Raw genomic sequence first — 144,179 nt, forward strand, 5'->3', positions numbered from 1 at the left:
TCCTTAATGAACAAAACAAATTTAACTGAAACTAAACATGCTTAAAAAAAGAAAATACATATATCAGCGCCTAAATAAAGCGCTCTTGCAAGTTATAGATAATATTCTAATAAATTGAAGAAAACTAAAATCATGTGTGACTGCAACCTAATAAACAACTGACACCAGGTAGCGTAAAAACTTAATAATATTAAACATTATAATTAGAATCACTGAACATTGAAGTAACAATAATAATGTAAATTAAACTCAATTGATTAAACACACGAAAAGTAGCGTTACACCATTATTACATAATCCTTAGATAAGATGAACAGGAGTAACTTACAATTAGATATCTTTACGTTTAATTCCATTTTCATCTTTGACAAAAACTCGCCCATCAATTGTCCATACGTTGTGTCTTCCATATACCTCCACTGCCTCCTTGACCACATCGGCTCTGGTTGCAGTTAAATCCTCTCTGATAGTCGTACCAGTTCCCTTCAGCATCCTTTTGGCTTGAAAGACACTGTTCCTCGCTACATAGTTCGTAAAGCGAACAATTATTGGTCTCGATTTTTTCCCCTATCACGCTTCCCAATGCGATGAACCCGATCCAGGTCAGCATCCACCACATTTAATTTCATCTCATTGTTAAACACACTCAGAACAACTTCTCGCGGCTTTTCCCCATCTTTCTCAGCCTTCCCATAAATACGAAGATTCATTCTTCTTCCATACTGCTCCAGATCATCAAGGTAACGTTCGAGTTCAATATTTTTCTTTTCAAGACATTCACACTTATTATTGACAGTTTTCAAACGGTTATCTACGTCAGCCACCAATTTCCTTAACTTGTCACATTCTTTCTCAATTATTCCATTAATTTTATCAGTTAGAGTATTAATTAAATCACTAAGAAATTCCGGCGAACTGACAACCTCCGAAACAATCATTTTAATATCCGCTTTCTGTGTACGAGTCATGGCCGAAAACCAGTTTGTCGACTTGCTTCTCTTAACAGCAACAGGGAAAATCGAAAATGTAGAAAAATCACCAAAACAACGACGAATTACACTTCAAATCACCGCAAAACGATCGGCAACAAACTTAAAATTACTCTCCGCTGTTTTCTAAAATTTAATGAAGCCACCTACCAGGTGTTCAACAAGATTTATTGCAGCGGCTCGCAACGTGCATCTACTCTCTACACATTTACGCTCGTTTTTGAGCCTAACGAAAGAGTACACTGCCATTTAAAAAAATGTAACTATTATTCGTTACTCATTTGTTTTCTGAATTGAAAACAATTGAATGCAGTCTTATTATGGCAAATAAAATATTAAACAACTTTTGTACAAAATGTTTTTTTATAAAGTTGATACTTATCAAGATATATGCTATATTCCATACATAATGGGCACGCTGTATAATTATCCTAACTTTTGTGTTATTTAAATAGAATAAGGATAAAAAAGCTTTTTCTGTAGGAGTATGAAAGTTATTAGCGAAAATATACTTTCTACCCCAAACTTCTAACCCTTGTAAGTTCTTACAATAATACTACCTAACGTATAAAAAAATCATCGTGGTAAATTGCACTAAAATCGACAAACAATTTTCGAAAAAAAGAATAATTTTTGGGATGGTTAGGGTAGTTAACCCCAGCCACCCCTTAATGTCGTATAGGGTTTATTTTACTGCGTAAATCTTAATTTACATCTAATTAATGGTTTTCTTCAAAATATTGTTCAAGAGTGTAACAGTTTATCACATTATTCTTAAGGAAAGGGGTTATCTGTCATACCCCGTAACTTTGCAGGGGATGGTCAGAGGCAAATAAAAAAAAACACGTCATTAATATTTTTAAACGTACTATAAGGATACATAATATCGCCAAAATCGACAGGATAGTTTTTCAAATATTCCAAAAAACTAGGGGTAGTTTACCCCTTGAAGCCCTCAGATATATGTGTGATATATCAATGGAAAGCTCTTTGAAAATGAATATCAGTTTACATTTACCACATTTCGATAGCTATTTTCGTTTTCAGCCTATAAGCGAATATATATATTTCGCCCCGATTTCCAACCCTTATAACTCGCCCCAGGGGCTTTATTAGCACGTATAAAAAAATACGTAAACCTTATTTTTGGCGATACTATCGCTGTACCAAATTTCAACAAAATCGGTGAGGGACAGTTATGTCCTTGTAAGTACAATTTTTTCTATTTATTTAAATATTAATAAGTGATAAAAATGAATAACATTTACTCAGTTCTACCTATAGAATAGTTATTTAAGATATAAGTGTTAAAAGTAAGATTTTATTTTGTGTGTGGAGATGATTGAAAAACGCGTGTTATGTGCTCTTTGAATGATTTTAATTTATTTTTGAGTAACGTAATTAAATCCAGTAATGTATATTGGGTTACTCGCTTCTCATTACCCTTTTAAAAATCGCGCCGGTAATTGGCTTCCGCGCATCATCACTTTCTGTGCGTAAGCATACCTTACATTCATCTACCTTGGACACAAGGTTTATATAGGTACATAGGTTCCTATACTGCAATACTTTGATTTTAGTTTTGTTGGTGAGACGCAAGAGCAGGAGTGTTCCGTGACGTAAGGGGCGACGGATTGCGCGCGCAACCTCAAGGTCATGTTTAGTGAGAACTTCTCTGGTATAACATAAATCAATTACTACTTTAGTTTCCCTCAATTATTTTATGATAAATGAATTTACATAAAAAATTAATTTGAATTATTTTCCGTTTTCCTACCGCAGTTAATTATATACCACACTAAATATATTAAAGTAATTCAAATTCGTTATTTTAAAAATTTGAATTATTTCTCGGTATTATTTTCCGCCAATTACGTAATGCGCAGTATGGTCACAGAATAACCAGATGTGACATTGACGTCGATTGTTTTGATGTTGGCAGCATCTCGTTTTATGACCTCGATTTAAAATCCGCCATCATATCGCGAGGATCCGTAGGCGCGATAAACGCACAATGAATGAGAGAAACAACTTAATTTACCACCAATAGCAGCCATACGTTGCTTCCTCGCAATAATATGACGTCAGATTTGGTGGGATACCGCCAGTGTCACTTCTGGTTATGGTTGCATACCATACCACAGAATAATAATAAACCTAGACAACCTCTTATATACAAGCATTGCCTTGAAACGGATGTAACTATGTTGTTTTAGAGGGCGTCCAAAATGGCGTCTCGAACTCGAATGGAAAATTTATCAGGGTCCTCAAATTTACAAATCAATAAAAATCACCAAATTCAATAAAAATGCACAAAAGAAAAAGGAAACAACTAAAAGATCGAGCCCTGAAAATAATAGTTAGTAGAATATTTTTACCTTAAGATAAACGTGTAGCCGTGTTGATTAAAACGGAACCAGGAACGCCGGAACAAATCACGCCAATAACAATTGACTAGATTAGTTTAGATCTTCTTGTCGATTTGTTCTACGACAAGAAGATCTCCAAAACCAATTAATGAGATTCTTCAATAAAAATCTTCTACAACCATGCGGTTAAGCTTTACTAAAAATTACACCAGTGTACTACACCAAGGAACGATAACGAAAGAGGAAGAGGAAACGCGGTACGGATTAATGATATCCGCATCCCCACCCCTAACGTTAATAGATCTTACAAATATCGATAAATTCACCAACGAAACTCATGTTACATAGAGTTAGTTCTACTTTTAGTTAAACAAAAATATACAATCATCTAGCGCTGAATAACAATTAAAACTAAACCAAATCTTAATATTAATTCTTCTCTATAATTATCTTTCAACTAACATTTCCCGCCGTTCGATATTATTAATCTTTCTACACAAAGATGGCACCTCTGCTGTTAGAAATTTGAAATTGAGATGCGCATTAGCAGAGAGAATTTGATACGCAATATTACGCGAGCGTAAGAAAACCTGGAGCCGCTTCCAGCTCCAGTGAGCTCCCAGTTATTGTGAATATCATATCTTTAACATCAAACGCTGTCATGTGAATGAAACCACGTCTGGAGATGAACTGAACTTTTATTATTTTCAAAACCTGTTTTATACAATAAACTTAAACTTACATTTAAATATAACATCTACCTTTCTTTATTTTACTTTTCGTACTGTAAACTAATTACTAACTATCTTGAAACTAACTATTTAAACTAATTTTAAAAGAAAACTTTATTAAATGATAATAAAATAAAAACTAGAAACTATTCCGCAGTATATCTATTCGGCGGTCGAATAGTTCTGCCAAAACTTGACGTTTTTTGATTATCTAGAACTACGGCTTATTATCGTATACAAATTTATTTTAGTTCGTAAATTATTAAATTGGTAATCTATGGTTTTTGAGCTTTTATCGGGTTTCAAATATCATGACATCGTCCATCTTCCTTTTTTATTTTATAGAACGTGGCCCAATTCTCTTAATTATTATGCCAGGTTGCCGGATATCTTTGGGTTTAAATTAATATCTTATCAAACTACCTGTCTTAAAATGATTACGCAACTTTACACCTTTTTAATCATAATAACTTTTGGTTTTGTTTTGATGATTTAAAAAATTTGATTTAAATTCTTTTTTGTTGATCAATTTTGGGTTTAATAAATTTGTCTTTAGTATACATTCCGTAAATGGATGTGTTTCGATAGGCCAATAATGACATATATATGTCATCATTATTATCAATTGATTTTTTAATTACTTTTTTAACGCTTTGAATAGTCCTTTCTGCTAATCCATTCGATTGTTGGTGATGTGGTATAGCTATTTTGTGATTAAAGCTCCATTTTCTTGAAAATAGTGATGTAACAGATATTCGCATCCGCATCCGTAACTGCGGATAATCCGCAATGTTTTGAGGATCCGCATCTGCATCCGCATCCGCATATACTTTAACGAAGCTCCGGTCAGGCCAGCGTTCGGCATTAATAGATAAATTTTTTAAATCGTTTGACATATAATTTAATTATAATTTTTAAATAGTAGTGACAGTTTTCTCTTTAGATTTTTTACATTTTCAAAACTAGATATTGTAACATGCACAAACACGTGAGATAAGCGCCAAGCTATCCACCCCAGCCAACCTGTAGTACATCTACAGACACAGGTTCAAATACAAAACAACTTTATTTACAAGAATGTTTAACGAAGAATGTATGTTGGGATTTATCATATCCAAAATCCAAAGAGACGGATCGACTAATAAGCGAAATGATTGCTTTGGAAGACTTGCCATTCAACTTCGTTGAAGGCGATTGATCAATACAATACTTCCACGATATAAATTGAGGGGCCGTCAGTTTTTTACGTCGCTTGTATGTGACGATTTATATAACAGCGTGGCAAATAAAATTAAAGTATTATTAAAAGATATTGAGAAAATATCCTTTACAACTGATGTTTGGTCTGATACAAGTTCTGGGACTTCATTAGTTAGTTTGACTGCTCATGGTGTAAACGAAGGTTTTGAAAGAGTAAGAATTATTTTGAAATGTGAAATAATGGAAGGACGTCACACGGGTCAAGTTATTTCGACAAAAATTGAATCCATCCTTGAAGAATGGGGTATAAAACACGATGCTGTTCACTGTGTGGTACGCGATCGTGGCAGCAAAATGATTAAAGCAATGCAGATATCTGGTTTCACTGATTTTAATTGTGTGATTTATCAAATACAGTGTTGTATTAAAAATGTGATATTATCGGAAGAATGGGTTCAAGAAATAATTGAAAAGGTGAAAAAAGTTTCAACACATTTTAATCATTCCCTAGTAGCACAAGATGAACTAAAGGCTATACAGGAAATAAGAATGAAGCAATTTCCATTGTCAACAATTCAAGATTGTCCCACTAGGTAAGCCAACGATTGTGTATAAATCAGATATTGTGTAACTAATTTTAATTTCAGATGGAACAGCACATTTTACATGTTGGAGCGTTTTGTTGAAATAAAAGATTCTTTACTTTTATACTTAACTACAAAACAATTTGTATCATTTTCTCCAGATGATTTGTCAACAATTGGCCTGTTGTTAAAATTGTTGGCACCTTTCGAAGAACTTACTAAAGAATTGAGTAACTCAAAGAACAGCATTTCTATGGTTATACCACTTATGCACGTTATCCTGACAACATTAAAAGCTGAGAAAGATAACCAGAATACGCCAGAAAAAATCAAAGTAACTTGATCCGCGATATAAAACAAAGTTTTTTAACAGTTTTGAGAGAGAAGAAGTCGAAGCCATAATAGTTAATTTGTGTCAAAATCAAACGATCTATGAAAATAAAGATTGTAGTCCGATACATAAGAAAAGAAAAATTGATAATCAAATTGCTACTAGTTCTAGCAGTTGTTCAATGCTACTACAGTCGGTACAATCCATTCTAAGTTCAAGCGAAAGTGAGGCAGAAGATGACCAATTAACAGCAGTGAAGCTTGTGCTCCAAAATTACGTTAAAGAAAGAAGGCTGTCTTTAGAAGAAGACCCTTTGATGTGGTGGCGACAGAATGGGTACAAATATACTGTTTTATTGCTGATTGTTCGCCAATATTTATCAACGCCACCAACCAGCTTTACCAGTGAACAGTTATTTAGTGGAGCATCCTTAATATATACGGATAAAAGAAAAAAATTTTCGAGGAGAAAAAGCATCAAAATTGCTTTTTTTAAAATATAACTTGCCTGTAATAAATTACGAATGTTAGATATAAAATAGAGAAATTACAATAGAAATATTATTTTCATAAAAATGTTAGTATGTAACTTTTTTTCAATAACTCCGTATCCGTTAAATCCGCATCCAAAAATCCGCATCCGGTTACGCATTCGCATGCGCGAAATTAGAATTTAAAAATCCGGTCCCGCATCCGCGAAATTTGAATTAAAAAATCTGGTTCCGCATCCGTATCCGCTAAACCCACATCCGTAACATCACTATAACAAATATATATAGTTTGTGGGGTATATTTCTTATAGTTATTGAATAATTAACAAAAATTCATTTTATTCTATCTAAAACTCTTGTCTAAAACTATTGTATGTATTTAAAAGTTAATGTTGTTATGGTGGTAACCATACCATGATGGAAAACATTGTTTCCAATTATTGCCAAAGTTACATTACCATCACAATGCTTGATCGTCTGGATGCAAACTCCCCTCCCGATCAACGGTAACCAAACGATGATACAAATAACACAGATCTTACCTACTGAGCCTGGCTACATATAGCAACCATCAGATTCATCGACCACTGAACAGGAGAATGAATACAATAACATCTCATATAATCATCTTCAAGTAATATATGCTAATGTCAACAGCTTCAATAACAAAAACATCTAATTCTTAATTGTCCACAACAAAATGACAGTTATGTAGCCCTACTTACAGAAACCGAACTGAAGACAGATCATGCCATTCAATACAGAAACTACGCTTCCAAATTACAAAAACTAGAGGAGGTGCAATTATGATAATCTTCCATAAATAATACTTACAATGAATGCCTACACGGCTCTGGCAGTATTTCAGACTTAATAACTTGATCTTGTTTGGCATACCTGAAACGATTAAGAAGGATCTAAGCTCAATTGTTTCGGAGATTGGGAATGCTACTGTCACCGATCAAAGCAGATATTGACGCTGTGCATAGATTGCCCATGCGAAATCACTCCGATTTCTTGTGTGTTCCTGTGAAGAATGTAATCATTAGATTCACATCTCGTATTACACGTGATCGATTTTTCACTTGTGCAAAATCATATCGAAAAAATAGTGATAATCCCTCGATTGGCATAAAGATACAAAATCTGACAGATAATTTGTTTATTAATGAACACGGCTTTTAATGCAGATCTGTTTAAGAAAGCTAAACAGCTGGGTCGTGAAAACAATTATAAATATATACGGATTAAAAACAGTGTTGTTCATGATCGCAAAGATGATAGATCGAAGTTGTTGATTATAAAATTTCCTGCTAATTTGTTAAAACTTTAAGTTAAGATCTTTTGTTGATTATCATTTAATTTCTATGGCAGGGTCTTTTTATTATCAAAACGTCCGTGGTCTATGTACGAAAACCACTAAGTCCCCTCGCACACCAACGCTACACGACTACAACGATACTGTAGTAAACAGAAAAAAAACGTTTTGTTTTTTATAAAAGAACCTGTTCATTAGGTTCTTCAGAAATTTGATTTTTTTTTTCAGAAACATTGTTTTTTTTTTACAATTTAATCCAGGAAGGAAACGAGCATTACTAAGATATCAATAATACTTTAAATTTATTGGTGATGTGCATACAAATTGTGGACCATAAGAATTGTTCGAATATACTGTTCTATTAATACAACATTTGTGTTTATATACAAATTCTTACATGCTAATGTATTAAAATTTAAACAAATTTCATCTTTAATTGAGATTAAACACATATATTTATATTATTATATACTATAGCTCTTATATTATATATTTTAAGTTTACAAATTCATATATCTGGAAGAAATCTACAAATTTTTGGAAGATGATGATTTCGAAAAACATAAATTCCAGGAAGTAGATCAATGGTACAATGAATTTCAACAACATACATATACAGGCTGTCCCGTATCTACCGGTTCAGAGCATTATATGGTTGTAGGATACATTATTCTGAAGCGATCTTTCCAATAAAATTTTTTCGAAATGTTTATAATAACCGCACTGTTTTTCGTTCCGGCCGGTCCACTTCGCCTATGATAACTCATTTCCCACGTGTACTCACCAATAGATTCGACACGGAAAGAGAAATAAACTTTTTCGGTGACTCAAAGTCGTCCGCTATTGGATAATAGCGGATAACTTTAAACTGTTGCCGTGCGATTGTTATAAACATTTCGAAAACATTTTAAACATTTTATTAGAAAGAGCGCTTCAGAATAATGTATCCTACAACCGTATAATGCTCTGATGCGGAAGATACGGGACCCTCTGTATAGCTTTACACAATGGTAAAAACTCATCGCCCTGATCGGATAACATTACAAGGAATATTTTAAGAAGATTGGATGATGAGGTACATATATGTATACATAATAAAAGTCTTTAATTATTGTATCAAGAACAGATATTTTCCTAAAGAATGAAAAATGGGAAACAATAATTTGTATTCCTAAAAAAGACAAGGACTTACTCTCTCCGAGCGATTACAGACCAATTACTCTATTATCCGTGATCGAAAAAACCTTTGAAATTGTTATAAAGAACAGATTACTGTCTGCGGTCAATTCGTTCATTCCACCATATCAGTTTGGATTTAAATCAAAAATGTCCACTACTCACCCTTTTAAAATCTAACGTCAAACTTATTTAAGCAAAACCGGCAGAAGAAAATTCGGCATTACGTTTAGATACCAAGAAGGCATTTGACTCAGTGTGGCATAAAGGTCTTCTATTTAAACTGGCAAGAATGAATGGTTCACCACCCCTAATATTATTAATAAACAGTTTTTTGTCTGATAGAACACTACGAGTAAGAATGAACGCAAAATAGAAATTTTTATACTAAACTGCAGCCATTTATAAAAGTCCATATTTATGGACTTTTGTATCAACATTGAAGCATGGCACAACATTTTAATATCAAAATGTTCCCTTTAGAATCGAACGAAGAATGTAGCTACATCTAGATTATCCGTCAATGTATACACATCTGTCATTTCTCCTGTCTCTCCGGATTTTGGACAGGAAATTCAAATATGCGAAGATTGGGGGTATTTATTAGACTGTTCTTATACTCAAAATAAACACATATTCTCAACATGCTGCTTAAAAAATCACACATTAACTGTAAATATATTCAGGCTTTTCTAAATTTATATACTATTGAAACTTACTTAAGGATATAAAAGCTAATAAACACTTAAAAAGACAGTAAGAATACAATAACAGACATAACTATAAGAAACTATTCACAACTAAAACACTTAAAAACGACTAAACTGAATATCGGGAGAAACAACAAGAATTAGTTAAGTTAAAATGGAAGAAGCAATGGAATGACCATAAAGAGTGTTCGAAGAAATACCATAAGTCAAGGGAGAAATGTATCGATGATAAAATTAAAATTAACGACCAGAAAAAGATTGTTGATGACAAAATCGGTGATAGATTATGCCCACTTCCCCTTAATTTAGATAAATTCGATCACCATGACGAACAGCGAATAATAAACTATGATTTATTAGAACCACTGATGCTTTGTGCCATAACCGATGAAAAACATTATGAGAATTTCCAAGATATTAATAAAAATAATAATAAGCGTTGTTTTACCCCAGATTTAAATGATTCTAGTCCGGAAAACTCTTCGTCAAAAAAAAGAAAGGTGGGAGGCCCAAAAGTTCATTACTATCATGGAGTTTATCGACAACATAAACGTTGGTTGCTAATGAGGCTAAGAAGGGTTATGCGAGTGGATACCTTTTAACGGCTAAACAAAAGTTACTTGAAAACAGTACCTTTTCGGATACCCCGCTGAGATTAATCGAGCAATCCAATGAACACAAGAAGGAGAAGAATCAAAAGATCGTGGAGAAATGTAAAATAAGGTCGAAATTGAAAATTGAACCTATGATTAAGTGTTATCGGCAAGATGAAGACGATGATGAAATTGAGGATAAGTTTAAGGAAGATAAATTCAAGGAAAATAAACTTATTGAAAATAAATTTAATGAAAATAAACTTAATGAAAATACGTTTAATGAAGATAAGGTTAAAGACAAACTGAAACAAGAAAAATTAAAATTGGGTCAAGATAAACTAAGTCAAGAAAATGTTGGTGCAAATCTTCAAAAAAATGTTAAAATGAAATGAAAGAGATTGACTATCGTTGTCTATTAAAACCGGATGATTTGGATAAAAAGAGAGTTTTAACAGCAATGGGAGGGTTATTTTACGCGGAAGAATTAAAAGCGATTGAACCGCCCGACGTTTACTCCATAACTTTGGTCGGAGACTTTTTTTATTTTAGATTTTGAAGTTTATCCAAGAAACGAAAAAGAATTAACGGTCGGAACAAGAGTAGCTGCTTATAGGAGTCAAAAATATCGTTGCCTTTATCCCGGAAATGTGGCAGAACCCGATTCAGCTATCTCAAAATTTCTTTCTGTTTATTTCGACGACGGCGATAACGGAAAAATTCCATTGAAAGACATCCGATTACTCCCTTCGGATTATCCCTTCATGGAATATGACCCAAATTCTTTATCGAGCTTAAGCAAGCGTAAAAGAAGAACGTTAACAACGGAAGATTCGAGCGGAAAAAATTCAACTCCACCAACACCGAATCAAAAATTCAGGATTATTACGAAATCTAGTAGAGTCACCAACCGGATTCCTCGACGTTTAATAATATTAATAATGACAAGGATAAAAAGGAAATGGAAAACCAAGAGATTAAAAAGAAGGAGCGAAAACATCGGTGTACCGAGGAAAATTGTCAACACAAAAATAGGAAGCACAAGAAACACAGGAAACATCATCATAAAGATGAGAAAAGCGATGAAAAAGATATTGAAACAGTCAAAATTAATATTGACCAATTCGACTTCGATTCGAAGAAATTGATTCGAAAGAAATTAATCAAGAAAAAAATATTAATGCTGTAATTAATAATGAAAATGATTTTACGAGATTGACGATCGTTGGGAATTGAAAGCGATTGAACCGCCCGACGTTTACTAACATTTTTGCATCGTAATCTTCACAAAAAGTCTTCTAAAATGACTTCAAACACGATGGGGTTATCTCAAAAATTCTTCATGTTACTAATTTTTTCTTTTGATCTTTGTTGTTTTTCTAAGATAAATTAATCGTGTTTGCATTCATTTTAAAGGATTTTTAATGAAATTTTTTTTTAAATTGTAAAATTAAAGTTGACGTTTATAATCGGAATTTGAACTATTTCGTTTAATTTTAAAATAACTTTTTAATTACTTAATGGTATGAACTATTATACTTAATATATATGACATCCTCACAAAATTTGCATTAAAAGGAGTAAAAAATACGATATATTTAGTTTAAACAATAAAGTTTTGAGTACTCCGGTTGTCAACGTCAAATTTTTTTTTCCATTTTTTTAATCCTCTTTAAAAATACTGTTCTAATTGCAAAACGTCACATTTCCTTCAAATCGTTTGGACATCGTTCTCATCTGGGTGATTCGATTCAAATAATACACCCTAAAATGAATTTAATTAAACTAATTACATTAAATAATTAAAATAAATTAATTCTTACGGGAATTTGGAACTCAATATCGTATTCGGTTGCTTCTTCTGGGTGATAATGCGATCGAACATGGCAATTCACATTGCCTAAAATCTCCCAAAGTTCTTCGATGATTCCAATACAGGCACGATCTGAACTTGAGGTCGAAAAGAAAAACTGAAATCGACGAAAAAATAGTTAATTAATTAATTTAAACTAAAACTAGAACTAACACTAGACCTAGAACTAGAAACTTTCGGGTTAAGTCGTGCGTTTTTCGAAAAAATGTTTTCAGAAAACAAATTCGAAGTGACACTTCGAACTTGTTTCTGAAGAAGGTTGCAACGTGGCATCCAAAACGACAAAAATTTTTTCAAAAAAAGGAAGGCTTAACCCGAAAGTTTCTAGTTCTAGGTCTAGTGTTAGTTCTAGTGATAGTGCTGGTGTTAGTTCTAGTTTTAGTTTAATTAACACCCGCCGTGAAAGCCTTCGTACTTATAATTAATTAATTTATTTTTATTTTTAATTGTTTAAGCTAGTCTATTTCGAAATACCTGCTGCTTTCATCCAAAGTATCCTCGATATTCTCCATTGTAATTTGATCTTCGGGATTTGCAACCACATCATCTTCTAATTCTTCTCTTCTTCATTAATTTCTTTCGAATCAATTTTTTCGAATCGAAATCGATTTCTTCATTAGTAATTTTGAGTACTTCAATATTTTTTTCATCGCTTTTCTCGTCTTTATGAAGATGTTTCTTGTGCTTCCTATTTTTGTGTTGACAATTTTCCTCGGTACACCGATGTTTTCGCTCCTTCTTTTCAATCTGTTGGTTTTCCATTTTCTTTTTATCCTTGTCATCATTAATATTAGTAAACGTCGAGGAATCCGTTTGGTGCCTCTCCTATATTTCGAAATGATCCTGAATTTTTGATTCGGTGTTGGTGGAGTCGAATTTTTTCCGCTCGAATCTTCTATTGTTAACGTTCTTCTTTTACTCTTGCTTAAGGTCGATAGAGAATTTGGGTCATATTTCATGAAGGGATAATCCGAAGGGATTAATCGGATGTCTTTCAATGGAGTTTTTCAGTTATCGCCGTCGTCGAAATAGACAGAAAGAAATTTTGAGGTAGATGAATCGGGTTCTGCCACACTTCCGGGATAAAGGCAACGATATTCTTGACTCCTATAAGCAGCTACTCTTGTTCCGACTGTTAATTCTTTTTCGTTTCTTGGATAAACTTCCAAAATCTAAAATAAAAAAAATTCCCGTCCATAGTTATGAAGTAAACGTCGGGCGGTTCAATCGCTTTTCATTCTCCCGCGTAAAATAACTCTCCCATTGCTGTTAAAACTCTCTTTTTATCCAAATTATCCGGTTTTAATAGACAACGATAGTCAATCTCTTTCATTTCATTTTTAACATTTTTTTGAAGATTTGCTCCAACATTTTCTTGACTTAGTTTATCTTGACCCAATTTTAATTTTTCTTGTTTCAATTTGTCTTTAACCTTATCTTCATTAAACTTATTTTCATTAAGTTTATTTTCATTAAATTTATTTTCAATAAGTTTATTTTCCTTAAATTTATCTTCCATAAACTTATCCTTAATTTCATCATCGTCATCATTTTGCCGATAACACTTAATCATAGGTTCAGTTATCAATTTAGTCCTTATTTTACATTTCTCCACTATTTTTTGATTCCATTCCTTCTTGTGTTCATTGGATTCCTCGATTAATCTCAGCGGGGTATCCGAAAACGTACTGTTTTCAAGTAACCTTTGTTTAGCCACTAAAAGGTATCCACTCGCATAACCCTTTTTAGCCTCATTAGAAACCAACGTTTATGTTGTAGATAAACTCCATGATAGTAATGAATTTTTGGGCGTCCCACCTTTTCTGTTTTTTTTTAACAAAAAGCTTTCCGGACTAGAGTTATTTAAATCTGGGGTAAAACAACGCTTATTATTATTTCTATTAATATTTTGGAAATTCTCATAATTTTTTTCATCGATTTTGGCACAAAGCATCGGTGGTTCTAATAAATCATTGTTTATTATTCGCTGATCGTCATGGTGATCGAATTTATCTAAAATAGGGGGAGATGGGCATAATCTATCACCGATTTTGTCATCAACAATCTTTTTCTGATCGTTAATTTTAATTTTATTATCGATACATTTTTCCCTTGCCTTATAGTGTTTCTTCGAACACTCTTTATGATCATTCGACTGCTTCTTCCATTTTAACTTAATTAATTCTTGTTGTTTCTCCCGATATTCAGTTTAGTCGTTTTTAAGTGTATTAGTTGTGAATAGTTTCTTATAGTTATGTCTGTTATTGTATTCTTATTGTCTTCTTAAGTGTTTATTAGCTTTTATATCCTCAAGTAAGTTTCAATAGTATATAAATGTAGAAAAGCCTGAATATATTTACAGATAATGTGTGATTCTTTAAGCAGCATGCTGAGAATATGTGCTTATTTTGAGTATAAGAACAGTTTAATAAATACCCCCAATCTTCGCATATTTGAATTTCCTGTCCAAAATCAGGAGAGACAGGAGAAGTGCAAGATGTATATATTGACGGATAATCGAGATGTAGCTACATTCTTCGTACAATTCTAAAGGTAACATTTTGATATTAAAATGTTGTGCCATGCTTCATACGTCAACACGAGGTACTCAAAGTTGATACAAAACTCCATAAATAATAATTAATTTTCAATATTGGTTGGTAGAAATGGCTGCAGTGTAGTATAAAAAGAATTTTTAAAACTAGTTTCTTCATTGACGTCATCTTCTTTAGCTTCATCATCGAAGTCATTCTGTACAAACAAATATTATTGCTTACTTGTTATACACACCACTAATACAATATAATATTAATTTTGTTACAATAATACTTAACGTGTAAGGAACTAGAAAGAGCCAGGAATCTGCATTAGAGAGAGATCGTCCTAAAAAGCAGTTAGTAAAAAGAACAAAGACACTTGTTAATAGACGTAATTAGGTAATAGATAAGAAACTAGTGTTTTATTGGGATATACATCAAATTTGGCGACGAAGATAAAGAAAAACAAAAGAAGTCTTCAAGGTCAAAAATAGAAAAGAATGACACGATTTGTGAGGTCTATTGAGCACTATGATGTAAATCATGTTGAGACTTATGTTAAACAGCTGGAGCTATTATTAAAAAGGAATGGAGTCGATAAAGACGAGGATAAGGTTAGTTATTTGATAACCTTAGGTAACGCCGGCGTAACCCCGAGAGAAAAGTTATGGCGTTTTAATTAAGGCACTACAAAGTCATTTGGCACCGTTATTGCTGCAAGATTCAAATTCAACAACGCTAAACAAGAATCTGACGAGACCCTGCAAAGTTTTATTGTCCGTCTAAACAAAATGTCTGAAAGGTGCAATTTTAAAGTTTATTTCAACGAAGCACTACGTGATCGATTTATTTGTGGATTGAATGACGAGAAGATTCAGGCTGATTTGTTGACTGCAAGCGGTACACTAACGTTTGATGAAGCTTGTAAACGTACTAATGCTGTCTGAAAAATTCAAACCAAATTTAAGAATACCACGAGAAGTAAATCAATGGGTCAATGGTTTTTTACTAAATCAATAAACCTTGTTGGGTAGAAATAGATTGAATATTATAATTCCTAATTGAAAAAACACTTTTTTACATCATTTCAAGTTTTCAGTTGTCTAAAAAATTTAGTTTCACTATTGTTCTCAACTTCTATGGTAAATTTTATATTTTTGTGTAGTAAAGTATTGATGTAAGAATGAAAATCTTAAGTTAAATTCAAACCGTTGTCATTCCAAACTACTAATATGTCATCGACATATCTGCGCCATAAAATAATGTTATTATTAACGGTGTTACTAAAGAGAGACCGCTCAAGGGAGATCCCGAGGGAAGACCTTCGTTAAACTGGCAAAAATCTTGTTCAGTGCAAATCTTTAATAGTTTATAAACATGTTCGATCTCGCTTGAATTAATTTTGTCTGTAAGTATAGTTTTAGCTATCTGTAAAGTTTCTTCAATGGGGATGATGGAAAGATTAGTAATATCAAATGATAATAAAGTATAATTTTTAGGCAATAATAAATTTTGTAAATTATTGATAGTGTAATGTGCTTTAAAATTAATTACTTGTTTAAAAAATTGAATTAAAAATTTTGATAAGTTACATGTACTAGAACCGATAGACGAGATTATAGGTCTAATTGGATAGTTATTTTTATGCAGCTTCAATAAGGAATAAACTAGAGAAATTTTTGGATTCATTGGTAGGAAATTGAAAATTTTGACATTATTTTGTTTAAGAAAATCTTGTGTCTTTAGTTATTTTTTTAACTTTAGTATGAAAAGTTGAATTAGGATTCCCTTTGATTTCTATAAACTTGTTTTCGTTAAAAAATCTTAAAGTTTTCTCAATATACAGAGGTTATTGGTAACAATGAGTGAATTAGTTTTAATTTTTTGCTTAATCTTACGTAAAATCTTGTTTTCATCTAGGCTGAGGTGTTAAATCATGAAATACTTTGCTTACAAATTCCGGAGGTGGTGTATTTCGTTCCAGAAACGTCCTCTTTAAAGTTTTTATGGACTTCCAGATTTCTGCTGCAGGAGTATTCTGATTGAGATTTTCACAGTATCGTCGCCAACCGCACCCCTTCTTTAGTTTTAAGACTTTTTTAGAGTACGCCATGCTTTCTTTATACTTCAAATAATCTTCCAACGTTCGGTTTGCCTTGTATTCATTTAGAAGAACTCTTCTCTGATCAACTAGTCTTTGGCAGTCTTTATCCCACCAAGGAGCAGGAGGCCTACAATTTTTGATTTTGAATGGCTTTCTCTTAGAAAACACTTTGTCCGAGGCAGAGTGTATACATTCAATGACAAAATCAATTTTTTGTTCCACATCATTCGGACAAGAGACGTTTGCTTAATATGTTTTGAGTAATCCGGAAATTTATTTGTGTCAATTTTCCATTTTCTTGGTGGCTGTATAACTGAATTCCTATCGTAGTTGAGTAAAAGCGTCATCATTATAGGAAAATGGTCAGATGTATAGAAGTCGTTTAAAACTTCCCATGTGATTCTAGGAGCGATCGGGGATGATACCAAAGTTAAATCGACTGCAGATAGTCCTTGCCCAGGATAGGTTAAACGTGTTGGTGATCCATCATTCAAGTAAACAAGGCCCACTTCATCGATAGCTTTTACCAAAACATATCCCGCGTTATCATTTTTGTGTGAACCAAAGCATTGTTAATGAGCATTGAAATCCCCACCAACAATGCAAAGAAACAGCACCTCAGACAGTACTCGTAGATAATCTTCTAAGGATATCCGGCAGTCACTAGTTCGATAAATTGACACAACTGATATATTCGACTGCATCAATGTAATTCCGCAAACGTCTAGTTGTTTTATTTGCGTACTAAATGATAATATTTTATATTGTAGACCTTTTTTAACAAAGATTGCAACCGCGCCGTAACCATCGTTTCTATCTTTCCGTATGATGTCAAAATGTCTATTCGTAACACTACTGCCATCTCTATACCAAATTTCTGAAAACATTGCAATGTCAGTAGAACATTCCCATAATAAGAAGTCGATATTGTCTCTTTTTGCTACAGCAGATTGACAATTCCATTGTAGAATCTTGAGATTTGAATTTTTACCACCGGTCATTCCTTTTTGTTGTTAATTAAATAAAGTAAGTAAAAGTTTTTATAAAACAATTCCAGCAAACACTTAGAATTCAGATGTGTCTGTTGAATATTCTTCCTGGGAAGTGCTAAGATACACATCACCTTGTGAAAAGGCTTTATTTTTTTTTGCCAACCGTTTCATTCTTCCCTTTAATGTATTGCTTTTAACTATTCTAATAGCAGAGAGAAATAAATCTTTATTATAGCTATCGACCTAATAGTCTTTCGAAGAAATTTTAGAAATTTTTAGAAATTTTGGAATAATTAAAGAATAGCTGTCCCTCTTAAAAATCGATGATTTTTTTTTAATTGGTAGGAAATGACTCAAAAGATGTGTTAATGATAAGAAAAAGTGTGCAAAAGTGCAGTACTTACCGAAAAATCACTTTAAAGTTGCGACTGGACGTTTCTTTTTGCAAGTTAAAAGCAATGTTAAATATGCATTTTCCTATTAAATCCTAACTTTATTAGCTGATATCTTTCTTATTATTAGCGGAAAACTAAATGCACCATTTGAAAGCTTGATTCTTTCTCTATGAAATCGTCGGTCCTCGTTTGCCTATATGTTGATATTAAGATCAATAAAAGATGAAGAACCCCGTTCTGTACGTAAAATAGCTTAATATTACCAAACTTCAAGCCCTTGTGCAATTGTTATCAAACCGAATTTTAAAAAACTGTGCTCACAATCAGAAAGAACGCTCCTTCAAATATCTTAATCCGGGTTTTTGTCGGTCAATATCTATTAGCATCATGGTTAAATCACCTTTAATATACATCTCTATATACAGAAACGTTTAATTGCTCTACCTCTAAACAACTTTCTTATTTGATATGAGGAAAACTATAGAAGTATATCTTGAAGTTATAGACTTGCACAAGGACGTTTTTGGTCAAAAAATTACCAAATTCACACGTTTTAGCTACTTTTAAACATTGTTGGGATCAATAACTTTCTTATATCACCAGGAAAAACTCTATAACCAAGCAGCGATCGCCGCGTGTTATACACCATTAGAAAGAGCAGAAAATTGTAGATAGGATAGATCTATACTTCTATAGTTTTCTCCCTATCAAATAAGAAAGTTGTTTAAAGGAATAGTAATTAAGCGTGTTTGCGTGTAGGGATGTATATTAAGGGCGATTTAAGCATGACGCCGATAGATATTTACCAACAAAAACCCGGATTAAGATAATTTAAAGAGCGCTCTTTCTGAAAGGGATAATAGGTTTTTAAAATTCGGTTTGATAACAATTGCACAAACGCATGAAGTTTGGTAATTTTAAGCTATTTAATCTAAGTACAGAGCCACCGCTTTGTACTTTAAGTACAGATTGATCTTAGTTTTACTTATCGACAGACAAAGACCGGTTTTAGATAGAGAAAGAATCAAGCTTTTAAATGGCGCATTTAGTTTTTCGCTATCTCTAATAATAAGAAACATATCAGATAAGAAAGTAGACAGAAAATTACGGATACAAGTTTGTTGCTATCTAATACGAAAATGCATATTTAACATTGCTTTTAACTTCCAAAAAGAAACGTCAAATCGCAACTTTAAAGTGATTTTTCGGTAAGTATTGCACTTTTGCGCACTTTTTTTTTATCATTAACGCATCTTTTGAGTCATTTCCTACCGATTAAAAAAAAGCATCGATTTTTAAGAGGGACTGCTGATCTTAATATATGCCGAAATTTTTAAGATAATAAGCTGGTTTTATTTTACCTTTCTACCTATAGAATAGTTATTTAAGATATGTGTTAAAAGTAAGATTTTATTTTGTGTGTGGAGATGATTGAAAAACGCGTGTTATGTGCTCTTTGAATGATTTTAATTTATTTTTGAGTAACGTAATTAAATCCAGTAATGTATATTGGGTTACTCGCTTCTCATTAACCTTTTAAAAATCGCGCCAGTAATTGGCTTCCGCGCATCATCACTTTCTGCGCGTAAGGATACCTTACATTCATCTACCTTGGACACAAGTTTTATATACATAGGTTCCTATACTGCAATACTTTGATTTTAGTTTTGTTGGTGAGACGTAAGAGCGGGAGTGTTTCGTGGCGTAAGGGGCGGCGGATTGAGCGCGCAACCTGAAGGTCATGTTTAGTGAGAGCTGAAGTGTCTTCTCTGGTATAACATAAATCAATTACTACTTTAGTTTCCCTCAATTATTTTGTGATAAGTGAATTTATACCAAAAATTAAGTTGAATTATTTTCCGTTTTTCTACCGCAGTTAATTATATACCACACTAAAATAATAAAGGAATTCAAATTCGTTATTTTAAAAATTTGAATTATTTCCCGGTATTATTTTCCGCCAATTACGTAATGCGCAGTATGGTCACAGAATAACCAGATGTGACACTGACGTCGATTCTTTTGATGTTGGCAGCATCTCGTTTTATGACCTCGATTTAAAATCCGCCATCATATCGCGAGGATCCGTCGGCACGATAAACGCACAATGAATGAGAGAGACAACTTAATTTAGCACCAATAGCAGCCATACCTTGCTTCCTCACAATAATATGACGTCAGATTTGGTGGGATACCGCCAGTGTCACTTCTGGTTATTCTGTGGTATGGTACGCAACCATACCACAGAATAATAATAAACCTAGACAACCTCTTATATACAAACATTGCCTTGAAACGGATGTAACTATGTTGTTTTAGAGGGCGTCCAAAATGGCGTCTCGAACTCGAATGGAAAATTTATCAGGGTCCACAAATTTACAAATCAATAAAAATCACCAAATTCAATAAAAATGCACAAAAGAAAAAGGAAACAACTAAAAGATCGAGCCCTGAAAATAATATTTAGTAGAATATTTTTACCTTATGTTAAACGTGTAGCCGTGTTGATTAAAGCGGAACCAGGAACGCCGGAACAAATCACGCCAATAACAATTGACCAGATTAGTTTAGATCTTCTTGTCGATTTGTTCTACGACAAGAAGATCTCCAAAACCAATTAATGAGATTCTTCAATAAAAATCTTCTACAACCATGCGGTTAAGCTTTACTAAAAATTACACCAGTGTACTACACCAAGGATCGATAACGAAAGAGGAAGAGGAAACGCGGTACGGATTAATGATATCCGCATCCCCACCCCTAACATTAATAGATCTCACAAATATCGATAAATTCACCAACGAAACTCATGTTACATAGAGTTAGTTCTACTTTTAGTTAAACAAAAATATACAATCATCTAGCGCTGAATAACAATTAAAACTAAACCAAGTCTTAATATTAATTCTTCTCTATAATTATCTTTCAACTAACATTTCCCGCCGTTCGATATTATTAATCTTTCTACATAAAGATGGCACCTCTGCTGTTAGAAATCTGAAATAGAGATGCGCATTAGCAGAGAGAATTTGATACGCAATATTACGCGAGCGTAAGAAAACCTGGAGCCGCTTCCAGCTCCAGTGAGCTCCCAGTTATTGTGAATATCATCTTTAACATCAAACGGTGTCATGTAAATCAAACCACGTCTGGAGATGAACTGAACTTTTATTATTTTTAAAACCTGTTTTATACAATAAACTTAAACTTACATTTAAATATAACATCTACCTTTCTTTATTTTACTTTTCGTACTGTAAACTAATTACTAACTATCTTGAAACTAACTAATTAAGTAATTTTAAAAGAAAACTATTAAATGATAATAAAATAAAAACTAGAAACTATTCTGCAGTATATCTATTCGGCGGTCGAATAGTTCTGCCAAAACTTGATGTTTTTTCATTATCTACAACTACGGGTTTTAACGTATCATTAATAGTATTTTCACATGTATTATCGTATACAAATTTATTAGTTCGTAAATTATTAAATTGGTAATCTATGGTTTTTGAGCTTTTATCGGGTTTCAAATAAATCATATTGCGAATAATACATCGTCTATCTTATTTTTTTATTTTATAGAACGTGGCCCAATTATCTTAATTATTATGCCAGATTGCCAGATATCTTTTGTTTAAATTGATATCTTATCAAACTACCTGTCTTAAAATGATTACGCAACTTTACACCTTTTTAATCATAATAACTTTTGGTTTTGTTTTGATGATTTAAAAAATTTGATTTAAATTCTTTTTTGTTGATCAATTTTGGGTTTAATAAATTTGTCTTTAGCATACATTCCGTAAATGGGTGTGTTTCGATAGGCTAATAATGACATATACAGGGTGTATCTGAATGACTGCAACAAACTTCAAGGGTGATTCTTTAGTGAATTTTAAGGGTACTTTGATATATGAACCATGAGCGACTTCGGCTCCCCTAAGGCGCTACACCCCTCCAAAAATGGCGGAAAATTTTGGTTTAATTTTTTTTTCTCAAAAACCATAAACGCTAGGAAAATGAAATTTGGGGAATATGTTTAATTCATAATAGGGCACGTTTTGACCCTATTTGTACTTTCAACCTACCCTTCTAAACTACTAAACGTAACCACCCCCGTTCAATTTATGCCTAGATTTTTTTTTATGAAGATGATAAATACATTGGAAAATTTTCAGTTAGATATATCTATCCACCTTTTATCAAACTATTCTAAAACTTTTTTGTCTCTCTGATGTTCTTCTAAAATTTAATAATTTCTGAGAAAAAAATAATTAAGCAAACACTAACTGTTAAGCTGTAGGGTTGTTAATCGAAAGTTGGAATGAATTTTTAATGAAAAAATCTTAGTAGGCTTTGCAATCTTTGTCAGAAATATTTTTGACGTTTAAATGTCAGTGGTTTTCTACTTTATTATTGTTTTATTTAAAATTTTGAAACGTCGAGTGAACGAGCGTAAATGCGATAGAACTTTATTCAAAAATTAATTTGAAAAACAATGATAATAGTAAGAAAAACTGACATTTAAACGTCAAAAATATTTCTGACAAAGATTGCAAACCCTACTAAGATTTTAATTCAAAATTAATTCCAAATTTTGATCGACAACCCCGTTGTTTAACGGGCAGTGTTTGCTTTATTATTTTTTTTTCTTAAAAATTAGTCGTTTTTGAAAAAATTTTAGATAAACAAAAAAGTTTTAGGATACTTTCTTCTATCTATATATAATTTTTCTAATGTATTTATCATCTGTATAAAAAAAATTTTAGCAAAAATGTAAAGGGGGTAGTTACGTTTAGCAGTTTAGAAGGGTAGGTTGAAATTACAAATAGGGACAAAACGTGCCCTATTATGAGTTAAACATATTCTCCAAATTTCATTTTTCTAGCATTTACGGTTTTTGAGAAAAAAAAATTAAACCAAAATTTTCCGCCATTTTTGGAAATCGCCCATGGTTCATATATGAAAGTACACTTAAAATTCACTAAAGAATCACCCTTTGAAGTTTGTTGCAGTCATTCAGATACACCCTGCATATATCATCATTATTATCAATTGATTTTTTAATTACTTTTTTAACGCTTTGAATAGTCCTTTCTGCTAAACCATTCGATTGTTATTGATAGCTATTTTGTGATTAAAGTTCCATTTTCTTGATGATACCAAAAAATTTTCAATTTACAATTTTCAATTTTGTAAATTGTTTACCTGAATCCGTGACAACAATAGATGGGATGCCATGTCGAGCAAATGTCGATGTCATTTTATTAATAACATTATCTGATGTTAAGTTATTATCCAAAAATACAATTTCGGGAAATTTAGAATAATAATCGACAATCAGCAAATAAACTTTTCTATACAATTCATACAGATCTACTCCCACCTTATACCAAGGAATTTGTTCAATTTTGTCAATAATCATTGGTTTTTTTTCTATTAGAGTTTGAATATTTCAAACAAGAAGTGCACAATTTTGTATAATTAATTATATCTTTTGTCATCCCAGGTCAATATAAAAATTTTTTAGCTCTTTGTAGACTTTTAGTAATACCTAAATGTCCAGTATGAATTAATGCTAACATTTTATTTCTCCATGTTGAAGTTACAATTAATCTATCATTCAGATAAATTAAATCATTAATTTCAGTTAAATTGAACTTTAGATTAATATACTGTTTAATATTATTTGGGATATTTTTTGATTTGTTAGGCCATCCTTTTTTTTTAATGTTAGTTCTTCATCTTTATCTGTGTCCTCAATAAGTAATTTTAATTTATTGACATTTATGTTAATTTTCTTAGTAACAGTGCAAGTATGAAATTGAATATCTAAATTATGATTCAATAATTCCCCTGAAGGTGTTCTAGAAAGCGTATTAGCCACTATTAAATCTTTCCCAGGTTTATATATAAGATTAATATTATAATTTTGCAATGAGTAGTAAAATTCTTTGCAATCGTGGTGGGCATGAATTTAGCGGTTTTTTAAATATTGTAATAAGTGGTTTATGGTCAGTTTCCACTGTAAACTTTCTACCAAAGACATATTGATGAAATTTAGTTACAGCAAAATAAATTGCTAAAAATTCTTTTTCAATCTGTACATAGTTTAATTGTGTTTGCGTTAGAGATCTAGATGCATATGCACCAGGATTACCGTTTTGCATTAATACGGCACCCAAACCATGACTAGAAGCATCGACTGATAAAACGATTGGTTTCTTGCTTGGAAATAAGCTTGGATCGAAATATTGAAGACCTTTTTGACTGACTATCATTTGTTTTCAATGATTAAAAGCATGTTGTTGTTCATTACCCCATACAAATACATTGTCTTTCTTTATAATATCTCTGAGAGGTTGTGTTCGTTGAGATAAATTTTTTATGAATCTACCAATATATGTTATAAGACCCAAAAATCGTTGAACGTCTTTGACATTCTTAGGGTTAGGCATATTTGTAATTGTATTTATTTTTTTGTCATCTAAACAGGTACCTGACGTTGAGAATTTGAATCCTAAATATCTTACTTCTTCATGTCAAATACGAGCTGACGAACGCTTTGTTTAAAGTAATTACTCAGCTCGACCCTAAACAACAAACGCCGATACCAACGTTTACATCGATGGTCTATGCACTCCAGATCTTAAAGGTCGCCTGCAATGATGACCACTCTTTAACGTAAAAGAATTTAGATGTAAAGATGAAATTATATTAATTGTTCAGGATGTTTCAATTCACAATAGAATCGTCATCAGGCAAGACTAAAATTAAATTAAATATATAAAGTAAATAATAACAAACAAATAACCATTAATCGAATTATCGTCAAATAGGTTTACAGGTGAAGGTCGCAGAACATCAAACTCTTTAACGTGGTTGAAGGCTGCAGTACCGCTGATACCGCCCTTAGAGGGCGTAGTACTAAGTGTTGTCAGGGAAGTTGATCTTCCTACCCTTTTAAGAATCCAAATTTGGATTCTCGATACTGATGTGGATGTGAACACCAGGGAAAAGACGCTTCAGAATCTAGCGGCCCAAAATAAACACCTAGATGTCGCCAACTGGTGCCTCTTCCGCTACAAAGTGAGGACAGACCCTGTGGGTCGCCTCATTGTCTTCGGGACAGCGAAGAAGGACGCCGAATGGCTTAAAACCCATGAACGTAAAATCTGTTACCTTTTCAGCACCTTAAAGGTCCGCGTTGGCAGATTAAAAGACCCCGAGCACGGTGTTGGAGCAGCCGCGGAAGGAGAGACGCCAGAGCGGATGGAAACAGATGATGTTCCAACCGTTGAGGAAGATGAGAACACTCTTGTCAACTCGATGGCATCAGTTTACCTTCCGTATGAGGACCAACCTCCATCTCAAGGATTGGAAAGGCTGGCCGAGGACGCAAGGAAAGGTAACTGGAATCTTGTCATCGGATGTGACTCTCATGCACATTCAACTGCCTCGGTTAGCGCTGATGATAATGGAAGAGGTAAGTCCCGTCTTGAATTCATTTCTAGCAGTGATTTAGATATACTTAATCGATTCTCTGAGCAGACCTTTGTAACCGCTAGAGGTCAATCAGTTATTGACATCACACTCGCTTCGATGGGTATCTCGTCCTCGATCCACAATTGGACGGTTTCTGACAATGTTTCAATGTCGGACCATAGATGGATCACTTTCGATCTTGGTACCATAAAGATTAGAAACTTAAAGTGTAACCCGAGAAGGACGGATGTAGGCGTGTTCAGATCTATGCTAATTGGGAGTTTGAGCGATTTGGTTGGCGTAAGCCAAAGCTTTGCAGTTGGGGCGTACGTAAATACTGTTAGTGATTCCTTAATTAAAGCTTATAAAAAGGCCTGTCCCCTCCGATCAGAGGCCGTCTCTGGGCGTGCTACCATTTGGTGGTGTGCTGTGCTCGGCAAACTCAAACAGGAGGCAAGAACAGCCTTTAATAGACCTAAAAACTCAAAATTAGACTCCGACTGGAAACTTTATCAAGAAAGTTAGCGGACTTCAAGAAAAGCGTTCGTCATAGAAAACGAGAAACGTGGAGGAAATTTTGTGAGGAAGTTCCCTGCTGCAGCGAAGTTTCTCGACTAAATCGGGTTCTGGCTTCAGACCCTGAACGACGAATTGGCTTACTAAAAAAGGCTGACGGTTCTTATACCGACAACCTTTTGGAGAGTCTTTATACTCAGTCTGTGGCGTGGGATCACAGTGAACTTCATACCAAAACCGGGTAAGCTTGATTATTTCACACCGAAATCGTTTAGACCAATCAGTTCTCCTCCTTTCTTTTGAAAACCCTGGAAAGACTGTGTGATCGCTACATTAGAGATTTCTGTCTCCCAACTAAACCAGTAAATTCTAATCAACACGCTTACACTCAGGGCACGTCCACACAAACGGCTCTTGACTCGGTGACCAGCTTTGTTGGTGGAGTGCTGGACCTAAAGGACGTTTTTCACAATTATTGCAAGGAATCTTATAGATGATATTGGATTGTAGACTTTTGCTAACTAGATCTAAAGTCCTCGAGAAACAAATGGATAAAGGTAAAGAGTTACATTTAGCAAACTTTATCAGGTCAAATTTCAGAACGGAAATGAGTTTATCAGTCAACTTGGGGATGAAGGGAATCTTAGTGTAGTAGGTCCGGGCGTCGGGGAGGTTAGATATGGTCAACCTTGTTCTTTCCAGTTTTTTGCAGTGTATAAAAACTTTCTGACTTATTGCGTCTTAACTTTTAACGTAGAATTTTAACGTAATTTTTAACGTGGTTTTGTAATGTATTGTAAGTAATATTCAATTCTCATATTTTTATAATTAACTTTTTCACAGTTTTTAGTAGTATTTGATCTCTGTTACTTTTGTGAATTTGGAGAGGTTTAGTGTTTAAAAGATTATATTTATTTAGCTTTCAGTTATTGCGGCCTCATGTTTAAACTTTGGTTCAGTTTTATGCGCAATACACTTTTGTAAGTAATTTAAGATAAATTTATAGATTCTTGTAACTCTTTTTGTTGTCTCAATATTGTAGTTACCCTGAGGAAGGAAAAATAAAATTTCTGAAAGCTTGGTAAAGATAAAAGGAAGCAATAATTTTGTACTTTTACTGGTTAAAAACTATTTATTCATTAGAAGCTGATATGTTTCGATCATCTTCAAAGCTCTACAAGAAGCCGTACAATTTCAAATTAGTATCAAAAAATCAAAAATTCTAAAAATCATCAAAAAATATGTTGTTAAACAACAAAGAAAATTGAAAAAGTTATACAAATAAGTGTTGAAAAATATAAAATTTATAATTATTATTACTTACGCAGTCTATTTATTAACTTAAAGTTAACATTTCAAAAAATTTTCTTTTTATACTATTTGTACAGAAAACACTTTAAAACTACGACGAATACAAGTTAAAAACTCTTGGCCAAACGGTTCAAGAAAGAAATAAAACAAGTTCTTAAAAAAGTAAAATTTTTCCACAACGGCGTATTTTTAGAATAACATCATGGGGTGTTCCGAAAGAATGTCACACATGTCTGATCAGAAATGAAAAGCAAAAAACAACATACGAAAAATAATTAAAAATTAAAACATTATTCATCCGTAGGAATCAAAAGAAAACAATTTTTAATTGAAATAAGGAAAGGATTGTCAAATGGGTAGGATTAACTAGAAAGGAGTTGGGAGTAGCCGCAAGGACCCCAAAATCTGCGGATAGTATCTGCGGCTAATTATACTACTCCTCGGTATTTTGGGGAAACGGACTGGATAAACAATTATAAAGTGGTATTTTTGTGTAAAAGACTTGGTCGTTAAGACATTCCACATTATTATTGCTGAACCTGAACTTGTCAATCTCGTACGATTCCAATAAATTAAGCTTAAAACCCTTATTTTGTTTATGCAACAGAGAGACATCATTGTCTATGTAAAATTCATGGTTATAAGTCATTTAATGTCTACCAAAATTGGATTCTTCTCTTTTAGAATATGTTCTTTTATTCTTGTTTTAAGACATCTTCCTGTTTCGCTAATATAGGTGGCTCCACAAGTGTTGCATTCCAACTTATAAACACCATTTCGATCCAAAATATCTAATCTATCTTTAGCATTAAATAAAATTTTCTGTGTAGTGTTGTTATTTTTGTAGGATATGTTGATGTTATATTTTTAACAATTCTCTGAATATTGTAAGCCATTGGACCAGGGTAGTTAATAGATTTATATATTTTATTGTTATCTGAAATAGGTTGAAGGGAGGGAGAAGATTTTAAATTTTGTTTAATTAAAAATTTATTGATTAAAGAATCAATTTCCTGAATTTCATAACCATTATTTAAACCTATAGATCTAATTATGTTCAATTCCGTTTGTTTTTCGTTATCAGAAAGTGGTGTATTAAAACATCTATAAAGATAAGCTCTAAAAGCTGCAGCTTTATGAGATCTATTGTGATATGATTCACAAGGTGACATTATGATGTCAGTTTGAGTTGGTTTTCTAAAAATCTGAAATTCGATAGATTCTTCGTTATTAATAAGCGTAAGATCCAAAAAATTTATTCTGTTATTTGTTTCTATTGTTAATTTTAATTTGTTATGTAAGTTATTGATGTGACAATGAAAATCTTCTATTAAATTATAACCATCATCATTCCAAACTATTATGATGTCATCAACATATCTGCGCCACAAAACAATATTGTCATTAATGGTGTTTTTACCATCCAACTATTCATGTTCCAATTTATTAAGGAAAATGTCAGAGAGAAGACCACTCAAGGGGGATCCCATAGACAAACCCTCGTTATATTTATAATATTTATTATCGAATTGACAAAAATTTTGTTCAGTGCAAGCTTTAAGTAAGTTGTAAGTATGTTGAGCGCTTATTGAGTCTGTTTTATTATTTAACAATTGTTTAGCAATATCAAGTGTTTCATTAATTGGAATGTTAGTGTAAAGGTTTGTAACATCAAAAGATAATAAAGTGAAGTTTTTAGGTAAATTTATGTTTTGTAATGTGTTGATTAAATCAGTTCTGTTACTAATAGAATAGTCTGCTTTAAAATTTATATGTTGTTTGAAAAATTGAAATAAAAACTTTGATAATTTATATGTGCTTGAGTCAATAGACGATATAATAGGTCTAATGGGATAATTATCTTTGTGCAGCTTAATCAAAGAGTATAGCAAAGGTGTTTTAGGATTCATGGGTAAGAGATTAAAATTGTTTGTTGTTATTATTTAAAAATTCCTTCAATTCTTTAAGAATCTTTTTTATTTTAGTGTGAAAAGCGTTAGTAGGATTCTTTTTAATTTCAAAAAAGTTGTTGTCGTTAAAAAATTGTAAGGTTTTAGAAATGTATAGTTGTTTGTTTAAAACAACTAAACCTGCATTTTTGTCTGCATTTGTAATAACTAGAGAATCTTTTTTAATTTTATTTTTAATCTTACGTAAAATTCTGTGTTCCTCTTCATGAATCTCTTTTATATGGTTATTAAAACTACTTTGAGTTTTACGTTCTTTTCTCCTGATCAGCTCCACAAAGTCCTTTCTTAAGTCGTCCTCCCCCTCTGTGTTGTTAATTGCGTTTTCAATTTCGATCGCCAAGGCCGGCATAATGACGGCGGTTATAATGACTTATAACCATGAATTTTACATAGACAATGATGTCTCTCTGTTGCATAAACAAAATAAGGGTTTTAAGCTTAATTTATTGGAATCGTACGAGATTGACAAGTTCAGGTTCAGCAATAATAATGTGGAATGTCTTAACGACCAAGTCTTTTACACAAAAATACCACTTTATAATTGTTTATCCAGTCCGTTTCCCCAAAATACCGAGGAGTAGTATAATTAGCCGCAGATACTATCTGTTTGATGTTTACGAATGAATCTTTATTTTATAACGTATTTTTGTACATATACATTAGATCTTACATAGATGTCAGTATGGTTGCATAACTGCCTACTACAATATAACAACACCCTTCTTAAGATAAATAAATATAACTTCATAAACTTATTAACTTAAAATAAAATACCTATAAATAAAGTACATTACCTAAATTTTAATTTTCCTTATACTTATTAACTATCTTTCGACCATGCCTAGTTGTATAATTATTGAAATTTTCAATAATATTTTTTTCTTTTATTTTAGAGGTTTTGGGTTTAATTTTGTCAGAATTATTTATAGCAACATCTCTTTCATTTTCGGAGTTTGGTTCATTCTCGGTCTCTCTATATTCTGATTCATCACCTTCCTTCAATTTATTCATCCTCTCACTTCCTTCTTGTTCATACCTTATTGTTTCATTTTCTTCTTTTTGATTGTTAACATCTTCTTGGTCTGTTTCGTTCATTATCATGTTATCATTTTTCCGTGGAAATATATGTTTCATATTTCTTCTATATCTGTTTCCATTGTCATCTTCGATAATATACGATCTTGGTTCTTTGGTTTTATTCACAATTTTTCCTTTGACCAGTATATCATCCATTTTTCTTCTAAACATCACTTTTTGTCCATTCTTGTAACTATTTTCCTCCTTTACTGTCCTTTTATCATATGTCTTTTTATAATCTTGCTTGTGTTTTTCTAAATTTTTTATGTCTTGTTTGAGTGTAATTTTTGGTTCAAGAAATTTAATCTGTGTTGGAACATTTGATCTTAGTTGTCTATTCAATAAAATTTGAGCTGGTGAATTCAATTTATTTCGTGAAGTATTCCTCATATTGAGCAGTGCTAAGTATGGATCTTGATTTGAGTCTTTACATTTTTTGAACATGTTTTTGATAGCTTTAACAGCACTCTCAGCCATTCCATTCGATTTACATGCTTTTGCGAAATGTCCAACCTTTTCGCACTTGGAACATGTTTTTCCGTAAGCTGGGCAATTTCCAAATTGATGATTTTCAAGCATTTTCCACAAACTTTATTTCTTCTAACGATTTCTATATCTTTTGCTTCTCTTTCCATGTTTTTTGTTTGCTTCGATGCCAATTCTCTAACTCTACACAACTCTAGAGCTTTTTCTATGTTTAAATTAGACATTTTCAACAAGTTTTCCCTGGCCTCGGCATCCTTTATACCACTCACGAATATATCTTTTACTAGTTCGTCTTTAAGTGTACCAAACTTGCATGTTGAACTTAATGTTTTTAATATAGTTATATACTCCTCATAGCTTTCATTTTCTTTTTGTTTACGATTAAAGAAAACGTGTCTTTCGTAAGTTACATTTAATTTTGGTTTAAAATATTCATCGAATTTCTTTTTTATGTTTTCCAACGTCCTATCATTATCTTCTAATTCGAATGTTTCATATATATCCATTCCCTTTTCTCCTAATCCATGTAAAAATAATGCTACTTTCCTTTTTTCTTTTATATCCTCTTCGCCGAATGCTATCAACGAATTGTCGAAGCTTCTTTTAAACTTTTCCCAATTATTCGACACATTACCCTCGTAGTTCATTTGTATTAGTTTCTTCTCCATTGTGTATATTGTTTTTCTAGTTGTATTACTATATTTTATAATCTAATTGCGCACGTTTTTTACTATTTTCCGTTTTATCGCTTTTTTCCCGCTGTCACCATGTTTGATGTTTACGAATGAATCTTTATTTTATAACGTATTTTTGTACATATACATTAGATCTTACATAGATGTCAGTATGGTTGCATAACTGCCTACTACAATATAACACTATCCGCAGATTTTGGGGTCCTTGCGGCTACTCCCAACTCCTTTCTAGTTAATCCTACCCATTTGACAATCCTTTCCTTATTTCAATTAAAAATTGTTTTCTTTTGATTCCTACGGATGAATAATGTTTTAATTTTTAATTATTTTTCGTATGTTGTCTTTTGCTTTTCATTTCTGATCAGACATGTGTGACATTCTTTCGGAACACCCCATGATGTTATTCTAAAAATACGCCGTTGTGGAAAAATTTTACTTTTTTAAGAACTTGTTTTATTTCTTTCTTGAACCATTTGGCCAAGAGTTTTTAACTTGTATTCGTCGTAGTTTTCAAGTGTTTTCTGTACAAATAGTATAAAAAGAAATTTTTTTGAAATGTTAACTTTAAGTTAATAAATAGACTGCGTAAGTAATAATAATTATAAATTTTATATTTTTCAACACTTATTTGTATAACTTTTTCAATTTTCTTTGTTGTTTAACAACATATTTTTTGATGATTATTTTTAGAATTTTTGATTTTTTGATACTAATTTGAAATTGTACGGCTTCTTGTAGAGCTTTGAAGATGATCGAAACATATCAGCTTCTAATGAATAAATAGTTTTTAACCAGTAAAAGTACAAAATTATTGCTTCCTTTTATGTTTACCAAGCTTTCAGAAATTTTATTTTTCCTTCCTCAGGGTAACTACAATATTGAGACAACAAAAAGAGTTACAAGAATCTATAAATTTATCTTAAATTACTTACAAAAGTGTATTGCGCATAAAACTGAACCAAAGTTTAAACATGAGGCCGCAATAATTGAAAGCTAAATAAATATAATCTTTTAAACACTAAACCTCTCCAAATTCACAAAAGTAACAGAGATCAAATACTACTAAAAACTGTGAAAAAGTTAATTATAAAAATATGAGAATTGAATATTACTTACAATACATTACAAAACCACGTTAAAAATTACGTTAAAATTCTACGTTAAAAGTTAAGACGCAATAAGTCAGAAAGTTTTTATACACTGCAAAAAACTGGAAAGAACAAGGTTGACCATATCTAACCTCCCCGACGCCCGGACCTACTACACTAAGATTCCCTTCATCCCCAAGTTGACTGATAAACTCATTTCCGTTCTGAAATTTGACCTGATAAAGTTTGCTAAATGTAACTCTTTACCTTTATCCATTTGTTTCTCGAGGACTTTAGATCTAGTTAGCAAAAGTCTACAATCCAATATCATCTATAAGATTCCTTGCAATAATTGTGAAAAACGTCCTTTAGGTCCAGCACTCCACCAACAAAGCTGGTCACCGAGTCAAGAGCCGTTTGTGTGGACGTGCCCTGAGTGTAAGCGTGTTGATTAGAATTTACTGGTTTAGTTGGGAGACAGAAATCTCTAATGTAGCGATCACACAGTCTTTCCAGGGTTTTCAAAAGAAAGGAGGAGAACTGATTGGTCTAAACGATTTCGGTGTGAAATAATCAAGCTTACCCGGTTTTGGTATGAAGTTCACTGTGATCCCACGCCACAGACTGAGTATAAAGACTTTCCAAAAGGTTGTCGGTATAAGAACCGTCAGCCTTTTTTAGTAAGCCAATTCGTCGTTCCGGGTCTGAAGCCAGAACCCGATTTAGTCGAGAAACTTCGCCGCAGCAGGCAACTTCCTCACAAAATTTCCTCCACGTTTCTCGTTTTCTATGACGAACGCTTTTCTTGAAGTCCGCTAACTTTCTTGATAAAGTTTCCAGTCGGAGTCTAATTTTGAGTTTTTAGGTCTATTAAAGGCTGTTCTTGCCTCCTGTTTGAGTTTGCCGAGCACAGCACACCACCAAATGGTAGCACGCCCAGAGACGGCCTCTGATCGGAGGGGACAGGCCTTTTTATAAGCTTTAATTAAGGAATCACTAACAGTATTTACGTACGCCCCAACTGCAAAGCTTTGGCTTACGCCAACCAAATCGCTCAAACTCCCAATTAGCATAGATCTGAACACGCCTACATCCGTCCTTCTCGGGTTACACTTTAAGTTTCTAATCTTTATGGTACCAAGATCGAAAGTGATCCATCTATGGTCCGACATTGAAACATTGTCAGAAACCGTCCAATTGTGGATCAAGGACGAGATACCCATCGAAGCGAGTGTGATGTCAATAACTGATTGACCTCTAGCGGTTACAAAGGTCTGCTCAGAGAATCGATTAAGTATATCTAAATCACTGCTAAAAATGAATTCAAGACGGGACTTACCTCTTCCATTATCATCAGCGCTAACCGAGGCAGTTGAATGTGCATGAGAGTCACATCCGATGACAAGATTCCAGTTACCTTTCCTTGCGTCCTCGGCCAGCCTTTCCAATCCTTGAGATGGAGGTTGGTCCTCATACGGAAGGTAAACTGATGCCATCGAGTTGACAAGAGTGTTCTCATCTTCCTCAACGGTTGGAACATCATCTGTTTCCATCCGCTCTGGCGTCTCTCCTTCCGCGGCTGCTCCAACACCGTGCTCGGGGTCTTTTAATCTGCCAACGCGGACCTTTAAGGTGCTGAAAAGGTAACAGATTTTACGTTCATGGGTTTTAAGCCATTCGGCGTCCTTCTTCGCTGTCCCGAAGACAATGAGGCGACCCACAGGGTCTGTCCTCACTTTGTAGCGGAAGAGGCACCAGTTGGCGACATCTAGGTGTTTATTTTGGGCCGCTAGATTCTGAAGCGTCTTTTCCCTGGTGTTCACATCCACATCAGTATCGAGAATCCAAATTTGGATTCTTAAAAGGGTAGGAAGATCAACTTCCCTGACAACACTTAGTACTACGCCCTCTAGGGGCGGTATCAGCGGTACTGCAGCCTTCAACCACGTTAAAGAGTTTGATGTTCTGCGACCTTCACTTGTAAACCTATTTGACGGTAATTCGATTAATGGTTATTTGTTTGTTATTATTTACTTTATATATTTAATTTAATTTTAGTCGTGCCTGATGACGATTCTATTGTGAATTGAAACATCCTGAACAATTAATATAATTTCATCTTTACATCTAAATTCTTTTACGTTAAAGAGTGGTCATCATTGCAGGCGACCTTTAAGATCTGGAGTGCATAGACCATCGATGTAAACGTTGGTATCGGCGTTTGTTGTTTAGGGTCGAGCTGAGTAATTACTTTAAACAAAGCGTTCGTCAGCTCGTATTTGACATGAAGAAGTAAGATATTTAGGATTCAAATTCTCAACGTCAGGTACCTGTTTAGAGGACAAAAAAATAAATACAATTACAAATATGCCTAACCCTAAGAATGTCAAAGACGTTCAACGATTTTTGGGTCTTATAACATATATTGGTAGATTCATAAAAAATTTATCTCAACGAACACAACCTCTCAGAGATATTATAAAGAAAGACAATGTATTTGTATGGGGTAATGAACAAAAACATGCTTTTAATCATTGAAAACAAATGATAGTCAGTCAAAAAGGTCTTCAATATTTCGATCCAAGCTTATTTCCAAGCAAGAAACCAATCGTTTTATCAGTCGATGCTTCTAGTCATGGTTTGGGTGCCGTATTAATGCAAAACGGTAATCCTGGTGCATATGCATCTAGATCTCTAACGCAAACACAATTAAACTATGTACAGATTGAAAAAGAATTTTTAGCAATTTATTTTGCTGTAACTAAATTTCATCAATATGTCTTTGGTAGAAAGTTTACAGTGGAAACTGACCATAAACCACTTATTACAATATTTAAAAAACCGCTAAATTCATGCCCACCACGATTGCAAAGAATTTTACTACTCATTGCAAAATTATAATATTAATCTCATATATAAACCTGGGAAAGATTTAATAGTGGCTGATACGCTTTCTAGAACACCTTCAGGGGAATTATTGAATCATAATTTAGATATTCAATTTCATACTTGCACTGTTACTAAGAAAATTAACATAAATGTCAATAAATTAAAATTACTTATTGAGGACACAGATAAAGATGAAGAACTAACATTAAAAAAAAAGGATGGCCTAACAAATCAAAAAATATCCCAAATAATATTAAACAGTATATTAATCTAAAGTTCAATTTAACTGAAATTAATGATTTAATTTATCTGAATGATAGATTAATTGTAACTTCAACATGGAGAAATAAAATGTTAGCATTAATTCATACTGGACATTTAGGTATTACTAAAAGTCTACAAAGAGCTAAAAAATTTTTATATTGACCTGGGATGACAAAAGATATAATTAATTATACAAAATTGTGCACTTCTTGTTTGAAATGTTCAAACTCTAATAGAAAAGAACCAATGATTATTGACAAAATTGAACAAATTCCTTGGTATAAGGTGGGAGTAGATCTGTATGAATTGTATAGAAAAGTTTATTTGCTGATTGTCGATTATTATTCTAAATTTTCCGAAATTGTATTTTTGGATAATAACTTAACATCAGATAATGTTATTAATAAAATGACATCGACATTTGCTCGACATGGCATCCCATCTATTGTTGTCACGGATTCAGGTAAACAATTTACAAAATTGAAAATTTTTTGGTATCATCATGAAAATGGAACTTTAATCACAAAATAGCTATCAATAACAATCGAATGGTTTAGCAGAAAGGACTATTCAAAGCGTTAAAAAAGTAATTAAAAAATCAATTGATAATAATGATGATATATACAGGGTGTATCTGAATGACTGCAACAAACTTCAAAGGGTGATTCTTTAGTGAATTTTAAGGGTACTTTCATATATGAACCATGGGCGATTTCCAAAAATGGCGGAAAATTTTGGTTTAATTTTTTTTTCTCAAAAACCGTAAATGCTAGAAAAATGAAATTTGGAGAATATGTTTAACTCATAATAGGGCACGTTTTGTCCCTATTTGTACTTTCAACCTACCCTTCTAAACTGCTAACTTATTTTATAGAACGTGGCCCGTTCTATAAAATAAAAAAATAAGATAGACGATGTATTATTCGCAATATGATTTATTTGAAACCCGATAAAAGCTCAAAAACCATAGATTACCAATTTAATAATTTACGAACTAATAAATTTGTATACGATAATACATGTGAAAATACTATTAATGATACGTTAAAACCCGTAGTTGTAGATAATGAAAAAACATCAAGTTTTGGCAGAACTATTCGACCGCCGAATAGATATACTGCAGAATAGTTTCTAGTTTTTATTTTATTATCATTTAATAGTTTTCTTTTAAAATTACTTAATTAGTTAGTTTCAAGATAGTTAGTAATTAGTTTACAGTACGAAAAGTAAAATAAAGAAAGGTAGATGTTATATTTAAATGTAAGTTTAAGTTTATTGTATAAAACAGGTTTTAAAAATAATAAAAGTTCAGTTCATCTCCAGACGTGGTTTGATTTACATGACACCGTTTGATGTTAAAGATGATATTCACAATAACTGGGAGCTCACTGGAGCTGGAAGCGGCTCCAGGTTTTCTTACGCTCGCGTAATATTGCGTATCAAATTCTCTCTGCTAATGCGCATCTTTATTTCAGATTTCTAACAGCAGAGGTGCCATCTTTGTGTAGAAAGATTAATAATATCGACGGCGGGAAATGTTAGTTGAAAGATAATTATAGAGAAGAATTAATATTAAGACTTGGTTTAGTTTTAATTGTTATTCAGCGCTAGATGATTGTATATTTTTGTTTAACTAAAAGTAGAACTAACTCTATGTAACATGAGTTTCGTTGGTGAATTTATCGATATTTGTGAGATCTATTAATGTTAGGGGTGGGGATGCGGATATCATTAATCCGTACCGCGTTTCCTCTTCCTCTTTCGTTATCGATCCTTGGTGTAGTACACTGGTGTAATTTTTAGTAAAGCTTAACCGCATGGTTGTAGAAGATTTTTATTGAAGAATCTCATTAATTGGTTTTGGAGATCTTCTTGTCGTAGAACAAATCGACAAGAAGATCTAAACTAATCTGGTCAATTGTTATTGGCGTGATTTGTTCCGGCGTTCCTGGTTCCGCTTTAATCAACACGGCTACACGTTTAACATAAGGTAAAAATATTCTACTAAATATTATTTTCAGGGCTCGATCTTTTAGTTGTTTCCTTTTTCTTTTGTGCATTTTTATTGAATTTGGTGATTTTTATTGATTTGTAAATTTGTGGACCCTGATAAATTTTCCATTCGAGTTCGAGACGCCATTTTGGACGCCCTCTAAAACAACATAGTTACATCCGTTTCAAGGCAATGTTTGTATATAAGAGGTTGTCTAGGTTTATTATTATTCTGTGGTATGGTTGCGTACCATACCACAGAATAACCAGAAGTGACACTGGCGGTATCCCACCAAATCTGACGTCATATTATTGTGAGGAAGCAAGGTATGGCTGCTATTGGTGGTAAATTAAGTTGTCTCTCTCATTCATTGTGCGTTTATCGTGCCTACGGATCCTCGCGATATGATGGCGGATTTTAAATCGAGGTCATAAAACGAGATGCTGCCAACATCAAAAGAATCGACGTCAGTGTCACATCTGGTTATTCTGTGACCATACTGCGCATTACGTAATTGGCGGAAAATAATACCGGGAAATATGCAAATTTTTAAAATAACGAATTTGAATTACTTTAATATATTTAGTGTGGTATATAATTAACTGCGGTAGGAAAACGGAAAATAATTCAACTTAATTTTTGGTATAAATTCACTTATCACAAAATAATTGAGTGAAACTACAATAGTAATTGATTTATGTTATACCAGAGAAGATACTTCAGCTCTCACTAAACATGACCTTGAGGTTGCGCGCGCAATCCGCCGCCCCTTACGCCACGAAACACTCCCGCTCTTACGTCTCACCATCAAAACTAAAATCAAAGTATTGCAGTATAGGAACCTATGTATATAAAACTTGTGTCCAAGGTAGATGAATGTAAGGTATCCTTACGCGCAGAAAGTGATGATGCGCGGAAGCCAATTACTGGCGCGATTTTTAAAAGGTTAATGAGAAGCGAGTAACCCAATATACATTACTGGATTTAATTACGTTACTCAAAAATAAATTAAAATCATTCAAAGAGCACATAACACGCGTTTTTCAATCATCTCCACACACAAAATAAAATCTTACTTTTAACACTTATATCTTATATTATTCTATATAGGTAGAAGTTCTATATAGTATTCTATACTATTCTATAGGTAGAAAGGTAAAATAAAACCAGCTTATTATCTTAAAAATTTCGGCATATATTAAGATTAACAGTGCCTCTTAAAAATCGATGTTTTTTTTTAATCGGTAGGAAATGACTCAAAAGATGCGTTAATGATAAAAAAAAGTGCGCAAAAATGCAGTACTTACCGAAAAATCACTTTAAAGTTGCGATTTGACGTTTCTTTTTGGAAGCTAAAAGCAATGTTAAATATGCATTTTCGTATTAGATAGCAACAAACTTGTATCCGTAATTTTCTATCTACTTTCTTAGCTGGTATCTTTCTTATTATTAGAGATAGCGAAAAACTAAATGCGCCATTTAAAAGCTTGATTCTTTCTCTATCTAAAACCGGTCTTTGTCTGTCGATAAGTAATACTAAGATCAATCTATACTTAAACTACAAAGGGGTGGCTCTGTACTTAGATTAAATAGCTTCAAATTACCAAACTTCAAGCCTTTGTGCAATTGTTATCAAACCGAATTTTAAAAAACTATTATCACATTCAGAAAGAGCGCTCTTTAAATTCTCTTAATCCGGGTTTTCGTTGGTAAATATCTATCGGCGTCATGCTTAAATCGCCCTTAATATACATCCCTACACTCAAACACGCTTAATTACTATTCCTTTAAACAACTTTCTTATTTGATAGGGAGAAAACTATAGAAGTATAGATCTATCCTATCTACAATTTTCTGCTCTTTCTAATGGTGTATAACACGCGGCGATCGCAGCTTGGTTATAGAGTTTTTTCCTGGTGATATAAGAAAGTTATTGATCCCAACAATGTTTAAAAGTAGCTAAAACGCGTGAATTTGGTAATTTTTTGACCAAAAACGTCCTTGTGCAAGTCTATAACTTCAAGATATACTTCGATAGTTTTCCTCATATCAAATAAGAAAGTTAAACTAGAACTAACACTAGCACTATCACAAGAACTGACACTAGACCTAGAACTAAAATCTTTCGGGTTAAGCCGTGCGTTTTTTGAAAAAATGTTTGACGTTTCGGATGCCATGTTGCAACCTTCTTCAGAAAACAAGTTCGAAGTTTCCAACCGGATTAAGATATTTGAAGGAGCGTTCTTTCTAATTGTGAGCACAGTTTTTTAAAATTCGGTTTGATAACAATTGCACAAAGGCTTGAAGTTTGGTAATATTAAGCTATTTTACGTACAGAACGGTGTTCTTCATCTTTTATTGATCTTAATATCAACATATCGGCAAACGAATCAACATATCGCAAACGATTTCATAGAGAAAGAATCAAGCTTTCAAATGGTGCATTTAGTTTTCCGCTATCTCTAATAATAAGAAAGATATCAGCTAATAAAATAGATAGGAAATTACGGGTAAAAGTTTGTTGTTGGAAGGTTTGTTGCTATTTTATTTTGTAACCATGTATACACATGTTTTTTTAATAACTATTTTAATTTAAGTAAACTACTATTAAATAAGCTACTACACTTATTTATCATTTATATTTACAACATAAAGATATTTCAGTCGTTTGACAGATCAATTGATACACAATCTATTAACACAAAGTCTATTAACACACATTTGGTAGAAATAATTCTATCTAACGACAGGTAATTGTCGTTATGCGTTGATAGCTTAAGAAATAAGGTTTTCATCCGAAAATATGTTGTAATCTCAATAAGTTTAGTGAAAATAACTTTTTATTTTGTGCGTGGGTATAAATTAAACAATTTCAGGTTAGGATTTAATACGAAAATGCATATTTAACATTGCTTTTAACTTCCAAAAGGATACGTCAAATCGCAACTTTAAAGTGATTTTTCGGTAAGTACTGCACGTTTGCGCACTTTTTTTTTATCATTAACACATCTTTTGAGTCATTTCCTACCAATTAAAAAAAAATCATAGATTTTTAAGAGGGACAGCTATTCTTTAATTATTCCAAAATTTCTTAATTTTATTTTTTCTTTCTACGTTATTACTATTAATTTTTTTGCTTTAAATCATGAAGTCTTATATATATAGGACATGATTCTTACTATTTGTGTGATCACTTCTTCAGGTAGACTCGATGATTGTGCAACCATATCCGCCACTCTTTTAAAAATAAATGGTTCCGTTGACAACGATTTTTTATGATATTTGTTTGCCAACTTGGGTTTGATTCTGTTCTACAACATTCAAATTGCTCATGAAGTCAGTCACAAACATCCTTGTGGAGTCCGGTTCACAACAGCGATTAGAACGCACACGTGGTGTTGTGTCCCAGCTTTATCGAGTGATTTAGGTGGTTTATCTTTGGTTGAGAATTATTATTTTTCGCTTATTGGCATAAAAGTTAGTACCGATTCTTTCGGTCTACTTTTTTCGATTATAATGACTGAAAGTCCAAAACATTTGCCAGAACCTACACAGTCGTTGAAACGTCAAATTTCCTCTACTTCTGGATCAGAATCATTAATCAGTGACAGTAATGTAGACGTAGGCCCTCATAGCGCAGATACAAAAGTTGTGGATGACAGAAAATTCAAAAAACCAAGACGGACGTAAGCACGGATGATTCACATCTGTATATAGAGTTACAACCAATTTTTAATGATGATATTCAAGTTATTAATTACGAAAAGTTTTGTAAGATTCTAACCGAGGTTAAAGGCAAACAGGAAGCACATCTGGTTGTCTTATCATACACCAACGATTTGGATTTTTGGCGGTATTGATAAATGCTATTAGACCAGCGGAAAGACCATTAGGTCGATAGCTGTAATAAAGATTTATTACTCTCTGATATTAGAATAGTTAAAAGCAATACATTAAAGGGAAGAATGAAACGGTTGGCAAAAAAAAATAAAGCCTTTTCACAAGGTGATGTGTATCTTAGCACTTCCCAGGAAGAATATTCAACAGACACATCTGAATTCTAAGTGTTTGCTGGGATTCTTTTATAAAAACTGTTACTTACTTTATTTAATTAACCTTCATAAACCCGTGGTCAAAAACTTACAACATTTTTTTGGCTTATTATTAATAATATGAAATGATTAGAAATAATAAAAACAAAAATAATTATGAAAAAAGAACACAACAAACTGTTATATTTTTTGAATGTTCTGCACACCCGAACTGATTGCACAAAAGAAAAATAAAGCCTTTTCACAAGGTGATGTGTATCTTAGCACTTCCCAGGAAGAATATTTAACAGCCACATCTGAATTCTAAGTGTTCGCTGGGATTCTTTTATAAAAACTTTTATTTACTTTATTTAATTATTTGTTTTTAATTAACAACAAAAACAAACAAAAAGGAATGATCGGTGGTAAGAATTCAAATCTCAAGATTCTACAATGGAATTGTCAATCTGCTGTAGCAAAAAGAGACAATATCGACTCTTATTATTGGAATGTTTTACTGACATTGCAATGTTTTCAGAAACTTGGTATAGAGATGGCAGTAGTGTTACGAATAGACATTTTGACATCATATAGAAAGAAACGATGGTTACGGCGCAGTTGCAATCTTTGTTAAAAAAGGTCTACAATATAAAATATTATCATTTAGTACGCAAAAAAACAACTAGACGTTTGCGGAATTACATTGATGCAGTCAAATATATCAGTTGTGTCAATTTATCGAACTAGTGACTGCCGGATATCCTTAGAAGATTATTTACGAGTACTGTCTGAGGTGCCGTTTCCTTGCATTGTTGGTGGGGATTTCAATGCTCATCAACAATGCTTTGGTTCACACAAAAATGATAACGCGGGCAATGTTTTGGTAAAAGCTGTAAATGAGGTGGGCCTTGTTTACTTGACTGATGGATCACCAACACGTTCAACTCATCCTGGGCAAGGACTATCTGCAGTCGATTTAACTTTGGTATCATCCCCGATCGCTCCTAGAATCACATGGGAAGTTTTAAACGACTTCTATACATCTGACCATTTTCCTATAATGATGACGCTTTTACTCAACTACGATAGGAATTCAGTTATACAGCCATCAAGAAAATGGAAAATTGACACAAATAAATTTCCGGATTACTCAAAACATATTAAGCAAACGCTAAGAGACTTCTCTTGTCCGAATGATGTGGAACAAAAAATTGATTTTGTCATTGAATGTATACACTCTGCCTCGGACAAAGTGTTTTCTAAGAGAAAGCCATTCAAAATCAAAAATTGTAGGCCTCCTGCTCCTAATAATGCTCCTAATAAAGACTGCCAAAGACTAGTTGATCAGAGAAGAGTTCTTCTAAATGAATACAAGGCAAACCGAACGTTGGAAGGTTATTTGAAGTATAAAGAAAGCATGGCGAAAGTTGGCGACGATACTATGAAAATCTCAATCAGAATACTCCTGTAGCAGAAATCTGGAAGTCCATAAAAACTTTAAAGAGGACGTTTCTGGAACGAAATACACCACCTCCGGAATTTGTAGGCAAAGTATTTCATGATTTAACACCTCAGCCTAGATGAAAACAAGATTTTACGTAAGATTAAGCAAAAAATTGAAACTAATTCACTCATTGTTACCAATAACCTCTGTATATTGAGAAAATTTTAAGATTTTTTAACGAAAACAAGTTTATAGAAATCAAAGGGAATCCTAATTCAACTTTTTATACTAAAGTTAAAACTAAAGTAAAAAAATAACAAAGGCACAAGATTTTCTTAAAGAAAATAATGTCAACATTTTCAATTTCCTACCAATGAATTCAAAAATTCCTCTAGTTTATTCCTTATTGAAATAACTATCCAATTAGATCTATAATCTCGTCTATCGGTTCTAGTACATGTAACTTATCAAAATTTTTAATTCAATTTTTTAAACAAGTAATTAATTTTAAAGCACATTACACTATCAATAATTTACAAAATTTATCATTGCCTAAAAATTATTCTTTATTATCATTTGATATTACTAATCTTTCCATCATCTCCATTGAAGAAACTTTACAGATAGCTAAAACTATACTTACAGACAAAATTAATTCAAGCGAGATCGAACATGTTTATAAACTATTAAAGATTTGCATTGAACAAAATTTTTGCCAGTTTAACGAAGGTCTTCCCATGGGATCTCCCTTGAGCGGTCTCTCCTTAGTAACACCGTTAATAATAACATTATTTTATGGCGCAGATATGTCGATGACAAATTAGTAGTTTGGAATGACAACGGTTTGAATTTAATTTAAGATTTTCATTCCTACATCAATACTTTACTACACAAAAATATAAAATTCACCATAGAAGTTGAGAACAATAGTAAACTAAATTTCTTAGACAACTGAAAACTTGAAATGATGTAAAAAAGTGTTTTTTAGTTAGGAATTATAATATTCAATCTATTTCTACCTAACAAGGGTTATTGATTTAGTAAAAGACCATTGACCCATTGATTTACTTCCCGTGGTATTCTTAAATTTGGTTTGAATTTTTGAGATAGCATTAGTACGTTTACAAGCTTCATCAAACGTTAGTGTACAGCTTACAGTCAACAGATCAGCCTGAATCTTCTCGTCATCAATCCACAAATAAATCGATCACGTAGTGCTTCGTTGAAATAAATTTTAAAATTGCACCTTTCAGACATTTTGTTTAAACGGACAATAAAACTTTGCAGGGACTCGTCAGATTCTTGTTTAGCGTTGTTGAATTTGAATCTTGCAGCAATAAAGGTGCCAAATGATTTTGTAGTGCCTTAATTAAAACGTCATAACTTTTCTCTCGGGGTTACGCCGGCGTTACCTAAGGTTATCAAATAACTAACCTTATCCTCGTCTTTATCGACTCCATTGCTTTTTAATAATAGCTCCAGCTGTTTAACATAAGTCTCAACATGATTTACATCATAGTGCTCAATAGACCTCACAAATCCTGTACATTCTTTTCTATTTATGACCTTGAAGACTTCTTTCTTTTGTTTTTCTTTATCTTCGTCGCCAAATTTGATGTATATCCCAATAAAACACTAGTTTCTTATCTATTACCTAATTACGTCTATTAACAAGTGCCTTTGTTCTTTTTACTAACTGCTTTTTAGGACGATCTCTCTCTAATGCAGATTCCTGGCTCTTTCTAGTTCCTTACACGTTAAGTATTATTGTAACAAAATTAATATTATATTGTATTAGTGGTGTGTATAACAAGTAAGCAATAATATTTGTTTGTACAGAATGACTTCGATGATGAAGCTAAAGAAGATGACGTCAATGAAGAAACTAGTTTTAAAAATTCTTTTTATACTACACTGCAGCCATTTCTACCAACCAATATTGAAAATTAATTATTATTTATGGAGTTTTGTATCAACTTTGAGTACCTCGTGTTGACGTATGAAGCATGGCACAACATTTTAATATCAAAATGTTACCTTTAGAATTGTACGAAGAATGTAGCTACATCTCGATTATCCGTCAATATATACATCTTGCACTTCTCCTGTCTCTCCTGATTTTGGACAGGAAATTCAAATATGCGAAGATTGGGGGTATTTATTAAACTGTTCTTATACTCAAAATAAGCACATATTCTCAGCATGCTGCTTAAAGAATCACACATTATCTGTAAATATATTCAGGCTTTTCTACATTTATATACTATTGAAACTTACTTGAGGATATAAAAGCTAATAAACACTTAAGAAGACAATAAGAATACAATAACAGACATAACTATAAGAAACTATTCACAACTAATACACTTAAAAACGACTAAACTGAATATCGGGAGAAACAACAAGAATTAATTAAGTTAAAATGGAAGAAGCAGTCGAATGATCATAAAGAGTGTTCGAAGAAACACTATAAGGCAAGGGAAAAATGTATCGATAATAAAATTAAAATTAACGATCAGAAAAAGATTGTTGATGACAAAATCGGTGATAGATTATGCCCATCTCCCCCTATTTTAGATAAATTCGATCACCATGACGATCAGCGAATAATAAACAATGATTTATTAGAACCACCGATGCTTTGTGCCAAAATCGATGAAAAAAATTATGAGAATTTCCAAAATATTAATAGAAATAATAATAAGCGTTGTTTTACCCCAGATTTAAATAACTCTAGTCCGGAAAGCTTTTTGTTAAAAAAAAACAGAAAAGGTGGGACGCCCAAAAATTCATTACTATCATGGAGTTTATCTACAACATAAACGTTGGTTTCTAATGAGGCTAAAAAGGGTTATGCGAGTGGATACCTTTTAGTGGCTAAACAAAGGTTACTTGAAAACAGTACGTTTTCGGATACCCCGCTGAGATTAATCGAGGAATCCAATAAACACAAGAAGGAAAAAAATCAAAAAATAGTGGAGAAATGTAAAATAAGGACGAAATTGAAAATTGAACCTATGATTAAGTGTTAGCGGCAAGATGATGACGATGATGAAATTAAGGATAAGTTTATGGAAGATAAATTTAAGGAAAATAAACTTATTGAAAATAAATTTAATGAAAATAAACTTAATGAAAATAAGTTTAATGAAGATAAGGTTAAAGACAAATTGAAACAAGAAAAATTAAAATTGGGTCAAGATAAACTAAGTCAAGAAAATGTTGGAGCAAATCTTCAAAAAAATGTTAAAAATGAAATGAAAGAGATTGACTATCGTTGTCTATTAAAACCGGATGATTTGGATAAAAAGAGAGTTTTAACAGCAATGGGAGGGTTATTTTACGCGGGAGAATTAAAAACGATTGAACCGCCCGACGTTTACTCCATAACTTTGAACGGGGACTTTTTTTATATTAGATTTTGGAAGTTTATCCCAGAAACGAAAAAGAATTAACGGTCGGAACAAGAGTAGCTGCTTATAGGTGTCAAAAATATCGTTGCCTTTATCCCGGAAGTGTGGCAGAACCCGATTCATCTACCTCAAAATTTCTTTCTGTTTATTTCGACGACGGCGATAACGCAAAAATTCCATTGAAAGACATCCGATTACTCCCTTCGAATTATCCCTTCATGAAATATGACCCAAATTCTTTATCGAGCTTAAGCAAAAGTAAAAGAAGAACGTTAACAACAGAAGATTCCAGCGGAAAGAATTCGACTCCACCAACACCGAACCAAAAATTTAGGATCATTTCGAAATCAAGGAGAGTCACCAAACGGATTCCTCGACGTTTAATAATATTAATGATGACAAGGATAAAAAGAAAATGGAAAACTCAGAGATTGAAAAGAAGGAGCGAAAACATCGGTGTACCGAGGAAAATTATCAACACAAAAATAGGAAGCATAAGAAACACAAGAAACATCTTCATAAAGACGAGAAAAGCCATGAAAAAAATACTGAAGTACTCAAAATTACTAATGAAGAAATCGATTTCGATTCGAAGAAAAGTTTCGAAAAAATTGATTCGAAAGGAATTAATCAAGAAAAAGATATTAATGATGAAAATGATTTTAATGTAGAATTAGAAGATGATGTGGTTGCAAATTCCGAAGATGAAATTACCATGGAGAATATCGAGGATACTTTGGATGAAAGCAGCAGGTATTTCGAAATAGACTAGCTTAAACAATTAAAAATAAAAATAAATTAATTAATTATAAGTACTTCACGGCTTTCACGGCGGGTGTTAATTAAACTAAAACTAGAACTAACACTAGAACTAGAAACTTTTGGGTTAAGCCGTGCGTTTTTTGAAAAAAATGTTTGACGTTTCGGATGCCATGTTGCAACCTTCGTCAGAAACAAGTTCGAAGTATCACTTCGAATTTGTTTTCTGAAAACATTTTTTCGAAAAACGCACGGCTTAACCCGAAAGTTTCTAGTTCTAGGTCTAGTGTTAGTTCTAGTTTTAGTTTAAATTAATTAATTAACTATTTTTTCGTCGATTTCAGCTTTTCTTTTCGACCGCAAGTTCAGATCGTGCCTGTATTGGAATCATCGAAGAACTTTGGGAGATTTTAGGCAATGTGAATTGCCATGTTCGATCGCATTATCACCCAGAAGAAGCAACCGAATACGATATTAAGTTCCAAATTCCCGTAAGAATTAATTTATTTTAATTATTTAATGTAATTAGTTTAATTAAATTCATTTCAGGGTGTATTATTTGAATCGAATCACCAAGATGAGAACGATGTCCAAACGATTTGAAGGAAATGTGACGTTTTGCAATTAGAACAGTATTTTTAAAGAGGATTAAAAAAATGGAAAAATAAAATTTGACGTTGACAACCGGAGTTACTCAAAACTTTATTGTTTAAACTAAATATGGCGTATTTGTACTCCTTTTAATGCAAATTTTGCGAGGATGTCATATTTATTAAGTATAATAGTTCATACCATTAAGTAATTAAAAAGTTATTTTAAAATTAACGAAGTAGTTCAAATTCCGATTATAAACGTCAACTTTAATTTTACAATTTAAAAAAAAAATTCATTAAAAATCCTTTAAAATGAATGCAAACACGATTAATTTATCTTAGAAAAACAACAAAGAGCAAAAGAAAAAATTAGTAACATGAAGAATTTTTGAGATAACCCCATCGTGTTTGGAGTCATTTTAGAAGACTTTTCGTGAAGATTACGATGCAAAAATGTTAGTAAACGTTAGGCGGTTCAATCGCTTTCAATTCCCAACGATCGTCAATCTCGTAAAATCATTTTCATTATTAATTACAGCATTAATATCTTTTTCTTGATTAATTTCTTTTTCGAATCAATTTCTTCGAATCGAAATCGAATTGGTCAATATTAATTTTGACTATTTCAATATCTTTTTCATCGCTTTTCTCGTCTTTATGATGATGTTTCCTGTGTTTCTTATGCTTCCTATTGTTGTGTTGACAATTTTCCTCGGTAAACCGATGTTTTCGCTTCTTCTTTTCAATCTCTTGGTTTTTCATTTCCTTTTTATCCTTGTCAATATTAATATTATTAAACGTCGAGGAATCCGGTTGGTGACTCTCCTGGATTTCGAAATGATCCTGAATTTTTGATTCGGTGTTGGTGGAGTGGAATTCTTTCCGCTCGAATCATCCGTTGTTAAAGTTCTTCTTTTACGCTTGCTTAAGCTCGATAAAGAATTTGGCTCATATTCCATGAAGGGATAATCCGAAGGGAGTAATCGGATGTCTTTCAATGGAATTTTTCCGTTATCGCCGTCGTCGAAATAGATAGAAAGAAATTTTGAGATAGGCGAGTCGGGTTCTGCCACACTTCCGGGATAAAGGCAACGATACTTTTAACTCCTATAAGCAGCTACTCTTGTTCCGACCGTTAATTCTTTTTCGTTTCTTAGTAAACGTCGGGCGGTTCAATCGCTTTTCATTCTCCCGCGTAAAATAACCCTCCCATTGCTGTTAAAACTCTCTTTTTATCCAAATCATCCGGTTTTAATAGACAACGATAGTCAATCTCTTTCATTTCATTTTTAAAGTTTTTTTGAAGATTTGCACCAACATTTTCTTGACTTAGTTTATCTTGACCCAATTTTAATTTTTCTTGTTTCAATTTGTCTTTAACTTTATCTTCATTAAACTTATTTTCATTAAGTTTATTTTCATTAAATTTATTTTCAATAAGTTTATTTTTCTTAAATTTATCTTCCATAAACTTATCCTTAATTTCATCATCGTCCTCATCTCGCCGATAACAATTAATCATAGGTTCAATTTTCAATTTCGACCTTATTTTACATTTCTCCACTATTTTTTGATTCTTCTCCTTCTTGTATTCATTGGATTCCTCGATTAATCTCAGCGGAGTATCCGAAAAGGTACTGTTTTCAAGTAACTTCTGTTTAGCCGTTAAAAGGTATCCACTCGCATAACCCTTCTTAGCCTCATTAGCAACCAACGTTTATGTTGTCGATAAACTCCATGATAGTAATGAACTTTTGGGCCTCCCACCTTTCCTTTGACGAAGAGTTTTCCGGACTAGAGTCATTTAAATCTGGGGTAAAACAACGCTTATTATTATTTCTATTAATATTTTGGAAATTCTCATAATTTTTTTCATCGGTTATGGCACAAAGCATCGGTGGTTCTAATAAATCGTTGTTTATTATTCGCTGTTCGTCATGGTGATCGAATTTATCTAAAATGAGGAGAGGTGGGCATAATCTATCACCGATTTTGTCATCAACAATCTTTTTCTGATCGTTAATTTTAATTTTATCATCGGTACATTCCTCCCTTGACTTATGGTGTTTCTTCGAACACTCTTTATGGTCATTCCATTGCTTCTTCCATTTTAACTTAACTAATTCTTGTTGTTTCTCCCGATATTCAGTTTAGTCGTTTTTAAGTGTTTTAGTTGTGAATAGTTTCTTGTAGTTATGTCTGTTATTGTATTCTTATTGTCTTCTTAAGTGTTTATTAGCTTTTATATCCTCAAGTAAGTTTCAATAGTACATAAATTTAGAAAACCCTGAATATATTTACAGTTAATGTGTGATTCTTTAAGTAGCATGTTGAGAATATGTGCTTATTTTGAGTATAAGAACAGTCTAATAAATACCCCCAATCTTCGCATATTTGAATTTCCTGTCCAAAATCTGGAGAGACAGGAGAAATGACAGATGTGTATACATTGACGGATAATCTAGATGTAGCTACATTCTTCGTTCGACTCTAAAGGGAACATTTTGATATTAAAATGTTGTGCCATGCTTCAATGTTGATACAAAAGTCCATAAATATGGACTTTTATAAATGGCTGCAATTTAGTATAAAAATTTCTATTTTGCGTTCATTCCTACTCGTAGTGTTCTATCAGACAAAAAACTGTTTATTAATAATATTAGGGATGGTGAACCGTTCATTCTTGCCAGTTTAAATAGAAGACCTTTATGCCACACTGAGTCAAATGCCTTCTTGGTATCTAAACGTAATGCCGAATTTTCTTCTGCCGGTTTTGCTTAAATAAGTTTGACGTTAGAATTTTAAAAGGGTGAGTAGTGAACATTTTTGATTTAAATCCAAACTGATATGGTGAATGAACGAATTGACCACAGACAGTAATCTGTTCTTTATAACAATTTCAAAGGTTTTTTCGATCACGGATAATAGAATAATTGGCCTGTAATCCCTCGGAGAGAGTAAGTCGTTGTCTTTTTTAGGAATACAAATTATTGTTTCCCATTTTCCATTCTATAGGAAAATATTTGTTCTTGATACAATTATTAAAGACTTTTATTATGTATATATGTACCTCATCATCCAATCTTCTTAAAATATTCCTTGTAATGTTATCCGATCAGGGCGATGAGTTTTTACCATTGTGTAAAGCTATACAGGTTGTCCCGTATCTTCCGCATCAGAGCATTGTACGGTTTCGGTTTCGGTAAAATGTTTTCGAAAAGTTTATAATAACCGCACGGGAACAGTTTAAAGTTATCCGCTATTATCCAATAGTGGACGACTTTGAGTCACCGAAAAAGTTTATTTCGCTTTCCGTGTCGAATCTATTGGTGAGTACACGTGGGAAACGAGTTATCATCGGCGAAGTGGACCGGCCGAAACGAAAAACACTTCGTTTAACAGTTCCAGTGCGGTTATTATAAACATTTCGAAAAAATGTTATTGGAAAGATCGCTTCAGAATAATGTATCCTACAACCGTATAATGCTCTGATGCGGAAGATACGGGACAGCCTGTATATGTATGTTATTGAAATTCATTGCACCATTGATCTACTTCCTGGAATTTATGTTTTTCGAAATCATCATCTTCCAAAAATTTGTAGCTTTCTTCCAGATATATAAATTTGTAAATTTAAGATATATAATATAAGAGCTATAGTATATAATAATATAAATATATGTGTTTAATCTCAATTAAAGATGAAATTTTTCTTTCAATTAATAAATTCATTTTCCTTTTATTTTTCTTAATTAGGGTCAGTAAATCAGCAAACGTTGCTGACCGAAGTCTTCGCACTCACCGAAAGTTGCGTAATGCACACCGCGCGCAATGTACGGTTCGCGACCTAAATTAATTGCTTTCAACACTTGATTATTTGTTACGTTAGCATGTAAGAATTTGTATATAAACCCAAATTTTGTATTAATAGAACAGTATATTCGAACAATTCTTATGTTCCACAATTTGTATGCACATCACCAATAAATTTAAAGTATTATTGATATCTTAGTAGTGCTCGTTTTCTTCCTGGATTAAATTGTAAAACAAACAATGTTTCTGAGAAAAAAAACTAATTTCTGAAGAACCTAAAGAACAGGTTCTTTTATAAAAAACAAAACTTTTTTTTCTGTTTACTACAGTATCGTTGTAGCCGCGTAGCGTTGGTGTGCGAGGGGACTTAGTGGTTTTCGTACATAGACCACAGACGTTTTGATAATAATAAGACCAGGCCATAGAAATTAAATGATAATCAACAAAAGATCTTAACTTAGAGTTTTAACAAATTAGCAGGAAATTTTATAATCAACAACTTCGATCTATCATCTTTGCGATCATGAACATCATTGTTTTTAATCCGTATATATTTATAATTGTTTTCACGGCCCAGCTGTTTAGCTTTCTTAAACAGATCTGGATTAAGAACCGTAAGATCTCTGTTATTTGCATCATCGTTTGGTTGCCGTTGATCGGCGTCGTTGCGGGAGGAGAGTTTGTATCCAGACGATCAAGCATCACAATGTACGCACGGTTACTGGAAATGTTTAGGAAGATATCGACGTTAAAGTTTTCGGTGAAGCGCGCTCTGAGTTTCCCAATCAGTTCTTGTCTATTTGAGTTGATAGGTTTGTTACGTACAGGCTATCCCAAAACCGTTGTCCGCATAGGCTATCTCCGAAACTAAAAGAGATAGAAAAAAAGTTGCTTACATGTTATGATCTCGTTTTTCGAGAAACTGCTAATGCCGAAAACTCCGAACAACTATCGTCTTTTGTTTTCGCCCTATCGGCAAAAACTGAAAAATTTTCGAAACAAAAAACTCGAAGAAACTCACTTCGAACCAGTTTCTGAAGAAGGTTGCAACATGGCATGCAAAACGTCAAATCTTTTCTTAAAAGGCGCACGGCAAAACCCGTAGGTTTCTAGTGTTAGTTCTAATTTTAGTTCAATTCACACCGGCCTTGAAAGCCTTCGTACTTATATATCAAAAATTGTTTCGAACAAAAGATGTTTAAAGTTCAATTTTAAATAAATAATCTCTAATAAAATAAATTGATATCTGTTTTAGTTAAGACTATGTACTGGTATGATATTGATGGTGTTAGTCGGGCATTAATTAATTGTCAATTCTAATAAAAATTATTAGGAAGAAAAGTTGTTTAAAATTCAATTTTCATTTTCATACAAGTTTTCACTCATGAAATCGTCGCTAATTATCCCTACGAATGCGCGTTTATCTGCATTAATAAAAATGGCTTTAGGGGTTCTAATTTTTTGAAGATAGAAATGAATACTAAAAGAATAAATATAAGTAAAAGAGGTTTTTCTTTTAAACATACTATCATTAAAATCTAATTATGTTCGAATTAACCCGATTAAGTAATTTTTAATAGCCTCATTAAGACCTTAATGACTATTCCGCACATATAAATAACCTCCAATTCTGTATAAAGTTCAGTTTACCCAGTTCTTTTGTCAGTGGCAGTTCTCGTGATACTACTTAATCAATATGTTTTTCCAGACTTTCCAGAAGACGATCTACACGAACCAAGTTATACCTTTCTTTTTAGAGTTTCCGGTGGAATTAATAATAATGATTCTGGGTTTTTTGGATCCGAAATCTCTTTTGGTTGCAGCTGTAACATATGCCAAGGTGATGGATATTTGTCAAGAACACACAACTCTTCGAAGACGATTGAGGGCTGCTCAAAATTCCGAGGAAATTTGAAGTGTCTAAAAAAGACTTTTTATCTTTGGATTTAATTGGTAAGATTAGTAATAGGTGTGAAAGTAGGTTTAAGAGGATGAGGAATGTTACATCAACTCGAAACTTTAGAATATAAGTTCTTAATTTTAGATTTATTTAAAAATCTGTTGACGAATTCCTTCTTGAATAAATTTTAAACTTTAAAATGTTACTTGTGAAGTGCAAACGATTCTAAAATAAAATACTATAAAAATAAATAAAACTTTTCATTTCAATTTGAAATCTTCTTCGCGAAATCCAATTTTCTTCACAGGCTCATTCAATCGAATTGGCTCATTAATACATTGAAGTAATATTTTAAGTAATATTCACATTAATTCCATCATTAACTCAATCAATATTTAATCCATTCATTTCATCATCTGTTATTTTCATCGTCAAATTTTTACCGAGATTTATTTGGGCACGTGGTTGATCTTGTGGCAGCGCTGTCGCGACGCGGGAATGCTGTTATGGTTTAAAATATTATTACTTTATTTTCATTCATTTTGTTGCAAACATTAGTGTTAACGTTGTTATTTAATAAGTCGTCCAATAGCGATTCACCGAAAAAGTTTATTTCTCTTTCGATTGCCTGGGTCTGATTTACGATCTCCTCGATTGGACGACTTTAAACAGTTCCCGTGCGGTACTTATAAACATTTCGAAAAATTGTATTAGAAAAATCGATTCAGAATAATGTATCCTTCAACCGTATAATGCTCTGACCCGGAAGATTTTAGTTTTAGGAGTTTCATTTTCTTCGGTTGGCAGCGGGCAAATTTTGACTGTTGGCCTTGTCAAATATCCTGTTTTCGTCTTAATTGTTACGACTCTAACAATGCCATCGGATCCGGGGTGTAATTTTACAATACGTCCGAGATTCCAATGCAATGGAGGAAGTTGCTCATTTTTCACCAAGACCATATCACCAATCTCCGAAGAAGAGGTAGATACATTCCATTTCGCTCTCTGGTGTAAAGTTGATAAGTACTCTTGTTTCCATCTATTCCAAAAGTCCTGTACGGCTCGCTTTATAAGTTGCCATCTGTTCAAACGATTAATAGGAACCTGGACGAATCCGCTGATCACCAATTACTCTTAGCAAATGATTCTTTACAGCCTTGACTCCGGCTTCTGTGAGGCCATTAAAATATGGAGCTCCTGGAGGATGAAATACCCAGGTTAATTCTAATTTTTCCTCTGAAGACTGGGCGAGTTCTTTCCATTTGTTGTTGGTCCCTTGATCCGAAAGAAGTGTAGAGCATCGTCCTCGACGCGATATAAATCGTTGTCGAGCAGATACAAATGAATCCGTGGTGATATCTGAAACTAGCTCTAGATGAATCGCCTTCGTGGCGGTACAAACTAAAACACAAATGTTATTAAGATTTTACGGACCGCGAACCTCTACCATGATTGAACGTGGTGTAAATGGGGCCGACAAAATCCACAGCGGTTGTTGTAAATGCCTTGACCTCTGATAGTCGACAACGACGAAGATCCGCCATAAACGGTTCATATGATTTGAGTTTACACCGAAAACGTCGGATACATCTGGATATATTTCGGTAAATGATGCTCCGGGATGATAAAATCCAATATTGTTGTTGGACCAATGATTGGAAAGTTCTTTGACCCAATATTCATTTTTGGACGGCTCTGGGAAGTTTTATTATTTGATGTCAAAAGTACTGTCCTTTTCCAGAAATGCAATCAGTTGTTTGTCGAGATTTCAAATTCAGCATGTTCAGCTTCAAAAGTGGTTTTTATTGAAGAGTTAATTTTTTGAAGTAACAAGTTAAATAACAGAAAGTCCCATTGATCGACGGGAAAGCCCAATGTTCAAAAACCTTCTACACTTTCCTGGAATGTTTCGATAAGGAAACGAAAACCCTTAGCAGAATCCTCCTTCAGAGGTTTTAAATTAATGACTTCGTTAATGTAAAACGTCGCCAAATGGTGTTTATTCTGTTAACGCCCTTTTAATGTTTTATAGGTGATATCATAATTATCATCGGTAACCGGAAATCCCTTCAACAGATTAAATACTTCTCCAGTTAACGGTGTGAGTAGATATTGATATTTAGCAATAGGAGAAAGTGACTGGTTTTCATGTATCATGGTTCTGTATAGATCGCAAAACGTGTGCCAATTTTTATAATTTCATATATAGGAGAAACCGGAAGAACGTTAAAAACACGCATTAAAGAACACAAAACCGGGAATGAATCAAAATTTGGAAACCACCTGATACACAACGAAAACCATGAATTCGACGAACAAAACAATACACAGATTTTACATAATATTAACAAGGGCAAACTAATGGAACTACTAGAAGCTTACGAAATAAAGAAATTTATCCACAATAATCCTAACACACAATGCCTGAATGAACAATTACAAAACTACAATAGTCCTCTATACACATTCCTGAAAACCCCATTCACACCACCCAACAGACAAATGAACGAGGGAAACAAGACAAAGTAGCACCTTGTCTTCTGCAACTTTTGTCCTCCTCGGCTACATCCCATTCAAACCCTATACATCCTTCCCCGACCCAATTCCAAATTAATTTTAATAACATACAATGACGAAAAACATATAGAACATACAAAACATACCACAAAATAACAAAGAAGAAGAGAATATATAGAAATACAGAAGAAAGAAGAAACGAAAAAGAAAGATAACCGATTACATACAAGACACAAAAGAAAATAACAAAAAAAAAAAAAAAAACAATATACAACAACACAATATAAAACAAAAGACAATGAACGAAAGAACCAAAGTAAGTAGCATCCTAGATCTGCAACATTGTCTTCCCTTTGGCTACATTCCCATCCTAACCCACATAAATCCTAACATACAACCTACACCCTGTCCCAACATAATAATAATATATAAGAATATGAATAAATAATAGATGAATCTAAGAAAGGAATCGCAGGTTTCAAATCGAATAATTTGGAATTTCAAATTTGAGATTTTAAAATTGAAGATCTTAAACTTGAAACGAAAATAACTAAGAGTACAAATTCAATAGTACCAACAAAACACGAAAACGTCACAATCCTCCATTACCAAGATAAGCACGCCACAACAACAAGAAAACATCAAGAATTACAGAAATAATCAGAAACCATCAGTGATTACAAATAGCAGAAATAAAACATGGTGAAATTTATATTTATAAGATTAACGTAAGTTTACTGTATTTTGATATATTTTATAATATTTAACGAATTCAATAACATAACCTTAGATAATTTAGAATAAAGTAATATTAATGATCATTTGTATTTGTAACAGGAATTCTTCCTGATGATGAGGACTCGTATCCTCGAAACATGCAGAGAATGAAATAAACATATAACATCGATAAAGTACAAAATAATTCTACCTTCACATACAATAGTTAAAGTTTAGTCAATTTCGGTGTTGTATTTACCGGAGAAAGAACATTTGCTGATGTAGATGGTTCTGATAATTTGTGAAGTAACTCGTTAATATCATAGTAATCTAAATCCACTTGTTTACGAACGGCATCTTGAGCGTTAAAATCGGCTTCATCACAGACACCAATAATTGAATTGTGCGCCTTTTTAAAATTATCGTAGATATTGGAAACATCGCTTGTTCTTTCAGTAAAAATTTGATCTTGCATTGGATTAACAGGATTGGTAGTTAAGGCACGTCCGAATGTGAGGGTTTCAGAAATTTAAATAATAAAAATAGTACGTTTTAAAGTTAATTTAGCAAGTTTATCAGCCATGGTTGAAACCAAATGGAAAAGTTTCAAAAGAGGAAAAAAATGAAATGAGAAAACCAAAATAGAATGCTTCCAAAGGAAAAAGAGAAGTCGAAAAATCGAACAGAAATATAAAATAAAATTCCACAGAGAATGAACCAAGTGAGTGGAGAATCGTACAAAAAATGTAATAAATGATTCCAGAGGGATGGCGATTAATTTCGCTATAGAAACGAAAAAGAAAAAGTAAATTAAATTCGTTAAGAATAAAACTAAAAAGAAAAATTCTTGGAAATGATGGAAATGATAACTCCAGTGTATATGTTTTTCTTTTCTTTTCGAGAAATGATGAAGAATGACGTATTTAGATTTTTAAAATAACGTAAGTAACCAAAAATAACTTTCGAAAATGACTAAAAATAACAGTAACTAGTTTTTTAGGTAACCTGTGATGGACATATTTTAATATTCAAAGTTACATAATTATAAATTATTGTTATTATATAAGTTGCCAATTAAACAGTTTTGTTACATTCTCGAGTTCAAGTAAAGTCCAATGCACTTCGTCATCGGAAGTGTTAAGTTACACTTTGGCCATCGGCGCGTGGTTACAATAACGCTGAGCAATAGAATTGTTGGCGCAAATAAAATACATAAGTAGTCAATAATTCTAAGCGAAAAGCATTCGTAGCCACATAGTTTTAACGAACACAATAGACATGTAATAAAGTAAAATAAATTAGTAATTTTAAACTAAAAAGAGTTTAAATCTTGTCCGATAACCCTAACATGTGCACCAAGATAGGTTTTGGTGAATCGAAGACCGTGAAAAAACGTGGTTCTTGAAAAGGACGAATGACACCAGATGGTGGAAAGGGATTCGATCCCCAAAAATAAAATTTTGAGTGAAAATGTGGGCGAAAATATGAAGGAAAGAGACCAAATTCCGGATAGATCCATCTCAAAGGACCAATAATTAACGCGCGGCAATAAGCCAGGATCTAAAATTGAAGGTGCTGGTTTGGTAAAGTGAAGAAAATAATAAATGAAATAAATGGAATAAATTCTTACTATCTTTACTATGATTTCCCACCCACCTTACATAAATTATTTCATAAGCATAATTATAAAAGACGCGTCGCGTTTTACAGGTTTTCGTGTGTTCTTACGTGTGGAATTCACTTGATTGATAATGCGAGCACGGGCCCGGAAAACGTCGCTTTTTCCCCGGTTCCTAAACGACGCGCGCATAAGCGCATTAGACGAGTATGTGTGTATTTGGTTGCAGCTTCAACACTTATCGGAGAGCCTTATTAATTACATCGAATAATAAATTTATTTTCAGGATTGAGGACTATTGAAACGACAATTATTTTTTCATATGCCAATATTTCGCTTTTGTATTAAAGCTTCTTCAGGACTTGAATTTAAAGAAATGAATTTAAACATTACAAAAACTTACAAATTATACTTGAAACAGGGAAAAATATCAGAACACATCACCTTTGTGTTGATTTAAACGTTTTTTTAATCATTGGCCAGTTTGACCAACAGTTTAACATTGATTACATGAACCACAAGGTACACAGTAGATGATATTAGATTGATATTCAAAGGGAATTTTATCTTTCAACTTAAAAAAAAAACTTTATCAACTTTGAAAGGGTAATACTTTCCTATTTTTATTTTTATTTACTATTTTTATTAATTTATCAGTCAATTCAGGAATGTAAATCAACCTCCTGTACGTTATACGTTCATTGGTTTGTGGCTGAAGGCCTTCATTTAAATTGTTAGTTGTAGCATTAAAAAGCAATTTGTTAAGTAATCCTGGGAGACGAGAATTTTTCAAAAAACATTTTTTTTAACGATAGATTGAGGGACTTGTTTCAACATACCTCAATACAGGACTGTCGTAAAATTTACGACGCTAAGAAAAACTCACATTTTAACAAAAATGTTTATTTAAAAACCTAACTCTAACTTTAAAAATATAAATGTTTTATATACATGTTTTTTGCGAACTTTATAATAAAATACGATAACAAAATATCAGTAAAAAATAATATAAATTAGTTAGTTGCCACTACATTCTTGGCATATATTTCCTCGCTGCTCACCACAGATTGGATGTCCACACTATCCACAGTACGTCGTTGTCATCCGTCGTTTTTGACAAGGGCAAAAATAGCACGTTTTTCTCTTTTTCTCTTGAGGAATTACAGGTGCCACATCTTTTTGAACATTGAGAATAAGAGCAATATCTTGACGAATGTTTCGGCGCAATGTAGTAGTTGATTTCTCATCCATGATTCAGCAAGGCGACGACTTAAATCTACCATATACTTGTAACGTGAAAGGGGTTTTGCTCCTATTTTTACAGTATTAGTGGAATAAATCACAAAGGAGTTAATGCGGGCCGTGTTCAGCATCCCATAGAATATACATAGAGTTAGTTTGAGTAAGTAAAGTTGTGGTGCATTTGTCTGTACTATGTTTTTCCTTGCATTTACCGCAGATTGTTGTTTCTTCGCAGTTTTGTGTTATGTGGGTGAATGCTGAACATTTGGCCCACGGTAATGGTGCTGGTGGAGGCACGTCGGTTACGATTGTTTTATAATGTTTGGACATGAAATAAAGTCCTTCCTTAACCAGCCTTTGAAAAGCATTTACATCCCCTGTTGATTGGACTTTGAGTGTTGGCTTGTTGTATCTGTATATAATCCTTTTTTCTACTAGAAATGCGCTTAGAGCGTCATCATTTATTTTTGTTTTCACATTGCAAATTATTGCCGAGCATAATTCTGAATTTTCATATTTGACTGAAAAATTTCGTGATTGATTTTCTTTATGTTCAGATATAATGTTTCTATTTTTTAATGAGGTAGTAAGATTTTTACATGAGGTTTTCCATCCTGTATTTTTAAGAGAAATTCTCCTCTATTGAAGGAAATAACGTCTTCACTTATTGAATTGTACCTTTTTTGAATTTCGGCCCAATTTAATGCTAGTTCTGCTCAGTGTTTTAAATTCTTTATTCATTAATTTCGTCGCTGTGTGTGTTGATAAATGGCATTTAATTATTTTTTTGTTTTGTTTTTGTTATTATTTATAAATTAAATAAAGCTGAATTGGATTAACCTGATTAAGTGATTTTTAATGACCTCATTACGACCTTAATTACTATTCCGCACATATAAATAACCTCCAATTCTGTGTAAAGTTCAGTTTAGTTAGTTCTTTTTTAAGTGACAGTTCTCGTGATACTACGTTAATCAATATGTTTCTCCAGAAGACGATCTACACGAACCAAGTTATACCTTTCTTTTTAGAGTTTCCGGTGGAATTAATAATAATAATTCTAGGTTTTTTGGATCCGAAATCTCTTTTGGTTACAGCTGTAACATATGCCAAGGTGATGGATATTTGTCAAGAGCACACAACTCTTCGAAGACGATTGAGGGCTGCTCAAAAATCCGAGGAAAAACGAAGAGTTAATTATTACCTAAATCCAAGTAGTGTAGTTAAAGTAATAAGAAATGGACCTGTCAATAATTGTTCGACAAAATTTGAAGTGTCTAAAAAAGACTTTTTACCTTTGAATTTAATTGGTAAGATTAGTAATAGGTGTGAAAGTAGGTTTAAGAGGATGAGGAATGTTACATCAACTCGAAACTTTAGAATATAAGTTCTTAATTTTAGATTTATTTAAAAATCTGTTGACGAATTCCTTTTTGAATAAATTTTAAACTTTAAGACATTACTTGTGAAGTGAAAACGATTCTATAATAAAAGACTATACAAATAAATAAAACTTTTCATTTCAATTTGTAACGGTTTATTTTTTTTTTAGTATGTTAGCGTCATCTATGAACTGATTTTCCAAGTTCGCACACACCCTTGGGAAATTATTTAAGGAAGTTTCATTTTATTTTTTAGAAAGAAATCTTCGCGAATTCCAATTTTCTTTATAGACTCGCTCTCATTAATACATTGAAGGCCGCGTTTCAATTTAATGAGGGCCGGTTGTGAACAGTTGGTCAGCTGATTACCGTGGACGGTTTGTCAGCGGGTGACTTGTTGCACCATACTGCTTTGAACCCCGGTCAAGTGATCGTCAAGTGTTGTTGGCGATCCTGATTCTCCGGAAACCGTGTTTGCTGTCTACCAAACGCAACATCGTTCCGTCGTGTCAACAGTTGACAGTAAATAAACAAAGCTATAGTCATCGAGATACATAAACTTTACTGGAGTGCGTGCTCACGATATTCGCTTGGTCGAGAAAACGGTCCGATTCGGCAGCATGTTCCCCCACCCCATAACGGCAAGAAATACAAATAGTACTAACTAATGGATATAATTCAGCATGAATTTATTCAATATTTACTAAGTAATTCAAATAATGTTATTCAATAATGACGAAAAATATCAAATAATACATGTTTAAGTTATTATAGTTTAGGAAAAAAAAAATATATAATAAATGTTATGTGCGGTAATGACGCGTACGATAATAATAAATGTTATAACTGAAGCTTTTTGCCGTTATGGGGTCGTTTTCCAGTCCGGCTCGTTTTCTAGTTCAAAGCACGCACTCCAGTAAATATAGTATATCTCGATGGCTATAGTTAAAGTGAATTTATATTTGTGTTGACGATTTAAAAATATATTACGATTGATTATCATATAATATGGTCAAAATGTATAATTCAAACGATCCGTCCGTTGATGCGTTTACAATTGAGACGGTGTGCAAATCTTCAATATTGGTTGGTATAGTAAGCAAGTTTCAAAAGATAGAGAACAAGCACACAGACACAATCACAAATAAAAGTGATATGGAATAAGTTAACTAGTGAATTTAACGCAAGAACCATCATTACATGATGGTTCTTGCGTTAAATGATGGTAAGAAGGGTAAGAGAGGTTTTGCTGGCAATGCCAACAGGGGAAACAGAGGTTTTCAAAATTTTCAAAATTATAAACCATTTCAAAATCAAAATTTTACACACTCAATAATAATGGTAATTTTAATTATCGAAACAATAATTATTCATCTCCTCAGTCCAACCGTGGACAAATGCAACAAAATCAAAGTGCTTATTATGCGGACAACATGACATCGGAAGAAAATAATTCACGATCCGATGAAAGATTTTTTCGTGAATAAAACGAAATATGACGATGTAATTTTAAATATGAATGGTATGAACTATGCGCGTATGCGATATAGGGCAAATGATTTATTTTTTCTCATAGCCACGGGGGCATCGGTAAGCATAATTTTTTCAAAAGTTTTACAGTCAATTATTATTTATACATTAATACAAATAAACAACTAGTTATTAACGGAATAGCTGGCTCTACAAAATCGATTGGGTCAGTTAATCGTTCTTTAAACCCTGCATTTGATTACGAAATAAATCATGAATTTTTAGTTTTAAAGGATTTTGGATGTCGAATGGATGGAATCGCGACACGCCCATGGGTAACATCTGGAGAAACATCAGGATGTATAAGAGAGCAGTTTTAGACTCGTGCTCGGGACCACCAACGGAAAATGGATGGAATGAAGAATTCTTAAACATATTATGCCCGGCGTATGTCCCATCCGCAGATGAACTTAATTTTGAAAGAGCCATACCAAACGAAGGGGTAAATAATGGGTGTCTAGGCCCAATAACAATTATAGAGATAGAAAGAGCCATACATAACAAGAAAGACTCCGCTACAGGAAGTGATCAAATTTCCTATACCGTGATAAAGAATCTTACAACGGAATATAAAATTGACCTCCAAATCATTTACTACAAAATATAGAGCGATAATAAGATGATGCCCGCCGAGTGGAGTGAGATTCTCGTTGTCCCTATTCCGAAACCTGGAAAAAATCCAAAGGAAGCATCCAGCTACCGGCCAATCTCCCAGTTATCATGCATCAGAAAGATTTTTGAACGCATCCTAGCGGACAAACTGGACTGGTGGTTTGAGAACAAATATATATTTGATGAACACCAATTTGGATTTAGAAAAGGTAGGAGAGTTCAGAATGCCGTCTCATCTCTTATCGGAAATTCAAACAAATCTAAAACTTAAAAAATCGCTGTTTTCAGTTTTCATGGATATAAAGATGGCTTATGACATGGTACATATTCCGACCTTAATCAAAATTATTGAAGAGAAGGCGGCTCCAACAAAATTTGCGGCTATGGTGCACAGTTTGATTTCAGGAAAAAGAATGAAACTAAAGACAGATCACAACAATGTCAAAACTTGGATCGTCCGAGACTGATCTGAAAAACAAGAAATACAATAGATAGAAAATTTTAAAGTACCTGGGATTTCACATTGACGCAAAACTTAACTGGAAGCTATATTATCGAAACGACAAAGACGACATTAAGCTCATAAGATCTATTGCTTCGACAAAATGGGGTCTGGATCCACTCATGCTGAGCACACTTTACAAGGCCATTATTCGATCGAGACTGGAACACGGATTATGGATTATGATGCCCCTGCCTGCGGCCACAATGTTTTGTCTTCAAAAAATTGCCTATCAGACGTATCGCATTATACTGGGAGCCCTTAGGTCGTCACCTACAAACGCACTGACGATTAAAGTTGGAGAGAGACTAAATCAAAAACATTAGGAACTAGATTTTTAAATAAATCTAAAATTAAGAACTTATACTCTAAAGTTTCGAGTTGATGTAACATTACTTATCCTCTTAAACCTACTTTCACACCTATTACTAATCTTACCAATTAAATCCAAAGATAAAAAGTCTTTTTTAGACACTTCAAATTTCCTCGGAATTTTGAGCAGCCCTCAATCGTCTTCTATTTTACGCACAGGACGGTGTTCTTCATCTTTTATTGATCTTAATATCAACATATCGGCAAATGAGGAAACCGACGATTTTATAGAGAAAGAATCAAGCTTTCAAATGGTGCATTTAGTTTTCCGCTATCTCTAATAATAAGAAAGATATCAGCTAATAAAATAGATAGGAAATTACGGGTAAAAGTTTGTTGTTGGAAGGTTTGTTGCTATCGTCACACGGGTTATTTATTTATTTTTATTTTGTAACCATGTATACACATGCTAGGGTTAACACAAAGTCTATTAACACACATTTGGTAGAAGCAATTCTATCTAACGACAGGTAATTGTCGTTATGCATTGATAGCTTAAGAAATAAGGTTTTCATCAGAAAATATGTTGTAATCTCAATAAGTTTAGTGAAAATAACTTTTTATTTTGTGCGTGGGTATAAATTAAACAATTTCAGGTTAGAATTTAATACGAAAATGCATATTTAACATTGCTTTTAACTTCCAAAAAGATACGTCAAATCGCAACTTTAAAGTGATTTTTCGGTAAGTACTGCACTTTTGCGCATTTTTTTTATCATTAACACATCTTTTGAGTCATTTCCTACCGATTAAAAAAAAACATCGATTTTTAAGAGGGGCAGCTATTCTTTAATTATTCCAAAATTTTTTAATTTTATTTTTTCTTTGTACGTTATTAATACTAACTTTTTTGCTTTAAATCATGAAGTCTTATACATATAGGACATGATTCTTACTATTTGTGTGATCACTTCTTCAGGTAGACTCGATGATTGTGAAACCATGTCCGCCACTCTTTTAAAAATGAATGGTTCCGTTGACAACGTTTTTTTATGATATTTAATAAATGCATGCCAGATCTCTTTTACCAATATGTACAATTCTTCTTTTGGGTATAACAAGTGTCGTTTTGATAATGTATGTGTCCATGAAAATTCCTTCTTGTTAATATTCATTTCCTGCTCTAGGTACAATTGATATTTGCTTTCGTATTTGAAGGCTATAACTCGTCTTCTACCTCAAAATCTTCATTTTCTACCTAAAATTCGTCTAAATTTTTGGAGGGGTGTAGCTCCTCAGGGAAGCCGAAGTCGCCCATGGTTCATATATCAAAGTACCCTTAAAATTCTCTAAAGAATCACCCCTTGAAGTTTGTTGCAGTCATTCAGATACACCCTGTATATCCCAATAAAACAGTAGTTTCTTATCTATTACTTAATTACGTCGATTAACGTGATTAACTAGACTTAAGACTAACAACAACTTTCTTTGTTCTTTTTACTAACTGCTTTTTAGGATGATCTCTCTCTAATACAGATTCCGGCCCTCTTGCTAGTTAACTGCACGTTAAGTATTGTTATAACAAAATTAGTATTATGTTGTATTAGTGGTGTGTATAACAAATAAGCAATAATATTTCTTTGTACAGGATGACTTCGATGATGAAGCTACAGAAGATGACGTCAATGAAGAAACTAGTTTTAAAAATACTTTTTATACTACACTGCAGCCATTTCTACCAACAGATATTGAAAATTAATTATGATTTATGGACTTTTGTATCAACTTTGAGTACCTCGTGTAGACGTATGAGGCATGGCACAACATTTTACTATCAAAATGTTCCCTTTAGAATTGTACGAAGAATGTAGCTGCATCTAGATTATCCGTCAATATATACACCTTGCATATAGATATGTATTAAACTGTTCTTATACACAAAATAAGCACATATTCTCAGCATGCTGCTTAAAAAATCACACATTATCTGTAAATATATTCAGGCTTTTCTAAATTTATATACTATTGAAACTTACTTGAGGATATAAAAGCTAATAAACACTTAAGAAGACAATCAGAATACAATAACAGACATAACTATAAGAAACTAATCACAACTAATACACTTAAAAACGACTAAACTGAATATCGGGAGAAACAACAAGAATTAATTAAGTCAAAACGGAAGAAGCAGTCGAATGATCATAAAGAGTGTTCGAAGAAACACCATAAATCAAGAGAGAAATGTATCGATGATAAAATTAAAATTAACGATCAGAAAAAGATTGTTGATGACAAAATCGGTGATAGACCACCTCCCTCTATTTTTGATAAATTCGATCACCATGACGAACAGCGAATAATAAACAATGATTTGATAGAACCACCGATGCTTTGTGCCATAATCGATGAAAAAAATTATGAGAATTTCCAAGATATTAATAGAAATAATAATAAGCGTTGTTTTACCCCAGATTTAAATGATTCTAGTCCGGAAAACTTTTCGTCAAAAAAAAAAAGAAAAGGTGGGACGCCCAAAAATGCATTATTGTCATGGAGTTTATCTACAACATAAACGTTGGTTTCTAATGAGGCTAAGAAAAGTTATGCGAGTGGATACCTTTTAGTGGCTAAACAAAGGTTACTTGAAAACAGTACCTTTTCGGATACCCCGCTGAGATTAATCGAGGAATCCAATAAACACAAGAAGGAGAAGAATCAAAAAATAGTGGAGAAATGTAAAATAAGGTCGAAATTGAAAACTGAACTTATGATTAAGTGTTATCGGCAAGATGATGACGATGATGAAATTGAGGATAAGTTTAACGAAGATAAATTTAAGGAAAATAAACTTATTGAAAATAAATTTAATGAAAATAAACTTAATGAAAATAAGTTTAATGAAGATAAGGTTAAAGACAAACTGAAACAAGAAAAATTAAAATTGGGTCAAGATAAACTAAGTCAAGAAAATGTTGGTGCAAATCTTCAAAAAAATGTTAAAAATAAAACGAAAGAGATTGACTATCGTTGTCTATTAAAACCGGATGATTTGGATAAAAAGAGAATTTTAACAGCAATGGGAGGGTTATTTTACGCGGGAGAATTAAAAGCGATTGAACCGCCCGACGTTTACTCCATAACTTTGGACGGAGACTTTTTTTATTTTAGATTTTGGAAGTTTATCCAAGAAACGAAAAAGAATTAACGGTTGGAATAAGAGTAGCTGCTTATAGGAGTCAAAAATATCGTTGCCTTTATCCCGGAAGTGTGGCAGAACCCGATTCACCTATCTCAAAATTTCTTTCTGTCTATTTCGACGAGGGCGATAACGGAAAAATTCCATTGAAAGACATCCGATTACTCCCTTCGGATTATCCCTTCATGAAATTTGACCCAAATTCTTTATCGAGCTTAAGCAAGAGTAAAAGAAGAACGTTAACAACAGAAGATTCGAGCGGAAAAAATTCGACTCCACCAACACCGAATCAAAAATTCAGGATTATTATGAAATCCAGAAGAGTCACCAAACGGATTCCTCGACGTTTAATAATATTAATAATGACAAGTATAAAAAGGAAATGAAAAACCAAGAGATTGAAAAGAAGAAGCAAAAACATCGGTTTACCGAGGAAAATTGATAAAAACGAGAAAAGCGATGAAAAAGATATTGAAATAGTCAAAATTAATATTGACCAATTCGATTTCGATTCGAAGAAATTGATTCGAAAGAAATTAATCAAGAAAAAGATATTAATGTTGTAATTTATAATGAAAATGATTTTACGAGGTTGACGATCGTTGGGAATTGAAAGCGATTGAACCGCCCGACGTTTACTAACATTTTTGCATCGTAATCTTCACGAAAAGTCTTCTAAAATGACTCCAAACACGATGGGGTTATCTCAAAAATTCTTCATGTTACTAATTTTTTCTTTTGATCTTTGTTTTTCTAAGATAAATTAATCGTGTTTGCATTCATTTTAAAGGAGTTTTTAATGAAATTTTTTTTTAAATTGTAAAATTAAAGTTGACGTTTATAATCGGAACTTGAACTATTTCGTTTAATTTTAAAATAACTTTTTAATTACTTAATGGTATGAACTATTATACTTAATATATATGACATCCTCACAAAATTTGCATTAAAAGGAGTACAAATACGATATATTTAGTTTAAACAATAAAGTTTTGAGTAACTCCGGTTGTCAACGTCAAATTTTATTTTTCCATTTTTTTAATCCTCTTTAAAAATACTGTTCTAATTGCAAAACGTCACATTTCCTTCAAATCGTTTGGACATTGTTCTCATGGGTGATTCGATTCAAATAATACACCCTAAAATGAATTTAATTAAACTAATTACATTAAATAATTAAAATAAATTAATTCTTACGGGAATTTGGAACTTAATATCGTATTCGGTTGCTTCTTCTGGGTGATAATGCGATCGAACATGGCAATTCACATTGCCTAAAATCTCCCAAAGTTCTTCGATGATTCCAATACAGGCACGATCTGAACTTGCGGTCGAAAAGAAAAGCTGAAATCGACGAAAAAATAGTTAATTAATTAATTTAAACTAAAACTAGAACTAACACTAGACCTAGAACTAGAAACTTTCGGGTTAAGTCGTGCGTTTTTCGAAAAAATGTTTTCAGAAAACAAATTCGAAGTGACACTTCGAACTTGTTTCTGAAGAAGGTTGCAACATGGCATCCAAAACGACAAACATTTTTTCAAAAAAAGGAAGGCTTAACACGAAAGTTTCTAGTTCTAGGTCTAGTGTTAGTTCTAGTTTTAGTTTAATTAACACCCGCCGTGAAAGCCTTCGTACTTATAATTAATTAATTTATTTTTATTTTTAATTGTTTAAGCTAGTCTATTTCGAAATACCTGCTGCTTTCATCCAAAGTATCCTCGATATACTCCATTGTAATTTCATCTTCGGGATTTGCAACCACATCATCTTCTAATTCTACATTAAAATCATTTTCATCATTAATATCATTTTCTTCATTAATTTCTTTCGAATCAATTTTTTCGAATCGAAATCGATTTCTTCATTAGTAATTTTGAGTACTTCAATATTTTTTTCATCGCTTTTCTCGTCTTTATGAAGATGTTTCTTGTGCTTCCTATTTTTCTGTTGACAATTTTCCTCGGTACACCGATGTTTTCGCTCCTTAACTAACTCCTAAACGTCGAGGAATCCGTTTGGTGACTCTCCTGGATTTCGAAATGATCCTGAATTTTTGCTTCGGTGTTGGTGGAGTCGAATTCTTTCCGCTCGAATCTTCCGTTGTTAACGTTCTTCTTTTACGCTTGCTTAAGCTCGATGAAGAATTTGGGTCATATTCCATGAAGGGATAATCCGAAGGGAGTAATCGGATGTTTTTCAATGGAATTTTTCCGTTATCGCCGTCGTCGAAATAGACAGAAAGAAATTTTGAGATAGATGAATCGGGTTCTGCCACACTTCCGGGATAAAGGCAACGATATTCTTGACTCCTATAAGCAGCTACTCTTGTTCCGACTGTTAATTCTTTTTCGTTTCTTGGATAAACTTCCAAAATCTAAAATAAAAAAAGTTCCCGTCCAAAGTTATGAAGTAAACGTCGGGCGGTTCAACCGCTTTTAATTCTCCCGCGTAAAATAACCCTCCCATTGCTGTTAAAACTCTCTTTTTATCCAAATTATCCGGTTTTAATAGACAACGATAGTCAATCTCTTTCATTTCATTTTTAACATTTTTTTGAAGATTTGCACCAACATTTTCTTGACTTAGTTTATCTTGACCCAATTTTAATTTTTCTTGTTTCAGTTTGTCTTTAACCTTATCTTCATTAAACTTATTTTCATTAAGTTTATTTTCATTAAATTTATTTTCAATAGGTTTATTTTCCTTAAATTTATCTTCCTTAAACTTATCCTCAATTTCATCATCATCATCATCTTGCCGATAACACTTAATCATAGGTTCAGTTTTCAATTTCGACCTTATTTTACATGTTTCCACTATTTTTTGATTCTTCTCCTTCTTGTGTTCATTGGATTTTTCGATTAATCTCAGCGGGGTATCCGAAAACGTACTGTTTTCAAGTAACCTTTGTTTAGCCACTAAAAGGAATCCACTCGCATAACCCTTTTTAGCCTCATTAGAAACCAACGTTTATGTTGTAGATAAACTCCATGATAGTAATGAATTTTTGGGCGTCCCACCTTTTCTTTTTTTTTTTTGACGAAAAGTTTTCCGGACTAGAATCATTTAAATCTGGGGTAAAACAACGCTTATTATTATTATTAATATCTTGGAAATTCTCATAATTTTTTTCATCGGTTATGGCACAAAGCATCGGTGGTTCTAATAAATCATTGTTTATTATTCGCTATTCGTCATGGTGATAGAATTTATCTAACATAAGGGGAGGTGGGCATAATCTATCACCGATTTTGTCATCAACAATTTTTTTCTGATCGTTAATTTTAATTTTATCATCGATACATTCCTCCCTTGACTTATGGTGTTTCTTCGAACACTCTTTATGGTCATTCCATTGCTTCTTCCATTTTAACTTAACTAATTCTTGTTGTTTCTCCCGATATTCAGTTTAGTCGTGTTTTAGTTGTGAATAGTTTCTTGTAGTTATGTCTGTTATTGTATTCTTATTGTCTTCTTAAGTGTTTATTAGCTTTTATATCCTTAAGTAAGTTTCAATAGTACATAAATTTAGAAAATCCTGAATATATTTACAGATAATGTGTGATTTTTTAAGCAGCATGCTGAGAATATGTGCTTATTTTGAGTATAAGAACAGTTTAATAAATACCTCCAATCCTCGCATATTTGAATTTCCTGTCCAAAATCCGGAGAGACAGGAGAAGTGCAAGCTGTATATATTGACGGATAATCTAGATGTAGCTACATTCTTCGTACAATTCTAAAGGGACCATTTTGATATTATAATTTTGTGCCATACTTCATATGTCTACACGAGGTACTCAAAGTTGATACAAAAGTCCATAAAAAATAATTAATTTTCAATATAGGTTGGTAGAAATGGCTGCAGTGTAGTATAAAAAGAATTTTTAAAACTAGTTTCTTCATTGACGTCATCTTCTTTAGCTTCATAATCGAAGTCATCCTGTACAAAGAAATATTATTGCTTACTTGTTATACACACCATTAATACAATATAATAAAGTTATGGCGTTTTAATTAAGGCACTACAAAGTCATTTGGCACCGTTATTACTGCAAGATTCAAATTCTAACGCTAAACAAGAATCTGACGAGTCCCTGCAAAGTTTTATTGTCCGTCTAAACAAAATGTCTGAAAGGTGCAATTTTAAAGTTTATTTCAACGAAGCACTACGTGATCGATTTATTTGTGGATTGAATGACGAGAAGATTCAGGCTGATCTGTTGACTGCAAGCGGTACACTAACGTTTGATGAAGCTTGTAACCGTACTAATGCTGTATCAAAAATTCAAACCAAATTTAAAAATACCACAAGAAGTAAATCAATGGGTCAATGGTCTTTCACTAAATCAATAACCCTTGTTGGGTAGAAATAGATTGAATATTATAATTCCTAATTGAAAAAACACTTTTTTACATCATTTCAAGTTTTCAGTTGTCTAAAAAATTTTGTTTACTATTGTTCTCAAATTCTATGGTGAATTTTATATTTTTGTGTAGTAAAGTATTGGTGTAAGAATGAAAATCTTAAATTAAATTCAAACCGTTGTCATTCCAAACTACTAATATGTCATCGACATATCTGCGCCATAAAATAATGTTATTATTAACGGTGTTACTAAAGAGAGACCGCTCAATGGAGATCCCATGGGAAGACCTTCGTTAAACTGGCAAAAGTTTTGTTCAGTGCAAATCTTTAATAGTTTATAAACATGTTCGATCTCGCTTGAATTAATTTTGTTTGTAAGTATAGTTTTAGCCATCTGTAAAGTTTCTTTAATGGGGCTGGTGGAAAGATTAAATTATTGCTAGTGTAATCTGCTTTAAAATTAATTACTTGTTTAAAAAATTGAATTACAAATTTTGATAAGTTATTTTTTTAGTATAGTTACTTTTGTGCAGCTTCAATAAAGAATAAACTAGAGGAATTTTTGGAATCATTGGTAGGAAATTGAAAATTTTGACATTATTTTGTTTAAGAAAATCTTGTCTTTTTGAAAATCTTTTTTTGTTATTTTTTTAACTTTAGTATTAAAAGTTGAATTAGGATTCCCTTTGATTTCTATAAACTTGTTTTCGTTAAAAAATCTTAAAGTTTTCTCAATATACAGAGGTTATTGGTAACAATGAGTGAATTAGTTTTAATTTTTTGCTTAATCTTACGTAAAATCTTGTTTTCATCTAGGCTGAGGTGTTAAATCATGAAATACTTTGCCTACAAATTCCGGAGGTGGAGCATTTCGTCCCACAAACGTCCTCTCTAAAGTTTTTATGGACTTCCAGATTTCTGCTGAAAGAGTATTCTGATTGAGATTTTCACAGTATCGTCGCCAACCAAGAACAAGAGTTTTTTAGACTACGCCATGCTTTCTTTATACTTCAAATAACCCTCCAACGTTCGGTTTGCCTTGTATTCATTTAGAAGAACTCTTCTCTGATCAACTACTCTTTGGCAGTCTTTATCCCACCAAGGAGGAGGAAGCCTACAATTTTTGATTTTGAATCGCTTTCTCTTCGAAAACACTTTGTCCGAGGCAGAATGTATACATTCAATGACAAAATCAATTTTTTGTTCCACATCATTCGGACAAGAGGAGTCTCTTAGCGTTTGCTTAATATGTTTTGAGTAATCCGGAAATTTATTTGTGTCAATTTTCCATTTTCTTGATGGCTGTATAACTGAATTCCTATCGTAGTTGAGTAAAAGCGTCATCATTATAGGAAAATGGTCCGATGTATAGAAGTCGTTTAAGATTTCCCATGTGATTCTAGGAGCGATCGGGGATGATACCAAAGTTAAATCGACTGCAGATAGTCCTAGCCCAGGATGGGTTAAATGTGTTGGTGATCCATCATTCAAGTAAACAAGGCCCACCTCATCGATAGCTTTTACCAAAACATTGCCCGCGTTATCATTTTTGTGTGAACCAAAGCATTGTTGATGAGCATTGAAATCCCCACCAACAATGCAAGGAAACGGCACCTTCTAAGGATATCCGGCAGTCACTAGTTCGATAAATTGACACAACTGATATATTTGACTGCATCAATGTAATTCCGCAAACGTCTAGTTGTTTTATTTGCGTACTAAATGATAATATTTTATATTGTAGACCTTTTTTAACAAAGATTGCAACCGCGCCGTAACCATCGTTTCTGTCTTTCCGTATGATGTCAAAATGTCTATTCGTAACACTACTGCCATCTCTATACCAAGTTTCTGAAAACATTGCAATGTCATAGAACATTCCGATAATAAGAAGTCGATATTTTCTCTTTTTGCAACAGCAGATTGACAATTCCATCGTAGAATCTTGAGTTTTGAATTCTTACCACCGATCATTCCTTTATGTTTGTTTTGTTTTTAATTAAATAAAGTAAGTAAAAGTTTTTATAAAAGAATCCAAGCAAACACTTACAATTCAGATGTGTCTGTTGAATATTCTTCCTGGGAAGTGCTAAGATACACATCACCTTGTGAAAAGGCTTTATTTTTTTTGCCAACCGTTTCATTCTTCCCTTTATGCATTGCTTTTAACTATTCTAATAGCAGAGAGAAATAAATCTTTATTACAGCTATCGACCTAATGGTCTTTCCGCTGACCTCCAAAAAGGAGTCCAAATCGTTGGTGTATGATAAGACAACCAGATGTGCTTCCTGTTTGCCTTTGACCTCCATTAGAATCTTACAAAACGTTTCGTAATTAATAACTTGAATATCATCATTTGAATTTTGACGACTTTTAATCCCATTTGTTTTAATTCACGATCTATCACCCCGTGAGGTGTGCAGGGGGATACGTTTGAGATAATTATTCGTTTGGCAGGAGATACCAAACGTCTAGCCTTTATAAACTGCTTATTTAACATAATTCACTGGTGTTCTTTTACGAAGGTTTCCACCAGCTGAGCTGATGAAAGATATATGCATATTATATTGTTTGATACTCGCGATGCAAACAAAACATTACGCGGACCGATTAACTGACCCTCAATTGCATCAAAAATTATTGCTTGTTCTCTATCAGGGAAATTGTTTTTTACGCCTTTTGTTAGTAGTGAAGCAAATGACGAATTACTTTCGGTATTTGTGTTTAACGATTTGACAACAGTAGAATAATTCGTGCGATTACCTCCGTCCACGGAAATAATCGTCGCGACATCAACATCCTTCTCTGCTGTGAGATCAAAAAACTGGCCCAACTCTGTAGTAGACCCGGGCGGGCCGGCCTCTTCGGCCATCACCGCTGCGCCGACTAGCACTCTAGGTCAACCAGCATAAACCAGGAGAATTAATGTAACCAACCAATTCGTAACCAAAATTCAATTAGTAGAGAAACCAAAACTGAAACCTTTGAAAAAATTAGACCGAAAGAATCGGTACTAACCTTTATGCCAATAAGCGAAAAATGATAATTCTCAACCAAAGATAAACCACCTAAATCACTCGATAAAGCTGGGACACAACACCACGTGTGCGTTCTACTCGCTGTTTTGAACCGGACTCCACAAGGATGTTTGTGACTGACTTCATGGGCAATTTGAATGTTGTAGAACAGAATCAAACCCAAGTTGACAAACCAGAGGAAGATATTGTGGCCAGTATTACTTCCTTCGTTACAGAATTACAGAATCAAGAGGATTACCTTCAACTGTTAGAGAATTTTGACGAATTTTAGGTAGAAAATGAAGATTTTGAGGTAGAAGACGAGTTATAGCCTTCAAATACGAAAGCAAATATCAATTGTACCTAGAGCAGGAAATGAATATTAACAAGAAGGAATTTTCATGGACACATACATTATCAAAAGGACACTTGTTATACCCAAAAGAAGAATTGTACATATTGGTAAAAGAGATCTGGCATGCATTTAATAAATATCATAAAAAATCGTTGTCAACGGAACCATTTATAAGAATCATGTCCTATATGTATAAGACTTCATGATTTAAAGCAAAAAATTTAGTATTAATCACGTACAAAGAAAAAATAAAATTAAGAAATTTTGGAATAATTAAAGAATAGCTGTCCCTCTTAAAAATCGATGATTTTTTTTTAATTGGTAGGAAATAACTCAAAAGATGTATTAATGATAAAATAAAAGTGCGCAAAAGTGCAGTACTTACCGAAAAATCACTTTAAAATTGCGATTTGACGTTTCTTTTTGGAAGTTAAAAGCAATGTTAAATATGCATTTTAATATTAAATCCTAACCTGAAATTGTTTAATTTATATCCACGCACAAAATAAAAAGTTATTTTCACTAAACTTATTGAGATTACAACATATTTTCTGATGAAAACTTTATTTCTTAAGCTATCAATGCATAACGACAATTACCTGTCGTTAGATAGAATTGTTTCTACCAAATGTGTGTTAATAGACTTTGTGTTAATAGATTGTGTATCAATTGATCTGTCAAACGACTGGAATATCTTTATGTTGTAAATATAAATGATAAATAAGTATAGTAGCTTATTTAATAGTAGTTTACTTAAATTAAAATAGTTATTAAAAAAGACATGTGTATACATGGTTACAAAATAAAAATAAATAAATAACCCGTGTGACGATAGCAACAAACCTTCCTGTTAGATTTTATATTATATTGGTTAATTTATATTAGAGTTGATAGGTTTATATTATGTTAGTTCATTTATATTGTATTTATTTGTATCGCCTCATTTGTTTAGTCTAGATTTGAAGTGTCTCGAGTCGCAATATTAGGGTCTTTTATCGCATTATTTATTGGGTGGAGTTAAGTGTGGGAATGCGTTGGGGTGTATATTTCGGTGTTTAGGTAAGGGTTTTTAGTTATGACCTAAAATAAAGAAGGAGCCTGCGAGCTCAACTCGTATCAGTTATTCAGTCTTCGATTTAACACCCACCGAAACAGTACCCCTTCAATACACGCGGAGCAAGGCTCCCTATATAACTAATCGCAATTTATATGTATAGTTTAAGTGTAATTAATAATAAAGTTTATGGAAACGTAAAACCAAGATTTTGTTGTTAACCAGCGCCCACCAGATAAAAAATAAATAACCATAAATGGTCCTTCGAGCCGGATAGGGAAAATATAAGAAGATTTAAGTGTCTTCGGTTCCTTGATGCGGCGTGTAAAATTAAATTAAATTCGCCAACGTTGGCCCGCCAGTTACGCAGCTTTTTGGAGAACATTCGCCAGGAGTGTTTGAAAACCGAATTTCTACTTCATGCAACTCCCAACAAATTCGAGATAGAAGAAATTCGTTCATCACGTACTGGAAGCGACCAACGCCATTGAAACAAGTACCGTAAGTCCCTTTGCTTTCTCCTTTATCGTTCTCAATCTGAAACTTGTCAATCGCGATCATGAGTCAGTCAGAAAATTTAACTAAAAAACGAGGTATTGTCAAGGGCAAACTCACGAATTTTGCGAAATTTGTAATAAAATTTGAATCGAATATCAGAGAAAGCGGTATTAATCAGGAACTTTCGTTAGAGTTAGAACAAAGATACAATCGGGCAATTAATCTTATCGATGAGTTCGAGGAAATTCAGGGTGAAATAGATTTGTTAAGCGTTGATGGCGAGTCACAAAACGCGGAGAGGGAGACATTCGAGGCGAGTTTTTACGCAAATACGGCTAAAGCTAAGCGAATTTTGACAAATAGAAATATATGCGCCGATTCGTCGTTCATTGTAGGACCTTCCCCGGATCAACATGTAAAGCTACCGGTTATAGATTTACCAAAGTTTGACGGTGGTTACGACGCATGGCTAGGGTTTAGAGACATTTTCGAATCATTAATTCATAACAACCCAATGATCAACGACATTCAAAAATTTCATTACTTACTGTCGGCACTGACCGGTAATGCTCGTCAGGTTATCGAAAGCTTAGAATTGACAAATTCTAACTATGAAGTCGCTTGGGGGTTGATTCGCGAGCGTTATGATAACCCGCGGATATTAATTCATAATCACGTTAAGGCATTGTTCGAAATTGAAGGGGTTTCGGGTGATAATCCACAGCCGATTCGAAGTTTTATTGACGACTTTCGTAAACATCTGCGCGCTTTAGCTGCATTAAATGAACCTACGGATAATTGGGACACGCTACTTATTTATTTAGCCGTGTCGAAATTGGACGCTGATTCCAATCGGGAGTGGGAAAGGAAAAAGTCCGGTTTAAACAAAGCGAATTTAGAAAATTTGTTAGGGTTTTTGAAAGAACGCGCTGATTTATTGGAAACTTTGGAAAACGGTTCGGGTAAGCGGATAATCGATAAATCAAAACCGAAATCAAAAACGGTTTTGGTTGCTAATTCGGGTGTTAAGCGTTGTGTAAACTGCAATGGGGAACATTACATACAGGAATGTTCAAATTTCACTAAACTTACGGTTCAGGGCCGTATAGACCGGGTCAAACAATTAAAGGTGTGTATGAATTGTCTTCGGTCGGGACATTTTGTTAAACAATGCCGTTCGAGCTCTTGTAAACGGTGCAATTCTCGTCATCATACCTTACTTCATTTGACGCACGATCGCTCAGATTCACCACCACAACCAACGACATCCACCCAAGCACACAGTCTAAATTTCGCACAGCATGCAAATCATTCAAACATCTTACTCTCCACCGTAACTGTTCACGCATTCGATAGACATAACAAAAAACATTCATTACGCGCACTCTTGGATCCGGGCAGTCAAAGTAGTTTTCTTTCGGTAGAAGCTTGCAAGCGGTTAAGGTTGGCTAGAACAGCAACAAACGTTAATGTAGCAACAATAAATCAAACACAGTCAACAATAACGAGTTCTTGTTCATTGCGAATACATTCACACTGCACGGATTTTTCACTTAAGGTTAATTGTTTGGTTATAACAACAATCGCGAATGATTTACCCAATTTTGAAATAAACGCAAACACTTTAAAAATACCTACACACATTCGCTTGGCGGATCCATTGTTCAATAAATCTGATAAAATAGATATGCTAATCGGGGCTGATTATTTTTGGAATTTGTTGTGCGTCGGGCAAATCAAACTTGCAAAAGGGCCTATCATGCAGAACACCCGTTTGGGGTGGATCGTTTCGGGGCCGATACAAGCGAGCGCGGCACATTCGGTGCGGTGTAATTTAATTTGTAAGGATGACAATTCCGTAATAAATAAGCAGTTGGCGCGGTTTTGGGAAATCGAGGAGATTGAAGGGTTAGTTCACTCATCGAAAAATGAAATATTTTGCGAAAATCATTTTAACAAAACCACTAAACGTGCAGAAGACGGACGATTCATTGTTTCGATACCGCCAAAGGAAAGTTTAGATCGATTGGGCGAATCGTATAAAACCGCGGAAAATAGTTTGATGGGTATCGAGCGGAAATGCACACAAAATCGTGAATTCGGTGAGCAATGTCATACATTTATGCGAGAGTATTTGGAGTTGGGTCAATTAAGAAAGATTGTTGATACACGCGAAGGTTATTACATATCGCACAGGGTGTTAAATGAAAATAGTGCCATCACAAGGGTCGTTTTCGATACATCATGTCCCACGTCAATGGGATATTCGCTTAATGATTGTCAGATAGTAGGGCCTATATTACAGCCTGACTTGTTCAGTGCCTTGAAACGGTTTAGGAAATACGCGCACGTAGCTACCGCGGATATACAAAAAATTTACCGTGTCTGTTTAATCAATCCAACCGAACTTACAATTAGTAAAGAGTGTTTTATTGCTGCTCTTCGGCGACGTTCAGCTAGGCGCGGGAAACCGAATCGAATGTTCTCTGATAGCGGAACTAAGTTCGTGGGTGGTAACCGCGAATTACAGGAGTTAAGTCAGTTCTTGATTGATAACTCTAGCGAACTCAAAACACTGATTGAAAACGCTTCTATTAGTAGGTCGTTTATTCCCCCTAACTCGCCATTCTTTGGTGGATTATGGGACGGCGGTGTTAAGTCAGTAAAATTTCATTCACGTCGGGTTACCAGCAATGCCTCGTTTACGTACGAAAATTTTTATACATCACTTGTTCAGATTGAGGCCATCCTTGATTCCCGGCCATTAACCACATTATCCACCGATCCCAACGATACGACTCCATCAGCCCCGGCACATTTTCTAATTGGTGGGAAACTTACTTTCCCACCAGATCCAGGTTTGAGTCACAACAATGAAAACCGCTTATCGCAATTCCATCGCGTCCAGCAGATTCAACAACATTTTTGGATCAGGTGGTCCAAAGAATATTTGTCTGAGCTGCAGAGTCGCCACAAGTGGTCAACGGGTGACGCTAACCTAAAGGTGGGCCAATTGGCGTTAATAAAGGAAGATAATTTGCCTGTTTTAAAGTGGCTTACTGGCCGAATTATAGAATTGTATTGCGGTAAGGATGGAGTCGCACGAGTGGCCACGCTACGCACACAAAATGGGATCGTCAAAAGGGCCACGGTCAGACTGTGTCCACTACCAATGGAATAGCAGTCTTGGGTTTCATTAACGTGATTGCTTGTGATTGCGTGAATTGTGTGTGCGCGATTAATCACTCAGTCGTGTAAATTTAATTTTTCGATTTTGTTTCATACATTTTGATGTTGAGTCCTTATTGTGAATTTGTGTTATTATTTGTTGAAAGGTAGTTCTTTCAAGGCGGGGAGCATGTTAGATTTTATATTATATTGGTTAATTTATATTAGAGTTGATAGGTTTATATTATATTAGTTCATTTATATTGGATTTATTTGTATCGCCTCATTTGTTTAGTCTAGATTTGAAGTGTCTCGAGTCGCAATATTAGGGTCTTTTATCGCATTATTTATTGGGTGGAGTTAAGTGTGGGAATGCGTTGGGGTGTATATTTCGGTGTTTAGGTAAGGGTTTTTAGTTATGACCTAAAATAAAGAAGGAGCCTGCGAGCTCAACTCGTATCAGTTATTCAGTCTTCGATTTAACACCCACCGAAACAGTACCCCTTCAATACACGCGGAGCAAGGCTCCCTATATAACTAATCGCAATTTATATGTATAGTTTAAGTGTAATTAATAAGAAAGTTTATGGAAACGTAAAACCAAGATTTTGTTGTTAACCAGCGCCCACCAGATAAAAAATAAATAATCACTTCCATCAACAAACTTTTACCCGTAATTTCCTATCTATTTTATTAGTTGATACCTTTCTTATTATTAGAGATAGCGGAAAACTAAATGCACCATTTGAAAGCTTGATTCTTTCTTGATGAAGAACACCGTTCTGTACGTAAAATAACTTAATATTACCAAACTTCAAGCCATTGTGCAATTGTTATCAAACCGAATTTTAAAAAACTGTGTTCACAATCAGAAAGAACGCTCCTTCAAATATCTTAATCCGGGTTTTTGTCGGTCAATATCTATTAGCATCATGGTTAAATCACCTTTAATATACATCTCTATATACAGAAACGTTTAATTGCTCTACCTCTAAACAACTTGCTTATTTGATATGAGGAAAACTATAGAAGTATATCTTGAAGTTATAGACTTGCACAAGGACGTTTTTGGTCAAAAAATTACCATATTCACACGTCTTAGCTACTTTTAAACATTGTTGGAATCAATAACTTTCTTATATCACCAGGAAAAAACTCTATAACCAAGCAGCGATCGCCGCGTGTTATACACCATTAGAAAGAGCAGAAAATTGTAGATAGGATAGATCTATACTTCTATAGTTTGATAGAAGTTTGACCAACAAAAATTAATTTAAAGAGCGCTCTTTCTGAATGCGATAATAGTTTTTTAAAATTCGGTTTGATAAAAATTGCACAAAGGCTTGAAGTTTGGTAATTTTAAGCTATTTAATCTAAGTACAGAGCCACCGCTTTGTACTTTAAGTACAGATTGATCTTAGTATTACTTATCAACAGACAAAGACCGGTTTCATATAGAGAAAGAATCAAGCTTTTAAATGGCGCATTTAGTTTTTCGCTATCTCTAATAATAAGAAATATGTCAGATAAGAAAGTACATAGAAAGTTACGGATACAAGTTTGTTGTTATCTAATACGAAAATTCATATTTAACATTGCTTTTAACTTCCCAAAGAAACGTTAAATCGCAACTTTAAAGTGATTTTTCGGTAAATGTTGCACTTTTGCGCACTTTTTTTATCATTAACGCATCTTTTGAGTCATTTCCTACCGATTAAAGAAAAAAACATTGATTTTTAAGAGGGACTGCTAATCTTAATATATGCCGAAATTTTTAAGATAATAAGCTGGTTTTATTTTACCTTTCTACCTATATTTAAATAAATAGAAAAAATGTACTTAGTGATAATATTAATAATCATATATATAGTAATAATATTTAGTAATACTATTTTTATATATAGTAATAATATTATCACTAACAAGGGAAGTATCAGAACTGTCCCTCACCTATTTTGTTGAAATTTGGTACAGCGATAGTATGGCCAAAAATAAGGTTTACGTATTTTTTTATACGTGCTAATAAAGCCCCTGGGGCGAGTTATAAGGGTTGGAAATCGGGGCGAAATATATATATTCGCTTATAGACTGAAAACGAAAATAGGTATCGAAATGTGGTAAATGTAAACTGATATTCATTTTCAAAGAGCTTTCCATTGATATATCACACATATATCTGAGGACTTCAGGGGGTAAACTACCCCTAGTTTTTTGGAATATTTTAAAAACTACCCTGTCGATTTTGGCGATATTATGTGTCCTTATAGTACGTTTAAAAATATTAATGACGTGTTTTTTCTTATTTGCCTCTGACCATCCCCTGCAAAGTTACGGGGTATGATAGATAACCCCTTTCCTTAAGAATAATGTGATAAACTGTTACACTTTTGAACAATATTTTGAAGAAAACTATTAATTAGATGTAAATTAAGATTTACGCAGTAAAATAAACCCTATACGACAAAAATTTCTTTTTTTTTTGCGAAAATTGTTTGTCGATTTTGGTCCAATTTATCACAATGATTTTTTTATACGTTAGGCAGTACTATTGTATTAAATGAGCCTAACGAAAGAGTACACTGCCATTTAAAAAAATGTAACTATTATTCGTTACTCATTTGTTTTCTGAATTGAAAACAATTGAATGCAGTCTTATTATGGCAAATAAAATATTAAACAACTTTTGTATAAAATGTTTTTTTATAAAGTTGATACTTATCAAGATATATGCTATATTCCATACATAATGGGCACGCTGTATAATTATCCTAACTTTTGTGTTATTTAAATAGAATAAGGATAAAAAAGCTTTTTCTGTAGGAGTATGAAAGTTATTAGCGAAAATATATTTTCTACCCCAAACTTCTAACCCTTGTAAGTTCTTACAGTAGTACTACCTAACGTATAAAAAAATCATCGTGGTAAATTGCACCAAAATCGACAATTTTCGAAAAAAAGAATAATTTTTGGGATGGTTAGGGTAGTTAACCCCAGCCACCCCTTAATGTCGTATAGGGTTTATTTTACTGCGTAAATCTTAATTTACATCTAATTAATAGTTTTCTTCAAAATATTGTTCAAAAGTGTAACAGTTTATCACATTATTCTTAACCTTCCGGCGGGCGCGCTTGTGTACAAAGTACACACAATTGTGTTTAAGGGGTAGAATGACATAATTTCCGGAGAAATAAACCTTTCTTTAGCAGGTATTCCTTTAGAGTTAATTTGTCTTTTGAAGGCTACGGTTGAAAATTTTTTGAGAGGCTTAGAAATTACAAAAAAAAATAAATTAGTGAGATTAAGTGAGTTTGTGTACAAAATACACGTACGCGCCTGTTCGTGTTATTGTTAATTAATTAAGGTAGGTTAATATTTTGAAATCTTTATTTTTAAAACACGAAATTAACGCTGAAAACTTAGGATTTATTTAGATAATTTTTACCTGAATGATCTCTTTATTTTTATTCAGAATGTCAGGAAATGATAATTTGAGAGATGGCTTGTTAGATTTTTTGGAAGAGGAACCTAAGGAAAGTATCGACGATAGCGATATATCCGATGAAGAAGAAGAAATTGTGCAAAGTGAACATGATAGTGACTCAGAGCAGAGCGCCAATGAAACAGAGGAAGCACACACAAGAAGTGGTGACTTTTTTCTAGGAAGAGGAAAACCGAAAGTAATAAAAAAGACAAGTTCGGCGAGCAAGTCTGAGGTAAACCAACAAGATGACGAATCATTGAAATGGTATAAAAATCCTAATAAGCGACCTTCGAAAATTAGGGGTAAAAATATCGTAAAAGTTCTACCTGGACTTACAACAAAAACACGGAACATTACCGACGAAATAAGTGCATTTCAAGCAATTATTACTCCAAACATAATCAACGATATTGTCCGATATACAAATAAATACATCGAATCCAAACGTAATACGATTTCATATTCGAGGGAACGAGACTGCCAAAATACAACAATTTGCGAAATATTAGCTTTATTTGGAACTCTTTTCTTGATTGGCACGAAGAAAGGATCTCATGTAAACGTGATAGATCTGTGGAATAGTGATGGCACCGGCATTCAAATTCTCCGAGCAGTAATGGGTTCCAAGCGATTTTTATTTCTGTTGAGAAGTCTTCGTTTTGATGATAAATCAACAAGGAATGAAAGGAAGAAAACGGATAAGTTGGCTCCAATCAGATCAATCCTTGATTCCTTTGTCAATAATTGTAAAAACAGTTATAACGTTAGCGAATATGTAACCATTGACGAAATGTTGCACTCGTTTAGAGGTAGATGTAGTTTTGTGCAATATATACCAAGCAAACCTACTAAATACGGTATAAAAATTTTTGCCATGTGCGATGCCAAATCTTTTTATACCAGCAACTTTGAAATTTATTGTGGGCAACAACCAAATGGAATTTATAAAGTTTCCAATTCACCCATCGACATTGTGAAACGGTTAATAACACCAATTGAAAATTCTGGTAGAAACCTAACGACGGACAATTGATATAGTAGCTTAACCTTAGCTAAATATCTTCTAGAAAAAAAAATTACATTCATCGGAACATTACGTAAAAACAAACGTGAAATTTCTCCGGAGTTTGTGCCAAATAAAAATCGTCAACCTCAATCATCTTTATTTGGCTTTCAACAAGATACTGCATTAGTCTCTTATGTCCCAAGAAAAAACAAAGCCGTTATATTATTATCAACGATGCACGACTTACCGGAAGTTGACGAAGAATCTCATAAACCCGAAATAATTTTAAGTTATAATCAAACAAAAGGAGCAGTAGATACGGTTGATAAGATGTGCTCTGCCTACTCTATTTCGAAGGTCACTAGACGATGGCCATTAGCCCTGTTTTTTACGCTGCTAAATATAGCAGGAATAAACTCGCAAATATTGTATTTTACAAAACATTCTACGGGAAATCAGTGTCGTCGAAGAATTTTCTTAAGTAATTTAGCAATTGCTTTTATGAAAGAGCAACTAATTATGAGAGCTCAAATAATTTCGCTGCCAAAGGATATTCGAGGCGCTGAGTGCGGGACGTCGGAAACACAATCAACTCAATCTAAAAAACCAGGGAGGTGTAAATTGTGTACAAATACAAATACTACACAAAAATGTTGTAAATGTAAGCAATTCATATGTAAAAAACACTCAAAAACTATGATAACTTGCTCGACTTGTGAAATGCATTCAGACTCTGACTCATAATTGATTTATTAGTTGTTCATTATGTTATTATGTTATTGTAAACACATAAAATATAACAATAAAGTGTCGTGTATTCTCTATATTGTTTTTTTTTTGTGAATTAACCTGCTCGTGTAATAAAAATAGGCGCGCCTGCCGAAAGGTTAAGGAAAGGGGTTATCTATCATACCCCGTAACTTTGCAGGGGATGGTCAGAGGCAAATAAGAAAAAACACGTCATTAATATTTTTAAACGTACTATAAGGACACATAATATCGCCGAAATCGACAGGGTAGTTTTTAAAATATTCCAAAAAACTAGGGGTAGTTTACCCCCTGAAGTCCTCAGATATATGTGTGATATATCAATGGAAAGCTCTTTGAAAATGAATATCAGTTTACATTTACCACATTTCGATACCTATTTTCGTTTTCAGTCTATAAGCGAATATATATATTTCGCCCCGATTTCCAACCCTTATAACTCGCCCCAGGGGCTTTATTAGCACGTATAAAAAAATACGTAAACCTTATTTTTGGCCATACTATCGCTGTACCAAATTGCAACAAAATCGGTGAGGGACAGTTCTGATGTCCTTGTAAGTACAATTTTTTCTATTTATTTAAATATTAATAAGTGATAATAATGGATAACATTTACTCAGTTCTACCTATAGAATAGTTATTTAAGATATAAGTGTTAAAAGTAAGATTTTATTTTGTGTGTGGAGATGATTGAAAAACGCGTGTTATGTGCTCTTTGAATGATTTTAATTTATTTTTGAGTAACGTAATTAAATCCAGTAATGTATATTGGGGTTACTAGCTTCTCATTAACCTTTTAAAAATCGCGCCAGTAATTGGCTTCCGCGCATCATCACTTTCTGCGCGTAAGCATACCTTACATTCATCTACCTTGGACACAAGGTTTATATACATAGGTTCCTATACTGCAATACTTTGATTTTAGTTTTGTTGGTGAGACGTAAGAGCGGGAGTGTTTCGTGACGAAAGAGGAGGCGGATTGCGCGCGCAACCTCAAGGTCATGTTTAGTGAGAGCTGAAGTGTCTTCTCTGGTATAACATAAATCAATTACTACTTTAGTTTCCCTCAATTATTTTGTGATAAGTGAATTTATATCAAAAATTAAATTGAATTATTTTCCGTTTTCCTACCGCAGTTAATTATATACCACACTAAATATATTAAAATAATTCAAATTCATTATTTTAAAAATTTGAATTATTTCCCGGTATTATTTTCCGCCAATTACGTAATGCGCAGTATGGTCACAGAATAACCAGATGTGACACTGACGTCGATTCTTTTGATGTTGGCAGCATCTCGTTTTATGACCTCGATTTAAAATCCGCCATCATATCGCGAGGATCCGTAGGCGCCATAAACGCACAATGAATGAGAGAGACAACTTAATTTACCACCAATAGCAGCCATACCTTGCTTCCTCGCAATAATATGACGTCAGATTTGGTGGGATACCGCCAGTGTCACTTCTGGTTATTCTGTGGTATGGTACGCAACCATACCACAGAATAATAATAAACCTAGACAACCTCTTATATACAAACATTGCCTTGAAACGGATGTAACTATGTTGTTTTAGAGGGCGTCCAAAATGGCGTCTCGAACTCGAATGGAAAATTTATCAGGGTCCTCAAATTTACAAATCAATAAAAATCACCAAATTCAATAAAAATGCACAAAAGAAAAAGGAAACAACTAAAAGATCGAGCCCTGAAAATAATATTTAGTAGAATATTTTTACCTTAAGATAAACGTGTAGCCGTGTTGATTAAAACGGAACCAGGAACGCCAATAACAATTGACCAGATTAGTTTAGATCTTCTTGTCGATTTGTTCTACGACAAGAAGATCTCCAAAACCAATTAATGAGATTCTTCAATAAAAATCTTCTACAACCATGCGGTTAAGCTTTACTAAAAATTACACCTGTGTACTACACCAAGGATCGATAACGAAAGAGGAAGAGGAAACGCGGTACGGATTAATGATATCCGCATCCCCACCCCTAACATTAATAGATCTCACAAATATCGATAAATTCACCAACGAAACTCATGTTACATAGAGTTAGTTCTACTTTTAGTTAAACAAAAATGTGCAATCATCTAGCGCTGAATAACAATTAAAACTAAACCAAGTCTTAATATTAATTCTTCTCTATAATTATCTTTCAACTAACATTTCCCGCCGTTCGATATTATTAATCTTTCTACATAAAGATGGCACCTCTGCTGTTAGAAATCTGAAATAGAGATGCGCATTAGCAGAGAGAATTTGAAAACCTGGAGCCGCTTCCAGCTCCAGTGAGCTCCCAGTTATTGTGAATATCATCTTTAACATCAAACGGTGTCATGTAAATCAAACCACGTCTGGAGATGAACTGAACTTTTTAAAACCTGTTTTATATAATAAACTTAAACTTACATTTAAATATAACATCTACCTTTCTTTATTTTACTTTTCGTACTGTAAACTAATTACTAACTATCTTGAAACTAACTAATTAAGTAATTTTAAAAGAAAACTATTAAATGATAATAAAATAAAAACTAGAAACTATTCTGCAGTATATCTATTCGGCGGTCGAATAGTTCTGCCAAAACTTGATGTTTTTTCATTATCTACAACTACGGGTTTTAACGTATCATTAATAGTATTTTCACATGTATTATCGTATACAAATTTATTAGTTCGTAAATTATTAAATTGGTAATCTATGGTTTTTGAGCTTTTATCGGGTTTCAAATAAATCATATTGCGAATAATACATCGTCTATCTTATTTTTTTATTTTATAGAACGTGGCCCAATTATCTTTATTATTATGCCAGATTGCCAGATATCTTTTGTTTAAATTGATATCTTATCAAACTACCTGTCTTAAAATGATTACGCAACTTTACACCTTTTTAATCATAATAACTTTTGGTTTTGTTTTGATGATTTAAAAAATTTGATTTAAATTCTTTTTTGTTGATCAATTTTGGGTTTAATAAATTTGTCTTTAGCATACATTCCGTAAATGGGTGTGTTTCGATAGGCTAATAATGACATATACAGGGTGTATCTGAATGACTGCAACAAACTTCAAGGGTGATTCTTTAGTGAATTTTAAGGGTACTTTGATATATGAACCATGAGCGACTTCGGCTCCCCTAAGGAGCTACACCCCTCCAAAAATGACGGAAAATTTTGGTTTAATTTTTTTTTCTCAAAAACTATAAACGCTAGGAAAATGAAATTTGGGGAATATGTTTAACTCATAATAGGGCACGTTTTGACCCTATTTGTACTTTCAACCTACCCTTCTAAACTACTAAACGTAACCACCCCCGTTCAATTTATGCCTAGATTTTTTTTATGAAGATGATAAATACATTGGAAAAATTTCAGTTAGATAGATAAAACTATTCTAAAACTTTTTTGTCTCTCTGGTGTTCTTCTAAAATTTAATAATTTCTGAGAAAAAAATAATTAAGCAAACACTAACTGTTAAGCTGTAGGGTTGTTAATCGAAAGTTGGAATGAATTTTTAGTGAAAAAATCTTAGTAGGCTTTGCAATCTTTGTCAGAAATATTTTTGACGTTTAAATGTCAGTGATTTTCTTACTTTATTATTGTTTTATTTAAAATTTTGAAACGTCGAGTGAACGAGCGTAAATGCGATTGAACTTTATTCAAAAATTAATTTGAAAAAGAATGATAATAGTAAGAAAAACTGACATTTAAACGTCAAAAATATTTCTGACAAAGATTGCAAAGCCTACTAAGATTTTTTCATTCAAAATTCATTCCAAATTTTGATCGACAACCCCGTTGTTTAACGGGCAGTGTTTGCTTTATTATTTTTTTTCTCAAAAATTAGTCGTTTTTGAAAAAATTTTAGAGAAACAAAAAAGTTTTAGGATACTTTCATCTATCCATATATAATTTTTCTAATGTATTTATCATCTGTATAAAAAAAAATTTAAAAAATAAAAATTGTAAATTGAAAATTTTTTGGTATCATCAAGAAAATGGAACTTTAATCACAAAATAGCTATCAATAACAATCGAATGGTTTAGCAGAAAGGACTATTCAAAGCGTTAAAAAAGTAATTAAAAAATCAATTGATAATAATGATGATATATACAGGGTGTATCTGAATGACTGCAACAAACTTCAAAGGGTGATTCTTTAGTGAATTTTAAGGGTACTTTCATATATGAACCATGGGCGATTTCCAAAAATGGCGGAAAATTTTGGTTTAATTTTTTTTTCTCAAAAACCGTAAATGCTAGAAAATTGAAATTTGGGGAATATGTTTAACTCATAATAGGGCACGTTTTGTCCCTATTTGTACTTTCAACCTACCCTTCTAAACTGCTAAACGTAACTACCTCCTTTACATTTTTGCTAAAACTTTTTTGTTTCTCTAAAAATTTTTCAAAAACGACTAATTTTTAAGAAAAAAAAATAATAAAGCAAACACTGCCCGTTAAACAACCGGGTTGTCGATCAAAATTTGGAATGAATTTTGAATTAAAATCTTAGTAGGGTTTGCAATCTTTGTTAGAAATATTTTTGACGTTTAAATGTCAGTTTTTCTTACTATTATCATTGTTTTTCAAATTAATTTTTGAATAAAGTTCTATCACATTTACGCTCGTTCACTCGACGTTTCAAAATTTTAAATAAAACAATAATAAAGTAAGAAAACCACTGACATTTAAACGTCAAAAATATTTCTGACAAAGATTGCAAAGCCTACTAAGATTTTTTCATTAAAAATTCATTCCAACTTTCGATTAACAACCCTACAGCTTAACAGTTACTGTTTGCTTAATTATTTTTTTCTCAGAAATTATTAAATTTTAGAAGAACATCAGAGAGACAAAAAAGTTTTAGAATAGTTTGATAAAAGGTGGATAGATATATCTAACTGAAAATTTTCCAATGTATTTATCATCTTCATAAAAAAAAATCTGGTCATAAATTGAACGGGGGTGGTTACGTTTAGTAGTCTAGAAGGGTAGGTTGAAAGTACAAATAGGGTCAAAACGTGCCCTATTATGAATTAAACATATTCCCCAAATTTCATTTTCCTAGCGTTTATGGTTTTTGAGAAAAAAAAATTAAACCAAAATTTTCCGCCATTTTTGGAGGGGTGTAGCGCCTTAGGGGAGCCGAAGTCGCTCATGGTTCATATATCAAAGTACCCTTAAAATTCACTAAAGAATCACCCCTTGAAGTTTGTTGCAGTCATTCAGATACACCCTGTATGTCATTATTAGCCTATCGAAACACACCCATTTACGGAATGTATGCTAAAGACAAATTTATTAAACCCAAAATTGATCAACAAAAAAGAATTTAAATCAAATTTTTTTAATCATCAAAACAAAATTAAAAGTTATTATGATTGTAAAGTTGCGTAATCATTTTAAGACAGGTAGTTTGATAAGATATCAATTTAAACAAAAGATATCTGGCAACCTGGCATAATAATTAAGAGAATTGGGCCACGTTCTATAAAATAAAAAAATAAGATAGACGATGTATTATTCGCAATATGATTTATTTGAAACCCGATAAAAGCTCAAAAACCATAGATTACCAATTTAATAATTTACGAACTAATAAATTTGTATACGATAATACATGTGAAAATACTATTAATGATACGTTAAAACCCGTAGTTGTAGATAATGAAAAAACATCAAGTTTTGGCAGAACTATTCGACCGCCAAATAGATATACTGCAGAATAGTTTCTAGTTTTTATTTTATTATCATTTAATAGTTTTCTTTTAAAATTACTTAATTAGTTAGTTTCAAGATAGTTAGTAATTAGTTTACAGTACGAAAAGTAAAATAAAGAAAGGTAGATGTTATATTTAAATGTAAGTTTAAGTTTATTGTATAAAACAGGTTTTAAAAATAATAAAAGTTCAGTTCATCTCCAGACGTGGTTTGATTTACATGACACCGTTTGATGTTAAAGACGATATTCACAATAACTGGGAGCTCACTGGAGCTGGAAGCGGCTCCAGGTTTTCTTACGCTCGCGTAATATTGCGTATCAAATTCTCTCTGCTAATGCGCATCTTTATTTCAGATCTCTAACAGCAGAGGTGCCATCTTTGTGTAGAAAGATTAATAATATCGAACGGCGGGAAATGTTAGTTGAAAGATAATTATAGAGAAGAATTAATATTAAGACTTGGTTTAGTTCTTATTGTTATTCAGCGCTAGATGATTGTATATTTTTGTTTAACTAAAAGTAGAACTAACTCTATGTAACATGAGTTTCGTTGGTGAATTTATCGATATTTGTAAGATCTATTAATGTTAGGGGTGGGGATGCGGATATCATTAATCCGTACCGCGTTTCCTCTTCCTCTTTCGTTATCGATCCTTGGTGTAGTACACTGGTGTAATTTTTAGTAAAGCTTAACCGCATGGTTGTAGAAGATTTTTATTGAAGAATCTCATTAATTGGTTTTGGAGATCTTCTTGTCGTAGAACAAATCGACAAGAAGATCTAAACTAATCTGGTCAATTGTTATTGGCGTGATTTGTTCCGGCGTTCCTGGTTCCGATTTAATCAACACGGCTACACGTTTAACTTAAGGTAAAAATATTCTACTAAATATTATTTTCAGGGCTCGATCTTTTAGTTGTTTCCTTTTTCTTTTGTGTATTTTTATTGAATTTGGTGATTTTTATTGATTTGTAAATTTGTGGACCCTGATAAATTTTCCATTCGAGTTCGAGACGCCATTTTGGACGCCCTCTAAAATAACATAGTTACATCCGTTTCAAGGCAATGTTTGTATATAAGAGGTTGTCTAGGTTTATTATTATTCTGTGGTATGGTTGCGTACCATACCACAGAATAACCAGAAGTGACACTGGCGGTATCCCACCAAATCTGACGTCATATTATTGCGAGGAAGCAAGGTATGGCTGCTATTGGTGGTAAATTAAGTTGTCTCTCTCATTCATTGTGCGTTTATCGCGCCTACGGATCCTCGCGATATGATGGCGGATTTTAAATCGAGGTTATAAAACGAGATGCTGCCAACATCAAAAGAATCGACGTCAGTGTCACATCTGGTTATTCTGTGACCATACTGCGCATTACGTAATTGGCGGAAAATAATACCGGGAAATATTCAAATTTTTAAAATAACGAATTTGAATTACTTTAATATATTTAGTGTGGTATATAATTAACTGAGGTAGGAAAACGGAAAATAATTCAACTTAATTTTTGATATAAATTCACTTATCACAAAATAATTGAGTGAAACTACACTAGTATGTTGATTAACTATTGATTTATGTTATACCAGAGAAGACACTTCAGCTCTCACTAAACATGATCTTGAGGTTGCGCGCGCAATCCGCCGCCCCTTACGTCACGAAACACTCCTGCTCTTACGTCTCACCAATAAAACTAAAATCAAAGTATTGCAGTATAGGAACCTATGTATATAAACCTTGTGTCCAAGGTAGATAAATGTAAGGTATGCTTACGCGCAGAAAGTGATGATGCGCGGAAGCCAATTACTGACGCGATTTTTAAAAGGTTAATGAGAAGCGAGTAACCCAATATACATTACTGGATTTAATTACGTTACTCAAAAATAAATTAAAATCATTCAAAGAGCACATAACACGCAGTTTTCAATCAATGGAAAATTTCAATCAAATTTCAATCAAATTTTCAAGTGGAATACGAAAATGCATATTTAACATTGCTTTTAACTTCCAAAAAGAAACGTCAAATCGCAACTTTAAATTGATTTTTCGGTAAGTACTGCACTTTTGCGCACTTTTTTTTTATCATTAACAGATCTTTTGAGTCATTTCCTACCAATTAAAAAAAATATCATCGATTTGTAAGAGGGACAGCTATTCTTTAATTATTCCAAAATTTCTTAATTTTATTTTTTCTTTGTACGTTATTAATACTAAATTTTTTGCTTTAAATCATGAAGTCTTATACATATAGGACATGATTCTTACTATTTGTGTGATCACTTCTTCAGGTAGACTCGATGATTGTGCAATCATGTCCGCCACTCTTTTAAAAATAAATGGTTCCGTTGACAACGATTTTTTATGATATTTATTAAATGCATGCCAGATCTCTTTTACCAGTATGTACAATTCTTCTTTTGGGTATAACAAGTGTCCTTTTGATAATGTATGTGTCCATGAAAATTCCTTCTTGTTAATATTCATTTCCTGCTCTAGGTACAATTGATATTTGCTTTCGTATTTGAAGGCTATAACTCGTCTCTACCTCAAAATCTTCATTTTCTACCTAAAATTCGTCAAAATTCTCTAACAGTTGAAGGTAATCCTCTTGATTCTGTAATTCTGTAACGAACTAAGTAATACTGGCCACAATATCTTCCTCTGGTTTGCCAACTTGGGTTTGATTCTGTTCTACAACATTCAAATTGCCCATGAAGTCAGTCATAAACATCCTTATGGAGTCCGGTTCACAACAGCGAGTAGAACGCACACGTGGTGTTGTGTTCTAGCTTTATCGAGTGATTTAGGTGGTTTATCTTTGGTTGAGAATTATTATTTTTTGCTTATTGGCATAAAGGTTAGTACCGATTCTTTCGGTCTACTTTTTTCAAATGTTTCAGTTTCAGTTTCTCTATTAATTGAATTTATACGAATTGGTTGGTTACATTAATTCTCCTGGTTTATGCTGGTTGACCTTGAGTGCTAGTCGGCGCAGCGGGGATGGCCAAAGAGGCCGGCCCGCCCGAGTCTACTGCAGAGTTGCGCCAGTTGGTTGATCTCACAGCAGAGAAGCATGTTGATGTCGCGACGATTATTTCCGTGGACGGAGGTAATGGAACGAATTATTCTGCTGTTTTCAAATCGTTAAGCACAAATACCGAAAGTAATTCGTCATTTGCTTCGGTACTAACAAAAGGCGTAAAAAACAATTTCCCTGATAGAGAACAAGCTATAATTTTTGATGCAATTGAGGGTAATCAAAAAAATGATTTTATAATAGGGGTCGGTCAGTTAATCGGTCCGCGTAATGTTTTGTTTGCATCGCGGGTATCAAACAATATAATATGCTGGTGGAAACCTTCGTAAAAGAACACCAGTGAATTATGTTAAATAAGCAGTTTATAAAGGCCAGACGTTTGGTATCTCCTGCCAAACGAATAATTATCTCAAACGTATCCGCCTGCACAACTCACGTGGTGATAGATCTTGTATTAAAACAATTGGGATTAAAAATCGTCTGTCCAATTAATTTTATTGGTGCGGGAGTTAACAACTCGGAATATAAACACGTCCTTAGTTTTCAACGTCAGGTTTATATTATTTTGGAGGAGTCGGATCCTTTGCCTGACTCTGCTCTTATTGAATATAAACAAAATCATTTTAGAGTCTTTTTATTAACTGATGAATTAAGATGTTTTGCTTGCAAAAGTTTAGGGCACGTGGCTAGGAAGTGCCCTGTCAACAATGGAAACAAATCTTCGGCAAGTACAATAATTGCTGATATTCAGGTACAGGCTGGTGTCAATACTGCTAAACATCCGGACAAGACACCAATCAGCACAGAATCAGAGGAGTGTACAATCCTCCCTATTAAAACTAAAATACGATAGGTAGAACCATCGAGACACTAAAATAATAAGCAAGTGAATCTACCCCCAGAGGACAAGCAGTCGATTATAATTGTGGTGAGGCCGCCTCTGAACTGTCTCGACCTTTGGTAATACCGTTGCCACCAGAAACAGTATTTCGCGCTTCCTAATTCTTAGTCTGAAGGACCCCTAATTGATCTTAGCAAATCAATCAAAACTAAATGACAAGCGCGCGGTCACTATTTCAGAACCGTTGGTTCTTGCACTAAGGCTCTGTCAGGAAAAGGGGAAAATCAAAAGGCAAGTGTTCTAACCACACTTAAACTATATTAACAAAATAACAAGTAAAAATAGACAATGAACAAAAAAAAATGAACCTTAAAATCTATCTACGCTTATTTCTGACCCGACGTTACTTAAAAAGAGATATTCCTGAATCTAACCTCGACAGCTAATACTCGTTGACAGATAGGTGATAACGGAAACTGGCAAACAGACATACTCAGGACTTGTATTCCGATTTGGTAGTACGCCGATGGATCGCAACCCTGGATCCTTTTTGGTGGCTTCTCGGAAGTTAACCGGGATGGTTTCCACACCACTCTCGCACCAAATCCTCAGTGGAAACACAATTACCGACACGGATGCCCGAAGTACAAAGAATGTTCGCAAATGAAACTAAGTCACAGTTCTCGATATACGACGACACTTAGAATTGGCGTTAAAGCGAATTCTAAGTTGCTATCTAACGGAGCGCTGACGACGTTTCGACTCAAAAATTTCGTGTGATTGTTATGTGATTGTGATTTGATTGTTATTATTATTGTCCTGAAAAAGGTCTTGGAAGCTCTTAAGTAACCTCGGGTGTTGGAGGGGTGCAAAAACCTTTTTGAGGCGTTCCTATCGCCTGGATGTCCCCGACACTTGGGCCAATCCAAAATACGGGGCGGATGTTTTACAATAATTTTCTGAACCAATCAGGAAATTTGGGGAAGGGAACAATTTTTGACCACGGGGCCAGAAGATAACATCCGCCACTAGCTAATCTCAAAAATCATCACGTAAATCCCAAACTGTGGGAACCATCAAACCTTTACGTTTTCTAACGTCTATTGTATTTTTAACGACTTTTTCGTTATCTACGTTTCCCCATAAATTTGCTTGTACATTAATCTTTCTCAAAATTTATTTCGACGTCTGGTCACCATTCCGGGCGTCGGTCGTAAACGTGAGACGTGATTTTTGGTTTTTAGAACAAAAAGGTTGCTCGCCAGGAATATACAATTCGTATGGTTTATTCCTAAAACCATTAAATAATTCCCGAATTATTACATTCCTCCCCCCTTTAAAGAAATTGTCCTCAATTTCCGCTTATATCCATTAAGGAAGGGGCTCGCAAGGGATTACTACATGAACCAAATGTCTCATCACCGACTCTTCTAGTGAACAAAAGTCCTTGCGAGGTCCTGCCTTATTACAGTAATAAAACAATACAAAATTCCCTGAAAAAAAATGATTCAAACGACAAAAAAAATAAAAGATTACATAAAATACTTATTCTACAGCTTTGGAAGCCAGTTCTTTTGTGCCACTTCCATCTTGGACACTGCAGGGTAAAGGCTGGGTTGTGCGCCTCCGCCACTTCTTCCGTTGTTACTTTCTGCTCACTGGCATGCGCCAATGGTATTGTCTCTTCCGCACTTACACCCGCACTACCACTCGCGAATTGGCGGTCCCGATGCCTCAACGCGTGCGAATGTACGCAGAACATTGTTACGCTGTCCCATACGGCTCCGATTAGTCGCACACTCCACCCGAATAGTTCGAAAAGCACAACCCCGTGCACAATCGTGTCTATCACGAACTTTAGCGCGCGCACAACGAAGAACATCGCGAGGCAGCCTCCGGTTAAGGATCCTAGATATGGGAACCAATTCCAGAAGGCATCCCATTGTCCCTGGACCCATCCTTTTATTGTGTGTTCGGAGATGAGGGGAGCTATGTCATATATCATCGTCTCCGTAAGGATGTTGGACACTGCCTTCCTCTCCGTTGGGATGATGATATGTTGTCGTAGGTCTTCCATATCCTCCTGGGAGTATATCCCTCCTTGGAAGAGGTTGCCTGGACTAACGTAAGTCCACCTGTTCTCGTTGTTCGGTTCCATGACCTCCGGGGTTGGTATTTCATGGAGCGTGTGGGATACTTTATACCATTTGTTTCCGAGTTTGTAGGCGGGAAACAAAAATGGATTACAACCGATCTCGGTACCGTATTTCTGTAATACGTGCGTCCTTGGGGCCATAAACAGTAACGAGTCCATGTACGTCACCGGAAGTTCATGATAACAACGTTCCGTGTTCCGTACCTGGACCTCCACCGGATTGCACTGAATCACATGGACCAGTTCTCCGTGGTTCACCGCCATGTACCCTGGTTGCTTTATCTTGGCATATGCGAACTCCATCGGTGCTGTAACTGCGAGGGTTTGCAGATTCCTCAGCACCTGTTGTTCGAGGGTACATCTCTGCACGATGACATCGGCGTAAAGTGACGTCAGTTGTCGCTGCAGATGCCGTTCCACGAAGACGATTTTCGTGTTGACGTATGTCGTCGGGTCCATGTTGAACAGGTTTACTTTAGTTTTTGAAAAGTAAAATAACCCATTCTCCGATGGTTTGATTATGAAGAACCGTGGATGATCCGTCTCGTATACGGTCTGTCCGCAGATCATCGTCGGTCGGGCGGTCGGCAAAGATTGTGTCCCCTGACTCGACGGTGTACACCGTGGTGTCGTAATTCTGACGAGTTACATTCGTCGGAGTCAGTTTCTTCGCCTCGCCTTCATAAAGCACCTCGTACTTTGTTCTGGAGCACTGGCTGTTATCAACATTGTCCCAAAACGTGTATCCGTACATGGTGTCCACGCATGACTTTTCTCTGTACGGGCACGTGATACCTCCGGGCAGTACCATCTGATTCTCGGCAAGCCTGGCTGGTACTACCCTCTCCTCCAAGGTAATTTCCAGCGCTCCTTGTGCGATGACATCCGACCAACGGCCCTTGTGATCTTCATAATCGGCGCCCTTACACGTATTTTCTCCCGTCATCTTCCCGGCCATCAGGACGCTGGCGAAAGTTGTGCCATTTATCACCAACCCTTCTATGTTTTTTCCATAGAAATGGTACAGGCGACGTGTCCTGTGCATCTCATAACACATTTCCCTATTCACCGGGTAGATGTATGATGTCAATCCGTTCCGTACGGCTGACATATGGGAATGCATGCCGCAGTGACTAATCATCCTAGTCACGTGGATTTTGCACTGGACGATGGACTCCGTCACGGTGTTGGCTGGCGTCTTGCAGGCTCCGATGTCCGTGAGGCTGAAGGTGCTGATATTCATTCTGCTGTTCTGGCAGTCGTAGGCGATGATGGCCTCCACTCCAATGGTGAAGGTTGCCACGAATGAGATGACCTGGAGAATGAACATCTTCGTCTCTATAATTCCTTCTTTCATTCGATAAAATTAACTAAAACACATCAAACAAAACCAAAATCAATGCTACGGTTACATGTGCAATCGGTACTACTCATGCACTAATGCTACAACAACTGAAAGTAAAAAAAAAAAAGTAAAGCGATAATTAAAAGCCATGCGAAACGCTTAAATGCGTTTCTACAATTATTGTACGATGATGTACAATATTTTTATTAAATTTTAAAAATTATTTTTATTCTACCACATTTTAGGTTGTTAATGGATAATTTATTTTTTTTAATCTGTTTTTTGTAAATTATATAACAAATCATTTTATTAAAAACAACTTTTCATGGCACACTTTGTGTGGTGCATGGCACACTACAAGTGGTTTGAAATAACAACGGTTTGAATTTAATTTAAGATTTTCATTCTTACATCAATACGTTACTACACAAAAATATAAAATTCACCATAGAAGTTTAGAACAATAGTAAACTAAATTTTTTAGACAACTGAAAACTTGAAATGATGTAAAAAAGTGTTTTTTCAATTAGAAATTATAATATTCAATCTATTTCTACCCAACAAGGGTTATTGATTTAGGAAAAGACCATTGATCATTGATTTACTTCTCGTGGTATTCTTAAATTTAGTTTGAATTTTTCAGACAGCATTAGTACGTTTACAAGCTTCATCAAACGTTAGTGTACCGCTTGCAGTCAACAAATCAGCCTGAATCTTCTCGTCATTCAAGCCACAAATAAATCGATCACGTAGTGCTTCGTTGAAATAAACTTTAAAATTGCACCTTTCAGACATTTTGTTTAGACGAACAATAAAACTTTGCAGGGACTCGTCAGATTCTTGTTTAGCGTTGTTGAATTTGAATCTTGCAGCAATAACGGTGCCAAATGACTTTGTAGTGCCTTAACTAAAACGCCATAACTGTTCTCTCGGGGTTACGCCGGCGTTACCTAAGGTTATCAAATAACTAACCTTATCCTCGTCTCTATCGACTCCATTGCTTTTTAATAATAGCTCCAGCTGTTTAACATAAGTCTCAACATGATTTACATCATAGTGCTCAATAGACCTCACAAATCCTGTCATTCTTTTCTATTTTTGACCTTGAAGACTTCTTTCTTTTGTTTTTCTTTATCTTCGTCGCCAAATTTGATGTATATCCCAATAAAACACTAGTTTCTTATCTATTACCTAATTACGTCTATTAACAAGTGTCTTTGTTCTTTTTACTAACTGCTTTTTAGGACGATCTCTCTCTAATGCACATTCCTGGCTCTTTCTAGTTCCTTACACGTTAAGTATTATTGTAACAAAATTAATATTATATTGTATTAGTGGTGTGTATAACAAGTAAGCAATAATATTTTTTTGTACAGGATGACTTCGATGATGAAGCTAAAGAAGATGACGTCAATGAAGAAACTAGTTTTAAAAATTCTTTTTATACTACACTGCAGCCATTTCTACCAACCGATATTGAAAATTAATTATTATTTATGGAGTTTTGTATCAACTTTGAGTACCTCGTGTAGACGTATGAAGCATGGCACAACATTTTAATATCAAAATGTTACCTTTAGAATTGTACGAAGAATGTAGCTACATCTAGATTATCCGTCAATATATACATCTTGCACTTCTCCTGTCTCTCCTGATTTTGGACAGGAAATTCAAATATGCGAAGATTGGGGGTATTTATTAAACTGTTCTTATACTCAAAATAAGCACATATTCTCAGCATGCTGCTTAAAGAATCACACATTATCTGTAAATATATTCAGGCTTTTCTACATTTATATACTATTGAAACTTACTTGAGGATATAAAAGCTAATAAACACTTAAGAAGACAAAAAGAATACAATAACAGACATAACTATAAGAAACTATTCCCAACTAATACACTTAGAAACGACTAAACTGAATATCGGGAGAAACAACAAGAATTAATTAAGTTAAAATGGAAGAAGCAGTCGAATGATCATAAAGAGTGTTCGAAGAAACACCATAAGGCAAGGGAAAAATGTATCGATAATAAAATTAAAATTAACGATCAGAAAAAGATTGTTGATGACAAAATCGGTGATAGATTATGCCCATCTCCCCCTATTTTAGATAAATTCGATCACCATGACGAACAGCGAATAATAAACAATGATTTATTAGAACCCCCGATGCTTTGTGCCAAAATCGATGAAAAAAATTATGAGAATTTCCAAGATATTAATAATAATAATAAGCGTTGTTTTACCCCAGATTTAAATGACTCTAGTCCGGAAAGCTTTTCGTCAAAAAAAAAAGGAAAGGTGGGACGCCCAAAAATTCATTACTATCATGGAGTTTATCTACAACATAAACGTTGGTTTCTAATGAGGCTAAGAAGGGTTATGCGAGTGGATACCTTTTAGTGGCTAAACAAAGGTTACTTGAAAACAGTACGTTTTCGGATACCCCGCTGAGATTAATCGAGGAATCCAATGAACACAAGAAGGAATGGAATCAAAAAATAGTGGAGAAATGTAAAATAAGGACGAAATTGATAACTGAACCTATGATTAAGTGTTATCAGCAAGATGATGACGATGATGAAATTGAGGATAAGTTTATGGAAGATAAATTTAAGGAAAATAAACTTATTGAAAATAAATTTAATGAAAATAAACTTAATGAAAATAAGTTTAATGAAGATAAGGTTAAAGACAAATTGAAACAAGAAAAATTAAAATTGGGTCAAGATAAACTAAGTCAAGAAAATGTTGGAGCAAATCTTCAAAAAAATGTTAAAAATGAAATGAAAGAGATTGACTATCGTTGTCTATTAAAACCGGATGATTTGGATAAAAAGAGAGTTTTAACAGCAATGGGAGGGTTATTTTACGCGGGAGAATTAAAAACGATTGAACCGCCCGACGTTTACTCCATAACTTTGGACGGGGACTTTTTTTATTTTAGATTTTGGAAGTTTATCCAAGAAACGAAAAAGAATTAACGGTCGGAACAAGAGTAGCTGCTTATAGGAGTCAAAAATATCGTTGCCTTTATCCCGGAAGTGTGGCAGAACCCGATTCATCTACCTCAAAATTTCTTTCTGTCTATTTCGACGACGGCGATAACGGAAAAATTCCATTGAAAGACATCCGATTACTCCCTTCGAGCTTAAGCAAGAGTAAAAGAAGAACGTTAACAACAGAAGATTCGAACGGAAAGAATTCGACTCCACCAACACCGAATCAAAAATTTAGGATCATTTCGAAATCAAGGAGAGTCACCAAACGGATTCCTCAACGTTTAATAATATTAATGATGACAAGGATAAAAAGAAAATGGAAAACTCAGAGATTGAAAAGAAGGAGCGAAAACATCGGTGTACCGAGGAAAATTATCAACACAAAAATAGGAAGCATAAGAAACACAAGAAACATCTTCATAAAGACGAGAAAAGCGATGAAAAAAATATTGAAGTACTCAAAATTACTAATGAAGAAATCGATTTCGATTCGAAGAAAAGTTTCGAAAAAATTGATTCGAAAGAAATTAAAAGATATTAATGATGAAAATGATTTTAATGTAGAATTAGAAGATGATATTGTTGCAAATCCCGAAGATGAAATTACCATGGAGAATATCAGGGATACTTTGGATGAAAGCAGCAGGTATTTCGAAATAGACTAGCTTAAACAATTAAAAATAAAAATAAATTAATTAATTATAAGTACTTCACGGCTTTCACGGCGGGTGTTAATTAAACTAAAACTAGAACTAACACTAGAACTAGAAACTTTCGGGTTAAACCGTGCATTTTTTGAAAAAATGTTTGACGTTTCGGATGTCATGTTGCAACCTTCTTCAGAAACAAGTTCGAAGTGTCACTTCGAATTTGTTTTCTGAAAACATCGAAACGCACGGCTTTACCCGAAAGTTTCTAGCTCTAGGTCTAGTGTTAGTTCTAGTTTTAGTTTAAATTAATTAATTAACTATTTTTTCGTCGATTTCAGCTTTTCTTTTCGATCGCAAGTTCAGATCGAGCCTATATTGGAATCATGGAAGAACTTTGGGAGATTTTAGGCAATGTGAATTGACATGTTCGATCGCATTATCACCCAGAAGAAGCAACCGAATACGATATTAAGTTCCAAATTCCCGTAAGAATTAATTTATTTTAATTATTTAATGTAATTAGTTTAATTAAATTCATTTCAGGGTGTATTATTTGAATCGAATCACCAAGATGAGAACGATGTCCAAACGATTTGAAGGAAATGTGACGTTTTGCAATTAGAACAGTATTTTTAAAGAGTATTAAAAAAATGGAAAAATAAAATTTGACGTTGACAACCGGAGTTAATCAAAACTTTATTGTTTAAACTAAATATGGAGTATTTGCACTCCTTTTAATGCAAATTTTGTGAGGATGTCATATTTATTAAGTATAATAGTTCATACCATTAAGTAATTAAAAAGTTATTTTAAAATTAAACGAAATAGTTCAAATTCCGATTATAAACGTCAACTTTAATTTACAATTAAAAAAAAAATTTCATTAAAAATCCTTTAAAATGAATGCAAACACGATTAATTTATCTTAGAAAAACAATAAAGATCAAAAGAAAAAATTAGTAACATGAAGAATTTTTGAGATAACCCCATCGTGTTTGGAGTCATTTTAGAAGACTTTTCGTGAAGATTACGATGCAAAAATGTTAAATAAATAAACTCACGGCATGTCTTAAAATGGGCATGATGTGGGGCCGATATCTTTGCTTGCCGTCCAAAGTTATAGGTAAACGTCGGACGGTTCAATCGTTTTCAATTCTCAACGATCGTCAATCTCGTAAAATCATTTTCATTATTAATTACAGCATTAATATCTTTTTCTTGATTAATTTCTTTCGAATCAATTTCTTCGAATCGAAATCGATTTGGTCAATATTAATTTTGACTATTGTCTTTATGATGATGTTTCCTGTGTTTCTTATGCTTCCTATTTTTGTGTTGACAATTTTCCTCGGTACACCGATGTTTTCGCTCCTTCTTTTCAATCTCTTGGTTTTCCATTTTCTTCTTATCCTTGTCATCATTAATATCATTAAACGTCGAGGAATCTGTTTGGTAACTCTCCTGGATTTCGTAATGATCCTGAATTTTTGATTCGGTGTTGGTGGAGTTGAATTTTTTCCGCTCGAATCTTCCGTTGTTAACGTTCTTCTTTTACGCTTGCTTAAGCTCGATAAAGAATTTGGGTCATATTCCATGAAGGGATAATCCGAAGGGAGTAATCGGATGTCTTTCAATGGAATTTTTCCGTTATCGCCCTCGTCGAAATAAACAGAAAGAAATTTTGCGATAGGTGAATCGGGTTCTGCCACACTTCCGGGATAAAGGCAACGATATTTTTGACTCCTATAAGCAGCTACTCTTGTTCCGACCGTTAATTCTTCTTCGTTTCTTGGATAAACTTCCAAAATCTAAAATAAAAAAGTCCCCGTCCAAAGTTATGGAGTAAACGTCGAGCGGTTCAACCGCTTTTAATTCTCCTGCGTAAAATAACCCTCCCATTGCTGTTAAAACTCTCTTTTTATCCAAATCATCCGGTTTTAATAGATAACGGTAGTCAATCTCTTTCATTTCATTTTTAAAGTATTTTTGAAGATTTGCACCAACATTTTCTTGACTTAGTTTATCTTGACCCAATTTTAATTTTTCTTGTTTCAGTTTGTCTTTAACCTTATCTTCATTAAACTTATTTTCATTAAGTTTATTTTCATTAAATTTATTTTCAATAAGTTTATTTTCTTTAAATTTATCTTCCTTAAACTTATCCTCAATTTCATCATCGTCTTCATCTTGCCGATAACACTTAATGATAGGTTCAGTTTTCAATTTCGACCTTATTTTACATTTCTCCACTATTTTTTGATTCTTCTCCTTCTTGTGTTCATTGAATTCCTCGATTAATCTCAGCGGGGTATCCGAAAACGTGCTGTTTTCAAGTAGCCTTTGTTTAGCCGCTAAAAGGTATCCACTCGCACAGCCCTTCTTAGCCTCATTAGCAACCAACGTTTATGTTGTCGATAAACTCCATGATAGTAATGAACTTTTGGGCCTCCCACCTTTTCTTTTTTTTTTGGACGAAGAGTTTTCCGGACTAGAATCATTTAAATCTGGGGTAAAACAATGCTTATTATTATTTTTATTAATATCTTGGAAATTCTCATAATTTTTTTCATCGGTTATGGCACAAAACATCGGTGTTTCTAATAAATCATAGTTTATTATTCGCTGTTCGTCATGGTGATCGAATTTATCTAAAATAAGGGGAGGTGGGCATAATGTATCACCGATTTTGTCATCAACAATCTTTTTCTGATCGTTAATTTTAATTTTATCATCGATACATTCCTCCCTTGACTTATGGTGTTTCTTCGAACACTCTTTATGGCATTCCATTGCTTCTTCCATTTTAACTTAACTAATTCTTGTTGTTTGTCCCGATATTCAGTTTAGTCGTTTTTAAGTGTTTTAGTTGTGAATAGTTTCTTGTAGTTATGTCTGTTATTGTATTCTTATTGTCTTCTTAAGTGTTTATTAGCTTTTATATCCTCAAGTAAGTTTCAATAGTACATAAATTTAGAAAAGCCTGAATATATTTACAGTTAATGTGTGATTCTTTAAGTAGCATGTTGAGAATATGTGCTTATTTTGAGTATAAGAACAGTCTAATAAATACCCCCAATCTTCGCATATTTGAATTTCCTGTCCATAATCGGAAGCGACTGGAGAAGTGACAGGTGTGTATACATTGACGGATAATCTAGATGTAGCTACATTCTTCGTTCGATTCTAAAGGGAACATTTTGATATTAAAATGTTGTGCCATGCTTCAATGTTGACACAAAAGTCCATAAATAATAATTAATTTTCAATTTCTGTTTTACGTTCACTCTTACTCGTAGTGTTCTATCAGATAAAAAAGTGTTTATTAATAATATTAGGGATGATGAACCGTTCATTCTTGCCAGTTTAAATAGAAGACCTTTATGCCACACTGAGTTAAATGCCTTCTTGGTATCTAAACGTAATGCCGATTTTTTTTTGCCGGTTTTGCTTAAATAAGTGTGACGTTAGAATTTTAAAAGGGTGAGTGGTGGCAAAAATGTCCACATTTAAATCCAAACTGATATGGTGGAATGAACGAATTGACCAAAGACAGTAATCTGTTCTTTATAACAATTTCAAAGGTTTTTTCGATCACGGATAATAGAGTAATTGGTCTGTAATCCCTCGGAGAGAGTAAGTCGTTGTCTTTTTTAGGAATACAAATTATTGTTTCCCCTTTTCCATTCTTTAGGAAAATATCTGTTCTTGATACAATAATTAAAGACTTTTATTATGTATACATGTACCTCATCATCCAATCTTCTTAAAATATTCCTTGTAATGTTATCCGATCTGGGCGATGAGTTTTTACCATTGTGTAAAGCTATACAGAGGGTCCCGTATCTTCCGCATCAGAGCATTATACGGTTGTAGGATGCATTATTCTGAAGCGCTCTTTCTAATAAAATGTTTATAAGAACCGCACAGAAACAGTTTAAAGTTATCCGTATTTAAAATTGCGTAATGCACACCGCGCGCTATGTACGGTTCGCGACCTAAATTAATTGCTTTCCACACTTGATTATTTGTTACGTTAGCATGTAAGAATTTGTATATAAACCCAAATTTTGTATTAATAGAACAGTATATTCGAACAATTGAAATTCATTGTACCATTGATCTACTTCCTGGAATTTATGTTTTTCGAAGTCATCACCTTCCAACAATTTGTAGCTTTCTTCCAGATATATGAATTTGTAAACTTAAAATATATAATATAAGAACTATAGTATATAATAATATAAATATATGTGTTTAATCTGAATTAAAGATGAAATTTTTCTTTCAATTAATAAATTCATTTTCCTTTTATTTGTCTTAATTAGGGTCAGTAAATTAGCAAACGTTGCTGACCGAAGTCTTCGCACGCACTGAAAATTGCGTAATACACTTGATTACTTGTTACGTTAGCATGTAAGAATTTGTATATAAACCCAAATTTTGTATTAATAGAACAGTATATTCGAACAATTCTTATGTTCCACAATTTGTATGCACATCACCAATAAATTTAAAGTATTATTGATATCTTAGTAATGCTGGTTTCCTTCCTGGATTAAATTGTAAAGAAAAACAATGTTTCTGAAAAAAAAACAAATTTCTGAAGAACCTAAAGAACAGACTCTTTTATAAAAAACAAAACCTTTTTTTTTTTCTGTTTACTACAGTATACTTGTAGCCGTGTAGCGTCCACGGACGTTTTGACAATAATAAGACCAGGCCATAGAAATTAAATGATAATCAACAAAAGATCTTAACTTAAAGTTTTAACAAATTAGCAGGAAATTTTATAATCAACAACTTCAATCTATCATCTTTGCCATCATGAACAACACTGTTTTTAATCCGTATATATTTATAATTGTTTTCACGACCCAGCTGTTTAGCTTTCTTAAACAGATCTACATTAAAAACCGTGTTCATTACTAAATAAATTATCTGTCAGATTTTGTATCTTTATGCCAGTCGAGGGGTTATCACTATTTTTTCGATATGACGAGATGTGAATTTAATAATTACATTCTTCACAGGAGCACACAAGAAATCGGAGCGATTTCGCATGGGCAATCTATTAATATCTGCTTTGATCAGTGACAATAGCATTCCCAATCTCCGAAACAATTGACCTTAGATCCTCCTTAATCTTTTCAGGTATGCCAAACAAGATCAAGTTAGTAAGTCTGAAATACTGCTAGAGCCGTGTAGGCATTCACTGTAAGTATTATTTATGGAAGATTATCATAATTGCACCTCCTCTAGTTTTTGTAATTTGGAAGCGCCAGTTTTTGTATTGAACGGCATGATCTGTCTTCAGTTTGGTACTTGTAAGTAGGGCTACATAACTGTCATTTTGTTGTAGATAATTAAGGATTAGATGTTTTTGTTGTTGAAGCTGTTGACATTAGCATATACTTGAAGATGATTTTATGAGATGTTATTGTATTCATTCTCCTGTTCGGTGGTCGATGAATCTGATGGTTGCTATATGTAGCATGGCTCAGTAGGTAAGATCTCTGTTATTTGCATCATCGTTTGGTTGCCGTTGCGGGAGGGGAGTTTGTATCCAGACGATCAAGCATCACAATGTACGCACGGTGTACTGGAAATGTTTAGGAAGATATCGACGTTAAAGTTTTCGGTGAAGTGCGCTCTGAGTTTCAAAATCAGTTCTTGTCTATTTGAGTTGATAGGTTTGTTAAGTACAGGATGTCCCAAAATGGTTGTCCGCATAGGCTATCTCCGAAACTAAAAGAGATAGAAAAAAAGTTGATCTCTCATGATCTCGTTTTTCGAGAAACTGCCTATCGGCAAAAACTGAAAAATTTTCGAAACAAAAAACTCGAAGAAACTTTTGAAGAAACTCACTTCGAACCAGTTTCTGAATAAGGTTGCAACATGGCATACGAAACGTCAAACCTTTTCTTAAAAGGCGCACGGCAAAACCCGTAAGTTTCTAGTGTTAGTTCTAGTTTTAGTTCAATTCACACCGGCCTTGAAAGCCTTCGTACTTATATATCAAAAATTGTTTCAAAATTTGTTCGAAAAACAAAAGATGTTTAAAGTTCAATTTTAAATAAATAATCTCTAATAAAATAAATTGATATCTGTTTTCGTTAAGACTATGTACTGGTATGATATTGATGGTGTTAGTCGGGCATTAATTAATTGTCAATTCTAATAAAAATTATTAGGAAGAAAAGTTCTTTAAAATTGAATTTTCATTTTCATACAAGTTTTCACTCATGAAATCGTCGCTAATTATCCCTACGAATGCGCGTTCATCTGCATTAATAAAAATGGCTCAGTTAGGTTCTAATTTTTTGAAGATAGAAATGAATACTAAAAGAATAAATATAAGTAAAAGAGGTTTTTCTTTTAAACATACTATCATTATAATGTAATTAGGTTCGAATTAACCTGATCAAGTAGTTTTTAATAGCCTCATTAAGACCTTAATTACTATTCCCCACATATAAATAACCTAGAGTTCAGTTTACCCAGTTCTTTTGTAAGTGGCAGTTCTCGTGATACTACCTTAATCAATATGTTTTTCCAGACTTTCCAGAAGACGATCTACACGAACCAAGTTATACCTATCTTTTTGGAGTTTCCGGTGGAATTAATAATAATGAGTCTAGGTTTTTTGGATCCGAAATCTCTTTTGGTTGCAGCCGTAACATATGCCAAGGTGATGGATATTTGTCAAGAACACACAACTCTTCGAAGACGATTGAGGGCTGCTCAAAATTCCGAGGAAAAGCGAAGAGTTAATTATTACCTAAATCCAAGTAGTGTAGTTAAAGTAATAAGAAATGGACCTGTCAATAATTGTTCGACAAAATTTGAAGTGTCTAAAAAAGCCTTTTTATCTTTGGATTTAATTGGTAAGATTAGTAATAGGTGTGAAAGTAGATTTAAGAGGATAAGTAATGTTACATCAACTCGAAACTTTAGAATATAAGTTCTTAATTTTAGATTTATTTAAAAATCTGTTGACGAATTTCTTCTTGAATAAATTTTAAACTTTAAGATGTTACTTGTGAAGTGGAAACGATTCTAAAATAAAATACTATAAAAATAAATAAAACTTTTCATTTCAATTTGAAATCTTCTTCGCGAATTCCAATTTTGTTTACAGGCTCATTCAAATTAAATTGGCTCATTACATTGAAGTTCTTTAAGTAATATTCACATTAATTCCATCATTAACTCAATCAATATTTAATCCATTCATTGAGTCATTTCGTCATCTGTTATTTTCATCGTCAAATTTTTACCGAGGTTCAATTGAGCACGTGGTTGACCATCTTGTGGCAGCGCTGTGGCGACGCGGGAATGTTGTTATAGTTTAAAATATTATTACTTTATTTTCTCTTATTTTGTTGCAAACATTAGTATTAACGTTGTTATTTAATAAGTAAGTCGTCCAATAGCGATTCACGGAAAAAGTTTATTTCTCTTTCCGTGAATCGCATTGGTGACTACACGTGAGAAACTAGTTATGAACGGCGCGGCGGACCGGCCGATTGCCTGGGTCTGATTTACGATCTCCTATTGGACGACTTTAAACAGTTCCCGTGAGGTTATTATAAACATTTCATTTTATTACATTCAGAATATGTATCCTTCAACCGTATAATGCTCTGATCCGGAAGATTTTAGTTTTAGGAGTTTCATTTTCTTCGGTTGGCAGCGGGCAAATTTTGACCGTTGGCCTTGTCAAATATCCTGTTTTCGTCTTAATTGTTACGACTCTAACAATGCCGTCGGATCCGGGGTGTAATTTTACAATTCGTCCGAGATTCCAATGCAATGGAGGAAGTTGCTCATTTTTCACCAAGACCATATCACCAATCTCCGAAGAAGAGGTAGATACATTCCATTTCGCTCTCTGGTGTAAAGTTGATAAGTACTCTTGTTTCCATCTATTCCAAAAGTCCTGTACGGCTCGCTTTATAAGTTGCCATCTGTTCAAACGATTAATAGGAACCTGGGCGAATCCGCTGATCACCAATTACTCTTAGCAAATGAGTCTTTACAGCCTTGACTCCGGCTTCTGTGAGGCCATTAAAATATGGAGCTCCTGGAGGATGAAATACCCAGGCTAATTCTAATTTTTCCTCTGAAGACTGAGCGAGTTCTTTCCATTTGTTGTTGGTCCCTATAATGTTGGTCCCTTGATCCGAAAGAAGTGTAGAGCATCGTCCTCGACGCGATATAAATCGTTGTCGAGCAGATACAAATGAATCCGTGGTGATATCTGAAACTAGCTCTAGATCAATCGCCTTCGTGGCGGTACAAACTAAAACACAAATATAAGATTTTACGGACCGCGAACCTCTACCATGATTGAACGTGGTGTAAATGGGGCCGACAAAATCCACAGCGGTTGTTGTAAATGCCTTGACCGCTGATAGTCGACAACGACCAAGATCTGCCATAAAAAGTTCATATGATTTGAGTTTACACCGAAAACATCGGATACATCTGGATATATTTCGGTAAATGATGCTCCGAGATGATAAAATCCAATATTGTTGTTGGACCAATGATTGGAAAGTTCTTTGACCCAATATTCATTTTTGGACGGCTCTGGGAAGTTTTATTATTTGATGTCAAAAGTACTGTCCTTTTCCAGAAATGCAATCAGTTGTTTGTCGAGATTTCAAATTCAGCATGTTCAGCTTCAAATGTGGTATTTATTGAAGAGTTAATTTTTTGAAGTAACAAGTTAAATAACAGAAAATCCCATTGATCGACGGGAAAGCCCAATGTTCGAAAACCTTCTAGACTTTCCTGGAATGTATCGATAAGGAAACGAAAACCCTTAGCAGAATCCTCCTTCAGAGGTTTTAAATTAATGACTTCGTTAATGTAAAGCGTCGCCAAATGGTGTTTATTCTGTTAACGCCCTTTTTATGTTTATTTTAATATAAATCTAAAATTATTTATCGACCAATTACTCGCTACGGCCTAAAATTTTATAATTTTGTTGAGAAAATTGATTTTTCCTTTATTAATCAATCGAATATTGACGTAAATACTAAATTCAAAGTATTTGTTGAACTATTATCTGATGCTCTAAATTCTTGCTTTCAATTAAAAACTAAAATTGTCGATAGTAAAGACATCGACACTAATCATGTATCCTGGTTTAATAACGAAGTTAAACTAGCTAGAGATCTGCTCAATTTGGTTTCTGATCTTAACAAATCCTTTCCAGAGTTTATTCCTTGGGACTGTGTAAAGACTTGTAGAAGGCACTATCGTAGAATTATACTTAAAAATAAAAAAGTAGCAAATAGTAGATACATTTCTAATTCTAAAAATACCCAGAGGGCTGTGTGGAATGTTATCAAAAACGCGGATAATGCGGATGACTTTAACAGTTACTTCTGCAATATTGCGGAAGAACTACTTTCTGACAACTTTCTTTACTTTCTACATCAAAGTAAAGGTTCGGATAATGTTAATTTTTTTTCGGGACAGTTCGATTTTCATGAAATATCGTTTAACAACATGAGAAATGTCATTTCTACGCTTAAGAATACTTCCAGTAAAGATAATTATGGTTTGAATCCGAACATCATAAAAGTTATTCAAAACTTAATTATTATTCCCTTAGCTAAGCTGATTAATCAATGTATTGCTGTTCATATTTTCCCTGATTGCTTAAAAATAAGTAAAGTGGTACCTGTTTTCAAAAGGGGGTCAATTAATGAGGTCTCAAATTACAGACCAATCTCAATTACACCTGTTTTGGGTAAAATTTTCGAAATAGTTTTATATAACCAGTTAATTGCGTATCTTGAATCCAATAACCTCCTAAACGAGTCACAGTTTGGTTTTAGGAAAAATAAATCAACTACGTCAGCAATTTGCAAATTAGTTTCATATGTTAACGAATGTTTTCAAAACAAACATTATGCACAGGCAACCTTTTACGATCTTACGAAAGCATTTGATTGCGTATCTCATAACCAATTGTTAATTAAATTACAAAATTTTGGCTTTGATGCTGGTTCTGTTAAGCTAGTTAAAGCTTATTTATCAAATCGATTGCAACAAGTAATTTATAAAAATAGACTATCTTCAAAATTATCTATTAAGTATGGAGTACCTCAAGGGTCTGTGCTGGGCCCCATACTTTTTTTATTATTTATTAATGACTTAGCTGAGATAATGTTACTTTCCTGAGTCAAGTAACATTATATTATTTGCTGATGACACAACCACTGTGAATATAAGTGATAATTTGCCGGATCTTTTTAGTGAGGTGGTTGGATCTCAGGGTTGCATTTTTGACTGGTTTTCAGCTAGTCAGCTTAGCGTAAATGAATCTAAGACTCAGCGGTTACTCTTCTCTTTGCGCGCACTAGGTGATAATGTTGATAACCCTACTGTCAAATATCTAGGAGTTCATTTAGATCGTAAACTTACATGGGAAGAGCATGCAATACGAACAACTAGTAAATTAAACAAAATTATTTACTGTATTAGAAATTTAATTAATATCGTTCCAGTAAATACAGTAATGACAGCATACTATGGTTATTTTCATGCTCACTTATCATATGCCATTCTCGCTTGGGGTCATTCTGCACATGCTGCTCGGGTGTTTAGCGCTCAGAGACGATGTATCCGAGTGATTTCGAATTTAAAATTCTCTGAGTGTTGTAAAGCTAAATGTGTAGAGTTAAAAATCTTAACTCTACCTTGTATTTATATATTTAACTGTCTCCTTTACATGATGAGGTCCATCATTATGGAACCAGACATCATGATAACCACATGATTAATTATACTCGCACTGAAAGAGCTAGGGATGGCACTAATTATTATGGAATTAAATTTTTTAATTTGTTGCCTAATCCCATTAAATTACTTGATATTAATAATTTTAAATCAAAGATCAGAAATTACTTGTTAGCGAGAGCATGCTACAGTGTGGATGAGTACTGTCTGAGCACTTTTGATGACCTAGTATTGGCCTTATCTCGCATGCCTTACTCGTCCGGATTTGTGCCGTCGTTTATTGTAGATGTAGTTTTAAGATGTTCTTAATGTTGTTAATTGACTAGCGGTAATGTTACATGTATTTTTTATTATTTTGTTTGTTATGTATTATACGCTTTTCTGACTTGCGCAAATACTATTGTATGACGTCGCCAATAAAGGTTTATTATTATTATTATTATTATTATTATTATTATAGGTGATAGCATAATTATCATCGGTAACCGGAAATCCCTTCAACAGATTAAATGCTTCTCCAGTTAACGGTGTGAGTAGATATTGATATTTAGCAATAGGAGAAAGTAACTGGTTTTCATGTATCATGGTTCTGTATAGATCGCAAAACGTGTGCCAATTTTTATAATTTCCATCAAAAATAGGCAGTTAAAGTTTAGTCAATTTCGGTGTTGTATTGACCGGAGAAAGTCATTTGCTGATGTAGATGGTTCTGATAATTTGTGAAGTAAAGCGTCAATTTCATAGTAATCTAAATCCACTTGTTTACGAACGGCATCTTGAGCGTTAACATCGGCTTCATCACAGAGACCAATAATTGAATTGTGCGCCTTTTTAAAATTATCGTAGATATTGGAAACATCGCTTGCTCTTTCAGTAAAAATTTGATCTTGCATAGGATTAACAGGATTGGTAGTTAAGGCACGTCCGAATGTGAGGGTTTCAGAAATTTAAAAAATAAGAATAGTAAGTTTTTAAGTTAATTTAGCAAGTTTGTCAGCCATGGTTGAAACCAAATGGAAAAGTTTCAAAAGAGGAAAAAAAATGAAATGATAAAACCAAAATAGAATGCTTCCAAAGGGAAGAGAGAAGTCGAAAAATCGAACAGAAATATAAAATGAAATTCCACAGAGAATGAACCGAGTGAGTGGAGAATCGTATAAAAAATATAATAAATGATTCCAGAGGGATGGCGATTAATTTCGCTACAGAAACGAAAAAGAAAAAGTAAATTAAATTCGTTAAGAATAAAACTAAAAAGAAAAATTCTTGGAAATGATGGAAATGATAACTCAAGTGTATATGTTTTTCTTTTCTTTTCGAAAAATGATAAAGAATGACGTATTTAGATTCTTAAAATAACGTAAGTAAACGAAGATAACTTTCGAAAATGACTAAAAATAGCCGTAACCAGTTTTTTAGGTAACCTGTGATGAACATATTTTAATATTCAAAGTTACATAATTATAAATTATTGTTATTATATAAGTTGCCAATTAAACAGTTTTATTACATTATCGAGTTCAAGTAAAGTCCAATGCACCTCGCCATCGGAAGTGTTAAGTTACACTTTGGCCATCGGCCCGTGGTTACAATAACGCTGAGCAATAGAATTGTTGGCGCAAATGAAATACATAAGTAGTCAATAATTCTAAGCGAAAAGCATTCGTAGCCACATAGTTTTAACGAACACAATAGACATGTAATAAAGTAAAATAAATTAGTAATTTTAAACTAAAAAGAGTTTAAAGCTTATCCGATAATACATACATACACCCTAACATGTGCACCAAGATAGGTTTTGGTGAATCGAACCGTGAAAAAACGTGGTTTTTGAAAAGGACGAATGACACCAGACGGTGAAAATGAATTCGAACCCCAAAAATAAAATTTTAAGTGAAAATGTGGGCGAAAATATGAAGGAAAGAGACAAAATTCCGGATAGATCCGGCTCAAAGGACCAATAATTAACGCGCGGCAATAAGCCGGGATCTAAAATTGAAGGTGCTGGTTTGGTAAAGTGAAGAAAATAATAAATGAAATAAATGGAATAAATTCTTACTCTCTTTACTATGATTTCACACCCACCATACATAAATTATTTCATAAGCTGTAAAACGCGACGCGTCTTTTATAATTATAAAAGACGCGTCGCGTTTTACAGGTTTTCGTGTGTTCTTACGTGTGAAATTCACTTGATTGATAATGCAAGCACGGGCCCGGAAAACGTCGCTTTATCCCCGGTTCCTAAACGACGCGCGCATAAGCGCATTAGACGAGTATGTGTGTGTTTGGTTGCAGCTTCAACACTTATCGGAGAGTCTTATTAATTCTCGAATAATAAATTTATTTCCAGGATAGGATTGAGGACTATTGAAACGACAATTATATTTTCATATGCCAATATTTCGCTTTTGTATTAAAGCTTCTTCAGGACTTGAATTTAAACAAATGAATTTAAACATTACAAAAACTTACAAATTGTACTTGAAACAGCGAAAAATATCAGAAATCAGCCACGATGCACATCTTAAGTCCATGTGAGAACCACAAAGGTCGAACATCGGTCAACGAATAACCGAAAAAACAAGTTTTAAATGAAACACGTGTTCCTCGTGATGCGTGAAAACGTGAAAAACAATAAAATTTAAATTTAAAAATTTACCTCAAAAGCACCAAAAACCAAACGGGATTAAGGATCAGAACTATTTTTGTTATAAATTTCAAAAATTAACGAATAAACATTGCTCAGGGAGTTGACATCAGTCCTCAAATTGACTGAATTATAATTTTTATTCACAATGTGGAACATTTTAAGAAATAAGCGTTTCTGATAATTGTTTCCCTATCTAAAATCTTGATCTCCTCCAAATTGAATAAGTGACCAGTATCCAAACTACGGTAAGCTAAAGACAACCTCTCTTTGAATTTCTAACATCACCATTGTGTTGATTTAAACGTTTTTTTAATCATTAGTAGTTTAATCATTGTCCAGCTTGACCAACCTTTCAAAGGTTTTCAAAAAATTTTCAAAGGGAATTTTATCTTTCAACTTAAAAAAAAACTTTATAAACTTTGAAAGGGTAATACTCTACTATTTTTATTTTTATTTACTATTTTTATTAATTTATAAGTCAATTCAGGAATGTAAATCAACCACCTGTACGTTATACGTTCATTGGTTTGTGGCTGAAGGCCTTCATTTAAGTTGTTAGTTGTAGCATTAAAAAGCAATTTGTTAAGTAATCCTGGGAGACGAGAATTTTTCAAAAAAAAATTTTTTTAACCATAGATTAAGGGACTTCTTTCGTAAAATCTATCGTAAAATTTACACGATAAGAAAAACTCACATTTTAACAGAAATGTTTATTTAAAAACCTAACTCTAACTTTAAAAATATAAATGCAACATATTTTTTGCGAATTTTATGATAAAATACGATAACAAAATATCAGTAAAAAATAATATAAATTAGTTAGTTGCCACTACATTCTTGGCATATATTTCCTCGGTGCTCACCACAGATTGGATGTCCACACTGTCCACAGTGCGTCGTTGTCATCCGTCGTTTTTGACAAGGACAAAAATAGCACGTTTTTCTCTTTTTCTCTTGAGGAATTACAGGTGCCACATCTTTTTGAACATTGAGAATAAGAGCAATATCTTGACGAATGTTTCGGCGCAATGTAGTAGTTGATTTCGCATCCATGATTCAGCAAGGCGACGACTTAAATCTTCCATATTCTTGTAACGTGAAAGGGGTTTTGCTCCTATTTTTACAATATTAGTGGAATAAATCACAAAGGAGTTAATGCGGGCCGTGTTCACCATCCCGTAGAATATACATAGAGTTAGTTTGAGTAAGTAAAGTTGTGGTGCATTTGTCTGTACTATGTTTTTCCTTGCATTTACCGCAGATTGTTGTTTCTTAGAAGGAGATATTTGTTTATCCCGTTAGCGACACGTAAAAGTTGTTGTTCCAGGATAGGATAATGGATTAAAAAACGACAATCAATTAATCATTCCAATATTTCGATTCTATATTGAATCTTCTTCAGGGAGTGAACTTACTACAAAATATCAAGTCAAAACTTTCAAATTACATAAAAGTACAAAAGTAACTCACGATTGTAAAGAAACCGGGCAAAAGTTAAATACAAAAGTATTACGTCTTAATTTTTCTTCATATAAAAAACAAAACCACGTCGTTACAACCATAACGTATTAACCCAACCAAACATGTGAGCGTAATGAAACAAAAAGTGAAACGGCAACTATTCGTGAAGCGAAAAGTGCGCGAAAGTTAAAATCAAGGTTATGCAACCAAAACAACAACCCAACTACGCAACCAACGATACATCAGAATTCTTAGATTTATTTTTACAAAAATCGAAAATCAAAGCATAAATGTTACTTAAAGAATCTATATCAGTTCTATAGTTCACAGTATCATTGGTAATTGCTATGTGGAACATCTCCAAAAAAACTCTGTTGTGGTAATTATTACTCACATCTAAAACTTTAGTATTATCAAAATCGAAGATATGACCATTATCCAAACTATGTTGTGCAAGAGCACAAGATCTCTTATTACAACGTATGTCACTTCTATGTTTGCTAATTCTCTTTTTCAACCATTGAGAAGTTTGTCCCACATAGCAACCACCGCAACCACCACATGAAATACTGTAAACAATCCCAGATTTGTAAGGTAAGGGTGTTGGATCCTTAAGGTTAGTAAAAATAGATTGAGATTTACGTGGATAATGCTCCACTATTTTAGTATTTTCAAGATTGCAATGATTTTTGAACATTTTTACCAGCTTTTCAGTTAAACCCGGAATGTAAATAAGTTTTTTATATATCGGAGGATCAGCATCCTCATTGTTGTCAGTCCGATCAGCAACATCCCCATTAACTGTCATAACTCCAAACAAAAGTTTATTAAGTAACTTTGGGGGATACATGTTAGCAACAAAAATAGCTTTAAGTTTTTTCAAATTGACGTCAACCAACCCAGGTTCCGAAATTTTCCCAACTCTGTACTTCATGGCCAAAACTGTGTTAATTTTGTGTTTTATTTTATGTGATGATGTAAAGTGCACATATCTACCGGAAAAAGTCGGTTTCGCGTACCAATCAAATTCGATTTTATTGTCGATGTTTCTGATGACTTTAGTGTCCAAAAATGGAACAGCATTATTAGTTTCCCTTTCTAAAGTAAATTGTATATACTTGTTAAATTTGTTGAAACTATCTAAGATCGAATCCAACGAATTTTCAGGGATCGAAGTTATTATGTCATCAACGTACTTTTTCAAGAAAGGTAACTCAAAATCTAAAGTAGGTAATATTTTGTTTAACACATGGTCCATCACTATCTGTGCCAGAATCGGGGAAATTGGGGAACCCATGGGTGTACCGAAAATCTGCTTGTATGTAACACCGTTGAAAGTGAAATACGTACTGTCACAAATGACAGATATAGCCCTGAAGAATAAATCTTTATCAACATCAAAATGCTCCAACACATAATCAAAATTCTCACTAATAATTTCCAAAACAAGAGATATGGGGACGTTGGTAAAGAGACTGACAACATCAAGAGAAACAATGACGTAACCCTGAGGAAGCTCCAACCCTCTCACCTCTTCAACAAACTGAAAAGTGTTCTTAACATTATAGTCTGTTCTAGAGTCAAAAGCAACAGCGAGCATCTTAGCAAAATGTGTAGAAATACCGTACGTAGCAGCGCCAACTGATGAAATTATAGGTCTTAGCGGAACATCAGTTTTATGAATCTTAGGGAGAAAATATGCCTTAGATATAACTGTGTTATGATTTATCAACCTTTTGAATTCTATATCATTAATAAAATTTTTATTTAACAGATCTTTCAACAAATTATTCATAATGTTTTGAACATAATTAGTTTTGTCTTTGTTATTACCAAAAGATTTATATGTATCAATATCTTTAAGCATGTCTTCAGCCTTATTAACATATATTTCCTTTTTCATAATAACTGTGGTTGAACCTTTATCCGCTTTAGTGACAATGATGTTAGAGTTTTCTTTCAAAAATTTCACCGTTTGTCTCTGGCAAGTAATCAAATGTGACTCCAACCAGGTAGGTGGAGAATTCTCAGTTAGAAAATTAGTAAGGATGTTCGTCGCTCTCGCTCTATCTCTTATATTGGTGGATAATGAACCGACTATACTTTCTATTTCCATTAAGATGTGTTTAGCACAAAATGTTTTATCTGTTAAAGGGTACACGTATTTGGGGCCCAAAGCTAAAAAGTGTTTTACATTCTCTGGCGGATCTATTTCTGACAGATTAACCAACCATTTATCTAGATTTACATTGATTGACGCTTTAAAATCAGCAATCATATCCTTATACAACTTATCAAACTTTCTGATGTTAGTTTGTTTCACTTTATTAAAAACTTTATTGTACCTCATGTGTAAATTATCTTTAAAGTTCAGTACAATGTTATGGGGCAAGTTTACATTAATTTTTTCAAACAATAAATTAATTGACTTATCTAATAATTTAATTTTATCCAAAGTAATTTTTATTTCAAAAGATAAAATACGTGTAGCTAACCTTTTTGAAAACTGTCCGATCTTCTCTTGTACCGGACCAGCCGCAACGTCTAGTAAACTTCTCAGATTCTTTGCTCCATTACTTATGTGGTTGGGGGTGACGCCATATTTTCGACATTTAATTAAAAACGTGAGTGTTTCTTGTTTTTGCCAGTTTGATGTTGTTGTTAGAAATCGATTTTAGATCTGATTTCATTTGAAATCCGTGGGAGATTTGTATGTCTTCGTAGAAGCCCATGATAACCTGCTGATAAGAACTTAGAAGGAGATATTTGTTTATCCCGTTAGCGCAATTACCAATGATACTGTGAACTATAGAACTGATATAGATTCTTTAAGTAACATTTATGCTTTGATTTTCGATTTTTGTAAAAATAAATTTAAGAATTCTGATGTATCGTTGGTTGCGTAGTTGGGTTGTTGTTTTGGTTGCATAACCTTGATTTTAACTTTCGCGCACTTTTCGCTTCACGAATAGTTGCCGTTTCACTTTTTGTTTCATTACGCTCACATGTTTGGTTGGGTTAATACGTTATGGTTGTAACGACGTGGTTTTGTTTTTTATATGAAGAAAAATTAAGACGTAATACTTTTGTATTTAACTTTTGCCCGGTTTCTTTACAATCGTGAGTTACTTTTGTACTTTTATGTAATTTGAAAGTTTTGACTTGATATTTTGTAGTAAGTTCACTCCCTGAAGAAGATTCAATATAGAATCGAAATATTGGAATGATTAATTGATTGTCGTTTTTTAATGCATTATCCTATCCTGGAACAACAACTTTTACGGATTGTTGTTTCTTCGCAGTTTTGTGTTATGTGGGCGAATGCTGAACATTTGGCCCACGGTAATGGTGCCAGTGAAGGCTTGTCGGTTACGATTACTTTATAATGTTTGGATATGAAATAAAGTCCAGCATTTACATCCCCTGTTGATTGGACTTTGAGTGTTGGCTTGTTGTATCTGTATATAATCCTTTTTTCTACTAGAAATGCGCTTAGAGCGTCATCATTTATTTTTGTTTCCACATTGCAAATTATTGCCGAGTATAATTCTGAATTTTCATATTGGACTGAAAAATTTCGTGATTGATTTTCTTTATGTTCAGATATAATGTTTCTATTTTTTAATGAAGTAGTAAGATTTTTACATGAGGTTTTCCATCTTGTATTTTTAAGAGAAATTCTCCTCTATTGAAGGAAATAACATTTTCACTTATTGAATTGTATTTTTTTTTGAATTTCGGCCCAATTTAATGCTAGTTCTGCTCAGTGTTTTAAATTCTTTATTAATTTCATTAATTTCGTCGCTGTGTGTATGCGGGTTGATTAATGGCGTTTAATTATTTTTTTGTTTTGTTTTTGTTATTATTTATAAAAGTGTTTATGTTGTTTTGTGTATTTGATTGAATTTTATTTATATCAAAGGAATCAATATAAAGTTTCGTAAATACGTCTTTCGATGTTTTCTGGGTTGGTTTTTCATTAAAAAAAATTATATCAAAAATTGTTTCGAACAAAAGATGTTTAAAGTTGAATTTTAAATAAATAATCTTAATAAAATAAATTGATATCTGTTTTATTTAAGACTATGTACTGATATGATATTGATGGTGTTAGTCGGGCATTAATTAATTGTCGATTTTAATAAAAATTATTAGGAAGAAAAGTTGTTTAAAATTCAATCTTCATAAATGAATACAAGTTTTCACTCATGAAATCGTCGCTAAATTAAAAAAAATGTAAGATATGAGGGTAATTTTAAGGCGGATTTCTAGAAAAACGGTTAATATCAAAAACTATCCCTAACGAATCATAGAAACTCATCACTACAAGTATGATGCATGTAACAATCAAACCGGACTTGTTGTTAGTGCTACCAAGGATGAACGACGTGGACGTGATTGGGTTCTCAATCCATTGGGGATGACTGTAATAAAAGTCGAATATTTTTCCATGGCACTTCCCTAGTGTTACTTGTCAGTTATGTTTTAATTTTTTGAAAATAGAAATTAATACTGAAAGAATAAATATAAGTAAAAGAGGTTAATCTTTTAAACATACATATAATATTCATTAAAATCTAATTAGGTTAGAATTAACCTGATTAAGTGATTTTTAATGGCCTCATTACGACCTTAATTACTATTCCGCACATATAAATAATCTCTAATTCTGTATAAAGTTCAGTTTACCCAGTTCTTTTGTAAGTGACAGTTCTCGTGATACTACGTTAACCAATATGTTTCCCCAGAAGACGATCTACACGAACCAAGTTATACCTTTCTTTTTAGAGTTTCCGGTGGAATTAATAATAATAATTCTAGGTTTTTTGGATCCGAAATCTCTTTTGGTTACAGCTGTAACATATGCCAAGGTGATGGATATTTGTCAAGAACACACAACTCTTCGAAGACGATTGAGGGCTGCTCAAAAATCCGAGGAAAAACGAAGAGTTAATTATTACCTAAATCCAAGTAGTGTAGTTAAAGTAATAAGAAATGGACCTGTCAATAATTGTTCGACAAAATTTGAAGTGTCTAAAAAAGACTTTTTACGTTTGGATTTAATCGGTAAGATTAGTAATAGGTGTGAAAGGAGGTTTAAGAGGATAAGTAATGTTACATCAACTCGAAATTTTAGAATATAAGTTCTTAATTTTAGATTTATTTAAAAATCTGTTGACAAATTCCTTTTTGAATAAATTTTAAACTTTAAGACATTACTTGTGAAGTGAAAACGATTCTATAATAAAAGACTATACAAATAAATAAAACTTTTCATTTCAATTTGTAACGGTTTATTTTTTCTTAGTATGTTAGCGTCATCTATGAACTGATTTTCCAAGTTCGCACACACCCTTGGGAAATTATTTAAGGAAGTTTCATTTTATTTTTTAGAAAGAAATCTTCGCGAATTCCAATTTTCTTTATAGACTTGCTCTCATTAATACATTGAAGGCCGCGTTTCAATTTAATGAGGGCCGGTTGTGAACAGTTGGTCAGCTGATCACCGTGGACGGTTTGTCAGCGGGTGACTTGTTGCACCATACTGCTTTGAACCCCGGTCAAGTGATCGAAGAATTAAGTGTTGTTGGCGATCCTGATTCTCCGGAAAGCGTGTTTGCTGTCTACCAAACGCAACATCGTTCCGTCAAATGTCAATAACAGTTGGCAGTAAATAAACAAAGCTATAGTCATCGAGATACATAAACTTTACTGGAGTGCGTGCTCACGATATTCGCTTGGTCGAGAAAACGGTCCGATTCGGCAGCATGTTCTCCCACCCCATAACGGCAAGAAATACAAATAGTACTAACTATAATTCAGCATGAATTTATTCAATATTTACTAAGTAATTCAAATAATGTTATTCAATAATGATGAAAAATACCAAATAATACATGTTTAAGTTATTATAGTTTAGGAAAAAAAAATATATATAATAAATGTTATGTACGGAACTGAAGCTTTTTGCCGTTATGGGGTCGTTTTCTAGTTCAAAGCACGCACTCCAGTAAATATAGTATATCTCGATGTCTATAGTTAAAGTGAATTTATATTTGTGTTGACGATTTAAAAATATATTACGATTGATTATCATATAATATGGTCAAAATGTATAATTCAAACGATCCGTCCGTTGATGCGTTTACAATTGAGACGGTGTGCAAACCTTCAATATTGGTTGGTATAGTAAGCAAGTTTCAAAAGATAGAGAACAAGCACACAGACACAATCACAAATAAAAGTGATATGGGATAAGTTAACTAGTGAATTTAACGCAAGAACCATCATTACATGATGGTTCTTGCGTTAAATGATGGTAAGAAGGGCAAGAGAGGTTTTGCAGGCAATGCCAACAGGGGAAACAGAGGTTTTCAAAATTTTCAAAATTATAAACCATTTCAAAATCAAAATTTTACACACTCAATAATAATGGTAATTTTAATTATCGAAACAGTAATTATTCGTCTCCTCAGTCCAACCGTGGACAAATGCAACAAAATCAAAGTGCTTATTATGCGGACAACATGACATCGGAAGAAAATAATTCACGATCCGATGAAAGATTTTTTCGTGAATAAAACGAAATATGACGATGTAATTTTAAATATGAATGGTATGAACTATGCGCGTATGCGATATAGGGCAAATGATTTATTTTTTCTTATAGACACGGGAGCATCGGTAAGCATAATTTTTTCAAAAGTTTTACAGTCAATTATTATTTATACATTAATACAAATAAACAACTAGTTATTAACGGAATAGCTGGCTCTACAAAATCGATTGGGTCAGTTAATCGTTCTTTAAACACTGCATTTGATTACGAAATAAATCATGAATTTTTAGTTTTAAAGGATTTTGGATGTCGAATGGATGGAATCGCGACACGCCCATGGGTAACATCTGGAGAAACATCAGGATGTATAAGAGAGCAGTTTTTGACTCGTGCTCAGGACCACCAACGGAAAATGGATGGAATGAAGAATTCTTAAACATATTATGCCCGGCGTATGTCCCATCCGCAGATGAACTTAATTTTGAAAGTGCCATACCAAACGAAGGGGTAAATAATGGGTGTCTAGGCCCAATAACAATTATAGAGATAGAAAGAGCCATACATAACAAGAAAGACTCCGCTACAGGAAGTGATCAAATTTCCTATACCGTGATAAAGAATCTTACAACGGAATATAAAATTGACCTCCAAATCATTTACTACAAAATATAGAGCGATAATAAGGTGATGCCCGCCGAGTGGAGTGAGATTCTCGTTGTCCCTATTCCGAAACCTGAAAAAAATCCAAAGGAAGCATCCAGCTACCGGCCAATCTCCCAGTTATCATGCATCAGAAAGATTTTTGAGCGCATCCTAGCGGACAAATTGGACTAGTGGTTTGAGAACAAATATGTATTTGATGAACACCAATTTGGATTCAGAAAAGGTAGGGAGTTCAGCATGCCGTCTCATCTCTTATCGGAAATTCAAACAAATCTAAAACTTAAAAAATCGCTGTTTTCAGTTTTCATGGATAAAGACATGGTACATATTCCGACCTTAATCAAAATTAGTGAAGAGAAGGCGGCTCCAACAAAATTTGCGGCTATGGTGCACAGTTTGATTTCAGGAAAAAGAATAAAACTAAAGACAGATCACAACAATGTCAAAAAAAAATTGCCTATCAGACGTATCCCATTATACTGGGAGCCCTTAGGTCGTCACCTACAAACGCACTGACGATTAAAGATGGAGAGAGACTAAATCAAAAACATTAGGAACTAGATTTGCAATAAGAAACATGGCTGAGATTGGTAGCGTTTGGAGTGACAAAATAAACAAATTATATCATGCCTATGAAGATCTTCAGGGACCAATCCCTCTTATCACTGATATCTACAAAAAGATAAAACCATACATCTATCAAAATTTGCCCGCTGTCAACCGAAGACAATGAAACTCCTAAAACTAAAATCTTCCAGACCAGAGCATTATACGGTTGAAGGATACATTATTCTTCTTATTTATTATTATAATAACCGCACGGGAACTGTTTAAAGTCGTCCAATAGGAGATCGTAAATCAGACCCAGGCAATCGGCCGGTCCGCCGTGCCGTTCATAACTCGTTCCTCACGTGTACTCACCAATGCGATTCACAGAAAGAGAAATAAACTTTTTCCGTGAATCGCTATTGGACGACTTACTTATTAAATAACAACGTTAATACTAATGATTGCAACAAAATGAGAGAAAATAAAGTAATAATACAAGTCAACCACGTGTCCAAATAAACCTCGGTAAAAATTTGTAATAACAGATGACGAAATGACTCAATGAATGGATTAAATATTGATTGAGTTAATGATGGAATTAATGTGAATATTACTTAAAGAATAGCAATGTATTAATGAGCCAATTCAATTTGAATGAGCCTGTAAAGAAAATTGGAATTCGCGAAGAAGATTTCAAATTGAAATGAAAAGTTTTATTTATTTTTATAGTATTTTATTTTAGAATCGTTTGCACTTCACAAATAACATTTTAAAGTTTAAAATTTATTCAAGAAGGAATTCGTCAACAGATTTTTAAATAAATCTAAAATTAAGAACTTATATTCTAAAGTTTCGAGTTGATGCAACATTACTTATCCTCTTAAACCTACTTTCACACCTATTACTAATCGTACCAATTAAATCCAAAGATAAAAAGTCTTTTTTAGACACTTCAAATTTTATCGAACAATTATTGACAGGTCCATTTCTTATTACTTTAACTGCACTACTTGGATTTAGGTAATAATTAACTCTTCGCTTTTCCTCGGAATTTTGAGCAGCCCTCAATCGTCTTCGAAGAGTTGTGTGTTCTTGACAAATATCCATCACCTTGCCATATGTTACAGCTGCAACCAAAAGAGATTTCGGATCCAAAAAACCTAGAATCATTATTATTAATTCCACCGGAAACTCTAAAAAGAAAGGTATAACTTGGTCCGTGTAGATCGTCTTCTGGAAAGTCTGGAAAAACATATTGATTAATGTAGTATCACGAGAACTACCACTTACAAAAGAACTGGGTAAACTGAACTTTATACAGAATTGGAGGTTATTATATGTGTGGAATAGTAATTAAGGTCTTAACGAGGCTATTAAAAATTACTTAATCGGGTTAATTCGAACCTAATTAGATTTTAATGATAGTATGTTTAAAAGAAAAACCTCTTTTACTTATATTTATTCTTTTAGTATTCATTTCGATCTTCAAAAAATTAGAACCTAACAGCCATTTTTATTAATGCAGATGAAGGCGCATTCGTAAGGATAATTAGCGACGATTTCATGAGTGAAAACTTGTATTCATTCATGAAAATTGAATTTTAAAAAACTTTTCTTCCTAATAATTTTTATTAGAATCGACAATTAATTAATGCCCGATTAACACCATCAATATCATACCAGTACATAGTCTTAACTAAAACAGATATCAATTTATTTTATTAGAAATTATTTATTTATAATTGAACTTTAAACATCTCTTGTTCGAAACAATTTTTGATATATAAGTACGAAGGCTTTCAAGGCCGGTGTGAATTGAACTAAAATTAGAACTAAAACTAGAACTAACACTAGAAACTTACGGATTTTGCCGTGCGTCTTTTAAGAAAAGGTTTGACATTTCGGATGCCATGTTGCAACCTTTTTCAGAAACTGGTTCAAAGTGAGTTTCTTCGAATTTTTCGTTTCGAAAATTTTTCAGTTTTTGCCGATAGGGCGAAAACAAAAAACGATAGCTGTTCGGAGTTTTCGGCATTAGCAGTTTCTCGAAAAACGAGATCATGGCATGTAAGCAACTTTTTTTCTATCTCTTTTAGTTTCGGAGATAGCCTATGCGGACAACCATTTTGGGACATCCTGTACTTAACAAACCTATCAACTCAAATAGACAAGAACTGATTGGGAAACTCAGAGCGCGCTTCACCGAAAACTTTACCGTCGATATCTTCCTAAACATTTCCAGTAACCGTGCGTACATTGTGATGCTTGATCGTCTGGATACAAACTCCCCTCCCGCAACGACCCCGATCAACGGCAACCAAACGATGATGCAAATAACAGAGATCTTACCTACTGAGCCTGGCTACATATAGCAACCATCAGATTCATCGACCACCGAACAGGAGAATAAATACAATAACATCTCATAAAACATCTTCAAGTAATATATGCTGATATCAACAGCTTCAACAACAAAAACATCTAATCCTTAATTATCTACAACAAAATGACAGTTATGTAGCCCTACTTACAGAAACCAAACTAAAGACAGATCATGCCATTCAGTTCAAAAACTGGCGCTTCCAAATTACAAAAACTAGAGGAGGTGCAATTATGATAATCTTCCATAAATAATACTTACAGTGAATGCCTACACGACTCTAGCAGTATTTCAGACTTAATAACTTGATCTTGTTTGGCATACTTGAAAAGATTAAGGAGGATCTAAGCTCAATAGTTTCGGAGATTGGGAATGCTATTGTCACTGATCAATGCAGATATTGACGCTGTGCATAGATTGCCCATGCGAAATCACTCCGATTCCTTGTGTGCTCCTGTGAAGAATGTAATCATTAAATTCACATTTCGTATTCGTGATCGATTTTTCACTTGTCTAAAGTCATATCGAAAAAATAGTGATAACCCCTCGACTGGCATAAAGATACAAAATCTGACAGATAATTTATTTATTAATGAACACGGTTTTTAATGCAGATCTGTTTAAGAAAGCTAAACAGCTGGGTCGTGAAAACAATTATAAATATATACGGATTAAAAACAGTGTTGTTCATGATCGCAAAGATGATAGATCGAAGTTGTTGATTATAAAATTTCCTGCTAATTTGTTAAAACTTTAAGTTAAGATCTTTTGTTGATTATCATTTTATTTCTATGGCCTGGTCTTTTTATTATCAAAACGTCCGTGGTCTATGTACGAAAACCACTAAGTCCCCTCGCACACCAACGCTACGTGGCTACAACGATACTGTAGTAAACAGAAAAAAAAATTATAAAAGAACCTGTTCTTTAGGTTCTTCAGAAATTTGATTTTTTTTTCAGAAACACTGTTTTATTTTACAATTTAATCCAGGAAGGAAACCAGCATTACTAAGATATCAATAATAGTTTAAATTTATTGGTGATGTGCATACAAAGTGTGGAATATAAGAATTGTTCGAATATACTGTTCTATTAATACAAAATTTGGGTTTATATACAAATTCTTACATGCTAACGTAACAAATAATCAAGTGTGGAAAGCAATTAATTTAGGTCGCGAACCGTACATTGCGCGCGGTGTGCATTACGCAATTTTCAGCGCGTGCGAAGATTTCGGTCAGCAACGTTTGCTAATTTACTTACCCTAATTAAGAAAAATAAAAGGAAAATTAATTTATTAATTGAAAGAAAAATTTCATCTTTAATTGGGAATAAACACATATATTTATATTATTATATACTATAGCTCTTATATTATATATTTTAAGTTTAATAAAAATTAAGTTAAAAATTTAAATATAAATAAAAATTCCCTTTAGGGGAAATGTCTTTCCGGTCACAACGAAAACGTGGTCGACCCAAAAGAAACGTTTCCACCGCCACCATTCATTATAAGACTAATAAAAGAGAAAAGAAGAATGTATCGTGAGATTAGTATAACTGAGAACCCCGAATTGAAACGAAAATTCAATGATTTTAATAAAATAATTCATAAATGAAATTGGAAATTTAAATCGTCAAAATATATTGAAGCATGTGATAAAATAAATTATTCCAAAGGGAAAAATATTTCATTAAATTAAAAAATTAACCAATTACAAAAAGAATATAACTTCACATGCGCTTATTGACCAACACACAGGTATCACGTATACTTCAGAGATTGATTTAGCGACAACTCATATATCTGGAAGAAAGCTACGAATTTTTGGATGATGATTTCGAAAAACATAAATTCCAGGAAGTAGATCAATGGTACAATGAATTTCAACAACATACATATACAGGCTGTCCCGTATCTTCCGCATCAGAGCATTATACGGTTGTAGGATACATTATTCTGAAGCGATCTTTCCAATAAAATTTTTTCGAAATGTTTATAATAACCGCACGGGAACTGTTTAAACGAAGTGTTTTTCGTCCAATCATCAGATCGCAAATCAGACTCGGTAATCGATGCCACCCTCGGCCGGTCCACTTCGCCGATGATAACTCGTTTCCCACGTGTACTCACCGATAGATTCGACACGGAAAGAGAAATAAACTTTTTCGGTGACTCAAAGTCGTCCGCTATTGAACAATAGCAGATAACTTTAAACTGTTCCTGTGCGGTTATTATAAACATTTCAAAAACATTTTATTAGAAAGAGCGCTTCAGAATAATGTATCCTACAACCGTATAATGCTCTGATGCGAAAGATACGGGACAACCTGTATAGCTTTACACAATGGTAAAAACTTATCGCCCTGATCGGATAACATTACAAGGAATATTTTAAGAAGATTAGATGATGAGGTACATATACAGTATATCCCCGGATAGGTGAAACGACTCTTATAAAAGGTAAATTTTTTTCGATATTAATTGTGATTTTTTGGGATTTAGCCCTGCTTGATTAAAGAGTAATTTTGAACATATTTTCAATTTTTAAAAAACAAGTGAGCCTTGACAGCGAAAGAAAAACTCTTTTTGTGGTAGGCAAAGTACCTTTTCTGTTTACAGTACGTGAAAATGTTACTAAGAAGTTTTGTTCAGAATGAAAAACTATGGCCATTTGCAAATTTTCGGAATGATCGGCCTACTTTGATACAAATCCATATCAAACAATTTTATTTCTAACAGACTGCCATGCAAGAACAAAATTGCTTTCCTGTCAATGTTAATCTGTCAAACTGTAATTTAGTAAACTTAAAGTGTTTTTTAAATACACTTTATTATTATGGAACCGGGGAAAAACCGATAAATATGGTTATTGCTTTATTTAGTGAAAAATTTCCAAATACTGGATTTCAAAGTAGCACTTGTTGGCGTTTAATAGGAAGTGCCCACTATAAAAAACAAATTATTATGAAACTGATTTGAAACTGAGTTAACTACGATGAACTGTTTTTTTACTACGATGAACACACTTAATTTTTTGTGAACATTTTAAGAACGGTTTGTTTATTTCTCCCGAACAATCTGAATCTCAAAATGAAAAATTGTAATAAAGTACTATTGACGAAAATAATAAACAATGGGTTTTGTCAAAGCAGGCCGATGATTTCGAAAATTTGCATATGGCCATAACTTTTCATGCTGAATAAGATTTCTTAGTAATATTTTAGCATACTGTAAACAGAAAAGGTACTTTACCTGACACACAAGAAGCTTTCGCTTCAGTGTCAACATTCACTTGTTTTTTAAAACTTCAAAATATGTTCAAAATTAATCTTTAACCAAGCAGGTCTAAACCCCAAAAGATGACAATTAATATCGAAAAAAATTTATATTTTATAAGAGTCGTTTTACCTATCCGGGGACACACTGTATGTATACATAATAAAAGTCTTTAATTATTGTATCAAGAACAGATATTTTCCTAAAGAATGAAAAATGGGAAACAATAATTTGTATTCCTAAAAAAGACAACGACTTACTCTCTCCGAGGGATTACAGACCAATTACTCTATTATCCGTGATCGAAAAAACCTTTGAAGTTGTTATAAAGAACAGATTACTGTCTGTGGTCAATTCGTTCATTTCACCATATCAGTTTGGATTTAAATGTGGACATTTTTGTCACCACTCACCCTTTTAAAATTCTAACGTCAAACTTATTTAAGCAAAACCGGCAAAAAAAAATTCGAAATTACGTTTAGATACCAAGAAGGCATATGACTCAGTGTGGCATAAAGGTCTTCTATTTAAACTGGTAAGAATGGACGGTTCACCATACCTAATATTATTAATAAACAGTTTTTTGTCTGATAGAACACTACGAGTAAGAATGAACGCAAACCAGAAATTTCTATACTAAATTGCAGCCATTTTTACCAACAGATATTGAAAATTAATTATTATTTATGGCCTTTTGTATCAACATTGAAGCATGGCACAACATTTTAATATCAAAATGTTCCCTTTAGAATCGAACGAAGAATGTAGCTACATCTAGATTATCCGTCAATGTATACACACCAGTCACTTCTCCAGTCACTTCGGATTATGGACAGGAAATTCAAATATGCGAAGATTGGGGGTATTTATTAGACTGTTCTTATACTCAAAGCACATATTCTCAGCATTCTGCTTAAAAAATCACACATTAACTGTAAATATATTCAGGCTTTTCTAAATTTATGTCCTATTGAAACTTACTTGAGGATATAGAAGCTAATAAACACTTAAGAAGACAATAAGAATACAATAACAGACATAACTACAAGAAACTATTCACAACTAAAACACTTAAAAACGACTAAACTGAATATCGGGAGAAACAACAAGAATTAGTTAAGTTAAAATGGAAGAAGCAATGGAATGACCATAAAGAGTGTTCGAAGAAACACCATAAGTCAAGGGAGGAATGTATCGATGATAAAATTAAAATTAACGATCAGAAAAAGATTGTTGATGACAAAATCGTTGATAGATTATGCCCACCTCCCCTTATTTTAGATAAATTCGATCACCATGACGAACAGCGAATAATAAACTATGATTTATTAGAACCACCGATGCTTTGTGCCATAACCGATGAAAAAAATTATGAGAATTTCCAAGATATTAATAAAAATAATAATAAGCGTCGTTTTACCCCAGATTTAAATGATTGTAGTCCGGAAAACTCTTCGTCAAAAAAAAAAGAAAAGATGGGAGGCCCAAAAGTTCATTACCATCATGGAGTTTATCGACAACATAAACGTTGGTTTCTAATGAGGCTAAGAAGGGTTATGCGAGTGGATACCTTTTAGAGGCTTTAACAAAGGTTACTTGAAAACAGTACGTTTTCGGATACCCCGCTGAGATTAATCGAGGAATCCAATGAAGACAATTTATTTGAAGGCATTTTATTGTGCGTAGTTGTAGAGGACTATCTGTGCAATGTTTGTCAACCTTATTCTTTGCTTTGATCAGATCTCGTTTGGAGTACGCGGTAATCGTCTGGAGTCCGTATTATCAATATTATGGCAATTTACTTGAATCAGTCCAAAAAGCTTTTTTAAAATACTTAAGTTATCGTATTGATCTTGCTTACCCTCCTAGAGGTTCAAGTTACGATTTTCTACTCTCGAGGTTTAATTTTCTCTCGCTGCAGCAACGTAGAGCTGTCTGTTTTGTTAAGTTTACTTGCAAGATTATAAGGGGTGATGTGGACTGTGGCTGGTTGCTCGAGAGATTGCCATTCGTCGTGCCGCGTATTAACGCGCGCTGTAGACACATCTTTTATACTGGTCACAGCCGTACCAATGTGTTACGTAATTCGCCGATATCTTTAATTTGTGAGTATTGTAATCGAATATCACCATTTTGCGATCTATTCTGTGACCCGTTGAGGTCGATAATTAGAGCTACTTTACGCATTTCTAATACTTAAATATTAGTTTCTATTATTAGTTTATTCTTTTTTTTTGTATCAAGCCTATACTGATTTGTTAGAATTTTGTTTTGCTTTTTTATTTCATTGTATTCAAATACGTATCTTTCTTTTTTAAGTTTTTGATTTCCTGTAACTGGGTGGTCACCTGTAGGAAATAAAGAGTTATTATTATTATTATTATTAAAGACAAGAAGGAGAAGAATCAAAAAATAGTGGAGAAATGTAAAATAAGGTCGAAATTGAAAACTGAATCTATGATTAAGTGTTATCGGCAAGATGACGACGATAATGAAATTGAGGATAAGTTTAAGGAAGATAAATTTGAGGAAAATAAACTTATTGAAAATAAATTTAATGAAAATAAACTTAATGAAAATAAGTTTAATGAAGATAAGGTTAAAGACAAACTGAAACAAGAAAAATTAAAATTGGGTCAATAAACTAAGTCAAGAAAATGTTGGTGAAAATCTTCAAAAAAATGTTAAAAATGAAATGAAAGAGATTGACTATTGTTGTCTATTAAAACCGGATGATTTGGATAAAAAGAGAGTTTTAACAGCAATGGGAGGGTTATTTCACGCGGGAGAATTAAAAGCGATTGAACCGCCCGACGTTTACTCCATAACTTTGGTCGGAAACTTTTTTTATTTTAGATTTTGGAAGTTTATCCAAGAAACGAAAAAGAATTAACAGTCGGAACAAGAGTAGCTGCTTATAGGAGTCAAAAATATCGTTGCCTTTATCCCGGAAATGTGGCAGAACCCGATTCACCTATCTCAAAATTTCTTTCTGTTTATTTCGACGACGGCGATAACGGAAAAATTCCATTGAAAGACATCCGATTACTCCCTTCGGATTATCCCTTCATGGAATATGACCCAAATTCTTTATCGAGCTTAAGCAAGCGTAAAAGAAGAATGTTAACAACGGAAGATTCGAGCGGAAAAAATTCAACTCCACCAACACCGAACCAAAAATTCAGAAACATTACGAAATCCAGGAGAGTCACCAAACGGATTTCTCGACGTTTAATAATATTAATGATGACAAGGATAAGAAGAAAATGGAAAACCAACAGATTGAAAAGAAGTAGCGAAAACATCGGTGTACCGAGGAAAATTGTCAACACAAAAATAGGAAGCATAAAAAACACAGGAAACATCGTCATAAAGACAATAGTCAAAATTAATATTGACCAAATTGATTTCGATTCGAAGAAATTGATTCGAAAGAAATTAATCAAGAAAAAGATATTAATGCTGTAATTAATAATGAAAATGATTTTACGAGATTGACAATCGTTGGGAATTGAAAGCGATTGAACCGCCCGACGTTTACCCATAACTTTGGACGGCAAGCAAAGATATCGGCCCCACATCATGCCCATTTTAAGAGATGCCGTGAGTTTATTTATTTAACATTTTTGCATCGTAATCTTCACGAAAAGTCTTTTAAAATGACTCCAAACACGATGGGGTTATCTCAAAAATTCTTCATGTTACTAATTTTTTCTTTTGATCTTTGTTGTTTTTCTAAGATAAATTAATCGTGTTTGCATTCATTTTAAAGGATTTTTAATGAAATTTTTTTTTAAATTGTAAAATTAAAGTTGACGTTTATAATCGGAATTTGAACTATTTCGTTTAATTTTAAAATAACTTTTTAATTACGTAATGGTATAAACTATTATACTTAATAAATACGCCATATTTAGTTTAAACAATAAAGTTTTGAGTAACTCCGGTTGTCAACGTCAAATTTTATTTTTCCATTTTTTTAATCCTCTTTAAAAATAGTTCAAAAATACTGTTCTAATTGCAAAACGTCGCATTTCCTTCAAATTGTTCGGACATCGTTCTCATCTTGGTGATTCGATTCAAATAATACACCCTAAAATGAATTTAATTAAACTAATTACATTAAATAAGTAAAATAAATTAATTCTTACGGGAATTTGGAACTTAATATCGTATTCGGTTGCTTCTTCTGGGTGCTAATGCCATCGAACATGGCAATTCATATTGCCTAAAATCTGCCAAAGTTCTTCAGTGATTCCAATATAGGCTCGATCTGAACTTGCGGTCGAAAAGAAAAGCTGAAATCGACGAAAAAATAGTTAATTAATTAATTTAAACTAAAACTAGAACAAACACTAGCACTATCACTAGAACTAACACTAGACCTAGAACTAGAAACTTTCGGGTTAAGCCGTGCGTTTTTCGAAAAAATGTTTTCAGAAAACAAATTCGAAGTGACACTTCGAACTTGTTTCTGAAGAAGGTTGCAACATGACATCCGAAACGTCAAACATTTTTTCAAAAAACGTAAACATAAACATAAACTAGTTTTAGTTTAACTAACACCCGCCGTGAAAGCCGACGTACTTATAATTAATTAATTTATTTTTAAGCTGGTCTATTTCGAAATACCTGCTGCTTTCATCCAAAGTATCCTCGATATTCTCCATGGTAATTTCATCTTCTAATTCTACATTAAAATCATTTACATCATTAATATCTTTTTCTTCATTAATTTCTTTCGAATCAATTTTTTTGAAACTTTTCTTCGAATCGAAATCGATTTCTTCATTAGTAATTTTGAGTACTTCAGTATTTTTTTCATGGCTTTTCTCGTCTTTATGAAGATGTTTCTTGTGTTTCTTATGCTTCCTATTTTTGTGTTGACAATTTTCCTCGGTACACCGATGTTTTCGCTCCTTCTTTTCAATCTCTGGGTTTTCCATTTTCTTTTTTTCCTTGTCACCATTAATATTATTAAACGTCGAGGAATCCGTTTGGTGACTCCTGGATTTCGAAATGATCCTGAATTTTTGATTCGGTGTTGGTGGAGTCGAATTCTTTCCCCTCGAATCTTCTGTTGTTAACGTTCTTCTTTTACTCTTGCTTAAGCTCGATAAAGAATTTGGGTCATATTTCATGAAGGGATAATCCGAAGGGAGTAATCGGATGTCTTTCAATGGAATTTTTCCGTTATCGCCGTCGTCGAAATAGACAGAAAGAAATTTTGAGGTAGATGAATCGGGTTCTGCCACACTTCCGGGATAAAGGCAACGATATTTTTGACTCCTATAAGCAACTACTCTTGTTCCGACCGTTAATTCTTTTTCGTTTCTTGGATAAACTTCCAAAATCTAAAATAAAAAAAGTCCCCGTCCAAAGTTATGGAGTAAACGTCGAGCGGTTCAATCGCTTTAAATTCTCCCGCGTAAAATAACCCTCCCATTGCTGTTAAAACTCTCTTTTTATCCAAATCATCCGGTTTTAATAGACAACGACAGTCAATCTCTTTCATTTCATTTTTAACATTTTTTTGAAGATTTGCTCCAACATTTTCTTGACTTAGTTTATCTTGACCCAATTTTAATTTTTCTTGTTTCAATTTGTCTTTAACCTTATCTTCATTAAACTTATTTTCATTAAGTTTATTTTCATTAAATTTATTTTCAATAAGTTTATTTTCCTTAAATTTATCTTCGTTAAACTTATCCTCAATTTCATCATCGTCATCATCTTGCCGATAACACTTAATCATAGGTTCAGTTTTCAATTTCGACCTTATTTTACATTTCTCCACTATTTTTTGATTCTTCTCCTTCTTGTGTTTATTGGATTCCTCGATTAATCTCAGCGGGGTATCCGAAAAGGTACTGTTTTCAAGTAACCTTTGTTTAGCCACTAAAAGGTATCCACTCGCATAACTTTTCTTAGCCTCATTAGAAACCAACGTTTATGTTGTAGATAAACTCCATGACAATAATGCATATTTGGGCGTCCCACCTTTTCTTTTTTTTTGACGAAAAGTTTTCCGGACTAGAATCATTTAAATCTGGGGTAAAACAACGCTTATTATTATTTCTATTAATATCTTGGAAATTCTCATAATTCTTTTCATCGATTATGGCACAAAGCATCGGTGGTTCTATCAAATCATTGTATATTATTCGCTGTTCGTCATGGTGATCGAATTTATCAAAAATAGGGGGCGGTTGGCATAATCTATCACCGATTTTGTCATCAACAATCTTTTTCTGATCGTTAATTTTAATTTTATCATCGATACATTTCTCTCTTGATTTATGGTGTTTCTTCGAACACTCTTTATGATCATTCGACTGCTTCTTCCATTTTAACTTAATTAATTCTTGTTGTTTCTCCCGATATTCAGTTTAGTCGTTTTTAAGTGTAGTAGTTGTGAATAGTTTCTTATAGTTATGTCTGTTATTGTATTCTGATTGTCTTCTTAGGTGTTTATTAGCTTTTATATCCTCAAGTAAGTTTCAATAGTATATAAATTTAGAAAAGCCTGAATATATTTACAGATAATGTGTGATTTTTTAAGCAACATGCTGAGAATATGTGCTTATTTTGAGTATAAGAACAGTTTAATAAATACCCCCAATCTTCGCATATTTGAATTTCCTGTCCAAAATCCGGAGAGACAGGAGAAGTGCAAGGTGTATATATTGACGGATAATCTAGATGCAGCTACATTCTTCGTACAATTCTAAAGGGAACATTTTGATATTAAAATGTTGTACCATGCCTCATACGTCTACACGAGGTACTCAAAGTTGATACAAAAGTCCATAAATCATAATTAATTTTCAATATCTGTTGGTAGAAATGGCTGCAGTGTAGCATAAAAAGTATTTTTAAAACTAGTTTCTTCATTGACGTCATCTTCTTTAGCTTCATCATCGAAGTCATCCTGTACAAAGAAATATTATTGCTTACTTGTTATACACACCACTAATACAACATAATACTAATTTTGTTATAATAATACTTAACGTGCAGGGAACTAGCAAGAGGGCCGGAATCTGTATTAGAGAGAGATCATCCTAAAAAGCAGTTAGTAAAAAGAACAAAGAAAGTTGTTGTTAGTCTTAAGTCTAGTTAATCACGTTAATAGACGTAATTAAGTAATAGATAAGAAACTACTGTTTTATTGGGATATACAGGGTGTATCTGAATGACTGCAACAAACTTCAAGGGGTGATTCTTTAGAGAATTTTAAGGGTACTTTGATATATGAACCATGGGCGACTTCGGCTTCCCATCGTCATAAAGACAATAGTCAAAATTAATATTGACCAAATTGATTTCGATTCGAAGAAATTGATTCGAAAGAAATTAATCAAGAAAAAGATATTAATGCTGTAATTAATAATGAAAATGATTTTACGAGATTGACAATCGTTGGGAATTGAAAGCGATTGAACCGCCCGACGTTTACCCATAACTTTGGACGGCAAGCAAAGATATCGGCCCCACATCATGCCCATTTTAAGAGATGCCGTGAGTTTATTTATTTAACATTTTTGCATCGTAATCTTCACGAAAAGTCTTTTAAAATGACTCCAAACACGATGGGGTTATCTCAAAAATTCTTCATGTTACTAATTTTTTCTTTTGATCTTTGTTGTTTTTCTAAGATAAATTAATCGTGTTTGCATTCATTTTAAAGGATTTTTAATGAAATTTTTTTTTAAATTGTAAAATTAAAGTTGACGTTTATAATCGGAATTTGAACTATTTCGTTTAATTTTAAAATAACTTTTTAATTACGTAATGGTATAAACTATTATACTTAATAAATACGCCATATTTAGTTTAAACAATAGAGTTTTGAGTAACTCCGGTTGTCAACGTCAAATTTTATTTTTCCATTTTTTTAATCCTCTTTAAAAATACTTCAAAAATACTGTTCTAATTGCAAAACGTCGCATTTCCTTCAAATTGTTCGGACATCGTTCTCATCTTGGTGATTCGATTCAAATAATACACCCTAAAATGAATTTAATTAAACTAATTACATTAAATAAGTAAAATAAATTAATTCTTACGGGAATTTGGAACTTAATATCGTATTCGGTTGCTTCTTCTGGGTGCTAATGCCATCGAACATGGCAATTCATATTGCCTAAAATCTGCCAAAGTTCTTCAGTGATTCCAATATAGGCTCGATCTGAACTTGCGGTCGAAAAGAAAAGCTGAAATCGACGAAAAAATAGTTAATTAATTAATTTAAACTAAAACTAGAACAAACACTAGCACTATCACTAGAACTAACACTAGACCTAGAACTAGAAACTTTCGGGTTAAGCCGTGCGTTTTTCGAAAAAATGTTTTCAGAAAACAAATTCGAAGTGACACTTCGAACTTGTTTCTGAAGAAGGTTGCAACATGACATCCGAAACGTCAAACATTTTTTCAAAAAACGTAAACATAAACATAAACTAGTTTTAGTTTAACTAACACCCGCCGTGAAAGCCGACGTACTTATAATTAATTAATTTATTTTTAAGCTGGTCTATTTCGAAATACCTGCTGCTTTCATCCAAAGTATCCTCGATATTCTCCATGGTAATTTCATCTTCTAATTCTACATTAAAATCATTTACATCATTAATATCTTTTTCTTCATTAATTTCTTTCGAATCAATTTTTTTGAAACTTTTCTTCGAATCGAAATCGATTTCTTCATTAGTAATTTTGAGTACTTCAGTATTTTTTTCATGGCTTTTCTCGTCTTTATGAAGATGTTTCTTGTGTTTCTTATGCTTCCTATTTTTGTGTTGACAATTTTCCTCGGTACACCGATGTTTTCGCTCCTTCTTTTCAATCTCTGGGTTTTCCATTTTCTTTTTTTCCTTGTCACCATTAATATTATTAAACGTCGAGGAATCCGTTTGGTGACTCCTGGATTTCGAAATGATCCTGAATTTTTGATTCGGTGTTGGTGGAGTCGAATTCTTTCCCCTCGAATCTTCTGTTGTTAACGTTCTTCTTTTACTCTTGCTTAAGCTCGATAAAGAATTTGGGTCATATTTCATGAAGGGATAATCCGAAGGGAGTAATCGGATGTCTTTCAATGGAATTTTTCCGTTATCGCCGTCGTCGAAATAGACAGAAAGAAATTTTGAGGTAGATGAATCGGGTTCTGCCACACTTCCGGGATAAAGGCAACGATATTTTTGACTCCTATAAGCAACTACTCTTGTTCCGACCGTTAATTCTTTTTCGTTTCTTGGATAAACTTCCAAAATCTAAAATAAAAAAAGTCCCCGTCCAAAGTTATGGAGTAAACGTCGAGCGGTTCAATCGCTTTAAATTCTCCCGCGTAAAATAACCCTCCCATTGCTGTTAAAACTCTCTTTTTATCCAAATCATCCGGTTTTAATAGACAACGACAGTCAATCTCTTTCATTTCATTTTTAACATTTTTTTGAAGATTTGCTCCAACATTTTCTTGACTTAGTTTATCTTGACCCAATTTTAATTTTTCTTGTTTCAATTTGTCTTTAACCTTATCTTCATTAAACTTATTTTCATTAAGTTTATTTTCATTAAATTTATTTTCAATAAGTTTATTTTCCTTAAATTTATCTTCGTTAAACTTATCCTCAATTTCATCATCGTCATCATCTTGCCGATAACACTTAATCATAGGTTCAGTTTTCAATTTCGACCTTATTTTACATTTCTCCACTATTTTTTGATTCTTCTCCTTCTTGTGTTTATTGGATTCCTCGATTAATCTCAGCGGGGTATCCGAAAAGGTACTGTTTTCAAGTAACCTTTGTTTAGCCACTAAAAGGTATCCACTCGCATAACTTTTCTTAGCCTCATTAGAAACCAACGTTTATGTTGTAGATAAACTCCATGACAATAATGCATATTTGGGCGTCCCACCTTTTCTTTTTTTTTGACGAAAAGTTTTCCGGACTAGAATCATTTAAATCTGGGGTAAAACAACGCTTATTATTATTTCTATTAATATCTTGGAAATTCTCATAATTCTTTTCATCGATTATGGCACAAAGCATCGGTGGTTCTATCAAATCATTGTATATTATTCGCTGTTCGTCATGGTGATCGAATTTATCAAAAATAGGGGGCGGTTGGCATAATCTATCACCGATTTTGTCATCAACAATCTTTTTCTGATCGTTAATTTTAATTTTATCATCGATACATTTCTCTCTTGATTTATGGTGTTTCTTCGAACACTCTTTATGATCATTCGACTGCTTCTTCCATTTTAACTTAATTAATTCTTGTTGTTTCTCCCGATATTCAGTTTAGTCGTTTTTAAGTGTAGTAGTTGTGAATAGTTTCTTATAGTTATGTCTGTTATTGTATTCTGATTGTCTTCTTAGGTGTTTATTAGCTTTTATATCCTCAAGTAAGTTTCAATAGTATATAAATTTAGAAAAGCCTGAATATATTTACAGATAATGTGTGATTTTTTAAGCAACATGCTGAGAATATGTGCTTATTTTGAGTATAAGAACAGTTTAATAAATACCCCCAATCTTCGCATATTTGAATTTCCTGTCCAAAATCCGGAGAGACAGGAGAAGTGCAAGGTGTATATATTGACGGATAATCTAGATGCAGCTACATTCTTCGTACAATTCTAAAGGGAACATTTTGATATTAAAATGTTGTACCATGCCTCATACGTCTACACGAGGTACTCAAAGTTGATACAAAAGTCCATAAATCATAATTAATTTTCAATATCTGTTGGTAGAAATGGCTGCAGTGTAGCATAAAAAGTATTTTTAAAACTAGTTTCTTCATTGACGTCATCTTCTTTAGCTTCATCATCGAAGTCATCCTGTACAAAGAAATATTATTGCTTACTTGTTATACACACCACTAATACAACATAATACTAATTTTGTTATAATAATACTTAACGTGCAGGGAACTAGCAAGAGGGCCGGAATCTGTATTAGAGAGAGATCATCCTAAAAAGCAGTTAGTAAAAAGAACAAAGAAAGTTGTTGTTAGTCTTAAGTCTAGTTAATCACGTTAATAGACGTAATTAAGTAATAGATAAGAAACTACTGTTTTATTGGGATATACAGGGTGTATCTGAATGACTGCAACAAACTTCAAGGGGTGATTCTTTAGAGAATTTTAAGGGTACTTTGATATATGAACCATGGGCGACTTCGGCTTCCCTGAGGAGCTACACCCCTCCAAAAATTTAGACGAATTTTAGGTAGAAAATGAAGATTTTGAGGTAGAAGACGAGTTATAGCCTTCAAATACGAAAGCAAATATCAATTGTATCTAGAGCAGGAAATGAATATTAACAAAAAGGAATTTTCATGGACACATACATTATCAAAACGACACTTGTTATACCCAAAAGAAGAATTGTACATATTGGTAAAAGAGATCTGGCATGCATTTATTAAATATCATAAAAAAACGTTGTCAACGGAACCATTCATTTTTAAAAGAGTGGCGGACATGGTTTCACAATCATCGAGTCTACCTGAAGAAGTGATCACACAAATAGTAAGAATCATGTCCTATATGTATAAGACTTCATGATTTAAAGCAAAAAAATTAGTATTAATAACGTACAAAGAAAAATAAAATTAAAAAATTTTGGAATAATTAAAGAATAGCTGCCCCTCTTAAAAATCGATGTTTTTTTTTTAATCGGTAGGAAATGACTCAAAAGATGTGTTAATGATAAAAAAATGCGCAAAAGTGCAGTACTTACCGAGAAATCACTTTAAAGTTGCGATTTGACGTATCTTTTTGGAAGTTAAAAGCAATGTTAAATATGCATTTTCGTATTAAATTCTAACCTGAAATTGTTTAATTTATACCCACGCACAAAATAAAAAGTTATTTTCACTAAACTTATTGAGATTACAACACATTTTCTGATGAAAACCTTATTTCTTAAGCTATCAATGCATAACGACAATTACCTGTCGTTAGATAGAATTGTTTCTACCAAATGTGTGTTAATAGACTTTGTGTTAACCCTAGCCCCGAGAGGCCGGGTTTATGCATCCTAGGGTTAATAGATTGTGTATCAATTGATCTGTCAAACGACTGAAATATCTTTATGTTGTAAATATAAAATAGTTATTAAAAAAGACATGTGTATACATGGTTACAAAATAAAAATAAATAAATAACCCGTGTGACGATATTGTTGCTATCGTCCAACAACAAACTTTTACCCGTAATTTCCTATCTATTTTATTAGCTGATATCTTTCTTATTATTAGAGATAGCGGAAAACTAAATGCACCATTTGAAAGCTTGATTCTTTCTCTATGAAATCGTCGGTCCTCATTTGCCGATATGTTGATATTAAGATCAATAAAAGATGAAGAACACCGTTCTGTACGTAAAATAGCTGAATATTACCAAACTTCAAGCCCTTGTGCAATTGTTATCAAACCGAATTTTAAAAAACTGTGCTCACAGTCAGAAAGAACGCTCCTTCAAATATCTTAATCCGGGTTTTTGTCGGTCAATATCTATTAGCATTATGGTTAAATCACCTTTAATATACATCTCTATATAGAGAAACGTTTAATTGCTCTACCTCTAAACAACTTTCTTATTTGATATTGTCACCAAGTACGAATTGAGCGCCGTTCGATCTGCTTGGCCATTGGTCGTCAACCCTACCTACGGATCGGACGGTCGCCAACCAACCACAACGCCCGGTTGATAGGGTTTTACCCAAGGGCGCCTATATAAGGCGGCCGGGTTTCCATCAGCGGTCAACCAATCCCTCAGGAGTCCAGTCCGTGTAGTGCCTTGAGGAGTGCAACATCGCCTGGAGAGAAGTTGAAGAATTCGTCCGACCTGCTGCGAAAGCGAAGGAAGGTGGAAGGTTCATATTCTACTTGGGTGACCTCGTCAAAGCGTAATCCGGAGTAGGTAAGTTTCTTTCGAAACTGAGAGCGCCCTTTTTAGGGTTTGTTCCTGCAAGGGAAAGTGAGTTGTTGCCTCATTTTTAATCGGCAGAAATGCCTTTTAAATTTGGAAAAGGCACATCCGTATCGTGTGAAGACTTTAGCTTGCTAGCAAGCTTGGTCGACACACACATTGTTGACAAGAACGGGAAGTTGGTTCCTGTTCTTTCCAGCCGTCCGCCTTCCCCGCTGGAGGCGGCGACGAAACCTCCACGCTCGGTAAGTTCCGCCTCCCCCATGGAGGTGGCAACCGAATCGTCAAGTCGTCCGCCTTCCCCGTTGAAGGCGGCGATCAAATCTTCACGCTTGGTCAGTTCCGCCTCCCTCGCGGAGGCGGCAGCCAAAACGTCATGCCGCCCGCCTTCCACTTTGAAGGCGGCGACAAAACTGCCACGTCCGGTCAGTTCCGCCTCCCTAGTGGAGGTGGCAGCCAAAAAGTCAGACCGTCTGCCTTCCCCGTTGAAGGTGGCGACTAAAAAAGCCCGCCCGGTAAGTTCCGCTTCCCCCGTGGAGACGACAGCCACTACGTCAGGCCGACTGCCTTCCTCGTTGAAGGCGGCAACCAAATCGTCAGGCCGTACGGTCTCCCCCGTGGAGGCGACGACCAGCGCGGCAGGCCGCAACGCCTCCCTCGCGGAGGCGGCGACCACCACC

The 144,179-nt window shown here is 33.4% G+C and overlaps 8 protein-coding genes and 1 long non-coding RNA gene across 9 annotated transcripts; 4 read left to right on the plus strand and 5 right to left on the minus strand.

Annotated features, from left to right (window-relative positions):
• Window positions 1–10,643: 10,643 nt before the first annotated feature.
• LOC139431327 (protein winged eye-like) lies at window positions 10,644–11,680 on the plus strand. Its single transcript, XM_071198977.1, has 3 exons — window positions 10,644–10,851; window positions 11,044–11,393; window positions 11,441–11,680. Exons 1-3 carry the CDS (start codon window positions 10,644–10,646, stop codon window positions 11,678–11,680), a joined length of 798 nt encoding a protein of 265 aa, XP_071055078.1.
• Window positions 11,681–30,478: 18,798 nt separating this feature from the next.
• Window positions 30,479–31,908, minus strand: LOC139431328 (putative autophagy-related protein 11). The gene is made up of 2 exons (XM_071198978.1): window positions 31,345–31,908; window positions 30,479–31,276 (listed from the first exon to the last, which is right to left on the minus strand). The coding sequence occupies exons 1-2, from the start codon at window positions 31,906–31,908 to the stop codon at window positions 30,479–30,481; spliced, it is 1,362 nt and encodes a 453-aa protein (XP_071055079.1).
• A 29,259-nt stretch (window positions 31,909–61,167) lies between these two features.
• Window positions 61,168–61,749, plus strand: LOC139430954 (uncharacterized). Its single transcript, XR_011641313.1, has 2 exons — window positions 61,168–61,228; window positions 61,281–61,749. It is a non-coding gene; the product is annotated as an uncharacterized lncRNA (long non-coding RNA).
• Window positions 61,750–77,111: 15,362 nt separating this feature from the next.
• LOC139431329 (uncharacterized) lies at window positions 77,112–80,231 on the plus strand. Its single transcript, XM_071198979.1, has one exon. The coding sequence runs from the start codon at window positions 77,112–77,114 to the stop codon at window positions 80,229–80,231; it is 3,120 nt and encodes a 1,039-aa protein (XP_071055080.1).
• Window positions 80,232–83,330: 3,099 nt separating this feature from the next.
• On the plus strand, window positions 83,331–84,732 carry LOC139431330 (piggyBac transposable element-derived protein 4-like). Its single transcript, XM_071198980.1, has 2 exons — window positions 83,331–83,579; window positions 83,688–84,732. Exon 2 carries the CDS (start codon window positions 83,689–83,691, stop codon window positions 84,730–84,732), a length of 1,044 nt encoding a protein of 347 aa, XP_071055081.1. The 5' UTR covers window positions 83,331–83,579; window position 83,688.
• An 11,738-nt stretch (window positions 84,733–96,470) lies between these two features.
• Window positions 96,471–98,421, minus strand: LOC139431331 (uncharacterized). The gene is made up of 2 exons (XM_071198981.1): window positions 96,645–98,421; window positions 96,471–96,592 (listed from the first exon to the last, which is right to left on the minus strand). The coding sequence occupies exons 1-2, from the start codon at window positions 97,822–97,824 to the stop codon at window positions 96,471–96,473; spliced, it is 1,302 nt and encodes a 433-aa protein (XP_071055082.1). The 5' UTR covers window positions 97,825–98,421.
• An 18,926-nt stretch (window positions 98,422–117,347) lies between these two features.
• LOC139431332 (uncharacterized) lies at window positions 117,348–119,402 on the minus strand. Its single transcript, XM_071198982.1, has one exon. It carries the CDS (start codon window positions 119,400–119,402, stop codon window positions 117,348–117,350), a length of 2,055 nt encoding a protein of 684 aa, XP_071055083.1.
• Window positions 119,403–134,568: 15,166 nt separating this feature from the next.
• On the minus strand, window positions 134,569–136,309 carry LOC139431333 (protein winged eye-like). The gene is made up of 3 exons (XM_071198983.1): window positions 135,950–136,309; window positions 135,187–135,908; window positions 134,569–134,647 (listed from the first exon to the last, which is right to left on the minus strand). Exons 1-3 carry the CDS (start codon window positions 136,307–136,309, stop codon window positions 134,569–134,571), a joined length of 1,161 nt encoding a protein of 386 aa, XP_071055084.1.
• Window positions 136,310–138,486: 2,177 nt separating this feature from the next.
• Window positions 138,487–140,227, minus strand: LOC139431334 (protein winged eye-like). Its single transcript, XM_071198985.1, has 3 exons — window positions 139,868–140,227; window positions 139,105–139,826; window positions 138,487–138,565 (listed from the first exon to the last, which is right to left on the minus strand). Exons 1-3 carry the CDS (start codon window positions 140,225–140,227, stop codon window positions 138,487–138,489), a joined length of 1,161 nt encoding a protein of 386 aa, XP_071055086.1.
• Between the last annotated feature and the right edge of the window lie 3,952 nt (window positions 140,228–144,179).

This window comes from Onthophagus taurus, chromosome 8, assembly GCF_036711975.1.
Source record: "Onthophagus taurus isolate NC chromosome 8, IU_Otau_3.0, whole genome shotgun sequence".
In the NCBI taxonomy this organism is placed as follows: Eukaryota; Metazoa; Arthropoda; class Insecta; order Coleoptera; family Scarabaeidae; genus Onthophagus; species Onthophagus taurus.

Coding starts and splice junctions, on each gene's coding strand:
- LOC139431327 (XM_071198977.1), top strand. CDS start 10,644: ATGATTAAGTGTTATCGGCAAGATGAAGACGATGATGAAATTGAGGAT. Junction 10,852..11,043: donor ACTAAGTCAAGAAAATGTTG/GTGCAAATCTTC, acceptor TTTTTATTTTAG/ATTTTGAAGTTTATCCAAGA. Junction 11,394..11,440: donor TTATTACGAAATCTAGTAGA/GTCACCAACCGG, acceptor AATAATGACAAG/GATAAAAAGGAAATGGAAAA.
- LOC139431328 (XM_071198978.1), bottom strand. CDS start 31,908: ATGGAGAAGAAACTAATACAAATGAACTACGAGGGTAATGTGTCGAAT. Junction 31,277..31,344: donor AAATCGTTAGAAGAAATAAA/GTTTGTGGAAAA, acceptor ACATGTTCCAAG/TGCGAAAAGGTTGGACATTT.
- LOC139431329 (XM_071198979.1), top strand. CDS start 77,112: ATGAGTCAGTCAGAAAATTTAACTAAAAAACGAGGTATTGTCAAGGGC.
- LOC139431330 (XM_071198980.1), top strand. CDS start 83,689: ATGTCAGGAAATGATAATTTGAGAGATGGCTTGTTAGATTTTTTGGAA.
- LOC139431331 (XM_071198981.1), bottom strand. CDS start 97,824: ATGATCTGCGGACAGACCGTATACGAGACGGATCATCCACGGTTCTTC. Junction 96,593..96,644: donor CTTCCAAAGCTGTAGAATAA/GTATTTTATGTA, acceptor ATTTTTTTTCAG/GGAATTTTGTATTGTTTTAT.
- LOC139431332 (XM_071198982.1), bottom strand. CDS start 119,402: ATGATTGCTGATTTTAAAGCGTCAATCAATGTAAATCTAGATAAATGG.
- LOC139431333 (XM_071198983.1), bottom strand. CDS start 136,309: ATGATTAAGTGTTATCGGCAAGATGATGACGATGATGAAATTGAGGAT. Junction 135,909..135,949: donor AAGCGATTGAACCGCTCGAC/GTTTACTCCATA, acceptor TTTTTATTTTAG/ATTTTGGAAGTTTATCCAAG. Junction 134,648..135,186: donor ACTTTGGATGAAAGCAGCAG/GTATTTCGAAAT, acceptor AATTCATTTTAG/GGTGTATTATTTGAATCGAA.
- LOC139431334 (XM_071198985.1), bottom strand. CDS start 140,227: ATGATTAAGTGTTATCGGCAAGATGATGACGATGATGAAATTGAGGAT. Junction 139,827..139,867: donor AAGCGATTGAACCGCTCGAC/GTTTACTCCATA, acceptor TTTTTATTTTAG/ATTTTGGAAGTTTATCCAAG. Junction 138,566..139,104: donor ACTTTGGATGAAAGCAGCAG/GTATTTCGAAAT, acceptor AATTCATTTTAG/GGTGTATTATTTGAATCGAA.